The 122,047-nt window shown below is 40.5% G+C and overlaps 2 protein-coding genes across 5 annotated transcripts; both read right to left on the minus strand.

The window, feature by feature from the left end:
* Window positions 1-48,376: 48,376 nt before the first annotated feature.
* On the minus strand, window positions 48,377-83,147 carry edem1 (ER degradation enhancer, mannosidase alpha-like 1). Of its 4 annotated transcripts, none has more exons than XM_055647734.1 (12): window positions 82,525-83,147; window positions 78,561-78,633; window positions 71,960-72,063; window positions 70,510-70,681; window positions 69,590-69,773; window positions 67,989-68,163; window positions 65,944-66,064; window positions 65,680-65,850; window positions 61,469-61,542; window positions 58,421-58,517; window positions 55,829-56,018; window positions 48,378-54,063 (listed from the first exon to the last, which is right to left on the minus strand). In XM_055647734.1, the coding sequence occupies exons 1-12, from the start codon at window positions 83,028-83,030 to the stop codon at window positions 54,059-54,061; spliced, it is 1,872 nt and encodes a 623-aa protein (XP_055503709.1). In that variant the 5' UTR covers window positions 83,031-83,147; the 3' UTR covers window positions 48,378-54,058. The 4 variants fall into 4 exon arrangements, 2 of the variants coding, with proteins under 2 accessions (XP_055503709.1, XP_055503708.1); XM_055647733.1 differs by having other exon boundaries at window positions 48,666-54,063; window positions 55,833-56,018; XR_008724746.1 differs by lacking the exon at window positions 58,421-58,517 and having other exon boundaries at window positions 48,377-54,063.
* Window positions 83,148-85,217: 2,070 nt separating this feature from the next.
* Window positions 85,218-119,840, minus strand: arl8ba (ADP-ribosylation factor-like 8Ba). The gene is made up of 7 exons (XM_055647735.1): window positions 119,586-119,840; window positions 107,075-107,155; window positions 103,372-103,445; window positions 97,956-98,049; window positions 91,163-91,230; window positions 88,698-88,768; window positions 85,218-87,395 (listed from the first exon to the last, which is right to left on the minus strand). The coding sequence occupies exons 1-7, from the start codon at window positions 119,706-119,708 to the stop codon at window positions 87,346-87,348; spliced, it is 561 nt and encodes a 186-aa protein (XP_055503710.1). The 5' UTR covers window positions 119,709-119,840; the 3' UTR covers window positions 85,218-87,345.
* Between the last annotated feature and the right edge of the window lie 2,207 nt (window positions 119,841-122,047).

Here is a 122,047-nt window from a genome sequence, read left to right on the forward strand (position 1 = left end):
TCCATGAAAATGCTCTAATATAGAAGTCTGCCAATCGGCAATTATATACATTACACAAAAAGGCCAGCAGGAGCAAAATGGGCTCCTCAAAAGGTTCATTCACAACTTGCTACTGAACTGAGACTGCGATCCAGCTCTGGGTTACATTCTCACGACCGCACTGTTTTGTTTGTTTAGTGTAGTTTAGTTTAGTATCATGTGTACCGAAGTACAGTGAAAAGCTTTTGTTGCGCGCTATCCAGTCAGAGGAAAGACTAAACATGATTACAATCAAGCAGTCCATCGTGTACAGACACAGGATAAAGGGAATATGTTTAGTGCAGAGAAGTCTAATTAAAGACAGTCCAAGGGTCTCCAGTGAGGTAGATACTAGCACAGAACTGCTCTCTAGTTGGTGATAGGATGGTTCAGTTGCCTGTTAACAGCTGGGAAGGAACTGCCCCTGAATCTGGAGATACGTATTTTCACACTTCTGTACCTCTTGCCTGATGGGAGAGGGGAGAAGAGGTCGTGACCAGGGTGAGACTCGTCACTGATTATGCTGGCAGGCTTACTGAGGCAGCATGAAATTTAGATGGATTAAATGGAAGGAAGGTCAGTTTAGATGATGGTCCGGGCTGCGTCCACAATTCCCTGCAATTTCTCGTGGTCTTGGTTGAAGCTGTTCCCAAACCATGTTGAGATACATCCCGATAAAATGCTTGCTATGGCACATCTGTAGAAGTTGGTGAAAGGATTGAAGGATTAGCAAATACGCAAGGTTTACGACATTTATGCTGGGTGGTGTCCATGCATATTCCCACTTCAAAATTCTTAAAGTGTTCTGGCATCTGGAATACTCTGACAACATTCTATCCATTAAGCAGTGAGAAACAACCATTTTGAAGGTGTTAATGGTGGACATGAACAGTATGTCTTAAAAGTAAGGAAATAATAAGATCTCAAGTTAAATAATGATCAAATATAGAATAAACAATGTCATGCTTTGTGCAGAGGAGACCTAGAGGAACCAAATGGAGAAGCAGGAAGCTTTTAGAACATAGAACATTTTTAAAATGTACAGCGCAGGAACAAGCCCTTTGGCCCACAATGTCCATGTCCTCGTCTACCTCACCACGTCCTACTATTTTGACCATGATGCTGTTGCATTGAAGAACTTTGACAGCTTTCTTTCTGGAGCAGTCTCAGGAAGAGCGCGAACCTGCTGAGAAACTAATCAAGCTACAGAATCAGCCACACCGTACTCCAGGACATTAAGAAACCAGAACACGACAAATGGGGAAGAGGCTTGGATGCAATGGCAAGCTCTCTGGCGCTGGAAAAGGGCATGACCCAGTAAGGGCAAGGTAGTAAGGGGAATGGAGATAGTTACATTCATCCCCTTTGCCTTTATATGATCCATATTCAAAGACATGCAGACTTGTATGTTAATTGGCTACTGTAAATGTCCCTAGTGTGTTAGATAGTATGGGTGATCATTGGCCGGCATGGACTTGGTGGGCTGAAGGACCTATTTTCATGCTGTATCACTAAACTAATTTAATCCCTCCATTCCCAGCATGTCTGTGTGGTTATGCAAAAGCTGCTTAAATGCCACAATGGTATCTGCCACCACACATAAAATAATCAGCTACCACTTCCTTCATCCATGGAGCAGGGGTCAAGGAAAGAGCGTTCACGTCGCAGCCCCGTTTCCACCAATCTTTCCACCACCACGCATAAGAATCACAAGACAAACATCATTGTATGCAGATGCCGAGATGTGTGTCAGCTCTGGCTGAACAACTTCTAATCTTGTGTGTGGACTCGATAAGAAGAATCTATGGAGCAGACTATGATTCTCACATTGGTCTCATTGCCCACCTCAGAATCACAATGTTGCGGTGAAAGCAAGTTATCTTCAATGTCAAGGGGCTGCCTAAGAAGATGGTTCTACCCTGAATGTTTCCCCAATTCCAAACAAATTAGAATGTAAAACACTCATTCCATACAGTAGAAACCCATCAAAAAACATAATGTGTTTCTTAACTATTTAATAATATCAGAAACTTAAACCAGGCCTCAACAACACAATGGAGAAATGTAGAAATAAATGTGGATGGAAATCCATATTCCTCCTTCACACTGGCCATGTTGACAGTCTGGAGAAAGGTTCGGCCTCAAAACGTACCCTTATCCATGTTCTCCAGAGGTGGGTGAATTCTATACCTAGTGTCTTTTTGTTAAAATTCTTAAAGAGTTTGGTGCGGACCATTTATCAGCCAACAGAGACCTGATTGTTCCCATCACTTCTTTCCACATTCTTGCAATTTGTTTCATTCATTGCATGCTCCAACTTTAATAACAGATTGTCACCATACTGTGCTGCTGAAGACTCAGAGAGCTATACTGCTGATGATGGGTGAACGGACAAGTTAATCAACTGAAAGAAAAGCAGCTGCCTAATGTGTACTTAAGACATGTTGTCTTTGGTTATTAAATGTAATGTTTAGCTTTTGCTGTAAAGTACCTTTAATGTTAATAATCAAGTCAAGTCAAGTCACATTTATTTATATAGCACATTTAAAAAACAACTCTTGTTGGCCAAAGTGCTTTACATTTGTTATAAGAATAGTATAAACAAACAAACTACATACATATGTACATATAGCCCTCGCTCAGTGGACGTCGGGAAAGGCTTGGGAGTTTGATAAATAGCATTAACTATTTTTAAAATTAGCAACAGCACCTATCACTTGCATATTGCATATGAGGATGCTACCTGGTGGTATTAGTTACAAGGTGAGATTGGACAAACTTGGAATGTTGTCTCTGGAATATGGGAGGTTGAGGGGAGACCCAGGGGAAGTATATAAAACTATGAGAGGCATAGATAGGGTGGACAATCAGAAACCCTTTTACACATGACTGAAATGTCAGACTAGAGTGCATAGCTCTAAGGTGGGAGGGGAAAAGTTCAAAGGAGATGTGCAGGCAAGTTGTTTTTACACAAAGAATGCATGGATGCCTTAGTGTGCTGCCAAGGGTGGTGGTGAAGTCAGATAAGACAGTGGCATTTACTAAGTTTTTAGACAAGCATGTGGGTACGCCAGGAACAGAGCAATATGGTTCAAGTGCAGGCAGAAGAGAATAGTTTATCTTGGCATCATGTTCGGCATGAACATTGTGGGCCAAAAGGTCTGTTCCTGTGCTGTAACCTTCCATGTTCTATGTGTACACAAGTAAAAAGGTTGCCCTCCGCTACGCTCAACTCATCCAGAAACATCGTGATAAAGATGGAGACACAAGAGACTGCAGATGCTGGAGTCTTGAAAAAGAAACAAACTGCTGGGGGAACTCAGTGGATCAGGCAGCATTTGTGGAGGAAAATGGACAAACAGTGTTTCGGGTCAAGACCCACTGGCACAGAGGAGGAATTTCTTTAGTCAGAGGGTGGTGAATCTGTGGAATTCTTTGCCACAGAAGGCTGTAGAGGCCACGTCAGTGGCTTTTTTTAAGGCAGAGAAAGATAGATTCTTGATTAGTACTAGTGCCAAGGCAGAAGGCAGGATATTGGGGTTAGGAGGGAGAGATAGATCAGCCATGATTAAATGGCGGAATAGACTTGATGGGTCAAATGGCCTAATTCTGCTCCGATCACTTATGACCTTATGACTCTTTTACAGACTGATAAAGACACTGTAGAGTCCTGGCACCATGATCCGTGGGAGGGAAGATGATTTCTGCGATCAGTTTCGACTAAACTGTCAGGAAAAAAGTCACCATTCTAGTGTGAAGTAAATTTTTCAAGCAAATGATCTAAATTGCTTCAAGAAATCTTTATGGCACAGATAAGCACCATCTGTGTGTGGAATCTCATTCCGTTAGATTAATAATTCTTTAAAAAGTTAATTAAACTATTGTCTGTCCGTTGCTTGTATTGTCCTCTTTTTAATCACCATTATTTCCTTCCTTTTATTTCACTTTTTATATACAATTTTGCACCAAATTAAAAGTGCACACACACTGCTTTAGGCATCAAAACATAGAACAACAAAGAAGATAGGTGCAGAATAGGTGAATACATCCAGAGAATTGGCCTCCACTGCCTTCTGTGGCGGAGAATTCCATAGATTCACAACTCTGGCTGGAATAATTTTTCCTTATCCCCGTCATAAATGGCCATCCCTTATTCTTAAACTGTGACCCCAGGTTTTGGACATCTCCCCAATATTGGGAATTTTTTTCCTGCATCTAGCCTGTCCAGTCCCTTAAGAATTTTATATGTTTCTGTAAGATATCCTCTCATCCTTCTAAATTCCAGTGAAGATTAGCACAGTCGACCTATTCTTTCATCCAGGGATTAACCTGGTAAACCTACGCTGTACGTATGTATGCATTCTATGGCATATATTCTTCATTAACATTGCTTTCTTTTAATTATTTGAGATGCGCAATTGCAGTTCCCGTCACATAGCTCAAAAATGGATGAACAAATTCCAGTGTAAAAACTTTGTCAAAGACGTGTGTGAAAGTGTAAAGGAATGAAAGATTGGCCCCAATTGTTAGTTGTAGACCACAAAAATCAGACCCATTTTTACTACCGTGCTTCTGCTCCCCCCTCCAAAATCCCCCACTCTGTGCTTCAGCCAAGACTATAGAACTAGAAGTGGCATTCCTCAGGCAGAAAATGTTAAGGAGACCTTCGGAAAGATATTCCAAATGATGCAGTCCCATTGGAGTTAACAAGAAATTGTTTACGTGGCACGAAGGCTGGTAAACAGAAGGCACTAATTTAAGATAATTGGCAAACAAACCAGGCAAGAGATCAGAGGGAAGATTGTTTTTTCTACATTATAATTCAGAATGAAAAGTATCCAAAATTATACAGTTCAATGATTCTTTGGCCCGAGATAACTAGAGAATATATTCACACTTGAATATTGACCTTGCATAACATTTCACCAAGTTAAACACTGCAGTTTACAATCTCAGACCACAATTGGGCACAGCCAGCTTTTAATTTAACTAAATTTTGCAGGGAATAAATATGTGCCAATAACAGAAAACAGCTCTATCTAGGAGGCGTATGACATTATAAAAATGCAAATACTTTGTAGGGGTTTCTCTGAAGTGTCGCTCTTGATTATTTGCTCCAAAGCTAAAATAAAGCTTGAACCCAAAGGCAATTGTTTGAGAGCCAAATCGAATCAACACTGTGGAATTAAAGCTCCAAGACTCGAGGTTCAGTACTACATAGACTTTCCACAGTTCTCCACAGTGTACTGCAGAACGAGGGAAACGGCAATAGAAATGTATCTTTCAACAATAATCTATGTTGCAATAAAAGTATTTTGATTAAAAACTACAACCTCCAAATAAGCTGTGAACTACATAAACGTGGGGACATGGGTTTGTCTTTTGCACTATTATTGTTTGTTTTTATGTGTGTGTGTTTGCACATGCATGTGCGTGTGCGTGTGTATGTAGATATATAAATATATATAGGAGTGTGCAGGAAGGAACTGCAGATGCTGGTTTAAACCGAAGGTAGACACAAAATGCTGGAGTCTATCTTCGGTCTATATATATATATATATATACTAACACGGGAGGGCTGATCCCCCAACGCAATATTCCACCTCTCCACCAATTCCAATATTGGTGGCCAGAGAGGGGGGGGGGGGGCTTTCTGAAGCGCTAGTATGGGTGTTGTGGGCTGAAGGGATTAGTTTCCAGGAGGCTAATATGGACATTGTGGGCCAAATGGATTCTTGGGCTGGCGGCTCAGTCACTCAAGCCTGTTGTGCTGGCAGCTCACTCACTCATGGCTGGTGGGCTGGCAGTTGACACGCGGCTATTCCTTGAAATTCCATTTCAAGCAGGGTGCAAGGCCACCAAATTCAAGTTCAGTTTCTTACCACTTCAAGCAGGGTGCAAGGCCACCAAATTCAAGTGCAGTTTCATACCATTTCAAGCAGAGTGCAAGGCCACTAAAGACAGCAGTTCGTGACCTCTCCCTCCTGCATCTTGCAGAGACTGAGCCCTGCCCACACTTCTGGGTTTTATAGTCCCTCCCCCCTCCCACGAGAAGGGGCGTGGCCTTCATGGCATGATTGACAGGAGAGAGAATCTCAACATTTTTAAAACACTAATAACTCTTTTATTTTTCATCGATGAGAAAAATCCTTGGTACCTGATGAGCGGACGGGGACTCGGAGTAAGATGGCCAAAAACTCACAGCCGTATGTGGTAGTGTTTTTTCTAAAATCAATATAAAGCTCAAACAGGAGACTGACTGAGGCACTCAACACTTCCGGGTTTTATAGTTCCTCCGGAAGGAGCCTGACCTTCGGGAGAGAGAATCTCAACATTTTTTAAACACTAACAAGTCTTTTAATTTTCATAGATGGAAAAAATCCTCCTGTCCTGCGCAGCAAAGGAGGGCTCTGAGTTAGATGGCCAAAAATCACAGCTGTAAGTGGCAGTGTTTTTTCTAAAATCAATATACAGAACAACAGGAAGTGGTCAGGATCAGACTTTTAGTAATATAGATATATATATATGTGTGTGTGTGTATCTTTATATATATACACACAATGAACTTTTTTTGCTCATTTATTATATTGTTTACAGAGTACTATGTTGCATAGAATGGGGTTGCAATGGCTAAGAATGCAGCCACCTTTGGTCAATAACACAGAAAAAATACATTTTGAAATGGAACATGTTTAATTAAGATTTTAAAACAAATCCCTGGCGTCAGAACTTTGAGCGGTGAGGAATATTTGCAAAAGGTTTTAGACAAAATGCACCTGTAATAGCATTACAACCCCAATACAGAGCAGTAAGAAGTGCGGTGGTAGATTCAAACTGGCAAACAACTGACTCCAGATTGATGTCAGGAAGCTCTGCTTCATTTAGAAATTATTAACACTTGGGATGGATACCCAGTAATGTTAGTGGAAATCCATTGTGGAATGATGAAAGAAACATTTGCTGTGGTGTGGCAATAAAAAAAATGAGGAAGATTCATGAATTTCTCTGCTGAGACTACTGTCCTTTAGGATTTCAATGGGTGCAAAACAAAATTAATCAATACATTTAGCTTGTATGAACACAATCCAGACATTATTCAATGATTATTTCCACAGCATTATAGATGATATCACTTGTCTGTTAAGATATTTACAGACAGGTTCCTAGAGCTAATGTTCACCATTTTATTCTCATTTTATTCTCAATCAGCCTGTTGAAGATTTGTTGCAGCAAGGAAGCTGTTCCCCAAGCCATTTCATTGATGGAAGACCTGTGAGGAAATAAAATGGAGAATGTCTGTAGATTCAGTAGCATCCTAAGGAACTGTCATCTGCTCTTCAACTGAATTAATTGATATTATTTAGAAGTAACATGCACTCACAGAGTCAGCCATGTCTGAAAACATCGGGATAGATTACCCACCCTTAATTGCGCCTTTAGGAAACTAATGCTTTCATGAACTATCACATTCTGTAGTGCTATTAGTTAGGAAGTTCCAGGAATCTCAAAGATAATAGAACAGCACTATGTTTCAAAGTATGGGCTCGAGGGGAAGATATATGTGGTAGTACTCAGCGGGACAGGCGGCATCGCTGGTGAGAAGGAATGGGTGACGCTCAGGGTCTCCCAAGATAGGTAGGGAAGCTATTGGCGATAATTCATTGGGATAGGATTTATCCGCACTTGGAAGAGTCAGAGTAAGAGACAGTCAGCATTAGTGGCGGACTGGGTCTAAAAATATTGGTTGCCAGGAGACAAAGGGGGCCCACTTCATCAGGGGCCCACTTGTCATTGGGCAAGCTGACACCCTGGCCAGTCCGTCACTGGTCAGCATGGCTTTGTGGGTGGTAAGTCATGCTGTACAAACTCGCTTGAGTCTTTTTGAGGATGTGACAAAGATGATCAATGAGGGTTAGGCAGTGGATATTGTCCGGATCTTTTATGTTTACATAAGATACTAGAAAGAAGATGAATCATGTCTTTAGCTGCTCCTGATAGGGCCTTTCTATTGCTTGGATTATTCTATATCTGTACACTGTGGATGACTCAATTACAATCATGTATAGTCTTTCCAATAACTGGTTAGCAGGCAACAAAAGTTTTTCACTGTACCTGAGTACACGTGACACAAACTAAACTAAACAAAAAAATAGTATTGTTGCTTGCTGCTCCTGCATGCTCCTTTACATTCCTCATGGAACTATGGTTGGCCTCCTGACTCAATGATAATATACTGTCAGAAATTTACAGATTATGGTGGAATACAAATTGACCATAATGCTTCATGAATGCCAGATTGAACGTGATATAAATTATCCTATTTATTCAGTGATCATGGAGACTGAGTGGCTTGACTCTGTGTCTAGTGCAACTATAAAGATAACTCTTCTACCAAAGCTGTTGTAGTGACGAACACCCAGCCTGAGTGCATTTGGTGCCTTTGCTGCCATCAGCGATGTTGAACATACAGATTCATCAGCTAGAAGAAGGCAGCAATTGCTGTTCAGTGTTCGGCCTAATTTCAAGGGGGTTCACTGGGTTTGCAGTCAAAGTCAAGGCACTCAAGGATTCAGTGAGTCAACCATGTAAGTCATGTAAGCCACCATGCCTCCATCTCTAGTGGGTTTTATTGCCCCAGGAAGCCAGAGCGCATCCATGGATGGTGGTCAGAAGCAAGTGGGATGTTTACAGATTTGGTGAGTTTTATATCTCAAACTTTTGATTTGTCTGTAGAATAACTTTCCTGTGTCATGCACGTCACTAAGTGTGTGGTGCATATTACAGGCGAGACTAACCTGAACATGTCTTTGTTTCCTCCACATCCAGTGCCTAGACAATGCCAATGCTTTATCCATTTTAATATTCGTTAGTAGCCACAGAAGAATTTTAAAAAGCACAATTTAATGGCTTCCGGCATCATTTGAGAGGGCAGTCTACCATATTACTGTGGCTTCATAAGTTCATGTGATAGGAGCAGAATAAGGCCATTCAGCCAATCTTCTACTCTGCCATTCAATCATGGCTGATCTTTCTCTCTCTCCTAACCCCATTCTCCTGCCCTCCCAAAAAACCCTGACACCTGTACTAATCAAGCATTTATCTATCTCTGCCTTAAAAATATCCATTGACTTGGCTTCCACAGCCTTCTGTGGCAAATAATTCCTCAGATTCACCACCCCCTGACTAAGGAAATTCCTCTTCATCTCCTTCCTAAACGATCGTCCTTTAATTTTGATGCTATGGCCTCTGGTCCAAGGCTCTCCTACTTCTGTACAAGCCTTGCCAGATAAACAGAGCAAATTTTCTTTCTTGAGGTTAGTGAAGGAGATGGATTCATGTAATAACTCACCAGCTCACCATTCCTGCTACCACCCTCTTAACTCCACATCTTTTTAATTACTTTAATTTAATTTCTCCAGTTGCTTTGGTGGTAGATTTGAACTATCATTCTCACTTGTCATGGCGCAAATGTAAGTATGCAAGAATTCATCCTGACAATTTCACTCAGATAGACATGAAAAACTGGAGTAACTCAGAGGAGACAGGCAGCATCTCTAGAGGGAAGGAATGGGTGACGTTATGGGTCAAGAAGAAGGGTCTCGACTCGAAACGTCACCCATTCCTTCTCTCCAGAGATGCTGCCTGTCCGGCTGAGTTGCTCCAGCTTTTTGTGTCAATCTTCGGTTTAAACCAGCATCTGCAATTCCTTCCTACACAATTTCACTCAGATAATCCGTCTATGTACCTGGTGCTTGCCAGCGATGTTACACCTCAGAATTCCACCCCACTAACGCTGCATGCAACCATGCATATAATTCAAACAAATTCATAAATCAAATAGCAGGGGAGAGTCATTTAGATGACTGCAGCTTTAAAAGAGTGCCAGGCAAGCTCATTTGTTACATTCCTTGACAGTGATTTGTTGGCCTAACTGGCTGCATAAAGAAGATTACAGCCAAGAGATTATTGATAATTAAAAATACCACAGGCACAATTAACAAATCATGCAATGAAAAGATCACACCGGCTCATACGAGTGACAACTGACAGATCTAATAGCAATTTACTGCTAAAAGTCCTGTTAACAAGCCAGGCACCCAGTCCATTCCGCATTCTCCTCAGCTACAGCTGACAGCTGGTTCCTGCATAAATACTTCAAGACAGCAGATGATGTTCATGAAACGGAAACAAAACTATTTTGACATCTTAGTCAACAATTGGAAATTTAATTAACTTCTACGTGCTGAATGTTCTTATTCGGCACGGTGGCGCAACGGTAGAATTGCTACTTTACTGCGCCAAAGACCTGGGTTCAATCCTGACCACGGTTTCCTCCCACACGCCAAAGACGTACTGGTTTATAGGTAAATTGTCTTGCTATAATTGTAAAATTGCCCCTACTGTGTGTAGGATAGAGATAATAGGCAGGAATCGATGGCCGTGGACCGAATTTCATTCAAACAAATGAACAAACAAATTAATACTTTTTTTTGCATTATCTTTCATCCATTTATTCTATGTCTCTATATCACCGTCTATATCTTTTGGTTCCCTTTCCCCTGACTCTCAGTCTGAAGAAGGGTCTCGACACGAAACGTCACCTATTCCTTTTCTCCAGAGATGCTGTCTGACCCGATGAGTTACTCCAGCTTATTGTGTGCACATGAACACAATGCGACCTGCAATTTCACTCAGGTTTGAACATCACACTTCATAGCTATCAAGTCAATGAGTGAAAGCATAGTACAGATTGATGCAAATTAACAAAGGAATTGGGAACAATGTTAGGTTAATGGGAGTGTACACAGAGATCATCTCATTCAAGGTTTACTATGGAACACATTTCTATTTTTTAATCTCATTACCACCAAGCCAATGTCTATATAATGAGGACAATTTGGAGCAATCATGTTCTACACTATGGTACTGTGCTTGATCTGGGAATGACATTTATATTTTTCCTATCTACATTTTCAAAGTAATAAAAATGTTCATTTTAAAATTGTATTTCAGTTAAAGTAAAAAGGTGATTTTGCCTCTGTCAGCCTTGTAATATGACACACATTTCCAATATATGAAGCTGATCTGGCAAGCTCCAATATTACTAGGTACACAATGGAATTTCATTCCTGATGAACCTATAAACCTTGGAGAGGACAAGTCACAATAACTCCACCACACTGTCCTGGTGAGCCTACTTTTTTGATACACAATGGCTCTAAACTCTCTACAAAATACATGAATTTATTTCTCTGAGTCAGGTTGCAGTCTTCATTAGATTTGTCCCAGAACGTTTCCCTAACATTGTAACCCACCTCTCCTCCATCGGGGAGTATCAGCAGCTACGACCAATTGCAACAATTGTGTTGTTTTGAAGATAGACGCAAAATGCTGGAGTAACTCAGCGGGTCAGACAGCATCTCTGGAGAAAAGGAATAGGTGGTTTCGGGTCGAGACCCTTCTTCAGACTGAAGGTGAGGAGAGAGGAGAACTATAGGTATGCAAACATACTGAAGAAAAGAAAGCCAGCACCAATGGCCAAGTATCCCACAATGGTCCATTTTTGGCTGTGGAGGAGGTGATAATGAAGGGATATGAACAGTGAAACTAGCAGGACGACAAGGGTGGGGGAGGGATGGAGAGAGAGGGAATGCAACGGTTACTTGAAATTAGAGAAATCAATATTTATACCGTTGGTTTGTAAGCTGCCCAAGCAAAATGTTTGAATATCGATTTGTCTAATTTCAAGTAACCCTTGCATTACCTCTTGCTCCATCCCATCCCCACCCTAGTCATCCTGGTAGTTTCACTCTTCGTATCCCCTCGTTATCACCTCCTACACAGCCAACAATGGACCATTGTGGGCTCATTGGCGCCGGCTCTGATTTGTTCAGTACATTTTCATACATTGTTTGCCTCTGGATGGAGCAAGAAGTCAGATGCACTGATCTAGACATGGAAGTCCAAAGCACATCTGTCATGAGCCAGCGTTTCCTCCAGACCCATTGGCAAGTTACTTGCAGAACCTGCTCCCAGCATCCAGCTTCAATTTCTAGCAAAGATTCTAGGATGGAATTGCTTCATGCACTGGCCGAGGAGAAAGCATGTTGGGTAGCGATAGTTACGCCAAAGATGGACACAAAATGCTGGAGTAACTCAGCGGGTCAGACAGCATCTCTGGAGAAAAGAAATAGGTGACCTTTCGGCTCGAGACCCTTCTTCAGGCTGATAGTCAAGGGAGAGGGAAACTAGAGGTATGAAAAGGTTCCGAACAAATCAGAGCCAGCACTGATAGCCAAGGAAAGGCAGAGCCCACACTGGTCCATTGAGGAGGTGATAACAAAAGGGATATGAACAGTGAAACCAGCAAGACAACTGAGGGTTGGAAGGATGGAGAGAGAAGGAATGCAAGGGTTACTTGAAATCAGAGCAATCAATATTCATTCCATTGGGTTATAAATTGCAAAAGCTAAATATGAGGTTCTGATTCTCCAATTTACGTATGGCCTCACTCTGACAGTGGAAGAGGCCCAGGAAAGAAAGGTCAGTGTGTGAATGGGAAAGGAAGTTAAAATGTTTGGCAACCGGGAGTTTGCGTAGGCCAAGGTGGACTGAGCGTAGGTGTTCAGCGAAACAATCGGGCAGTCTGCGCTTGGTTTCACCGATATATAGGGATATGCCACGCTCAATGTAATGGAGTGCAGGTGTGGGATGGTTTAAACTATCCTCAATGTATTGGTGCTTTAGCAAACCTTTCTTATAACGGGAGGCAAGAACTATGTGACATTTATTTTGTGCTGCAGTGATGCGTTTTAATGCAAACTGTTTGATATTTGCATTGTGCGTGTAGAAAGCAGTACAACATAATACGTGTTAACATGCATCAGTGGAGCACTATGTCATAGTGACAGATCTGGCACAATCTCCACACAAATATGCTCCAATTTGAAAAATTTGCCAATTATTTGAAAGATTATTTTCCAGGATGAAAAACAAAAGGAAAAAAAATGGTTCAAAACGAAGTTCAAGTGTTTAATGCAATCCTGTACATTCAGCAGCATCTGACATAATCTACATCTTGCTTGGGAGCACATACTTCGCTTTATTTGCTAGTGTAGATACATTGCATCAACTCCCATGGCCCGAAGTCATAGTAACCACCACCATCACCATTATGAATAACAATGCATTTGCTGCCTTGATTTTGCTTTGCCACTGGTGAAGCAAAATATATGATAAAGCCCATTATAATCTCCTTGACACTAATGTTTTCACTGAGCACCATCCAGATGCATCACTTATGCTGGCACCGGCTGCAGTAATGTAAATCTTCTCCTCTCGTTGCGCTCACAGAAATGAATCTGTGCTGTCAATCGGTGGGTTTAAATTATGCAGCAGCCTCCCATTGCAAAGCACATCAGGCATTGCAGCCACAGGGTGCCAACACTTCTTCACTGACTCTGACAGTACACATTAGCCTTGCTGCAAAAATGAGACAATGGGGATTCTACAGAGAGGCGGAGACAAAATAATTACACTATCAGATTTCCACATGGTTAATGAAAGCTTTTAAACAGGCAAAATGTCAAGTTATTTTCTCCAAAGGAAAGGGGACTGGAAGTGCGATTATAAACTCAACGTACCTTCCTTTCCCTTGTGGAGAGAATGTTCTGGCCTGGATCTCACAGGGAGTCAATGAAGGAAGGGAGAAAAATACTGGGATGAGGTTTAATACTTGCAGGGGGAATACTTAATGATGGGCCGAAGGGACTCCTCCTGGGCTAGTACATGCCTGATGGGCTGAAGGGGGTCTTTTAAAAGAAAAATCTGAGTGAAATCTCAGTGAAAGGCACTTTTTCTGGACTTTTCCTGACCTGGCACGGGCCTTTTGGGCCAAAATGCTCCTCCTGGGCTAATACAGGCATTTTGGGGCAAAGGGGACTGGTATCTCGGCTACTAGGGGTCTTGCAGGCTGAAATTTGTGGTTTCGGGTAGACCAAACAACTTCATTTCATTTCCATTTCAATTTCAAGCACAGGGCAGGCCAACTAACTAATTTCAATTCCATTTCCATTTCCATTTCAATTTCAAGCACAGGGGAGGCCAAACAACTCCATTTCATTTCCATTTCCATTTCCATTTCAATCTCAAGCACAGGGCAGGCCAAACAGCTCATTCCATTTTCATTTCATTTCAATTTCTATTGCAGTTTCAAGCACAGGGCAGGCCAAACAGCTCATTGCATTTTCATTTCATTTCCATTTCCATTGTAGTTTCAAGCACAGGACAGGCCAAACAGCTCATTGCATTTTCATTTCATTTCCATTTCCACTGCAGTTTCAAGCACAGGACAGGCCAAACAACTTATATCATTTTCATTAAGGGCTAACAAATCATTTATTGCAAGTACATTGCAGACTCACAGTTCAGTTGATTCACAGCTTAAAACCACTGTTATGGCCTCTCCCTCACGATCTGACACAGTGACTGACATGTCCAGGCATCCGGGCTTTTATAGCTCCCCCTCCCCCTCCCCCCGGAAGGGGCGTTAATTTTAATTGTGTTAATTGACAGGTGAGAGGACCAATCAGCTGATTGAAGGTTTTTTAAACAATCATAGCTTTTTTATTTTTCATCGATCGGGAAAATCCTCAGGGCTGCCTCAGCGGAGGTGGACCGTGAGTAAGATGGCCGAAAATCATAGCGATATATGGTAACGTTTTCCTAAAATCAATATACAGTGCAGACAGGAAGTGGTCAAGATGAGAATTTTAGTAATATAGATAATTCTCTGCTGAATCTTATATGCCTTAGTATCAATGCACAAGAAGTAATGTGGATTATAAAGTGCATTAAAAATGCACCATTGGCTTCAGAGTAACGCAGGAGCAGCGGAGGATCACTTCCCTGTGGCCTTCTACCCTCGCCGGCTGCCTTAGCAGCAAAGGAAGATCGGGGATCAAAGACAGCCCATCTCTGCTTTTGGACTGTTCGACCGGCTGCCCTCTGGAAGGCGACTATAGGTGCTCCAGGAAAAACAAATCATAAGGAGTTTTACAGCACAGAATGTTCTTTGGCCCATATGAATCTGTGTAAACGATCAAACATTCACCTACACTAAACCCATTTTATTCTCATATTTCCATCAATTTGCCTTGGAACTACCTCTAACATAACATTGGGTGACACTCAAGGGGCATTTCATCATGGCCATTTTACCTACCAACCTCTTTGTCTTTGGGACATGGTCACAGGGAGAACGAGCAAACTCCCTAAGAACAGCAGTGGAGGTCAGAATGAAATTGAGTCACTAGTGTGGAACTGCCCTCTGCAATTCAATTATTGCAGCCGCTGTTACAATGAGATAATGAGCAAAACTTTCTTTCACAAAGGATGGTTCAGTTGCATAACTCCTTTCCCTTTAATTTCCATAAATTTCCTTTCAAAATTAATGCAAAGTCCCCACATAATTAATTGCTAATTCCCCAAGTGACGACTCCAATACTAGTTTCACCGTTTAAGTTCACATCTTTAATTTAGATGCACTTCCATTAAAATCTTTTTTTTTTATTTTTTATTAGAAGTATAGTAAATTACAATAATACACATCAGATATATCTTATTACATTTGTTGTACCACTTCGTTTTTCGAGCTTTAAAAAAGATAGAAATAAAAGAAGTAAGGAAAGTGAGCAAGAATCGTGAAGGTGCAGGAAAGTGTTGGGAGAAGAAAGCCCCTTAGGGAAGAAGTTAGAGAAGGAAGTAAAGAAAGGAAATAAGATCCTAGAAAGAAAAGGGAAAAAAAGGGAAAAAAATCGCAAAAAAGGATATACCAACCGTATTTAGCAGCCATTTTATTCATAATGATATTCCTCATCAATGAATCAGCAATTAAATTTCTTTTGTGTTATTAAATAGAGGAAGAAATGTGAGTTGTTCTGTGGACATGAAGGAAAGTTAAAGGAAGGCCAACCTATTAAAGATCTTAATGCAAAGGCAGAACCCTGACCCTACCAAAAGAGTACATAGCATCTGCCTTCCATAAAATGAGGATCCTAGCAAGGTAGTAGTTAAGGTGACAACAGCATTGGTCGGAGTTATTGTGTGGCTATAGCATAATCTTTCATCCTTTTTTAACATGGCCAGTGATGTTGAAGGGCTGTAAGGTTAATACACCTCTTCTGTTCAAAAAGGGAGTGATGAATAAAACCAGCAACTAATGTCTTCCAGCCTTGTAGTGATCGTGGGAGTAATCCTAGATTCAAACAATTGGCATTTGGAAAAGCACAAGCTTAAAATGCCTGACTCCACAGATTTGTTCAAAGCAAAAGTGTGTTTGACATACTTGGTTGAGCCCTTTGATTAAATAACAATGAGACTTGATCAAGGTAGTGCATTAATGCTGTCAGGAAGAAGGTATAGGAGTCTTAAAACTATGGCATCCAGGTTCAGAAGCAGCTTCTTCCTAACAACTATTGAACATAACAAACTGCAATTAAACTCTGAACTTGAAACTGCCTTGGTTGCATTAGGGACTTTGGGCTTTGTTTGTTTTTTCTACATATCATTTTTTTTTAACTGAGATTTTTGTTGATTATTTATACTGTCCATTGAGTACTGTATTGGGGTGAAGGAAAGAGCGTTCATGTCGCGCGCGGCATTGTTTCCACCAATCTTTCCACCATCACACACAAGAAGCACAAGAAAGGCAAGACAGACACCATTGTGCAGATGTTAGCAAAAACTGAAGTCTGTTGTGAACAGTTTTGAAACACATATCTGATGAAGGATGCGCTGGCAATGGAGATAGTCCAGAGGAGATTTTTAAGAAGGATGATTAGGTTAACATATGAGGAACGTTTAAAAGCATTGGGCCTTCACTCACTGGAGCTGAGAAGGATGAGGTGGGAATCTTATTAAACTACCAGATAATGAAAGGCCTAAATAGAGTGGAAGTGAAAAGGATGTTTCCAGTAATGGGAGAGACTAGAACCAGAGGGCACAACCTCAGAATAAAATAACTTACCTTTAGAATGGAGATGAGTAGGAATCTGTGGAATTCATTGCCTCAAACGGATGTGGAGGCCAAGACATTGGATTTTTAAAGCGGAGATTGATAGTTTCTTGAATAGTAAGGGCGTCCGTCGTTACTTGGGAGATGGCAGGAGAATGGAGCTGAGACTTGGTGGGCTTAATGGACAAATTCTGCTCGTTGATCTTATGGTCTTATGTAGAATGAGCGGACAGTAGAGGTAGTTGAGGCAGATACTATAACACCATTTAAAACACATTTGGACAGGTACATATACATAGATCGGAAAGGTTTAGAGAGATATGGGCCAAACATGGACAGGTGGGAATAGTGTAAATGGAGCACCTTTGTCGGCTTCGGCAAGTTGGGTCAAAGGGCCTGTTTCTGTGCTGTGTGACTATGACTCTAAGATCATATTCCCTCAGTACAGCACGAATCAAGCCCAAAACCTGATCACTGGCTTCCAGACTCAAGTGTGCGAGTGCTTGATAAACTCTCAGCTGGTTTTATCAGTGCTTTACCTTCACAATAAATTGTATGAAAACTCCAGAGAGCAGCAACAAACAGCCAAATTATAGGTGGGAAGACACAACTTATTCACTTAGAATAATCAATGTAATATTCAGAGTTGAGGGGCAACGGAACAAAGGCCTCAATCATTTTTCTCCCTCAAAATGTTGGTAGTCCAAGCAAACTGATGCTCATTTTTCATTAGTGGCGCGTTACCTCCAAGATGAATGGCATTCTGCCAAATGTCTTTAACAGCAATAATTGCACTAAGTAGAACATTATAGTACATGTGCAGCACAGAGGGAATGAATGGTGACAATGCCATTTTCAGCTCATTGAAATGGTCAGTCAAGTAGCAATATTCAGATCAAAATGCAGACTCGCTGAATGAGTTATGGAACTAATCCCACTCTCTCTCCTTCCTTGAACAATCATTGTAGAAACACAAGCAACTACAGATGCTGGAATATTGAGCAAAACATAAATTGCTGGGGTAACTCAGTGGGTCAGGCAGCATCTCTGGAGGAAATGGATAGGCAACGTTTTGGGATGGGAGCCTTCTTTAGAGTGATTGTGGTCGGGGTAGAAAGCCATAAAAGAGAGGTGGGGTGAGATAAAGCCTGGCAAGTAATAGGTGGATATAGGTGAGTGGAGGTGGGGGTTGTTTAGCAGATAGGTGGAGTAAGTGACAAAGGCTAGAGGTGGAAAGGAGACAAAGGCATGTCAGATAAGGAGAGAAGAGGGGTGAAATGTAAAATTAAAGGGAGGTATACTGATGGAAAAGGAAAGGGGGGATTGAGGGAGATGGGACTTTGGGGGGTATTACTTAAATAGTGGGTGGTATGACTTAATTCAATGTCCATGACCTTGATGTCTAAGCTACCCAGACGGAAAATGAGGTGTTCCTCCAGTTTGCATGTTGCCTCACTCTGGCCAAGGCCAAAAATATCAGTGTTCCCATAGAGGAATGGGAAGGGGAATTAAAATGGTCAGCAGCCAGCAAATCCAGGTAGCCTTGGCAGACAGAGCGCAAGTATTCGGTGAAACATTCACCTAGTCTATGCTTGGTCTCACCGATGTAAAGGAAGCCACATCAGGAGCACCACAGGTAGTAGAGGAGATTTGAAGGGGTGCATGTCAACCTCCGTCTCACCTTGGTGGGCTGCTACTGTCTCTGGATGGAGGTGAGGAAAGAGGTGTTGAGTAGATGTTTTGTGGTACATGGGGTCGGGTTGAGTGGGAAGCGATGAGTGAACCAGGAACTGTGAATAGAGTGGAAAGGGATGGGGATGAGAAAATGTGACTGTTGGTGAGATCACATTGAAGGTAGCAGAAAAGCCAAAGGAATGGGTGACCTTTTGGGTCGAGACCCTTAGTAACTCAGTGAGACAGGCAGCATCTCTGGAGAGAAGGAATGGGTGACGCTTCTGCTGAAGAAATGTCTCAACCCGAAACGTCACCCATTCCTTCTCTCCAGAGACGCTGCCTGTCCCACTGAGTTACTCCAGCTTTCTGTGTCTATCTTCGGTTTTAACCAGCATCTGCAGTTCCTTCCTGCGCATCTGTTTACTTATTGCAGATTGAGAAGAGAATAAAACCGTAGGTGTTTCATCATCTAGTAACCTTCAAAAATTATTATAACAGCATGACAGTGATAACAAAACATGACAATGAAAATTATGATAAAACATCAATGGTATTAACTTTATGAAGCTGCATCTTTCATTTCAAATCATTTGACAAAGTGTTCTATGTGGAATGAATCCCAAAGCAGATCTGATCTATATATAATGTCACACATTATTAAAACAGGCCCGTCAGCTCACTGTGTCAATGCTGGCTATCAGATACCACTGATACTTCCCAACACTCGGGCTGTAGTCTTCTGCACCGTGGCCTTCAAACGCTCACCTCGGTATTTCCATATCAATAAAGCATGCCTTGTGCATTCTCAACCAAATCATTGATATAGATGATAAGCTGTAATGGGCTCAGCACCAAACCCTGAGACAATAGTCATTGGCCTTCAGTCTAAAAGACAATCTTCCACCATTATCCTCTGTTTCCTTCCGTGAAGCCAATTTTCTATCTAGTCGGCTAGCTCTCCCTAGATCCCGTGCGTTCCCGGGAATGATTGGGTTAACCTATGATGAACGTTTGACGGCACTGGGCCGGTACTCTCTGGAGTTTAGAGGGATGAGGGGGTCCTCATTAAGACTTACCGAATAGTGAAAGGCCTGGATAGAGTGGATGTGGAGAGGATGTTTCCACTAGTGGGTAGCCTGCCATCGACTGTGAAAAAAAAATGAAATGAAATGATTCAATTTATTCTCATTGTCAGTGTACAGTACAGAGACAATGAAATGCATTTTTAGCATCTCCCTTGAAAGGGAGACACAGGGCGTCGCGGTGTGCCCGCGCCTGCCGCCGTGAGAGGCACACTGGGATGCAGAGGCTGAACGGTGGCCGTGTGAAGCGAGGGATGTCACGCTCGCGGGTAGACACGCCCGGATTATTAAGCTGGCGATGTGGGCCATGGGAGGCCCTGCAGCAGACTGGAGCTCGATTAGATCGGGCACCGCTCCAAGTGGCCGAGCACGTGGATTGGATGCGACCTGCAGTGGCTGAAAGCGGCAAAGCAGCGGTGGAGGGAATCAACAACGTCGCCTAGCCAGGCCAACCCCATAAATCCCAACCTAGTGGTGCCACCAGGACAATGGGCCTTTGTGGCCATGTTGAGACTCCAAAAAACTTTGAATTAGAATGATACAAGATGGCGCCGTATACATAGCAAACTTTGTGTACTGCCTTACTGTAATCTACTGTTCTTACACTCTTGTACTTGAATATGATCGTGCCTAAGCAAAGCAAGATCTTTAATAATATTATCATGGCGTCATGGAATCATACGGCACAGAAACAGATCCTTCCGCCCAACTTGTCCATGTTGCAAAAAAGGAATTTCACTGTACATGTGACAATAAAGTACCATTGAACCATTGATAGTCACCTCCTCAAAATGCTCTATCAAATTAATCAGGCAACATCTCTCTTTAACAAAGTATTGCTAAAATTCCCTGAGCAGTCCCTGCCTCTCGGAGTGCAGGCTGATCCTATGTAAAATGTGCAATTTCATGCTTTCTTGTCATCTCTGCCGACTCCTCCACTTCAGTTCCTATTTTCAGCATCTTCTTCATTTCCTCTTCAAACCACTACAAAGAAGGTTGTAGTTCTGATGAACAGTGTCCAGGATGATGTAATTAAAGTGCTACACGCCATTCTCTGCAGCAATTTACAAGGAAATTTCCTGTGATGCATAGCCATTTTTATATATTGACAAAACATGAGGTCGCTATTGAACTATTGAAACGGCCCTTAGAAGTTATAGCCCACCTTTGCAGTTGAAGTACCAGTCAGTATTATTAAAGACAAAAACATATTTTTTTAATCTAAGCTTTAATCCTGAAATTCAATTAAAACTCTACAGGAGATCATAAAGGATAAAGTGAGGTTAAAACAATGGGATCTGTGGCTTCCAAGAGTAAATGGGACATGTTTGAATGGAGAGATTCATTGTCAGAAAGAGTCTGTCACAAATTAGAGGCGGTTGGATCAAAATCTTGGTTTCAGGTTGATCCTTATGGGTCACAGGACACAAGGCTGGAAAATGGTGGCCACACTATATGCTCAGAAGGACAGGGTAACATGGGTGTACAGGGCAATTTAATGTCCAGACTGTTAAAGGAACTGATACAAGACAATTGACCTGAGGCACAAGTGCTTGTTGTAATCATGCAGGACCAAGCCTGGAATACTTTAATTTGATATCCCTACTATGATTATGGCTGTATTTAGGCAATAGTAATTATTACATCATCAAATCCCAGTAGATGAGATATTACTGTACCCAGCGATTTACTTCCAATGCAAAGTTCAGCGGGAGCTTTCAGAGATCATTGATTGGGGGCAATCATAATATAGATAAATTAAGTTTATTAATAACTGTTCTAAGAAATAATAAGACACTGTGTCTAAAAAAGTATAGGAATTGTGTGGAAGGAACCAATATGTTCACTAAAAGGACATTTTTCTTTGGAATTGGAAAAGAAAATTGATGGTAAAGTAAATGGTGAATTATTCAGCCGGGAGAACAAAAATCGAAACACTGCAACTGCAGGAAACCTGAAAAATAAAATCAGAAATTTCTCTTAAGTGAAAGAAAATGCTGGAAGCACTCAGTAGGCAAAGTGACATATGTGGAAAGAGAAACGGAGTTAATGTTTCAGATCAATAACCCTTCATCAGAATTGAGAGAGAGGCTAGTTTTAAGTTGCAAAGGGAGACATTAATCCTTTATGGTGTTTTTTTCCATGGATCTCACAATCCACTGGCCCATTTTCATCTTACCAGCCCCGTCCAGAGATACTCGGAAGGTTATCATTCCTGGAGGAAATGCGAGAAAGAGACAGGAACGAATGACATTGGAAAATATTTTGTTGATCTAAATAGATAAAGAAACTTTGAAACAATTTAGCAGTGAATCCTCGCCTTGAGATGCATGTTTACCTTCACTGTACCTTGCTGGAGATGGATGGACAGGACAAAGGGAAATTCTCTGATTGGATGGGAGCAGGATTTCTGTGCTGAAAACAAGCTTAGTTTAGTTTAGAGATACAGAGCGGATACATTCACCTTTAGCTCACCGTGCCTGCACCGACCAGCAATCCCAACACCTTAACACTCTCCTACACACACTAGGGATAATTTACATTTATACCAAGTCAATTAGCCCTACAAACTTGTACGTCGTTGAGTGTGGGAAGAAACCGAAGATCTCGGAGAAAACCCACACGGTCAAGGGGAGAACATACAAACTCCATACAGACAGCATCCGCAGTCGGGATGAAATCCAGGTCTCTGGCACTGTAAGCATGTAGCCAATAGGTCAATAGATTAATGTGGGCATTTAGAGGCATCAAAACCAACAGTATAACATATAGAGCTGTGAAATACATTTTATGTTGCTTAACTGAGAAGTTCAGAGACATATTTGCCCCAAAATTGGATTCACCAGGCAGGTTAAGGCAGTGGAGGCATGGATGGTACAGTTGAGGATAACTAAAGTCACCAATAATATGTAGGTCACCTGCACATTGTTGACTGAACACAAGATGCTTTCTCAGTGGATGTAAGCACTGACTCTCCAGCAGCGCTCTTGTACATTGTGACAAGACTCAAAGGGTTCATTCTGCACACTCCAACCTCACAGTCTGTGTTCATCCACAAACTCCTAGACATGTCATAGAAACATAGAAAATAGGTGCAGGAGGAGGCCATTCGGCCCTTCGAGCCAGCACCGCCATTCATTGTGATCATGGCTGATCGTCCTCTACCAATAACCCGTACCAATAATCCATGTCCAAAGAGATTTATCATTGCATTCATAAAGCTGCTGCCATACCAGTCAGACAACATCCAGAAGAAATCTTCTAAGCCTCTACAGAAGGAACGATGACAACTGCAGGAATGCAAATTTTGACTCATTGAGAATTGTCCTCACCAGCTGTGACCCAATTCCCTTTATGGAAGCCACAGGCAATAAATGAGACAGCAGTTAGTGCTGCTGCCTCACAGCTCCAGAGATCCAGGTCCAATCCTGATCTTGGGTGCTGACTGAGGAATGTTTGAATATTCTCCCTGTGACAGCGTGAATTGCTCTTGTTTCCACCCACATCCCGAACCATTTGCTGGGTGGTGAGTTAATTATTGTCCCCAGTGTAGGTGGATGGCAGAAGAATCAGGGCAACATCCAAGGATGCAGGAGAAAAAGGGTTGCAATTAGCCGAATGGCCTTTACCCGAGCAGTTTAGTTTAGAGATACAGCGGCGAAACAGACACTTTGGCCCACCAAGTCTGCGCCGACCAGCATTCCCTGTGCATTGACACTATCCTGCACACTAGGGAAAATTTACAATTAATCTACAAAGACAATTAATTTACAGACCTGTACGTCTTTGGAGTGTGGGAGGAAATCGGAGCATCTGAGGAAAATCCACGTGGTCACAGGGAGAACGTACAAATACTGTACAGACAGCACCCATAGTCAGGAACAAGCCCGAGTCTCTGGTGGTGATTGGCAGCAACTCTACCGCTGCGCCACCATGCCGCCCTACTCTATGGCAGTCATTCTGAATGCGTCAGGTTCAGCCAGATTTAGTTTTACCATTTTCAGTCCCAAGGGAATTTGTGGCACATTCATGGACATCAGTAGCATTTCCCTTTTAAAGGAAAGATATCTTGGCAGCAATCCTCTTTAACGAAAGGCTCTGTTGAAGATAACGAAGGCCGTTTAATCTGTGGCTTTTTAAAAATTATTGTATTAAATAAATAGAAAAAAAAAAGGATTGGATGGAATTTGCCCAAGGAGTTTGTGCAATCACCACTGTTTTCAAAGGGCTTTAATAAATTATGAATCCTTTACACAATTTTCTTCCACTGGAGCTCACAATCCACTGACCCATTTTCATCTTCTCAGCCCAGTCCAGAGATACTCGGAAAGTTATCCTTCTTGGAGGAAATGCGAGAAAGAGACAGGAAAGAATGTCATTGGAACAAAATGAAGTTTAGAGTATTTTTGTTGATCTAAATATATAAAGAAACTTTGAAACAATTTAGCATTAAAACCTCGCCGCGAGGCATATCATGTTTACCTTCACAGTACCATGGAACCAAATATCATCTCATTTTCCAATCAGTTGTATTTGCAAAGAAGGTCCGTTGAGAAATCTTTCAGAGGGAAACATTCGCCCTGAAATTTAAAAAAAACTATTTATGTTCAGGGATTGGTGATTGATGATAATTAATAAGTGGATGATGGTTTCAATCTGTTACAGGGAGACAAGAATAGATTGCAGTGGGATGCCAGTCCCTGTGAGTCCTTACCAGCAACAGATCATCTCACTAATGAACTGTTAGAAATCAAGGTAAGGATTTGATATCATTTTATTCAAGCAAAAACACATCCAAGGTATGGCAACGTGTTTATTTGTGTATTGAATTGAAATATATCTCTTGACCTGGATTTTTTTAAATATTGGGCGCAGCGGTTGTGTTGCCGCCTTACAAAGCTTTATAGCACCACAGATCCGGGTTTGATCCCGACTATGGCTGCTGTCTGTATGGAGTTTGTACGTTCGCCTTGTGACCGTGTAGGTTTCTCCGAGAACTTTGGTTTCCTTGCACACTCCAAAGACAAACATCTTTGTAGATTAGTTGGCTACTTGGTATAAATGTCAAACTTTGGCCCTAGTGTGTGTAGGATAGTGATAATGTGTGGGGATCGGCGCAGACTCGGTGGGCCGATGGGCCAGTTTAGTTCCTCTAAATAAACTAAACTAAACCACCCCTGAAACGCATAACACACCGTGTTCACACTAAGGACCACATGAAGAGTACATTTTCTGCAAATTCTCTTAACCCTTGGCTGACTGAATTAATCGGAATCCCAAGATTTGGGACAATTCAGGTCCAGATATTGCTTTAAACAAAAGTCTCGGCACCTGCGGAAAAGGAAAAAAAATGCTTCAAATCATATAGTTTCCTCTTGTGCCATTCTAGCTGAACTGCTTTTTGATTAACAGTGAGGTCTGATGACAATGCTATCAGATTGGACTCGAGGAAACTGCTGAGTTTGACAGCATAGGGGAGGTGAATTAGCATATAAATTGAATTGACGTGCTGCCGAGGCACTGTGTTAATGACTCCGCTTTCACCAAAATTAATTTGCACTGTTTGCCTCAGTAACTCCTGTGAGTCAGTCCACCCAATTATGATCTTAGCACTCTTTCAACAAAAGTATTTAGAATCAGTCTGATCAACCAATAGCAACAAAAAGAGCTGTTTTAAGTAATGGTGCTCGACTTTAAAGGAATCCTGATTGGGAGACTTAACCCTTTTTTTTAAATTCAGAGCAATTACCATCTAAAATTAGCAAAAACTCGGACAGAGGAGTTATTGATATTCAGAGTAGATAGCATCTCTGTTATTGCCTCGGGAGAAGAACTGAAACTGGCATGATTAAGGTCAATAGGTTTTTGTCAGCTGGAAATATCAATGGATATGAAGCAATGAGGGAGAATGATGAAGATAAGATGAGGGCCAATCCAGGAACCAACTGAATGCTGGAGTAGGATGGAGGGAGAACCTCTTCCTGTTCTAATGAAAGTCTGGCTGAGTTGTGGCAGTTTATGTTTAAGCTGTGGGGTGGTCTTGCGGATTTGGACCACATGTGAGCTTTTAAAGAAGTGGAGTGGGTGAGGTGATGGGGGAGCAATGAGGTGCCTGTTAAGTTATAGCTCCCTCCAAGTGCTTAGTCATGGAGCCATAGGGTCATACAGAGTGGAAACAGGCCCTTCGGCCCAACTTGCCCACACCGACCAACATGTCCATCTACACTAGTCTCACCGGTACCCGGACGTGGCGTCGAAGGACGAGAAGCCGAAGCAAATAAGTGGAAGCCAAATAACCGAACGGAAACGAAGCCGAAACGCCAAATAACCAAAAGGATGGGACGTCTAAAAGGGAACTAACCGAAAGTGTGGGACGCCTAAAAGCAAACTCATCGAAAGGCCGCTCTGCTGAAACGCCAACTAACCGAAAGGCTGCATCACCTACGAGCCAACTCACCGAATGACTGCTCTGCCGAAAAGTCAAATAACGGACATGACGTCGCCGGGGCAGCGGGACTTGTCAGTGATTGGTCCAGACCTCCGCGTCTGTCACATCACTGGCTGGTGGAGACGGGAGGGTGTGGGTCATTTTCCCACACCATAGGTGACTGGGCACTCTGAACCCAAGCACCAAGTTGTAAGCGGCTGAAGGTGTGCATCCCTCGGGACAGCCCCCACTCTCCCACAGCCATGGCCGCTCTCCGCCTCGTCTCCCCTGTGCATTTGGCTCGTATCCCTCTAAACCTATCCTATTCATGTACCTGTCCAATTGTTTCCTAAATGAGATTGAGATTCTAAAGCTTATTGCTTGAGATGGTTCATGTTAATATGCTAGAGTCAGAGTCACGGCATGTCAGCTCAACGCGTCTAGGCCCACCGAGAATCCCGCCTAAACTAAATCCCATATCCCTGTTTTGGCCCATATCCCTCTCAGCCTTTCCCATCCATGTACCTGACCAGATATTCCTTAAATGTTGCTAATATACCTGCCTCAACCATTCTCTCTGGCAGCTTGTTCCATATACATACAAACCTCTCTGTGAGCCTCTCAGGTTCCTATTAAATCTTCACCTTCTCATCTTAAACCTATGTCTCTAGTTCTTGGTTCTCCAACCCTGTGAATTCACCCTATATATGCCCCTTATGATTTTATAGATCTTTATAAGATTAACCTTCAGTCTCATATGCTTCAAGGAATGAAGTCCTAGCCTGCCCAACCTCCCCTTATAAATCAGTCCCTTATGATCACATTCACAAGCTATAGGAATAGAATTTAGCCATTCCGCCCATCGAGCCTATTCAATCTTTTTTTTTTTTTTTATTAGAAGTACGGTAAATTACAATACTACACAACAGATATGTCTTAATACATTTTTTGTACCGCTTCATTTTTTGAGCTTTAAGAAAAAGATAGAAGTAAAGAAAGTAAAGAAAGTGCGCAAGAGTCGTGAAGGTGCAGGAGAGTGTTGAGAAAAGAAAGCCCCTTAGAAAAGAAGTTAGAGAAGGAAGTAAAGAAAGAAAGAAGACCCTAGAAAAGAAGGAAAAAGAAAGGAGAAACAATCGCTCTATTATAACATTAAACTCCGCAGAAAGGGGACTACCAACCAAGTCTGTTTTTGTTGGGGGTTTTTGTTTTTTTTTTACCCGTTGCCAGATTCTGGTACCTTTTATTTATTTATTTTTTAATTTTTTTTTAAATTACTATTGCACCTTATGCTTGTAATAGTTCCAAAAACGTAGACCACGTCTTTTGGAAGTGGTCTGCTTTGCCTGCTAAGAGGAATCTCATCTCTTCCAGATGTAGTGTTTCAAACATATTTGATATCCACATTTTTATTGTTGGTGTGGGCGCATTTTTCCAGAATTTAAGTATAAGCTTTTTTCCCATTATTAGCCCGTAATTGAGTAAATTCTTCTGAAACACGTTTAGTTCAGGGTTACCTTCCGATATTCCAAAAATAATCCATTCTGGTTTTGGTACCAGTTTTATTTTAATTAATTTTGTAAAGATGTCAAATATTTCATTCCAGAATGTTTGGATTTTTGTACAAAAAACAAAAGAATGCGCTATGGTAGCTTCTTGACACAGACATTTATCACAGATGGGTGAGACATTAGGGAAGAGTTTATTTATTTTAGTTTTTGAATAATATAGTCTATGTAATGTTTTGAATTGGATGAGTGTATGTCGTACGTTGATCGAACATTTATGCACCAGTAATTCAATCATGACTGATCTCGGCCTTCTAATCCCAATTTCATGCCTTCTCCCCATAACCCTTGACACCTGTTCTAATCGTTATATTCCTGAACTCATATTTGTGAATCTATTATGCATGCTTTTCAGCTTAATGACATCTTTCTCATTGCTGAATAGCCTAAACTGAACCCAATACACCAAGTTCAGCTTCACCAACATCTTCAACTGCAACAAAATGGTCCAACTTTTATATTCAATGTCGTTACTGATTTAGGGCAGCACCACTCAACACCATGTCCCCAAAACAGAAAATACTGGAAAAAATTCATCAGGTTGAGCGTCAGTAACTTCTACCTCAATGTCAGCAAGATGAAGGAGCTGTTATCACCTTGAGGAACCGTAGCGGGATATATGGCCCAATCAGCATCAATGGTGTAGAAGTGTAAATGGTTGAGAGCTTCAAGTTCCTTGGCATAAATATTACCAATGATCTGTCTGTGATCAAGAAGGCACACCAACGCCTTGACTTCCTCAGGATACTGAGGGCATTTTGCATGCCTCCAACGACTCTTACAAACTTCTACAAATGCAACATAGAAACAGCTATAGATAATTGCTGGAGTATCTCAGTGGAACAGGCAGCATCTCTGGAGAGAAGGAATGGGTGACCTTTCGGATCGAGACTCTTCGTCAGATTGTTCAACCATAGTTCGGTTATATCACAGCTTTGTTTGGGTACAGCTCTGCCCCAAATAAATTGCAGAGAGTTGTATATGTATCCCAGTCCACCCCACAGACCAGACTTCCCACCATTGACTCCATCTATTCTCCACGCCACCTCGGGAAAGCAGCTAATCAAAGACTTGTTCCATCCTGATCATTCCTTCTTCTCTCTGCTCCCATCGGGCAGAAGATACGGAAGCTTGTGAACACCACCAGGCTCAGGACCAGCTTCTTCCCCTCTGTTATCAGGTTTCCTCCATACTGTATATGTACCACTCTCTGCATGAACAAAATGCCTCTCAAGTTCCTGTTAAATCTTGCCCATTTCACCTTCGATCTATGCCTTCCATTTCTTGATTCCACTTCCCTGAGAAATGGACTGTGTGCATTCACTCAGGTTTGTGAAGTCTCAGCGTTGTAAATTCAACAATCAGTTCCCATGTTTTACTGATGTTGAGAACAAGGTTGTATTTCTAGCATTGTGTAGTCAGACGATCAATCTCCCTCCTATGTTTAAGAAAGAACTGCAGATGCTGGAAAAATCAAAGGTAGACAGAAATGCTGGAGAAACTCAGCAGGTGAGGCAGCATCTATGGAGCGAAGGAAACGGTGACGTTTCGGGTCGAGACCCTTCATCAGACTGATGTGGTGGTGGGGGTGGCTCTCACCAGGGTCTCCTCCCTATCCCATAGCTCCGCTTTCACTCCCCATCCCCCCACTCGTAACAAGGACAGAGTTCCCCTTGTCCTCACCTTCCACCCTACCAGCCATCACATACAACAAATAATCCTCCAACATTTTCGCCACCCCCAATGAAATCCCACCATTGGCCACATCTTCCCATCTCCTCCCCTTTCGGCTTTGCGCAGAGACCGCTCCCTCTGTAACTCCTTGGTCAATTTGTCCCTTCCCACCCAAACCACCCCCTCCCCTGGTACTTTCCCTTGCAACCACAAGAAATGCTACACCCCAGCAGTATGAACATTGACTTCTCCAATTTCAGGTAGTCCTTGCTTTCTCCCTCCTTCCCCTCCCCTTCCCAGCTCTCCCACAGCCCACTGTCTCCACCTCTTCCTTTCTTCGTCCCGCCCCCCCCACTCCCATATCAGTCTGAAGAAGGGTCTCAACCCAAAACGTCACCTATTCCTTCGCTCCATAGATGCTGCCTCACCCGTCAATCTCCCTCCTATACTCTGATCATCATTATCTGTAATTCATCCAACAACAGTGGTGTCATCATTGAATTCAAAGATGAAGTTAAAACTGTGTCCTGCTATATAATCATCAGTATAGAACAGGGGTCTGAACATACACCCTCGAAGTGCCATTGTGGTCGTGGTTATTGAGGAGGAGGAGGTGTTGTTGCCAATTCGCACCAACTGTGTTCTGTTGATGAGGAAGTTGAGGGTCCAGTTGCAAAGGGAAGTTCTCTGAGCTTGGTAATATGTTTGGAGGGTGTGATGATCTGCAGTCTATGAACAACAGCCTGCCATATGTATTTTTATTGTATAAATGGTCCAGCACAGAGTAGAGTTCCAGTGAGATTGTATCCCTCATTTATCTGTTGTGGCAGTAAGCAAATAGTAGTGGATTCATGTTCTTGCTGAGGTAGGAGTTGATGTGCACCACAACTAACCTCTCAAAGCACTTCATTACCACAGTAATTACATTAGTGCAAGTCGATAGTCACTGAGGCATGTCACCTTACTCTTCTTAGGCACCAGTATTATTGATGCTCTTTTAAAGCAGGTGGGAATCTCAGACCTCAGTAATGAGCAGTGGATGATGTCCACAAAAACTTTGATTAGCCCTCATTAGGAGTATTGTGTGCAGTTCTCGTTGCTCCATTACAGGAAGGATGCTTTGGAGCAGATCCAGAAGAGGTTTTCAAATTTATTCTCAATATCTCAATACACTTGAACTATTGATTGGTCATTATCTACTCTGCCTGTTACAAGCTGGGAACTCCAATAGATGTGTTCAACATGATTGCCTTTTCATTAATCCATACTTCATTGTATTATAATGTATGAAATATGCCTCTTGACATTCCACAATAAGCATTGCATCCTGTTTCCAACGACCCAAGTTAATTTGATGATATGCTGTTATTCATAATAAAACTGCGCACACAAATCCTCAACAATTCCTGCATATATTGACTTCACCCAGGCTTATAAATCAGTCTGAAGAAAGGTCCCGATCTAAAACATCACCTAGCCATGTTATCCGAGGATGCTGCCTGTCCCACTGAGTTACTCCAGCACTTTGTGGCCTTCCCATAAATCAAAATATGTCTTATCTTGTTCAGACTTTACTTAACACTTTAGCGATACAACATGGAAACAAACCCTTTGGTGCACCGAGTCCCCGCCGACCAGCTATCATCCCTTACACTAGCGCTATCCTACACACAAGGGAGAATTTACAGAAGCCAACTCTACTGCTACAACTCTACAAAAAGCTACATACCTGCTCATCTTTGAAGTGTGGGAAGAAATCGGAGCACCCGGAGAAAACCCCACGTGGTCACAGGGAGGACGCACAAAAGTACGCACACACAGCACCCGCAGTCAGGATTGAACCCGGGTCTCTGGCGCTGTATGGCAGCAATTCTATCACTGAGCCACTTATGTTCAAACATATTTAAAATCTTTTTAAATCAATTTATTGGAAGGTATATATATTTATATATAAACTACATAAATACTGTATATGTATAGGTCATTGCTGGTGCACATGTTGATATATTATGGCTGTCAACATTTATAAAATATATTAGTTGAATGCTAAACCAAACCATTAGTCATATCCTTACATGCTAATCTTTCACCAGTCAGGTATGACATAATGACCTGCTGCTTGCAAAGTTAATCTTGGAAAATGTTTTTTATTACTGTCAAGAGAGCTTTCTAAAATAATTGTACATCAAATCCATCCCATTCACAATTCATTGCAATGAGATGCAAATAAACTAGGCATAAATGTTAATGTTGTCTTGCAATAATCAGTTGCCTAACGTTGGCTAGACAGATGAACACTTTACTCTTTTCAATTATTATAAGCTGTTTACAACATGTAGTACTTCCATATTTCTGAGAAATGATTCATGTATTCGTAATGTATAATTGGGGAAACATTGACATTTTGTTGCCTGCCCCATTGAAATATAAACGCTAATGTATAATAGACCATAAACCTGTGTTTTGCATAAACCTTCTCTCCACTGTATTTTGAATGACCACATATTGATACTTGTGAAGGCTGTATATGCTGTATATGAGTTACAGATACTGTGTTGAGACATGTCCCCTTTTATTCTATCTCATCCATGCCAACAATCAAACACCCGTTTACACGAAGACCTCCGCTCAGTCCGCAATAACCAACCTGGTGGCTTAGCACTTCAACTCCCCCTCCCATTCCCAATCCGACCTCTCTGTCCTGGGTCTCCTCCATTGCCAGAGTGAGTAACAGCGGAAATTGGAGGAACAGCACCTCATATTCCGCCTGGGGACCTTGCGTCCGGATGGCATTAACATTGAATTCTCCCAATTTTGCTAGCCCTTGCTGTCTCCTCCCCTTCCTTAACCCTCTAGCTGTCTCCTCCCACCCTCCTATCCGCCCGCCCTCGGGCTCCTCCTCCTCCCCTTTTCCTTCCTTCTCCCCCCCCCCCACCCCCCATCAGTCTGAAGAAGGGTTTCGACCCGAAACGTCGCCTATTTCCTTCGCTCCATAGATGCTGCTGCACCTGCTGAGTTTCTCCAGCAATTTTGTGTACCTTCGATCTTCCAGCATCTGCAGTTCCTTCTTGAACACCCGTTTACACTGATCCTACGCTAATCTCTTTTTTATTGGGTTTTCACCATATTCTCATTACTCCCCCAGATTCTACCACTCATCCACACAAATTGCAGTGGACAGTAAACCCACCATCTGCCCATCTTTGGGATGTTGGAGAAACATAGGAGCTCCAGGTGGTCACTTTGAGAATGTGTAAATCCACAAGAGAGAGAACTCAAAGGCAGGACAGAGCGCAGGTCTCTGACATTGACTCGTTATTATAATCTTGCAGGACTCACTACAACACTCTGCAATTTTGTGCGGACTTAGACAAAGCTGTTCACAAACCAAGCTGTGATGCATCCCCTCAGTATGTTTTCTGTGCTGCATCTGTAGAAGTTTGTAAGAGTCACTGGAGATATGCCGAATTCCCTGGTGTGCCTTCTTGGCTGTCACACGAGTGTGGTTGGCCCACGACACATCATTGGTAGCATTAACGCCAAGGAACTTGAAGCTCTCAAACATTTCCAGAACTGCAGCATTGATGCTAATTGGGGCATGTACTCCACCATGCTTCCTGAAGTCAATAACTAGCTCCTTCGTCTTGCTAACATTGAGGGAAAGGTTATTGTCCTGACATTAACTCATTAAGTTCTCTGTATCCTTCCCATACTCTGACCCGTCATATTTTATGGTTTGGCCCACCACAGTGGTGTCACAAATTAGTAGATGGAATTAGAGCCAAATTTGGCCACACAATCGTGAGTGTAAAGGGAGTATAGTAGGGGACTGAGAATGCACCCTCGCTGGGCACTGGTGTTGAGAATCATTGTGGAGGAGGTGTTGTCACCTATCCTCACTGAATGATATCTGTGGGTCAGGAAGTTGAGGATACAGTTCCAGCGAAGGGAACAGATTCCTAGATCCTGAAGTTTGGAAGGGATTATGGTGTTGAAGGCGGAGCTATAGTTGATCAATAGGAGTCTAATGTAGGAGTCCTTCTTGTTCAGGTGTTCCAGAGATGGGTTTAGGGCCAGGGAGATGGCATCTGCTGTGGACCTGTTGTGTCGGGAAGCAAACTGCAATGGATCAAGGCTGGCTGGGAGGCTGGGAGGCTGGCGTAAATGTGCACCATCACCAGTCTCTCTCGAAGCACTTCATGGTGGTGGAGGTTGAGCCACAGGACGGTGGTCACTGAGGCATGCTACCCTGCATCTCTTTGGCATCGGGATGATAGTGATCTTTTTGAAGCAGGTTGGGTCCTCAGAATGGAGTAGCGAGAGCTGCACCTGAGACTGGCGAGACTGTTGACATTCCTCCTTCTGTTCAAAGTAAGTGTAGAATGCATTGTTCATCAGGGAGGCCCCTTTGTCCTCCCAGCTTTTGGTTACATTCTTAAAACTCTGCAACTCCCCCCCCCCCCCCCCCCCCCCCCCCCCCCCCTCCAATTATTCTGCATAATTAAAACGCAGAGGCTGACTAGTTACTGCCTGAAATCTGAGTATGCTTGGCATACATGTATTTCCATTCGAGATCCAATTTGAGATATCGCCCAAAGACCTTTCCATACACATGGAGAATGACCCCGTTTGACAAAGCCTCACTTGCCCCTTCACACCCTCACACTTAAGGGCCTGTCCCACTTGGGCGTCATTTATGCGACATGCCAGTAGTGACTGTCGTCTAGCATTACGACAGTCGCACGTCAAGTGCTCATGAGGGCCCTGCTTCTTTTGGGAGCAATTTGCGATATGGTTCATACTTCGTTCGATCTCCGTGACAAGGATTTTCCCAGTGAAAATCAAAGATACTATGGTGAAAATTTTTTAAAGCTACGCGAGCTTTATACTTGGGTGGTCACATGGTGTGGCGCTCAAATGACGCGCCGAAGGCGTACGGTGGCGCATGGTTACAGACGTTGACTCACGGTGACGCATAATATATTAGCGTAGGCAATATTTGTTCATCACCGTGCGTAACCATGCATCTCCACGCGCTCCACGTACGCCATCAGTACGTTAGTGTGGGCAAGGGATACATCACACAGGTGGTGCACGAGGATCAGATATATCCAAAGATGCTGTGGCAAGATAGAGAATAATTTGCAGGTACCCTGACTAAGGTATACGAATCGTTGTTAGATATGGCTGAGGTGCCGGAGAACTGGAGGATTTAATGAATTAAATTAATATTGGGCCTCTATTTAAGTAAGGCTGCAATGAAAAGCCAGGGAACTATAACCCGGTGAGCCTAATATATGCGATAGGCAAATTACTGTTGAGTATTCCGAGGGATAAGATATATATGCATTTGGATAGATGGGGGCTAATTATGTAAAGTCAACGCAGCTTTGTTCATAGGAAATAGATTGAGTTTTTTGAATAAGCAACTAAAAAGATTGATGAGGGCAAAACCGTAGACATTGTCTATAAGAACTTCAACAAGTAATTTGATAAGATTCCGCATGGTGGCTGCTCTGGAAAGTTAGATTGCATGTGATCAAGGGAGAGCTAGCCAACTGGATAGAGAGTTGTTTAAGAAGGAATTGCAGATGCTGGGAAATCAAAGGTAGACAAAAGTGCTGGAGAAACTCAGCGGGTGCGGCAGCATCTATGGAGCGAAGGAAATAGGCAACGTTTCGTGCCGAAACGTTGCCTATTTCCTTTGCTCCATAGATGCTGCCTCACCCGCTGAGTTTCTCCAGCACTTTTGTCTACCTACAACTGGATAGAGAATTGGCCTCACGGAAGGAAGCAGAGGTTGATCGTGGAAGGTTGTTTTTCAGACTGGAAGCTTGTGACAAATGGTGTGCCTCAGGGATTGGTTCTGGGCCCTTTGCTGTTTGTGATTCATGTCAACAATACAGATGTGAGAGTACAGGGCAAGTAAGTTTGCAGATGATAGTTGGTGGCATGGCAGATAGTGAAGATGGTTATCAAATTGCAACAGGTCTTGATCAGCTGGGCAGATGGGATGAGGAATGGGTAATTAAGTCTGTAGATGGAATAGAACATTGAAGATCCCCACATTTGACCTTAATGGAAAGAAAGTCACTAATGAAGCAGCTGATGCTGCAAACCGATCAAAGCACAGGGGCTTCCAGGGATATGAATGATCTGTCATATACAGTGCATTCAGAAAGTATTCAGACCCCTTCACCTTTTCCACATTTTGTTACGTTACAGCCTTATTCAAATTTTTTTTTTTATCATCAATCTACACACAACAATCCATAAACAAAAAGTGAAATTTTTGCAAGATAATTAAAAAGAAGTAACTGAACTTTGCTAAGACACCATTGGCAGCGATAACAGCCTCAAGGTTTCTTGGGAATGATGCTGCAAGCTTGCCACACCTCTATTTGGGTAATTTCTCCCATTCTTCTCTGCAGATCCTCTCAAGCTCTGTCGGGTTGAATGGGGAGCGTCGGTGCACAGTTATTTTCAGGTCCCTCCAGAGATCTTCGATTGGGTTCAATTCTGGGCTCTGGCTGGGCCACTCAAGGACATTCACAGACTTGTCACGAAGCCACTCCTGCGTTGTCTTGGCTGTGTGCTTAGGGTCGTTGTCCTGTTGGAAGGTGAACCTCTGCCCCAGTCTGAGGTCCAGAACGCTCTAGAGCAGGTTTTCATCAAGGATCTCTCTGTACTTTGCTCCGTTCATCTTTCCCTCGATCCCGCCACTGAAAAACATCCCCACAGCATGATGCTACCACCACCATGCTTCACCGTAGGTATGGTATTGGCCAGGTGATGAGTGCTGCCTGGTTTCCTCCAGACGTGACACTTGGCATTCAGGCCAAAGAGTTCAATCTTGGTTTCATCAGACCAGAGAATCTTATTTCTCATGCCTTTTGGCAAACTCCAAGTGGGCTGTCATGTGCCTTTTACTGAGGAGTGGCTTCCATCTGCCTACTCTACCATAAAGGCCTGATTGGTGGAGTGCTGCAGATATAGTTGTCCTTCTGGAAGGTTCTCCCATCTCCACAGAGGAACTCTGGAGATCTGTCAGTGACCATCAGGTTCTTGGTCACCTTCCTGACCAAGGCCCTTCTCCCCCGATTGCTCAGTTTGGCCGGGCGGCCAGCTCTATGAAGAGTCCTGGTGGTTCCAAAGTTCTTCCATTTAAGAATGACGGAATGCCACTGTGCTCTTTGGCACCTGCAGTGCTGCAGAAATTGTTTTATACCCTTCCCCAGATCTGTGGTCTTGACACAATCCTGTCTCGGAGGTCTACCGACAATTCCTTTGTCTTCATCGCTTGGTTTTTGCTCTGACGTGCACTGTCAACTGTGAGACCTTATATAGACAGGTGTGCGCCTTTCCAAATCATGTCCAATCAATTTAATTTACCACTGGTGGACTCCAATCAAGTTGTAGAAACATCTCAAGGATAATCAATGGAAACTGGATAGTCAAGTCAAGTCAAGTCAAGTCAAAACAAGTTTATTCATCACATACACATATGAGATGTGCAGTGAAATGAAAGTGGCAATGCTCGCGGACTTTGTGCAAAAAGACAAACAAACAAACTATAAACTCAATCATAAACACACACATATTCTTTTACATATTAAATATTGGAAGGAAAAACGTTCAGTAAAGTTAGTCCCTGGTGACTAACTAAGGTCCCTAAGGTCAATTTTGAGCGTAATAGCAAAGGGTCTGAATATTTATGTAAATGTGATATTTCAGTTATATCTTTTTAATTACTTTGCAAAAAATTCTAAACACCTGTTTTCGTTATTTCATTCTGGGGTATTGTGTGTAGAATGATGATTAAAAAAAATAATTTAATCCATTTTAAAATAAGGCTGTAACGTAACAAAATGGGGAAAAAGTGAAGGGGTCTGAATACTTTCCGAATGCACTGTAAATCTGGCTTCACACAAATTCTCCCATACATTTTCAAAGTAATTAAACTAGTAATAATGATGATAAAATATTTCTTGGTATTCATTATCGACTGGATACAGTAATTATTCAATTAGTTTAAGGATGAGTAGTGTTAGGGTAATTATTCAATGAAATAAAATTACATCAGGTTTATGTAGAGTGACATAATATGGAGGAAGAAGGCACTCGACCCGAAACGTCACCTATTCCTTTTCTCCAGAGATGCTGTCTGACCCGCTGAGTTACTCCAGCACTTTGTGTTTTTTAATTAACAGCCTGGGCTTGCTAAAGTCACAATATAAATGATAGTTGTTCCTCTCTATAAGTATCCAAGCTGGTTAAAAATAGCCCACTATAGTTATATATTTGAAACACAGGAGTTAGGTTTCTGACTTGGGATACAGAGTGTAAAGTGAAGTCATACTTCAGACTTCTATCCAATCGGCTGCATGATAGCAAATGTAAAATCTCCAAAAACCAACAAGCTCAGCCAATGTAAAAAAAAATTGTTTTTCTTCACATTAATAAATATTTCTCGATGCATTGAGAAATGACAACGTGTTCCTTTACCAGCGTGTCACTTTAGAAAGCGTGCAAAACATTTGCCAAAGAGAATGAAAGACTGAGGCACTTTTTAATCCAGTGGTTACCCACCAGAATATCCCTGATGCATTTGATTGTGTTAGCAAACACCTGAAGAACACAAATAACCCATCCGTGAAATTGAGCCTGGGTCCGTAACATCTGAGTGTGGAAGAGAAATTCATTCCTTTTGCTCCTTATCACTACTGGAATTGTAAATCCCCACTAAAAAGCGTGAGGTTGGAATCGATAAAAAGCTCTGTGTTGAACTGGAACTAAATGATTATGTTTTCACAGCTCTGGTACAGGAGGCCTATATCATCTCCATTCATATAGTTTTTGTATGGTCGCAAAGACTTGACTAAAATGTTATCACTTTGTATTGTACCCCCATGATTCATTTTCAAAAAGGTAGTTCCATTGCACTTTTCATCTTTGCAACAATGAGACCCTTCTTCATTCATCAACTCTTTTAAGTCCAGACTTAAAACTTATTTCTACTCTCAAGCCTTTCTTGAGGTCCTCTGAGGGAGCGATGTATGTATTTATACATGTACTGTTGACCTATGTACCACTGTTTGTCGTAAGTTAGTACCTGCTCTAATGTAAAGCATTTTGGTCAATGAGAGTTGTTTTTAAATGTGCTATAGAAATAAAATTGACGACTTGACCTCCAAGTGTATTACCTGATAGGGATTAAAGAAAAACCTGTTCCAACATAAACATCCAGCAAACTTGTAAGGTTTACTGTCAATGGCCCAGCAGCCTTGATTTTATTCAAATGTTATCATGGGATGTGGAAGTTGCTGGCAACACAATTTCTATCTCTAATTCCCTTCAGAAAATGTTGATCCAGTCTAGTTTTGACACTTCAACACCCATAGTGTTGCAGGACGGTCCAGGAGTTCAGCCATTGACTGGACCAGTTGCCATTTCTAAGTCAGGATTGAAACATTAGTCTTGAGGTTTCGACCCGAAACATCAGCCATTCTTTCTCTCCAGAGCTGCCGCATGTCCCACTGAGTTGCTCCAGCATATTGTGTCTATCTTTGGTTTAAACCAGTATTTCACTTGTGTGAATGGGTTATAATTGCTCAACGTGGTCTCAGTGGGCTGAAGGATCAGTTTCCATGTCGTATCTGGCAAAAACTGACCACCAGAAAATGTCATTCCAAAAATCTGCTTGAGACATACTTTCCAGATCTGTATCTGTTAATTGGAACAAGGTACAACATACTGATTCCAATATCAATTAGAGATGTAAAGGCCACACAGTCGCATACACTATTACAAAAATACATTTATGTTCACAATAGTCACCTCTCCTGAGGCTAATGTTTATAAAATATTAATAATTACATTACTGGTTTGTATTAATATATAATTATTTTGTGCTCCGAATAAGACCCTTTTGCATTAAACCCTTTTGTGTTATACTCATTCACACAGCTACAAGCAAAAACATTATATCAATTTCTTAATGACAGGTCTGCTATTTATGAAGAAATTTTAAAGACAAAACAGACACTGTTATGTTTCCGAACTTCATAAAGTTATTATAATTAATGAAACAAAGTAAACTGATCTTCCCAAACTCTCAATGGGTGCATGTATTGAGATTAATATTGAGCTATTTGAAAGATATATGTCAGATTTGGTTCATGTGCTCAGTTGATTTTTGTGGTGATGCCAACTGAACTTTCAGAAAGGTATAACCAGCCTGGATATTAGATTATCCAAAGAACAGTGGTTAGATGTCTGTGCATGAATGCAAAATGGATTTCCATAAGACAACAGATTTATCAAAACGTCGTGACACAAAAGCAGTCTATTTGGTCCATCAAGTTCAAGCCACCAAGTTGTGTTGCAATTTAATCAATCCTGCCCTTATTTCCATGTAGCACAACAGGTTAATTTCCTTCAAGTGTCCATCAAATATCTTGTTGAATGCTTCCAAAACACATCCAGATTGTGGATTCCAGTTACATTTTCTTATGTTTAATTTAGTTTAGAGTTGCAGCATGGAGACAGGCCCTTCGGCCCACAGAGTCCGCACCCGATCAGCGATCACCCTGTGCACTAATTCTATTGAACACAGTGGGGACAATTTGCAGAGGCCAATTAACCTACAAAGTTGCTCGTCTTTGGAAAGTGGGAGGAAATTGTAGCACCCGGAGAAAGTCCACACGGTCACAGGGAGAATATACAAATTCCACACAAAGTACCTGTAGTGAGGATAGAACCCGAGTCTCTGGTGCTGTAAGGCAGCCGTTCCATTGCTGTGCCACTGTGCCGAACAAACGGTCATTTTTACAAAATATCTTATATCCATAAAACAATCACTTAAATGAGGTAACAGGCAGCCTGTTTGATGTTTGTTTCTTATAATTAATCACAAATAACTCGCGAGATTATCAGCAGATAAAGAGTTAACATATTTATAAAATATTTATAAAACTCAATTGATAATGTCTGCTGTTGGTACCTGTCTTGCTTTGATTTATACAAACACCAGTTTGTAATAAGTAGCAGAATACATTTTGTGCCAGCTTCAAATTGACGATATTCCTAGCCCATTTAGTGCACAGGTCATGCATGCAGCTCAAGCTACAAGCAATATAAATAAACGGCTGCGTAATTAAACTGTGGAAATGGAATCAGATTAGAAAGCATTGTCGTCTTTTCATTGACCTTTATGGATAGAATCATGAAGCATCGAAACCCAATTATAAATATTGCATTAAATTTGTGATTTCAATAATATAGGCTCAGGTTGACTGAAAGCATTCTGCAAAATCCTCACGCTATAATATTGGCATCTTTATGCTTAACACTTTCACATGCAAATATTTGTTTTTCTTATTTGCATGAAAATATCAGTGCAGCTGAAATTAAGAAGGGTACTTCTCCGTGGATTGTCACCTTGTCGTGGTGGAGAAGTTTGTGTGGTCCTGAGATCCCGAAAGCTATGCCGTCTGGAGCTATGCTCCTGGTATGGTCACCAATGGTGGTAAGGTCAAAGGGAAGAACACTGACAAAGAGCAATCCAACCACAACCTCAACGGTGGAACAGGCGGAGGATGATGGCTGACCTTAGTGGAGCTTCACAACATTGGGAAGGCGGATGAAGGCTGCAGCAGAATAGGGTCTCTGGTCATCTTGGCCTCCATGCCACTGGATCCTGACCCAGATCTGTCAAGGACTGCCTGTGCACCAGTCTCCCCACGTTAAATAAAGTCACACACTAGCGTCCTCCAACCCTGGAGACACCCATGGTCAGCCATGACCGAAGGGAGCCTAAGAAAAAAGGAAGACTGACCCAGAACATCATCTGTCCATTTCCATCCACTCCACAGATGGCCTGGCCTGCTGAGCTCATCCAGCAGATTGTCTTTTGTTCATTTAGATAGCAGACAACAGTAAAATTGTCCAGACCAGAGAGTTTTTTAAATGCAAAGTAACCATGTTTTACCTTCAAAGTTCTCAAAGCTCTTTATTTAGCAATGAAGTGGAATGTAGTCCGCTTCTTTGTGATGGTTTTTATTAAAGGAAAAATTTGGTTGGGAGACCAGAAATTCTTGCTTTTAAAGTGACGTCAAATACTAATGAACATTATCTGAGCTAACTCATAGTATCTTGATTTTACATCTCATTTGGAAGTTATTTAATGCTGGGGCAGTCATTCAGTAAACCTCCTTTAATCCTGCACACTCAGAACTTTGTCAGATATTCTGGACTATTAGATTTAGACTTTCGGCCCACCGAGTCTGTGCCGACCAGCAATTTCCCAGTACACTAACACTATCCTACACATTAGAAACAATTTACAATTTTACTGAAGCCAATTAACCTGTAAGTCTTTGGAATGTGTGAGGAAACCAGAGCACCCGGAGAAAACCCATGCAGTTAAAGGGAGAACATACCAATTCTGTACTAGACATCACTCATAGCCAGGATCGAACCCGGGTCTCTGGCGCTATAAGGCAGCAACTCTACCGCTGCGCCACCCTGTTATTCCATTATTGTTCCTTCAAACATGTAATTTGCTTTTTCTTTAAATGTTATGTACAATATATTTTAATGTAAAGCCTATGTTCAAAGATGATATGGGAACAAGCCCAAGGGCAAGTTTAAAGAGCATGTCGGAAACAGAACCCGATACGTTTCAAATGAGTGCAGTTAATAGAATCAGATTAAAGGAAGCATGAGAATGGGACCTCCAGTGAATTGATGGGGAGCATTGAAACAGGTACACCAGTGAATGGAAAACATCCCCAGGGAAACTTTGGAAACCATTGATGCCTCATAAAAAGCACCGGTTTAGGCCATTGCAAATGTCCTTTTGCCTCTTTCCTTTCTTTTAGTCATGCTAAATAGTCGGAGAGTGGATTTTCAGAAATATAAGTTAGTTTATGTATTAAATTCCCGCAAGGGTGTTAAATGCACACATTTCTGATCCTGTTGTACAAATACTGCCAGTAGAGAAAGACTGGCAAGCTTGGTGTGTGCCACATCTGCGTACATGTCTCCTGTATTTCTGTATCCCTCCCAAAGATACTGGAAAGTACTGTGGATCAAATTAGCAATTTTCTTAAACAGCAGGAAATCTCACAATGAAGGTCAGCATCCTTGTTCAAACCTACCTCGTCATGTAAACTGGTAAACATTTGGATCATGTTTGTCATAAAGGGACACACCTTAGGCTAAAGCTACATGTTAAACCTAAGATAGATCACAAAGTGCTGGAGTAACTCTGAGGGTCAGGCAGCATCTCTGGAGAAAAGGAATAGGTGACGTTTCGGGTCGGAACTCTTCTTTAGACTGAGTCTGAAGAAGGGTCTTGAACCTTTACTCCAGCACTTTGTTTCCATCTTTGGTATAAACCAGCTTCTGCAGTTCCTTCCTGCACATCTAAACATGTCTTAGTAGAAGCTATGTGAAATGAAGAAATTGTCTTTCTACATATGCCAAGACCCTTGACACTCTTTTACAGGTCTTATTGACTTATTGTCCATAACAGCACAAAGAAAACAAGCACCCAATATATAATTATCCTGCTCTAAACTGGCATTTGGTGATTTATCAGGCCAAAGAAAGCAACATGGATAGCTTCCTATTGCCAGCCGATAATTAGAAGATTGCAGAAATAAAATTACGCTTTTAAAGAACAAAATATGTTGAAGTTTAATTTCTACTTTTTTTTATCTTTGCTGTTAGAATACTTCATATAAATTGTTAAATCTATGAAGAGTTGCATTTTCAGGTAAAAAATATAATGTGTGTAAATTCCCAGCAAATTATCAGACTATTGGGGTATTAAATTCATGGCTGAGAATTTTTCTGATCTGAATAAGATTTGTAATATTTCTGCTCTGAAGGTACCTGGAAGGTACAATTATGCTTTCTATTAATGTAATAGACATTTATGCCTGTAATTTGCATATATAAATTACTCAAATACTCCTACATTGCGAAACTCCCTAATTAATGAGTTAATAAATTATTCTAATTAAACAATTAAAAATACAGATTAGTAGTGTTTTTCTTACAACTAAACAAAATCATGCTAGAAACTGAATTGCATCATCCCTTGGTGAACTAAACATGTGTTAACCCGCATTGGGGTCCCTCGGGGGGAAATAAATCAAGAAATTGGGAAAAGATGCATTGTAAACATAGCAATTAAATTTAGTGAAATCATACACCTGAACAGGGTCTGTGCTATTTCAAACATCATTGCTTTAAGAGCATTAGATATTAAAATCACCCCAGCCATAATATCTGCAGAAGAGCTTGCAAATTGCAAACCATTCAGCTCTTCAAATCTGTTCTGTCATTTAACAAGATCATTAAGGTCTACCTGATATTCAGAGGACAGCAACAACATATAGGCATGCATAAATAGTAAATAATAGGATAAAATGCCGAGAATGCTCAAGAAGTCATGCAGCATGTGTGGAAAAACAGAATTTACATGGAGACTAAAGGAACTGCAGATGCTGAAGGATCCCAACCTGAAACGTCGCTATCCATTGTCTGAAGAAAGATCCCAACCTGAAACATCACCTATCCATTCCCTCCTCAGATGCTGTCTGACCCGCTGAGTCACTCCCGCACTTCGTGTTTTGAACATTTCAAATCAATGACCTTTCATCAAAAGTCAGGACTAAGTTCACAGAACAGTGATTGAAAGTATAGGAGGCTTTGCAATTGAAAACTAAAGATCCAGTAAGCTAGAAGAGTGTAGATGCAAAGGGCTCAGATACAGAAGTTATTAAATGTCGCAGCATAAGTGAGCAAAGCTATTACAGGTAAAAACAAGCAATGTGGTCACTCTCCACCGAAACAGAATTCAAAAGTCAGGGAATTATGTAAAAATCATTAGAGCAGGATTAGCTCACTCTTATTGTGCAGTGCAGAGTTCGACAATCCACATCAGCACTGGAGAAAGGGCAAAAAAGATTTACAGGCCATATATCCCTCCAAATTTGTCCTATCCATGTCTGTCTCTTAACTTATGTGCTACAATATGATACAATAGAACTTTATTTATCCCAGGAGAGAAATTAATCTGCCAAGTCATAAAACACAAGATATATTTCTGTACAACTGCTAATTAGAGGTAGGTTATAAACATCGCAGTTTATTTATTTTTTATTTTTTTGACATTGGTTGGAAGTTGCGTACCAAAATCTCGTTGCACTGTGTAGCACCATGTGGATTGTACCAATACTGTTATGTCTGGCGGCTTTGTTTTGTTTTTTTTTTTTGTTTTTTAATTATAATTATTTGTTTTTGCTTCCTTTTTTTTCCTGTTGTCTTTTTCAGTTTTTATTTATTTATTTATTTTTGTTTGTTTGTTTTGTTCTGTTTTGTTAAAAAATTGTATAAAATAATAAAAAATATTAAAACGCAAAATCTCAAAAATCACTGATGTGCAATGACAATAAAAGATATTATTATTATTATTATTATTAGTTTGGTGATACTCTACTGGACTGATTGTAAGAAAATTATTTCACTGTGCATTTGCACTTCACACATCTGACAACAAAGCCCCATTGAAATTTCTTTATGCAGAGTTGGAGAATGGTACTGACTGCCACAGGATATGGTGCAGGATATTAAGGCAAGATGGAATGGGATATAATGAAGGGGTGAGGTAAGTTGGATTATCAAAACATACACTTCAGCAATGAGCAAGTTCACTAACAGTTAGATTCTACATCTAGAGGCCCCGCTCCAGGTTGGAGAGTGCCTGGAGCCTGGGGCCTTACATCATCGCCCCGCGCGGCTTGGAATGGCTGTGGGACTTTGCTAGCGCCCGCCGGGGGTTCCAACAACAAGACCCGGAGCGCGGCCTTGCATCACCCGGCGCGGCATTAATGGCCGCGAGACAATTACCATCGCCCACCAGGAGCTTTGACTCTGACATCGGGAGGGGAATGGGGAGTGCAGGGGAGGGATAAGTTTTTGCCTTCCATCAGTGAGAAGGAGATGCGCTGTGATGGATGTCTGTGTAAATTGTTTTGTGTATTGGGTCTTTTTCTTGTGTGTATGAGTGCAGAAACAACATTTCGTAATGTATTGTATTATTGTTGTATTGTAGATTTATGAGGGGGAAAACAGTTGTAAATTCCTTGGATTCAAATAGAGAAGCAAAAAAACAAGAGCATTAAAAGCAGTAAATCTACGCATTGGTCTGGCACATTGTTCATCTCCACGCATCAATAAATGGACTGAAAAGTTCAGTGTCATACAACAGATTCAAGTGTAGGAGGTGCGCCTCCAAACCAGCAAAAACGTCAGTGTGACATTACAATGTGAGAAGTGGATTTAGGCACTCATTTCATGTTATATTTATAATATTCACTCATTTTGCATCAACTGAAAATACTGGTCCCAGGTTTACAATTAAAAATATATAGATCCTTTTAAAAGCAGGAACAAGCTGTCTGGTGGTGGCCTGGGCACTGATTTTGATACATTTCCTTCACCAATATTTTTCTTCAGTGGACAAGGCTCCTCTGACCTCTGCTGGAAACGGTTTGTAACTGCAGGTTAGTCAGTGTTGAAGGAAGGTAGGGAGGTGTGCAAGGTATGACTGGCTGGGTCTGGCACATAGGATGGGAATAACAGGCCTGCCCAAAGATCCTAGAGAGCAAGATGGCCCACTCCGCTAAAATGTCATGGGTAATCCTCAGCGCCATTTGCGTAACCGGCTTCCGTCATGGCGTCAAGCTAATACAGGGAGATTCTGCTATAACAGGCTGAGAGATTAAAGGATAGACGCAAAATGCAGCGGGTCAGGCGGCATTTCTGGACAAAAAGAATAGGTGACATTTTCGGTCAAGACCCTTCTTCAGTCAAACCATCCTCGAATCCCCCTCACCCCCTCACCCCCCTCTCCCCGAATACACAGACATGGAGCGATCGCCGGTCCCCCTTTTTTTCTTTCTTTTTTTAAAATATTTTTATTAGAAGAAAACATTTTATGGTAAAGTAGTTACATATTATAGTAAAAAACTTTTCATGTACATCAATCATACATTATTAAAATTTTCAATTGTCGATTAATTCTGCTTCTAGTGTTTTTTTTAATATAGAGAGAAAGAGAAAAAAAGAATTACGAATGTCAAAAAAGAAAAAAAGTGGAATGAATTACTGATAATACGTCATTGGAGATAGGTTCGTAGATTATAAAGTATAACTTTTCATCTAATCCTGAGTTCAAGCTTCAGTTGGGTTTCTTCAAATAATTAATGAATGGAGACCATATTTTAACGAAAGGTTCTTAGTTTGTCCATTAAGACAAGTCTAATTCTTTCTAGATGTAGGGTCTCCGACATTTCCACAATCCACATTTTAATTGTGGGCGTTATAGGGGCTTTCCAAAATTTTAATATTAATTTTTTCCCAGTTATTATACTGTAGTCAAGGAAGTTTCTTTGGCTTGTTGCGAGTGTTAAACTTTGTTTTGATATTCCAAGTATTATTAGTTTTGAGTCTGGATCCAATTTAGTATTAACTTCAGAAATTATTCCAAAAATATCAGTCCAGAAATTTTTAATTTTTGTACAATTTGCAAAAGTATGTGTTAAATTGGCCTCTAGGTGCATACATTTATCACAAATAGGAGAATTATGTGGGAAGATTCTATTTAGTTTTATTTTGGAGTAATGTACTCTGTGTAAGACTTTAAATTGTATTAAAGCATGTCTGGCATTTAACGAACATTGATGTATATGCTGTAGACTTTCGTCCCAAATATCTTTCGTTATAGGTTGGCCAAATTCATTTTCCCATGTGTATCTATATAATTCCATCAATGGTACCTCACTGTCTAAGAGGGTGTTATAAATATGTTATTAATTTTTCAGTTAGGATGCTTATTCAAACATTCATCAAGAATTTCTGGTTCCCTAGTCCTATAAACTAGTGTATTAGATTTAACATAATCTCTAATTTGTAGATATCTGAATAAATTATTTGAGTGTAGTCCATAGATCTGTTGTAACTCTTGAAATGAAAGAAATGAAATGAAAGAAAAATGCCTTTCCTATAAAGATGTCCAATCTTTTTAACTCCGTAATTTTTCCATTGTGTGAAACCTTTATCCAATATGGATGGTTTGAATAAAGTAGGTATGTTGCAAAACTTACCTTCAGTGGCGCTGCAGTTCTGCCGCTGCCCGTGTGCGCGACTTTGGCGCCTTTGAGGGGGGCGGGTTTAAAACGCGATTTTCTCTAGGCTGTTGAAATTGATGTTGTTCAGCCAGCTTAGTTGCTGATGAAAAATTGCTGCGAGGTTTGTTCGCTGCAGCTATTTTGAAACTAAATTGTGTTATTTAATTGTTATAGTAGATTAAAAATCATCCTCTAAACCCCGACAACGGGACGGATCTCATGTAGGGGACAACGCAAGGTTGTTTATTTTTACATTAAAAAGGGCTTCTTAAGATCCCTTTATACAAAATGTTATGTTGCGAGTAGCTGACTTGGGGGCCCATCTGAACTGGCGTATCTTTCATGCCGACATGGAGTACAAATTCACCGCAATGGCAACGTTCTAAACCAGCGCGCTCCACAGAATCCCATTTAATGGCGGATTTAAATGGCCATTAATTTACAGCAATTGAACACAAATCCCTTCCATTTGGCCTATAAATTAATGTCAGAGATTTAAAAATCATGTTTTATTGTGAATTCTTGTGTGAATGTTCTTTGGACACTTAGGCTATTTAAAAATGTTAATCTTTCCTTAAGAAATGGATAGATGTTTAGATCTAGTAATTGAATTTTGGAATTAGCTACAATTGGGTAACTAACTAATTAGATGCTTTAATTTCAGGTCATCCAAGTAAGATTGTTTAATATTTGTTTCAGAATGCTTCAATCTATAATAACTAAATATTTCTTTCAGTTCTCTTAATTTTTAATAAAGTTATGGGCTTTAGACTGTCCTCGATCACAGCTTTTGTGTTAAGTCAATAGAAAATCAATAGGGAACAAGATGCTAATTTCCGAGTACGAAAATGGCCATAACTTTTTTAATACTGAAGATATGAAAGTGAATTAGGTGTCAAATTAAACTTCTTTTTATGCTTTATCTGATGGGATAAATTGTAGACTTGATTTTTAAAATCTCAAAATTTTGTAACATTGCTAAATAAAGGCCCCTTTTTTTTGTTAAGCATCTATTTTTTTTTTAATTTCCCCCTTACCATTTCTGTACTTTTTCGATAGCTGCCATGACCCATTTGATGTCATCCTTCACCCTGCTCCTGCTCTCGGCCTGCAATGATCTGTCGGACATGCTGTGTGTGTGTGTGTGTGTGAAAGCAACGATCATAGAGCGGCATAGGTGACCAAAGACTTTTGTAGGTGACTTTTCGGGTCGAGACCCTTCTTCATGGGGAAAGAGGAGCAAGAGATATAGACGGTACTAAGGACAAATGAATTGAAGATATGCCTACATCTCCCGTTTTCCTTGACTATGTCAGTCTGAGGAAGGGTCTCTGCCCGAAATGTCCACCTATGCTGCTCTATGATCGTTGCTTTCGTCCGTCTGTCCACGCGTTCGCTCGCTCTTCTCATTTGAACAGCAAAGTCAGGAGGAGACTGTGAAGCCCATGGAACAGCCCAGTACTGCTGATGTTTGATTGAGCCATTCAAATAAAAAACTTTCCTTCTCACCAGAGGCTTAAATGCTTTTTAAAAAGCTAACAGGATACATTGTTGACAAAGAGGAAAGAAGCACCGAAGACAAAACAGATTGCAGATGCTGAAATCTTGAACAAAAAACAAACTACCAGGGGAATTGAGCAAATCAGGGAGCATCTATAGAGGGAAGGAGATAGACTGGGAGAACCTGGATAGGTAGTGCTTTGGGCCAGGACCCTTCTTCAGACTGATTGTTTCAATCCCACCCCGAGACATCACCTATTCATGTTATTTAAAATTGCTGCCTGACTCACTGAGTTACTCGAGCACGTTGCGTCTTTTTTTGGATAAACCAGTGTCTTCAGTTCCTTGTGCCTTGTTGCAAGTCTTCTTGATATTGGAGGTAATAGTTCCCAGGCTCCTGTACCTTCTTCACAATGGTATCAGTGAGAGCCTGTTGCCATGCTGTATCTATCAATCCATCACACCCACACCATCCTGACCACCACACTATGGTCAACAATCCCATGAGTCCCATTCATCATTTGCCTGCACATCTGAATGCATTCTCAGACTGGCGTGGAAGGAACTGGAGCGCGCAGAAGAGTGCTGTAATTGAAAGACTATTGACCAACTCCACACAGACATTGACTAAGGTCACAGTCAGGACTGCGTTGCTGGAGCTACAAGACAGCTTAGATTTGCTCATTGAAAATTACATTTCACCAATCTGACGAAGACTTTTGATTACACAGCACAGAAGGTGGGTCAGGGGAATGCAACAGATATGGTCAAAATGTATTTTCAGATTATGTCTGAAACATTTAAAAAAAGGCTGGTTGCAAAATGAGGCCCTGAAACAAGATCAGTAACAAAGTGAATAGGAAATTGCTGAAGGATAGCAACAAATCAGTGGTTACTACATTAACGATTGGGTGACAATGTAAATAACATTGTTAATAAATTTGCAGGTGACATCAAGATTGGTGGTACAGTGGACAACCAGATCAAAGTTTACAACATGATCTAGATCACTTGGGAATTTCAGTGTGACATGTTAACACTTTGGAATGTCAAACCAAGACTGGACGTGCACAATAAATGGTAGAGCCCTAGAGTGTTGCAGTACAGAGCAATCTAGGAAATTCCCCGAAAGTGGCAAGTCAGGTGGAGAAAGTGGTGAATAGGTGTTTGGCACACTTGCCTTCATTGTGAAGGCTGTCGAGTACAAAAGTTGGGACATCATGATGCAGCCTTACAGGTAATTGGCAAGCCCACATTTGGAATAATGTGTGCAGTTCTGCCTTCCCAGCTATAGGAAGGATGCAATTAAACTGGAAAGGATGCAGAAGAGATTCGCAGGGATGTTACTTTGGCTTGTGGGCTTAAGTTACAGGGAGAATGGATAGACTGGGATTTATTTATGTAGAGCTACTTGATGTTATTCTAAAAAGTTACAAGGTGTGTGCGTTTATTTCTCCAAGTCCGTTGTAAAGGGACACTGCATGTCATATAATTGGCTGAATATTAAGATTGCAAACCATAAGCTTGTCACATTAGAATGGTCTGCAAGATTAACATATAAAATGTATTTTGAAGTACTGGATAGCGGGAACTGATTTTTTTAAATTAGCAATGGATGAAATTTGGAGAGAAGGTTGGATGTCAAATATTGACAATGGACAACATGGGAGACTATATTAGATTAATAATTAATGGAGCTGGCATGGTTTTAGGGGATTCGTGTTTTTGTGCAGAAAACAAGAGTCTGGTGAGAAAAAAAATGAGTTTAATCCTTTGCTTTAGATATCGTAGCAAGCTTTGGAAAAGACCATTCAGCTGTGGAAAAGCCTGCAATTTCTATGCAAAACTATTAGTGAGATTAGAAGATACAGAGTGCATGTTTTGACTCAGACAATGGAAAGGAAAAAAAGAGCAGCAACAAAAAAAAAAATGGCATTGTATTTTTATTGACATTTGTTTGGTCCTTTGACAATTTTAATACCATTGCTCATTTCTGGGAAAATAAAATTTATTTTATTTAAAACATTTCCTTCTATACAACAGTGTATTGCACATTGATTTTGGTAAACATTGATAGTTTAGCATTGTTCTTTATATTAAACATCCTGCTTTCGAGTAAATACTATTATCTGTAAGAAAACAATGTTTGGCAAGAAACCTTTACTTACAAGTTAAAAATGAGGCAGATCTTTTGCACTTTGTCACCTCTACCGCTGCAATTGGTCAATTATGTAAAAGGACCAATAGGCATATAAATCATAATTTTGGCCATCATACCTAAAAATTTGGCATCATCATTGCACACATTACAGAAAGGAGAGTCTTATATGATCATGCCCTAATCTGACATTTTTTTACTTTCACATAAGTATGGGGATCTGGAGGTTTCTGCTGATTGCACAATGGTTAACATAAAGTCACTGATAACATTAAAACAGCAGGTAAATTGTGGGTTGGGAAAAAAAAAACAGGTAAACTCATTCAAATATATTAAGTAATAATATATTAAAGTAATATCAATTGATCTGCAAAGAATAAATGACGTTCTTTAGTGAAAACTGCAGCTAACTCCTGGAGGGAGGGAACAGGGCTGGGCCATGATTTCCCAATCTCTGGGAAAGACTGAACAGAAATCAAATTATTTATCTTTGGGGAGAAGAACGGATATGGGCCAGGATGGAGTAGGGAACAGAGGGAATGCACAGAAGGTGAGAAAACAAGATCAGGATCACGATCGGAACAAAGAACACAAAGATGAGGGCCAGGGAATGAACAAGGAAAGAATATGGGGAATAGGGGGAGTCAGTTTGGTGGAGGGTGGGCCAGGGGGTGAGAGAGATTGGCAGGGCTGTTAATGAAAGACAGGATGGTGAGAGGAAAGCCAAGTTTAAAAAGTGAATGGGAGGGGAGAGCAGAGGGGTGGGGTCAGAGCAACAACGGCAAACTGAGAATGCTGTTGAATACAAGAATCCAAGCAAGCCCACATTTTGGAAATATGATGACTGAGCAATGGAGCATTACTAATGTAAGCGATGATGGCAAGAGATAGCTGCTGAAGCTCAGTTAGAGGTAATCACAGACTGGAAGTAACAAGGTGTTGCCACGTGGCATTATCAATGTTCACCCTAATTTCCTTTGGCTAATCTGGATACCCCGAGTTAACTTCCACACTAAGGCACCCCATCACCACCACAAACTACACAAATGTTTGTTCTTAAAATATTAAACTTTAGCTTATGGACTCATCTAGTCACACTTGGGATAAGTTAACTTCCTCCACTCTCTTCACCCTACAACTTAAAAAAACTAAATAGTACTGTGGTTGAACACAGGCTAGGGGTCCTTAAGTATTCATAATTTCGCACATGGACTTTATAATGACAGAACAGAGCAAAAAAAGTGTGCACAAATGCATGCTCACACAACCTCACAAGAAGAAATGTGGTTTAGTTTAATATGTGTGTGCAATTTTAAAGACAGTTGTTCAAATACAATATATATTGGGAAATTAAGAGTGCGGGAAATGTAAAATTCTGCTTTGTGAAGAGGTTAATAAATATTCCACTGCAATAGCCTGATCTATTCCACTTAAACCATCCCCATCCAAGGTCAAACCAAGACACATAATGGGGATTGTAATGAAGTAATTGCCTATTTGTGGAAAGTTAATTTTCATCATGACGCTTGACAGGTTGATTATTGTTGCAGAAGAGCAGAGTGAGTAGCGGAGTTCACAGTTAGCATTTATAATTTGATAGAAGTTATGGGAAGCAAATGCTAGCAAAATGAAATCCAACTATTTTAAGATGGCCTTCTGAAGGAATTGTAATCATGTTGATTTGATCCAAATTTCATCGCACTCAAACATATTTGCATCAATGTGAGTGAAGCAATGAACAGAATTCCAAAATTCCCTTCAAACAATCAAAGTTATGGATGCTTTGTGCCACGTTATAGCACTCAGTGACACCTCAGCTGTTTTTACATATGTATCAACAAGATGCAAACGAGCTTTACTTTCTGAACACAGATCACATAAAATCATCCATAAAAATAAATCATAATGAAGTTAATGAGTGTGATTATGGCAAACTATGTTATAAACAGTCTTCAATTAGCCTGGAACCAAACAATCTAATTAATGTACATGGAACACACATTAAAGCGCTAACATAAAACAATGTAGTTTGATGCCCAGACAGACATGACACCAGATATTTTTGTTAAATACACTGATAGTTTGAAGGCACATTAACCAAAACCAAAGTTGATTACATTTTCTTTTGCTATAGACACTCAGCACCCAACATTAGACCGTTAGACTCAAGGCTGTATTAATGATATTTCCAGTCCAGTTCTTTAGAGCATTGCTTGATTCTTACAACAATTCAAAGGAAATGCATCAGTAAAAAAAAAATGGATATCAATTTTCATTGAATCTTTCCTATTTCACACTGCTGCATATTTAAGATAGGGCACACTAACAGAAGTGGATTTAAACAAATGTCTAGCACGTCTTTTATATTTTATCTTTTTCTAGATAAGCACTGTAGACAAAATATTAATTTTATGTCTTCATAGAAGACACCGTGCATCAAAAAACAATCTATTTTAACAAAGCCTTTCCCCCCCCTTGCATAGAAGCAAGGTGCAGATGTATTTTCATCTCTGCTTTGATATTACAAGTCCTAGAAATATTTTCAGAGATGTTGTAAAAATCAATAAATAAATGCTAACACATTTATATACAAAAAAAATAAAAATTGCATAGCTGAAGTAAGTCCCTGTACATCTGTGCATAAGAGATGAGGTTGGATTAAAGAAGTCCCACCATCTGGTCAATCTGCTGCATGTAAACTCCTTTCAAAGGCAGTGCATATCTCCGCTCACTGGGGACCCTGCTACACTGTGGAGACATTTTCAAAGCAATTAATTTTCATTATAGCAAATTGCAAAAAAGAGCACCCTCCAAAATCATTTGGAATATGAATTAATATTGTAACAAAGTGACTCGCAAATATGTAAATAGCTGTACCTTCTCATGAAGATCATTATTATAACTATATAACAATTACAGCACGGAAACAGGCCATCTCGGCCCTACAAGTCCGTGCCGAACAACTTTTTTTCCCCTTAGTCCCACCTGCCTGCACTCATACCATAACCCTCCATTCCCTTCTCATCCATATGCCTATCCAATTTATTTTTAAATGATACCAATGAACCTGCCTCCACCTCTTCCACTGGAAGCTCATTCTACACCGCTACCACTCTCTGAGTAAAGAAGTTCCCCCTCATATTACCCCTAAACTTCTGTCCCTTAATTATGTTAAAAAGATCAAACACAGTGTACATGATACCACAGCAGCTTTATGTCACACACACACAAACTGGAACAGAACAGTACAGCACAAGAACAGGCCATAATGTCTGTGCCGAACATGATGCCAAGACCACGTAATCCAGATCCCTCCATATCCATGTGCCCATCCAAAAGTCTCTTACAACCACTATCTTAACCGCGTGAAAAATTTGTCCAGCACATCATCTTTAAAATTTGCCCCTTTCGCCTTAAAGCTATGCCTTCTAATATTTGATTATTCCATCCTGGGAAAAATAATATGACTGTCTATCCTATCTATGCCTCATAATTTTATGTACTTTTATCAGGACTTCCCACAACCTCTGGCACTCCTGAGAAAAGAATCTAAGTTTGTCCAACCTCTCCCCGCAGCTAACATACCCTAATCCAGGCATCATTCTGGAAAACCACCTCTGCACCCTTTCCAAACCCTCCACACCATTCCAGCAATGGTGCGCCCAGAACTGCACGGAATACTCCAAATGCAGCCAAACCAAAGTTCTATAAATGTGCATCATGACTTCATCTGCATTGTACTCAATGCCCCAACCTATGAAAGCAAGCACACCATATGCTTTCTTCACCACTGTATCTATTTGTGATGCCACTTTCAGAGACTGTGGACTTGGATCACAACAACAATGTTGCAAATAGAAGAGCAAAAAATGCAGATTGCCCTCAACCAGTGTAGACAGCATCATCAATGAAATGGATATACTACTAGAACCCACCTCCCATGCTCTTGTCAATCTTGTATCTCTTGCATAATGGTAGCAACTTAAAGGAAACACAGCCCGGATAGTGGGGATCCTTGATGATAGTGAACCAACAGGTTTTATAAAGCAACAACTTGATTTCCTGACTCGTATACTCAATACCCTGACTGCTGAAAGCAAACATACTATACGCCTTCTTTACCTCTCTAACTACATATGTAGTCACTTTCAATGAACTATGTACTTGCATCCCAAGACTGCTCAATACATCAACATTGTTAAGAGTCTTGTACACTTTCCGCTAACATTCAACCTCCATATGAACAACTCCATATGCTCCATCTGCTATTTCTCTGCCATGTCAGATAACTGATTTACAACCTTTGACAGCCTTTCTTGCTGTCCACAACTTCACCAATTTGGCGTCATCTCCAAACTTACTAAATAACCCATCTACAGGAATTGGGAAGTTTCATTAAATGGTTCAGGTAAATTATCCATTTGCCATGATCCCATTGCAATTCAAATATATGGAAACATCATGTAAAAAGCTGACTTCAAGGCACAAACGTTGTGCAAAAAACAGGACTTACTTACATTAATGCTGGAATTAGCAGGTCTGTGGTCCAGCTCGCCAGAGTTATCTACAAAACCCTCTTCTTTTGAGGTGGTATCTTCCCATGACTTTTCTCTGAAAATCTTATCTATTGGCAAAATATGGCCTTCTGTTGTGAAAAGATATTTGCTCCCTGATCTGTGCAATGGGTTATCTTCATCAAATAGCTATTCATTCATTCAAAACAAAGAAAATACTAAAAGTTAATTTCAATTAGCATCACAGTGGCAAAGGCATCCAATTTAAACTGATATATTTAGAATTAGCAAATAACCCTCTCAAATATTTAACCATACATTATTAATGAACACCAAAAGTAAAATTATTAAACTGCACCCCTCACTGCAAGAATGAAGAACTTTCAAATTAAGGTTCCCATGCATGAAATAGATTTTGCTATGAGGAAGGAAAGGAGATGGTAGATTGATGAAAGCCAAAGAAATTTACTTTGATGAATCAAATGACCAGTTTGGCATCTTTGCACTGTCCCATGTTTAGACTGTTGTCTAACATTTAAATCTTCAAATGAAAGCCTCTAGTGCCTTTACAAAAACTCGTAGCAAGAGAACACAGATGGGAATGATGAAGTAAAAAGGACATTCTCAATAAGGAGATTGTGTATGAGAACTAGACCATTGCTGTTTGCAGGAAATGTATTTTTATCTGTTATATGCTAGAATGACTTGGCATTTTGACAAGAATGAATTGATTACAAAGAATCATTGTGGATATGCAACGGGTAAACAATGCTAACAAAAATGCTTTTTGCTTTGAAGGATCACAATTGTTGTACATTAATGGCATCAATGAAAGCTATTCAAATGCTGCACATAGGAAATTATTAATGAGAAATGAATTGGAAACAACCTATTAGTTTACAGAGGTGGCACTGAGATAAATGTCACCCAAATCTTATTGAATGGCAGAGCAGACATGAAGGACTGATTGGCCATCTTTTTGTTCCTATTTCTTATGTTGCACTGCAGAACGACTTGTTAAATGGAAGTGAGATCTGCATATCTGACGCTTCCTTATACACAAGTTAGGGAACCATAGATGGGGGAAAGAGAATGCACAGCGACAAAGGGCTGGTAAAATGAAGCCCCAGATTGTGACAAATAGAATTCAAAGTGGAGCAAGTACCAGAATACTCGGTTTGGATACATAAACATAGCATTTTCTAAATGTTATGAAACCAGATTGCAGGATAAGCAGAAATTTACCAGTCTCAGTTTTTAAAGTTAATGCAGAATTGCAACAAAAAAAACCTTAATAAGTAGTTTTATCAACAGCACTGGAGCAGTATACGTTACACTACAACTGTGTAAAGCAATTGAATACAATCTGAGGCATTGTATTTATTTCTGGTCCGATTTCAGGCACGTTACATAAGCTTTGGAAAAATTGTAAGGAAGATGCACCAGCATGATGAGTAGGATAGAAAGTTGAATTATAATTAAAGGTTACACCAACTATACATACGTGCAACCATGAAAAGGAGGCAAGAGTATGCTAGACATGTCTGCATGAAATAGAGAACATAAAGTGAGAAATTATTCCCTCTGAAGAGAAAGGAAAGCAGGGAACTGTGATAAGGCAGCAACATTACTGGAATAGTAACCAGATATCCAGACTACTAATCAATGGTTCAATCTCACCAGGAAGCTGAGGAATTAAACCAAAGAAAATAAATAAATACGGACGTTAACAGATAAATTGAAAGGATATGATGACACTAGCAGATTGCTGTAAAATTCAGCTGGTTTGCTGATATCCCTCAATGAAGGACATTTTCCTTCAATTGATTTGTTCCATGTGACTCCAAAACTAGGCAATGTGGTTAACTCCTGAATGCCCAATGAAATTACCAAGCAAGCCACTCAACTCAGAAACCATAAAAGACTAATGACAAAATCCCCACACCCCACAATACATAATCATTGCAACATCAGTATTTATATTATTCTTAGTTGATGTCAGTAAATTGCTTCATACTAAGATAATTTTCATCCCAATAACAATCTTGTTAGAAAATTCTGTATAAATCCAAAGTTGGTGAGTTTCTTAATTGGCATGCACCCAAACCAAGGTTTTGTCATCACGCAACTAAATAATTATCTCCACAAACACATGATTCTTTTTTTGGACTCAACTCAAAAATCTTCAAAGTATTTCATCTGTACATACCATGTCTTTGATACACATGACAAATTTATATCTCAGAAATTACATTGTCCTCTTTCACAGTGCACATTTTCATTGCAAACTTGTGATATCAGTTACAATGTCCCACCATTAATAGCAACGTCAGGCTTAGTTTCATCTCTTAGTCTTACAGCGGTTTCTCTAGAGTTACAAGCTATAATTCAGACAATGGCCCTTGATGGTTTTGTAAACAATAAAATTATTGAATAATGCAACACATTAGTAGGCCTTTGTTATTATTTATCAGTTATTACTAAATTAGCTTTCAACACTGGATTCCAATTAACAACAGACTGCATTAAATATGTTACTGTGATAACCAACTACTTAAAAAAAAATAGAAATGTTTACAGGAGTAACATACCAAATACAAATATTTACAGGTCTCACTGAGAAAGAAGCTCTCCATTCGATCTTCCTTTGACTTGTCTATTACATGATGAAGTGTAGCATAACCACATCTGTTTCCAAATAAAACAGCCAACAGTAACTTAAGTACCACAAAATGTCATAGAATAGGTTCTAACGATAAGCAAAAAGCAGAGAATCAGAGCTAACCGATTCTTGGTTTGTTTTTATTATCCTCTGCAATCATGAATTAAGAGTTGGCAAATCAATTTTAAAAATAACTGCAGATGCTGCAAATTTAAAACAAAAACATAAGTTGCTGGAATCACACAATATTTCGGGGATTACCGGTGGGGGGAAATAAAGTTAATGTTTCAGGACAATGAAATCCTGCGATGTAATACCAAGTCAATACTGATGTGCTGCCTATCCAATGAAATAATGTAGGATATCTTGTGGCTGGAGAAAAGTGTGAAGAAGTAATGGTAAAAGATGACCATGAGAAACACTGCAGATAAGAGAAAGCATGAGGTCCTACAGAGGACAGATAACACATTGATACACAGCCCCCAATAAAACAAATCCTGAAACAGACTGAGACTAGCAGTTTTTGTGGAAAGATTAGTCAAGGAGTGAAAAAACTCTTTTAAAAAAAAACACAAAATGCTGGAGGAATTCAGCAGGCCAGGCAGCATCAGTGGAGGGAACTGGACAGATGATGTTTCGAGATGAGACACATCTATGGACGGATGAATAACTGCCATGATCTGAAACGTCATGGCAGCTCAGTGGCCCGGTTGGTAGAGGTGCTGCCTCACAGCACCAAGCGTTTTGTTATTTTTAAAGCGGAGATTGATAGGTTCTTGATTAGTAAGAGTGTCAAAGGTGACAGGGAGAAGGCAGGAGAATGGGATTGAGAGGGAAAGATAGATCAGCCATGATTGAATGGAGTAAACCCAATGGGCCGAATGGCCTAATTTTGCTCCAATGTCATGAACACGGGTTTGATCCTGACTTTGGGTCAATGTGGACTTTGCACCTTTTCCCTGTGACCTCATAGGTTTCCTCTGGGTGGTCCGATTTCCTCCCACATCCCATAGACGTGTGGGTTTGTAGATTAATTTGCCTGTAAATTTGCTAGTGTAGGGAGTAGATGAGAAAGTGGGATAACATGGAACTAGTATGAATGATAATCAATGGTTGGCGTGGACTTGGCCGGTTTCCATGACATATCTCTAACCTAATCGTTGTCTGTCCATTTCCCTCCACAGATGCTGCCTGACCTACTAGTTCCTCCAGCCCTTTGTTTTTTTGCTCAAGATTCCAGCATCTGCAGACTCTGGCAAATATTCAACATTGGTAAATAAAGGGAGATGGTTGAGTGGGAATAATCAAAATCAACCAAATCTCTGGAGAGCAGTGAACTAAATAATAATAATTGCCAAATAATCAGTATGTCAAAAAATATTTTAAATCTTTAGAAATATTGAGGAATTGATGTTAAAAATTAATTAAACTGTCTGCAGTGCACACATTTTCCATTAACAAAACAGGAAAGCTTGCAGCTACAATGCACTGCAAGGAACGAAACACAGGCCATTTAATAGTGAAAGGGAAATAAAAATGAAAAAAAATTAATGGACAAATGTAATTTACTTTTTTTTTAAAGAATGTTTTCTTTAATAAATGCCAATTCTCTCATGAAATGTAAAACATCCAAAAAGCTCCAAGTTAAGGGTGCAAATAAAAAAAATGAAAGGCGTCAATAAATATGATGGTAAATGGGAAACCAGCAGCAATACTTATTCGGGGTTGGGACATGCCACTTCTGTCGTTGAAGGGTCGATGAAACAATAAAAGAACATAACCATTCTTATATCACTTGAGATACATTTCATATTTTGCTTAAATGGGCTTATTACCTGCTCGCCTTTTACTAGTTACCTACTGAGACAGCTGGTTGGAGGGAGAGCATGCCTAATACAAGGCACAAGAAAATGACAATTTGAAACCTTCTGCAGGAACAGAGCCCTAGTGAGACCACACCTGGAGTAATGTGTGCAGTTTTGGTCCCCTAATTTGAGGAAGTGACATTCTTGCTATTGAGGGAGTGCAGCATAGGTTTACAAGGTTAATTCCCGGGATGGCGGGACTGTCATATGCTGAGGGTATGGAGCAGCTGGGGTTGTACACTCTGGAGTTTAGAAGGATGAGAGGTATCTCATTGAATCATATAAGATTGTTAAGAGCTTGGACACGCTAGAGGCAGGAAACATGTTCCCGATGTTAGGGGAGTCGAGAACCAGGGGCCACAGTTTAAGAATAAGGAGTAAGCCATTTAGAGCGGAGACGAGGAAACACTTTTTCTCAGAGTGGTGAGTCTGTGGAATTCTCTGCCTCAAAGGGTGGTGGGGGCAGGTTATCTGGATGCTTTCAAGAGAGAGGTTGATAGGGCTCTTAAAAATAGCGGAGTCAGGGGATATGGGGAGAAGGCAGGAACGGGGTACTGATTGGGGATGATCAGCCATGATCACATTGAACACAAATGGCCTACACCTGCAACTATTGTCTATTGAAACTTGAACATACAGCCAGGACTTATGAGACATTATATGGGAGTGGATGGCATTCGCCATATTAACTGTTAACTTGTTTAGCAGTTCATTCAGAAAACTGTCACTCTGATAATTAATCTAAAAGTTAACAATATTAATCCAGAAATCTCATGGAGTTTTTACAATCATCTATAGGATTATTAAGCAAGAGACAACGTGCTGAAAGAACTCAGCATGTCAGGCAGCACCTGAGGAGAGAATGGACAGATAACATTTTGGATCGAGACTATCAATCTCAAAGGGCCTTGACCCGAAATGTTGTGTGTCCATTCCTTCCATAGATACTGGCTGATCTGAGTTTCTCCAGCATTTGTTTTTTGCTCAAGATTCCAGCATCTGCAGTTTCTTGCATCTCTGTGGGGAAAAGTCGTCGATGTTTAAACTCTTAGAAAATAACACAAATGAGCAATAACTTGGAAACAATTCATAAATTATATTCCAACACTGACCTGACTTTGGTGTACTTCTCCAGACTCTGAAGGATATCCATTCCCACATGCAAGTAGAAAGGGTTTTTTGTTGCCTGATATCAAAAGAAAAAACAAACTGCATGTCAATCAAGGGCATCAAATCAATTAACAGTGATTAGCAATAGTACAAATTCAACTGCATAATGTTTAATTCAACAAGTCTGTTTTGTATATAACATATAGATCATTGTCAAACAAAAACACTTCAAAGTTCTAAGGGGACAATTTATAATGGATACCAGTTTGCGTTGTGCTGAGTGTTCGTAATATGGTATTTGGATATTTCAATCAAGTAATACAGACCAAGGAAAACACCCAGAATGGTCTCGCAATGTGAAGACAATCTTGCAAACCACAAGTGAGAAAATATGAAATTTGTAAAAGTCATTTCCAAATGTTTGCAGTGAATAAAAGTCATATAAATTTTCCAACGTTCAGTTACATGGGATCAATGTAAGCAAATTAAGTTCAAGTGCGATCTTAATTCACCATGTATTCAATGAGTGCAGATAGTCTTGAGCTAGGTAGAGGTACTGTACTCTATAGGTGGCATTGTATAGATGGGATCCACGTATATGCTAACATTTAGAAAACAGAGGTAAGAGTGTCCTTTAGGTTGTCCATTTTCCCTTGGACAAAAATGTAGGCGGAATGGCTAGTAATATTGCAGATAACACAAAAAAAAAAGTTGCAGACAGTGAAGAAGGCTGTCAAAGCACACAGCAAGGTCTACTATCAGTTAGATATGTAGAAAGGAGAAATGGCAGATGGAATTTAATCCGGGCAGATGAGAAGTATTACAGTTTGGAAGGTTAAATGTAAAGGAAAACTATACAGCCAATGACAGAGCTCTTAACAATATTGTTGTACAGAGGGATTTTGGAGGCCCAAGTACATAGCTCCCTTAGTGTAGCAACACTAATAGTGATTAAGAATGCATGATATACTTGGATTAATCAGTCGGGGCATTAAGTATAAGAGTCAAGAAGACACAAAGCAGCTTTACAAAAAATTGGTTGGGCCACATTTGGCGTATTGTGTGCAGTTCTGATCATCCCATTACAGGAAGGATGTAGATGCTTTGTAGAGTGTGTGGAAGAGGTTTATCAGGATGCTGCCTGGATTTGAGAGTATTTGCTACAAGGAAAGATTGGACAACCTGAATTGTTTTCGCTGGATTATTGAGACTGAAGGGAGAATGGTTTTAACTGGAGTATTGAGACTGAAGGGAGAATAGTTTACAGAATGAGAGGCATAGATGGTAGACAGTGAGAATGGTTCTTCTTAGGGTGGAAATGTCAAATACTAGAGAGCAAAGATTTAAGGTGAGAGGGGGAATGTTCAGAGGAGATGTGCGGGATAAGTTAGGTTTTGTCTTACACTGGGAGTGGCAAGTGCCTGAATGCCTAGCTATGGGGGAGGTAGTGAAGCAGATATGAAAGTGATGTTGAAGATCCAGATTCCAAATGAAACATGTTTAACTTTAATACATGGAATTTGCCCTGCTCAAAGTTCCACGGTAGTTGAATCATCGTTAGACAATCTAGAACAAAATTAAAGCACATGAAAAGACCGCCAGGAAAAGATATCATCTTATGGATGTTGCACTTTCACATGAAGAAATCCATGTACATAATAACTCTGTCACTAAAATGACATTGACAGTATTTTTATGAGCTCCAAATGCAGCTAATTCATCAGTCCCCCAAACACACTACTCCAACTCTTTCCAGGAAGGCCTGACATTTATCACCATGCATAAATATCTCAACTTATAAAAACCCCTGATCACTAATCTTATTTGCTCATTACTAGGGGGGAGGGGGGGGGGGGCATAACTTTAACCAGTGCTTTTATTTTGACGTTATGTGTCCGTATGGTGGACCAGCCCCTCTAAAAAGTCAAATTGTTAATACTATATAAAAATTAATATAGTTTACAAAATATTTCTGAAGTAAATTTGGCCGTCAGCTCCTTAAACAGCTACAGTGGCTTGCAAAAGTATTCATACCCCTTGAACTTTTCCACATTTTGTCACGTTACAACCACAAACGTAAATGTATTTTATTGGGATTTTATGTGATAGACCAACACAAAGTGGCGCATAATTGTGAAGTGGAAGGAAAATGATACATGGTTTTAAAATTTTTTTACAAATAAAAAACTGAAAAGTGTGGCGTGCAAAAGTATTCAGCCCCCTTTACTCTGATACCCCTAAATAAAATCCAGTGCAACCAATTGCCTTCAGAAATCACCTAATTAGTAAATAGAGTCCACTTGTGTGTAATCTAATCTCAGTATAAATACAGCTGTTCTGTGAAGGCCTCAGAGGTTTGTTAGAGAACATTAGTGAACAAACAGCATCATGAAGCCCAAGGAACACACCAGACAGGTCAGGGATAAAGTTGTGGAGAAGTTTAAAGCAAGGTTAGGTTATAAAAAAATATCCCAAGCTTTGAACATCTCACGGAGCACTGTTCAATCCATCATCCGAAAATGGAAAGAGTATGGCACAACTGCAAACCTACCAAGACATGGCCGTCCACCTAAACTGACAGGCTGGGCAAGGAGAGGATTGATCAGAGGAGCAGAGGAGCTGCAGAGATCCACAGCTCATGTGGGAGAATCTGTCCACAGGACAACTTTTAGTCGTGCACTCCACAAATCGGGCCTTTATGGAAGAGTGGCAAGAAGAAAGCCATTATTGAAAAAAAGCCATAAGAAGTCCCGTTTGCAGTTTGCCACAAACCATGTGGGGGAGACAGCAAACATGTGGAGGAGGGTGCTCTGGTCAGATGAGACCAAAATTGAAGTTTTTGGCCTAAATGCAAAACGCTATGTGTGGCGGAAAACACTGCACATCACCCTGAACACACCATCCCCACTGTGAAACATGGTGGTGGCAGCATCATGCTGTGGGGATGCTTTTCTTCAGCAGGGACAGGGAAGCTGGTCAGAGTTGATGGGAAGATGGATGGAGCCAAATACAGGGCAATCTTGGAAGAGAACCTGTTAGAGTCTGCAAAAGACTTGAGACTGGGGCGGAGGTTCACCTTCCAGCAGGACAACGACCCTAAACATACAACCAGAGCTACAATGGAATGGTTTAGATCAAAGCATATTCATGTGTTAGAATGGCCCAGTCAAAGTCCAGACCTAAATCCTATTGAGAATCTCTGGCAAGACTTGAAAATTGCTGTTCACAGACGCTCTCCATCCAATCTGACTGAGCTTGAGCTATTTTGCAAAGAAGAATGGGCAAAAATTTCAGTATCTAGATGTGCAAAGCTGGTAGAGACATACTCCAAAAGACTTGCAGCTGTAATTGCAGCGGAAGGTGGTTCTACAAAGTATTGACTCAGGGGGTCTGAGTACTTTTGCACGTCACACTTTTCAGTTTTTTATTTGTAAAACAATTTGAAAACCATGTATCATTTTCCTTCCACTTCACAATTATGCACCACTTTGTGTTGGTCTATCACATAAAATCCCAATAAAATACATTTACGTTTGTGGTTGTAACGTGACAAAATGTGGAAAAGTTCAAGGGGTATGAATACTTTTGCAAGCCACTGTATAAGGATGACGATCCACCATAGGCATCAATGAATGATATGCATACTGGCATCCTTGTGTCTACAAAAAAGCATTGATTTTAACTCTCAGCTCGAAAGGCTACAATTCCCTTCCTAAACCACTCTATTAAACTCATTGCTCCTCCTTTAATACACTCTTTCAAACCTACCTCTGATCTAGCTTCTTGTCCTGAAATGGTTTGGTGTCAAATGTGATTTTGTTTGGTATAGCTTGCACAGGTCAGTAAAAGTAGATTTTCAAGTGCAGGCCATTGTTATTGTTCTCTTCTTCTGAAGATGAGAGAAGGATGTTTCATAGGAAACTACTTTGAGACAATGAGAGAAAACTTGATTGCCCAGGATTTCAGCGGGTCCACTTGTTGTTAAAGATCTCCCGTGCTGGAGTACATTCAACACTATTGGGCTAACGTTAAAATGAAGCCCAAATACTGCTCTGTATAGGAGCAATTTTATTATACTCAGTCAAACAGAAAGTTCTAAGGAGCGAGGTGAGATTTGACATGGCATAACCGGTGATCATAAAGGGGATTTTGAACAGACCAAAGGAATTCTGGTTAATCACTATGAAGTAATATTACATTACTGGTATCGTACCTGATACAATAGATAAGTCGACTCAACTAATTCAGGCCTCAGTGGGTAAAACATTATATCAGGTGCTTGAAGCTGCCAGTTATATCGTTCTGGAAGAGCCCCGTACCGTTTCCATATGGCATAATAGAATGCATGAAGGCAAATAGCATCTTCTACATCACCTGTCAAAACCTAAAATAAAAAAATCTTTAGATTTAAAAATCCATACTTTGAAAAATTATAAAATGTCTCGAAGAATGGACATTTTGTAAGTAATACATATACCTGAAGACCGGGGAAAAAGGCCTGTAGTGAATCAATCCATGTATTCATCAGTTGGCCGTTCAGCATATTCACATTAACATAAAGCGGAGGATCTCCCTCTCCCTCATTACACGCTTCACGCCTGTATGTTCAGAAATATTGATACAAATTTAAAACTGCAATCTATCAGTTGTCAAACTAAAGCTGGAGCATTTTGTTTCAAATGTTTCATTGTGCAAATAAATATGACCACTTCATCAAATATCAGCACAGGCAGCTACATTAGCTCATCACATGGGTAGATCAGCAATATATCATGCAGTAATTTTTTGTATACTTTGAAAAACGGAGACAAAAATGGCGGATTGGCACATTCTGATCTAAAGACCAAAGTTGTAAATATAGCACGCATTGAACAGCAAAATCACGAGGTAGTCTAAATCTACTATCAATCCCATCTTTGTTCCTCATAATTTTTGCATACCTGTTTAGGCCCCCCTCAGCCTAGTCCATTCTAGGCGAATGAACATTTGGGATTCAAATAAATTGCTAATTTATTATTCCATCTGAAGTCACAACTGGTCCCTGAAAATACTGCTAATGGATCATGTTAATGTTTAAGAATTGATTGATTGATTGAAAGAGAAAGCATGGCCCACAGATCAGTCCACACTAACCATCAATCATGCATTCACACTAGTTCTATATTATTCCATTTTCACATCCACTCCCTGCACACATACTGACCAATTAACCTACAAACCCACACATCTTTGGAATGTGGGCGGAAACCGTCACGGTCACAGGGAGAACCCATCAGGACCAAACCCAGGTTTCTGGTGATGGGAAACAGCAGCTCTACCAGCTGCACCACTGTGTTGCCCTAAGAAACCACATACAAATCAGGAAGCCAGGTCTCAGATATTGTTGTGCAGAGATCCTGACAGGCTTCAACATCAGGAAAAACTGGGGATGAATGTTTATTGAAAATGACTAGCATTTTTAAATACCTCTGTCTCAGTGTAATGCTAAGAGATTCGAGCAAGACGGGGCCTCACTTGGGAGTCCAATAACAAGAACTGTTATTATCTGTCATTGATATGGCACCATCTCACATACAGTCCAGGACTTGCTTTCATTTGAAGAGGTGAATGACAAGTTTACACAGGAGGATTTACCCAATTCGCGGAGATAGAGGATTAGGGAAAAGACACAAATTAGACAGCAGGAATAGATTAGCAGACTGTTAACAGTGGAGTGACTAATGATCAGAAATAGGTCCTCAGGTCCTTTCAACAAAATGTATTAAAAGGTAGTGCAAGCCATCGCAGATGCCACAAAGCCTGCAGACTGTGAAAAGGAAACCATGCCTCATCAGTATAGGCACGTTAAGCAGATTGGCATGAATCCAGAGTAACATGGGAGAATGATTATATGCACAATGAACAGGAAAAACATTTTAAGTTACTTAAGGGACTAGTAAAGGTTGTAGTACAAAGGGATCCAGTGCCATTCCACGATGTATGGAACATGGGTAGATCAGTGAAGTTTTTGTACTGATTCTGCTTTCATCACCGTTCTCATAATGAACCAATATTACTAAAACTCACATCGCGTGTGTGTGTGTGTGTGTGTGTGTGTGTGTGTGTGTGTGTGTGTGTGTGTGTGTGTGTGTGTGTGTGTGTGTGTGTGTGTGTGTGTGTGCGCGAGTGCACGGTTGGGGGCTATGGGTGAGCGGTGCAATACTGCTTTGGAGGAACGGGTTGCTTTGGGGGAATGGGCGAGTGGTGGAACATTGTGTTGGGGAACGGGTTGCGTTGGGGGACCAGGCCTCCCATGTGACAGGGACCCAGCGGGTCCCACTTGGTCTAGTGAACCAATAAAATTCAAGAAAATTTGCAGATATAACATGAATTATTATAACATGAATTACTACTGCAGTGAAATCTGTTATGAACAATCTGTTATCACATTTTATGCATAAAATTAAAAATATTCAAATCAAGATTTCTTGCAGCAAAACAGTAATTGTCCCCAAAACGCTCAGAATACATGGGATATCCTACCCTCTTCTCAGATGATTTTGAATGCTCTCATATGCAGCATTAAACATCTCCAGGTCTTCGCTTTCTCCAAACAATATGTAGGATTTCAGAAGATACTCATAGAAAGAGTCCATTCCTGCTCCCAAGCCACTCTGTTTCCCAACCCATTGTCCAGTCTGAATATTTACCACATTCCCTGTGTAAAAGATGACAGCAAACTGAATGTCAAGGTATTCAAGTATACATATCTAAATAGATACAAAAAATATATAACAATTCCACAGGATGGCGCACCTGAGATCTTAAAAGATTACTGGCCATGCTACATGACCTATGTAGAGCTAACACCAACTTGGTTATGAAATAGAGCCTTAGACAAAAGTAAACTACAGAAATAGTCAATATCAATTCAATCAAATGACGCGACTGAATGTCGTAAGGATTGTATGTATTGTCTTATTCCTCTTTCTGTTATATGTACTCATTCAGTTTCAAGGTCTCTGAGAACTGAGCGCAATAATCCTTATACAATGCTGGTCTCATCCTTCCCAAGGTATGCTTGTTTATTATTCTCATTTTTAGTGTATTGTTTAGCAAACTATCCTTAGTGAAATATATTAAGTGGAATAGGAGGTGCTATTCTTCCAGTTTGCTTGTGGCTTAACTCTGGCAATGGTGGAGGGCAAGGACAGAAAGATTGGTATGGGAAGGGAAATTAAAATGGTTAGAAACCTGGAACTCCAACAGGTCTTGGTGGACATAGTCAAGTATTCAATGAAACGGTTGCCAAGTCCATGCTTGGTCTCGCCAATGTAAATAGTATTTTACGATGATTCTCTGCCTCTCTCTTAGGCTGTGCATATTCTCAAAAACAGCTCCGTTCTGCCAAGCAGTGGAACATTAAGGGGACACAGAGTCAATCTATTTTGTTTGGATATGGATTACCAACCGGTAATCAAACAGACCTTGGCTAAGGTAGACGGTGACTTACTTACTGCAGAAGATCCTATATGAACAGGAGTGAAAAAGACCTGGATGGCAACAAGGCAGTACAACACAAATAAACATGACAAAAGTGTAGGAAGCACTCAATTAGATTTCTAAGCCAGTTTTGGGTGGCAACAGCAGTAGCAAATGGTGGAAAAGAGGCCTGAAAAGGGTGTAAACAAAAAGAGCTCTCCAGACTGAAACTTGCATTCTGTAGAATAATTTCCAATTAAAGAAGGTTTAAAAAAAATAATCTTAAGCGCATCACAAATGCATATACGCAAAAAATATTGATAATTGATACTGTAACAAGATAAAATGGTTATCACTTTTTATTAACACTATAGTTTATTCTTAAATGTAGTTATTAGCATCCACCAGCCTTAATTTGCTGCCGAAGTCAACAATGCAACTGACACATTAAAAAAGGTGATCCTTAAAAATTGCTCAGTCACTTCTGGTATTCAAACAATGAAAAGATGCCAAACAGTCCTTTAATCCCCTGCACAAACAGCAATTTGATTCTAAAACAGTTCCACATTTAGAAAGATTGACAAAAATGTTGTATTAGACTAGCATTTATTTTGATTTATATAATGAAGATATTGCAGTTTTGCAGGTAATGCATTACATACCTAGGAGTCCCGTCTCATCACTTCTCAGCTTCCAGAGAGCTCTCACTGCTTGGCGAGCTACCCACTCAAATGTAGAATCCCCAATGAGGCGACTGAGGATTCCAAACTCCACAAGCAGAGAACCAGCTCCAGCAGTGCATGTTTCATTAAGACAAGTAGAAGGCACTCCCTTCTTTAGATTCACCTAAATCATTTTTTTTTTAAAGGAAAAAAAACACTAAATTACTCTTTACCAAGATGAAACATAAATTAAATCAAGAAAACGTTTTAAAAAATTTTTTTTAATCTGCATCTGGGTAAAATTGGAAATGAAAACAAAGACTGAAAATATTAGTTAGTTATTATCCGCAGTAGATAATGTTTTAATGTTACTGTCTGTTTTTTTTCTCTCTCTCGCTCCAAACTTCGACCATCAACCTGCTCTTTTTTTATATCTAAAGGTAGATAGAGCCTTCACTTCACTGTCAAAATCAGCACAGTTCTAAACATTACAGATATTTTTGTTCTCTTCATCCTGTATTATAGTTATATTAAACGCAGGATCGCCTCATTTTGTGAAATAGTAACTTTAAGCATCTTTCTTGAGTCAATCTAAAAAACGATAATGATGTCCAAAAGCCACGTCAGTTCTTTGAAGGGTTGTTCCAGTAATTTACAAGCTCTCTATAACTTGTCTTCATTTCTGTTCTCTAATCCAACTATTTTCACCACCCAACAAACAAAAATCAAGATTGTCAAGTCGTGGTTTTGTCAATCTGACCTCGGTGGCATCTAATATTGAAAAAAAAAGCTCATATTCCAAGTGCAACCAATACAGCATCTCAACATATTTGTACTCAATAAATCCATAAGCCCTTTAGTTTTACAGCTTTTAGCAGTTCTAACAAACACACCATTTATAAATGAAGCATGTCACATACCCTTGGATGAGGAATGCCAGTTTTGGTGTTTTCAAACGCTGGCAACAATCTCACAGCCAAATCACGAGCTAGGTGAAGCAACTCATCATCGTAACCCTCTGGAGCCATGTTTCCAAATGGCTGAGCAGGATCCATTATGATCATGTGAGCAGAAAGCAGGCTTCCTAAAATCCTAGTTTAACAACCATATTGTTAAAACAATGCCAAAAATAAGAGTTATGAGGAAATGGGGAGATAGGTCAATGTTACCTTGTGCTTGTAATCAAGATTAAAATTTAAACAAAAAATTATGAATATTTATCACTACAGAAGGATGTTTGATGAGGGAAATTCCCTTCCAACAATTGGCTGATCATCCCCACTCAGTATCCCGTTCCTGCCTTCTCCCCATATCCACTGACTCCGCTATCTTTAAGAGTCCTATCTAGCTCTCTCTTGAATGTATCCAGAGAACCGGCCTCCACCGCCCTCTGAGGCAGAGAATTCCACAGACTCACCACTCTCGGTGAGGAAAAAGTGTTTCTTCGTCTCCGTTTTAAATGTCTAACCCCTTATTCTTAAACTGTGGCCCCTGGTTCTGGACTCACCCAACATCGGGAACACGTTTCCTGCCTCTAGCGTGTCCAAACCCTTAACAATCTTATATGTTTCAATAAGATCTCCTCTCATCCTACCAAACTCCAGAGTGTACAAGCCCAGCCGCTCCATTCTCTCAGCATATGACAGTCCCGCCATCCCAGGTATTATTAACTTGTAACCTAAGCTGCAGTCCCTCAATAGCAAGAATGTTCTTCCACAAATTAGGGGACCAAAACTGCACACAATACTCCAGGTGTGGTCTCACTAGTGCCCTGTACAACTGCAGAAGGGCCTCTTTGCTCCTATACTCGACTCCTCGTGTTATAAAGGCCAACATGCCATTCGCTTTCTTCATTGCCTGCTGTACCTGCATGCATTCCCGAAAGCAATACTCCCTCGCTCCTGGCAGAGAGGGGGCGGGAGGGGGGCAAAGTGGGAGCTGGGGGGGCAGAGAGCGAGGGGGTAGAGTTTAACAGGTGGGGGTGCACGTCGTCACAGGGGAGGACTGGTTCCCGAACGCAATACGCCCTAGCTCCCGGCTGGTGGCTCCTGACTCCAAATTACATTATGGCAAATTCTCAAAATAGGGAATACCAATTTGGTTTGCATTCAACAATATGCAGTGATTCAGCAGTAACCTAATAGAATAAAATCTTTTAAAATAACTCAATTTAATTCACTGCATAAGATAGCAAATCTACTCCTTATGTTGGGGAAACTAGAATTAGAGGGCATAAAATGAAACTTTATAATGAAATCATAAAAAAGGTTTTTAAATTTACATTGAACTGGAACTTGCTCTCCAAACAAATGTTTGGTCAATTGAAATGTTAAGATTTAAAATGTAGGGATTAAAAGATTTGTGGCTCACCTGATCGTTGCTTCAAAGACTTGCACGGTTGAATCTTTATTAAAGGAGACTGTGGTAATTACAAGCTTCACTGCTCTTTTGAACTCTGAAGCATTGCCCAAAACCTACAAAGTGAAAATAAAAGTTTGATGTTAAAAAAATGCATTCTTAACTAAGGAAGTCTTAAATAAAAATTGTATCCAATGAGTATCCAAATTCTCAAAATAGGACTTCCAAGGACTTCCATCTGTATATATGTATGTAGCGCCGCAGAATTTGTGCACCTATTCCCCCCCCCATCTCCTTTCTGTTTTTTGTTTTTTCTGTTTCTTGTTTTTTGTGCTAAATTGTATGTATGCACTGAGTACGAGCAGCTTTCAGTTTCACTGTACATGTATAGTGACAATAAATGGCATATTCATATTCATATTGCCCTTTACAACCAGGAATTGAAAATGTGCACCAAAACAACCTTTTCTATTACCAAGAATTTTCAGGACAATTCAAAAGATATAGCCATAAATTTCAACAGTAGTTACAAAAAACTGCAGATGCTGGTTCACCAAAGAGAGAGGATACACAATGCTGGAGTAACTCAGCGGGTCAAGGTGCAACCCCAGAGAACATGGATAGACTGTTTTGGGGAGGGCATTTCAGTCTGAAGAAGGATTCCGACCCAAAATGTCGCCTATCCATGTTCTCCAGGGATGCTGCCAGCTCCCTGCTGATTATGCCAGCAATTTATCGCAGCCACAAATTTCCATTGATCAACTCGTTTCCTTGGATTTAAATCCAATTTAACATTGTGCTTGGCATTTCCAGGAGAAAGTATAAAACTAATCAAATTCTGAATTCACAAAGTATAATAAATACAGCTTTAACCTCTAAGCCCACAGGTGAGGATATGAAAGCAAAAACATTAAATGAAGAATACACAAATGCTTGTTTTGGAGGCAGAGGACTTCATAAATGTTAACACATCCGGGGATAGAAAGATATAGGTTTGCTTTTGTTTTCAATCCCCACCGTGAGATGGCCATCCTAAACATGCTGTCAAAGAAAAACTAGATAAATAAAAAAGGGAAGCCACTCAAACATCTTCCAATTATCAGAGTGGTACTGCAGACATCCAGTTTCAAATTTCAATATTATAAATATCAGAGAATTTATATGGTTCAAATGCACACTGGTAGGTGGGAACAAAACAGAAATAGTTAGTTACAGGACTTTGCATAAACAGTAAACGGATACCTTAAGTGCAGAGATTAAGGTTATTTTATATCAATTTATCAATAAATAAAAAAGATACTTTGAGTCATTATACAGACATTGCTATGAGCATTACATTAACCACTTCTGCAATTTTCACCATTGCTACACCAAAATGAAGTTTCAAATTAACCTAACGCAAATTAACTTGTCTATTTTGCTTTCTGTCGCAGACTTCTCAGCTCTGCAATGACAAATTCACGTTGTGAAATTCATAAATTTAAAAAAACGATGAAAAATCTAATTGCCATATTTTCTTGCAGGTGGCTTTAATATCAGATGAAATGTGGAGAAATTTAACCTAGGCAGCCCTGTCTCATCAATGTCATACGTAATCCAAAACAATCCAACTCTATGGGGGAGTCCCAACTAAGGATTAATATTTTCAATAACTCAAAATCACCAAAGCCATGAACTTTGCATGTTCAGCTATGATATGAAAATAAGCTATGTTAATGACAACCACCAGTTAGGAAGAGTTATGATTGTAATAAGCAAGTACAAATTTTAGAAACTTAAAAAGCAAACCTCAGGTGTGTGATCAACATCTAAACATAAACATTTAAAAAGCAAGACATACTTTGACACATTAGTTAAATGTTAACCATTTTACCTGTGGAGGATTTCTGGTCAATTATGTTGAGACACAACATATTACTCTTTCACAAGTTTCTCTTTCACATTAAATTTTAAAATAGTAGAACCAGATTTCAGAACTGTCATCTTCAGTTATAAAAGATGCAATTTTCTATCTTGGTTCCTTTGCAGTTATTTGCCTGACACAGCCTTATCTCTCAGGTGACTGCCTCACATTTGAGAAACAGATCAGGAAGTAAATAGAAAGTGTTTGGAGATTAGTTGCCATCAGCACCTTTACTTACCAAAATGTAAGGCTTGACCACACCATATCCTCCTCCCCGCCAAACTCCGCCACCAGAGTGACATACAAACTTCTGAATCACTGAATCAGATGGCTGCTGATTCACTTCTAAGTCATAACCTCTTCACCTAAATCTAGGGTCCACTCGAGATTACCACCATCAGATGGTATTGATTTATTAGCATGTGTACTGAGATACTTTGTGAAAAACGTTGTTTTGACAGCTATTCGGGCAATCACACCTATATATGTACAGGTGGTGTAAAAGAGAAAATTAACAGTGCGGAAGATTTGTGTCATAGCTACAGAGGAATTGTGAATAGAAAAAAGGGGACATGGGCATAACAAGGCAGATCCAAAAACCAAGAATTAGCATTGAGAGGTCCATTCAAGAATCTGATAACAGCAGGGAGGAAGCCGATCCTAAATCTGGTAGACATGGCAAAAAAAGTCCCCCTTTGATCTTTCAGGTGGAGAAAAAAAGATCACATGGCACTTTGGAAGGCCAACTGGGATCCTGCATATCCTGCAGCCGGTGCACAGCAAACTACTACAAACGACATTAGACCATTTAGTATAATAAGTAAAGGTAATCATTGGGCAACTTTACATTAATAAATGGGTCCAATGTCGTTTGTAGTAGTTAGCTGTGCACAAACTGGCCATGTTCAACGGTGATTGTACTTCAACTGTATAATTAATTCTTAGGTTGTGAAAACGCAAAACAGTTGAAACAATGCCTATTTGCATATTCCAAATTCAAGCTGTTGCAGCTCAAACCATCCGCTGAAACCGTTTAGGCCTTTTCGAACTAGCATTTCTCCATAACACTGCACATACTCTGGCATAGGACTGCTGAAATAAAATGTGATGACATTTTATTTGGTTCCTGACAACGGTTCTAGGTAAATTTACCCCACTAAAAAACTACATCCAATAAATAAAGCGATTTATTCTACACATTGCAGATTAGAATCCCAACAAATCTTTATATAGTAAATCTCCCTTCACACTAATCACCAGTAATTTGCCGAGGCCTCAGGTAGACACTTACCCTCAACCGCTGCTGCTCACTAACCGGCTGCTTCTAATGCTCAGGTTGGAGCCCTGCCACTCCAGTAAGCTGGATTACCAGGCATCACAATATAACTATCGTGGTCAGTTATTCCCCCCTTTGGCTCTCCAATCTGATGGTCACTGCATCAATTTGAAAGCAATCCTACAACCCAAGAAAGACACAAAAAGAAAAAAAAAATCCAAGATATTGGTGTCACATCATTGAAGAAGCATGATGGGTAGCCCTGGCAATTTTTTTCTTTGTACACAAATGTAGATTAATGAGTTTCACCTATGATGTTTCTATTGAAAAAATTGACGGTAGTTCCATGAAAATTTACATTTCAACTTCATCATGAAATCATAACCAAAGCTATCAAAATTTAAGTTAAAAAAGACAAAAATTAAAGGCTCTTTATTCTTATGTATCCCCGATAAGATAAATGACAAAAAAACATTTAGAAAAAATAATTAATGATCAGTTGCAGGAGTTTAGTATAATGAAAGAAAATTGTTGATCCCAAAAAGAACCAATCGCATCACAATGGGTGCGGCACTGAGTACAAACTCAGCAAACACTTCAGTCGTCAGACATTGAGAATGCCACAAACTTATTTTATGGGTGTAAGAATTAAATCATTGAACAAGTATCAGGGTATTACTTAAGCAATGCAGTTTCAGCAGAGATACAGAATAAAGAACCCATGGTGATAGAAAAGTCTGATTATACTTAAATGAAAGTGTACTCTATGTAATTAGTTTAATAGATCACAATTGTTTATCTGCACAATTCCAAAGCAGTTTAAAATCAATCACCCATTGCCACGCTGAAATGGGCAGTTTCCAATTGCCAATGTGGCAGATGTCATGGATTAACTTCTCTTTCCCAACTTTGATCTTTTTTTAAACTATTGTACACCTGGTGGTGTTGCTATCACATAACAAGAGCATCAAACGTGATGAAAGATCGTCAGCCCAAAACATTACCTCTGCTCTCTTCACAGATACTATCTGATTTGTACGCTTCCAACGTGTTCCATAATTTGTTCACATTTCAGAAAGCACTTTATGCTTGCAATTAATGTATCAACAGATGATCATAGATTGAATACAAACAATTATGGAATCGTCCATGTTTTCAGGAAACATTGTATAACATTGCAGACAGGTCTAAATATTACAAGTTAAAAAAAAGGTTAGCTGGGTTATTGACTGGAGAAAAATTCCATCTAGGCAAATATATTTTTATTGGGGATTTCTATGTGAAAGATTCGAAAATAAAACAGGTCCAGAAAAACTGCTTTTAATAGTCGCCATGTCAATTTCCAGGTGCATCTTCCCACATACTGTCTTACAGTTGAAAGTTGCTCAGTTGTTCATACCAGACATTACAACCATGCTGATTCAAGACTATGGTGTCAATTCTCAGATCTGCTCTGTAAAGCAGCTGAAGTCAGAAATATAAACCACTTGCCTTGCAGCCGAAACTGGGAGGATAGGATAACAAAAATTAGTTACTGCAGTCGGATAAAGAGTCTATCATAAAATAGAGCTAAACATATACACCAGTTTCATAGTCAATTTCCAACTGATAAATATCCATGCATATCCAAGCATACATATGGTTAATTTACTGAAGTTGCTCCTAATCTTATAATATTTTGTAATAACCCTAAATATTCAACATCTACAGGTTCAACAGGAATATGAATGAGTCATAGCAAAAATACTACCATTATAACTACTGGTAAAGAAAATATTTAGAACCCTTACAATAATCAATAGCTCCTGTAAAATGCACCAGGTTTGCAATCATTCCATTTCTTGGCATCAAATATTGCAGAACAAAATATGAAATTATAGTCTTTTTAACATTAATTATCAGTACTAAATGGCCGTATTGAGATTAACTCACATATTGATACAAACCTAGAAATTCTAAGAAGTTAAATTAATTTAATGAACAGATAAAGGTCAACTCTGCGATTTTTCCTTTCTGTAAGACCTAAACTGGTGCGTTTTTGCTCCACCCAACCATTATGGCTTGCACCATGTACTTATCAGTCACACTTTATTCGCCAAGTACGTTTTGCAACATACGAGGAATTTCACTGGCCAGGTCAGTCATACAATTAAAAGCAACAGATCACTCAAAAACACATTTTAACATGAACATCCACCACAGTGACTCCTACACATTCCTCACTGTGATGAAAGGCGAAATAAAGTTCAAATCTCTTCCTTTTGTTCTTCCTCGGTCAGGGGCCTCGAGCCCTCTGTTGACAGGACGATCTTGACTCCCGTAGCCGGCGGTGTTCGGGCCCTCCGCGTCAAGGCGATTAAGCTCCCGCTTCGGGGGGATTGTCAGCCCCCCTGCGCCGGGCGATCGGACCTCGCGTCGGGGCTGGTCGAACCTTCCGCGGCGTTGGAGTTCCCGACTAGCCTCTCCCGAGACTCCAAGCCCTTGTTGGTAAGTCCACGGTGATCCCAGGCAAGGGATCAGCTCCGATGTTAAAGTCCACGCCCTGCGTGGGGCTCACAACATTCCGAGGAGGCTTTCAGCTCCAGCGATATTAGGCTGCAGAGCCCGGAGAATGTGATCCAAAAATTGATCACATCTCCAGGAATGTAAGAAACTTGAAAAAAAGTTTCCCGCGATCCCCTCCCCCCACATAAAACATACCAAAGAACATTAAAACAAAACTTTAAACAAACTAAAAATAACAAAAAGAAAGAAAAAATGAACAGACTGCCGGCAGGGCTGCCATCTCCCCCGGCCCCCTTATGTTATGTTTCCAGCATTATTTTAGCCATTGCTAACTCCAATTGAAAATATTACGAGCCTACAAGTATTTAAGCTACTGAAAACATATTTTACATATGTGGAACTTCGTCACAGAGAAACAAAGCAGGATTCTGCAATTTTATTTTTTTTATTCAAACAATAAACGCCTTTTAATTCAATCACCTTCATAGAATTGGCAAAGTCAACTGTCATGCAAAAAAACATGATGATGATGATCCATATTGATCTGCATCCAACTTAACTTTCCAATACAAGGCAAAAACAAAAAAGGCTCCAAGTACTCAACTGGTCAAGTTGAGTACTTGGAGCCTTTGGAGAGAGCAACAACAAATATTTCAGACTGAGCACATTTTACCAGATGAAACATTGTTTTCCTCTCTACAAATGCTGCCTGAACTGCTCAGTGTTTCTATTATATATTTTTATAGATTTCCAGCATGTTTTTTTTTTTTTTCCTATTTACAGATGATATTGTATGAAAAGGGATTTCCATACATTTCCAAAATTATGTACGAAATATTTTTGAAAAACAGAAAAACATGCACAATGGTGAACATAATAGAAAGCCCCACAGAGCAAAATAATTATTAAATCAAACATCTTTCACTCACCGCTAGTGTATCAAGTGCATCGATCAGTGTTAAAGAATAGTTCCCAAGGACATCATTAATGTTTATGTTTGAACTAGAAGGAAATCAAAATCAATTACAAGTTCCAAAACCAAATTAACTCAAATTGGGATCAGAAGAGAACTACATATTATATCAAATGTTGATTAAGGGAGATAACAAAATCATAATCACACCTCCCTGCTTGAATTTTTGTGATGAAGATCTTGCAGTCTCCATTCTATTCCATTTGTTTACAGAACCATTTATAAATTAGAAAGGTATTAAATAATTGCATTAATTCAATTTTTTTCGTCTAGCTACACAAATGCATTGGCAGATACTTCACAGATTGGGCAGGGAGGGGGAGTTGGGAACATGGTTCGTGAGGTAAGGGAGCGGAACAAAAGCTCAAATGCTTCCTTCTTTTCTGCAGCACAACTGCTGAAGAATTGGCAGAGCTTTTCACTGTAGCTGTCTGACACAATTGCTTTACAGAAATATATGGCAGCCTGAAATTTGGTTTTCAAGTTGTGATACAAGGTCACAATAATTATTTTTGCTCTGTGGTAACATTCCAGTTGAGGCCTTTACAGAATTCAATCAGTAACGCAAGAACCAAAATAGAAAATATTGAAAAACATAAAATCATGCTAGAGTTCAAGCAAATTATCAATTCAAAGATGTGAATCATTCTTCAAAAGGGTTCTGATAAAGGGTCCACACAGGAGACGTTAACTCACATAATCATTCCACAGATGCTGACTAACTTATTTAATGTTTCCAACATCTCCTGTTGTTACACTTCATACTGGCGGCTGCATTTGTAAATCATTCTCATTGTTTTCTTGTCCATGAAGCATTATTGCCATCCAATAACTTATGTAGTAATGATTGTAATTCCCCCCACAACAAAAATGAGTATCTGCTCAAGGAAAGAAATAGCATTCTATAGTTCATGAACGTACTTTAAACAGTTAAACATTCTACATTCGCCCCATGCACACGAAATATTAATTTGGCTATCAATATATATTTATTGCTGCAGTAATTATATTAATGAGCAAAACCTTCAAATGGAGATGTATTTATAGCTCAGGATAATAACGTAAAATTTTAACAGTAAATAAAGAGGTTTTTTTCCTGGTGCTCCGACCCTGAATTTTATGCCGAATACCAAGCACAGAATTGAACTATAAACTAATGTCAGCGTTTATGCCCAACAAGAGCATGCTCCTACATCACTTCACCTAACTCAGTGAACTCTCATTTATCCTGTGACATTCCATAATGATCCCTTATAATTATTATTTATTTTGATCATATGGCCTTTTAGTCAACTTAAACCTTAAAACATATCTATTGGAACTTTGTGGGGGGAGGAGAAAATAAGAAAGAATGCCATTCACTGTTAAACTGCAGCCTCCACATCGCCGATTATGAATGGATTCCGAGTTTAGACATCCAAAAGTCACTTTTGTTCATAAATCAGAAAATCACAAACATTAAATATGGTAACCATACAGCCACGGTATTGTAATGAATGGGTTAGAAAGGGTCAATTAACATGAACATTTGTCATCCTGCCTAGTTACCAAGTAGAATTTCCCATTCAGCAGCTGGTATTAATGGGTTTCAGGAGTCAGTCGATGAAATGTTATTTTTAAGAATATTGTTGCACAAGTTTCAAGTGCTTTTTAATGACCAAAGCAACTATCTTATGTAGGATATGTCAGTGAAACTGGTAGACTTTGGTTCTCAGGTGATAGTGGTGTCTGGTTACAGCAGGAAGATAACATGTGAACCGTTATTTTTCAAGATTGGTATTGAATTTATGACAGCTCATTCCTATGTGCAGGTGTTTTTTTTATTCGGACTTTCATAACGTGCGGACAGCCTCCAGAGGACTAGAATATATTTATTACAGATATTATTTCAGATAATACACTGCAAAATGACATTTGATGATTTGTATTTCCACTTGCTCAACTTTAAAATAGATCAACACAGCAAAAAACTGCATTGGAAGAAATTTCGGCATTCACGATGTTGAATAAAATTCCGATTTTTACGAAAACAAGTGAATTATTTTCCATTTTTGCGTGTGTATATTAAAAATAATTTCACTGTGTACTGCACAAAATCTGTGCTGTAAATATTTGTTCTCACAATGCTCCTAGCACAGTCAATTTACATTTAGCTTTGGGATTTCATTTGAATATATGAACAAATTTGCATTTTTATTTTTCAAATGATGTCGTATGTAATCAATGAAGTGGCCATGAAAACTAAACTGAACGTTGAGTTTTACTAACCACAAAATAAACAGTATCAGTGTCAACTGAATAGCAAAGCTATACATAAAGTGCTGGAGTAACTCAGTAGGTCAGGCAGCATATCTGGAAAACATGGATAGTTGATATTTCAGGCCAGGACCCTTCTTCCTGACCCAAAGTACCGCCTGCCCAGGCTCTCCAGAGACGATTCCGCTGAGTTACTCCTGCACTTTGTGTCTTCTTTTTGTAAACCAACATCTGCAGATCCTTGTTTGAGGTCCTTCAGCCCAACAGAGTTCACCCGTACACTAGTTCTACCAAACACACGAGGGGTAATGTACAGAAGTCAATTAACCTACAAACCCACACGTCTTTGGAATATGGGAAGAAACCATAGTACCTGGAGAAAACCCCTAATTCCATACACGCAGCATCAAATCCGGCTTTGCCCAAGGAAAGGGCACTACTGTCCTATTCAGGAATATTTTAATCATTGAGAAGCATTCATTAGTCACATCACAACCATTAATATACGACCAGTCATGGTGGCGCTGTGGAATTGCTGCCTTACAGCAAAATGCTGCGCCAGAGACCCAGGTTCGATCCCAACTACGGGTGCTGTCTGTATGGAGCTTGTGCATTCTCCCCGTGATCTGCGTGGGTTTTCTCCGAGATCTTCGGTTTCCTCCCACACTCCAAAGATGGACAGGTTTGTAGGTTAATTGGCTTGATAAAATGTAAAAAATTGTCCAGTGCTGAGTGATGTTCTACCCAGAGCTTTTCAGCGTACTACATCCAGATCAATGCCATTTAGCCACCCTTATCCCTACCTAGTCTACTGATCATTCCCATTTAATTGCAATTCAACCAACCTTGCTTCTGCAAATACCCGCCTCCCAATTTTTCAGCCACCTTACTCGATTCTCACCGTTCTATGCCAAGGTAGCCCCTCACCACCTCTTCAGATCTTCTCAATCTCATCACAGTCCACCTCAGACTCTTAATTCTCTACCTTCTATCTTTTTCCAGCCATAGGCCCACTCCACCCATGCTCCTAAGATGCTATTCACCTCAATCGTCATCTCAACTCCCTGTAGGCTATTAGCCAACTCATCCCCAGAATTCAGCCCACCTCACTGATCTTTCTCACTCCCCAACTTTCCACCCCCCACTGAAGCCCACTTACCAAACCAATCCTTTTTTCACACCGACCTAAATCATCCACCAACATAACCCACATACCCAACATATCTTCCTCATCCTTGCTAATCACATCACCCCTGTCCAACCATCCTCCCTCTCTCCCACCCCACCCCACCTAACCACCCTTTATTCCTCTCACTCCACCCAACCAACTTTCTTCCTGTCTGCCTCGCACTCCATACATCCTCCCTCCAGTCAATCCAACCACTATCTATCCCACCACTCACACACTTTCTACCTAACTACCAGCTTTCCCTCCCTCTCCACTCTATCCAATCGCCCACCCTTCCCTCACTCCACTCTGACCAATCTCCCTCACTCTCTCCACACTCTGCTCAATCGAACCACTGCTTTCAATCCTCCCTCCACTGCTCTACCCAAACTCCTTCCTTCCCTCCCTCCACTATCCAACCACCCAGTCTCCCTCCCTCTTTTTCTCGACCCTCATCCCCCACCCCACCCTCTCCTCTCCTCTCCTCTCCACTCACGGGTTATCCCGGTCAGGTCCCCGGCCCCGACAGTCGATGGGATTGAGTTCGTCCTCAGGGAAAGCGTGCTCCATGTAGTTCTCGTAGCCAAAGTAGAACATGCGAAGGGCGGCCTCCTTCATGCGGCGGCGCTGCGGCTCGGGGAAGGCGCTGTACTTGCGGCTGTACTCCCCGAAACTGTCCAAGAAATTGTAGCCGGTGCCAGCGGGCCTGGTAGCGGGGGGCGGGCGCCTCTTACACACCACCGGGTCCCCAATGGTCAGGGAGTGACCTTCCGCGACCTGGCCCCGCACCCAAGTCTGGTCGAACCATGACGGCTGCTTGGCGGCCTGGGCCTGGTTCTGGGTCTGAGCCTCGGCCTGCCGGACCACACTGAAGCCGAAACGAAAGGGCACGAAGCTCCGGTAGATGCCCATGCTGGGTCCAAAGCCGAAGAGGAGCCATAGCGTGAGGTGGAGGCCCAGCCTCAAGAGCAGGAGGCCCAGCACTATCGAGCGCCATTGCATTATCGGATCAGCGGGGAGACAACGGCATCGCTGGGAGGGCTAGACCCGAGCCGACGGGGAGGCGGACGGACGGACGCCGAGTCCCAGCTCCAGCTCGTCCCGCGTCGCCGACCAGTCCCGCCCTGTCCCCTGGCCCCGCCCCATCCTCACGTCCCGCCCCCACGATGATTGTGCCAAACCCCCGCCGATTGGCCCGTCACCCCGTCAATCTAACCCCCTCTCCCGGCAACTTCCCACCAATGTGAAGTCAGCACGTCCCCGTCGTCATGTAGAGCTGCCGCTCGCCACACCCTTCGGCCCATCCGCCCCCTGCTGATCCTTAAACGTCACCCGCTCCTTCTCTCCACAGATACTGCCTGTCCCGCTGAATTGCTCGGGCATGTTGCGCCTATCTCCATTGTGCACCCACTTACTTGTTCTCTGAAATCTGCACTGCACGTGGCAACGTCCCAATGCTAACGTGTGTTTGATGAAGTGGAAAAGTCCATCAAGCAAAACAAAGGTTGGAGGACAGTTAAGGTTACTTAACATATTTCAAACGTATTTATTTAAATATATTAAACTCTTCGCCCTAGTTTTCACCTCACGTCCTGCAGACCAAATAATCCTTTGGTGATGTCAAACATAAATCATAGAGTATGCAAACAGGTCTATACAAGTATCGACACTAAAAAAGCTGGAGTAACTCAGTGGGACAGGCAGCACCTCTGGAGAGAAGGAATGTGTGACATTTTGGGTCAAGACATCTCAACCCAAAGCGTCACCCATTCCTTCCCTCCAGCCTGTCCCACTGAGTTACTTCAGCTTTTTGTGTGTCTATCTTCAGTTTAAACCAGCATCTGCAGTTCCTTCTTACACACTATACGGGTCCTACCTGCCTATGTTTGGCCCCTATCCCTCTAAACCTGTCCTATCCATGTACCTGTCTAAATGTTTCTTAATCATTCCAATAGTACCGGCCTCAACTGTCTCGTCCGGCAGCTTGTTCCATACATCCACCACCCGTTATTTGGAATAGGTTACACAAAGGGTAGGGCAGCGTGCGTTGGGACAAGGGTGGTTGGTGTATGGAATGAATTTTCAGAAAGTTTTTTTTTACAAAAACATCTGATTAGTGATAAAAATAAGAATTAAAAGTTCTAATTTTCAAGGATCTTGCCAGCCTCATCTCCAGCCACATTATCTGGATAGTTTCAGGCAAATTAGACTATCACAGAATGACAATTTGATCAACAAGTACAAGGTGTGCCGAGGCGCCTGCTTCCTTCCTGTACAGCTATGACGTCTTACTAACCTATAATTGATTATACACATGGCCAATGCCATGTCTTTCACATTCTCAAACTCAAAGTCCAAGGATCTCCAACTTACTTCCATTTCCAAACTGGTTTCAGTGAACTTGTTCAGAGAACTTGTATTTAGTTTTGGCAGAATATTGTAGCCATCCTTCACATGCACAAATTTTGTTAGCTTAACATTTACTCTTCAGCGCGTGAACCAATTGGTATCATACACAAGAAAAGTTGAATGAATATAGTCCAATTGCAGCTCCAATCATATTCTCAGTTAGCCTGTGGGGCACGCAGCAGTAACTTAGGCATGAAATGCAGGTTGACACTAAAGTACCACCTTGGATATAGATAATACTTTGAACAGAAGCCTGAACTATTGGGTACATTTAAAGGATTGCATTTCAAATGAATTATTCTGTCTCGTCTTGAGACCTCAATTGATATGACTTAAATTTCCTGTGTATTTTTAAAGAAAAACTGATCATGTGACTATTTAATCTGGAGATACACACCAATGATTAAACCTATGGAATATATAGAAAAACATTTATAATTAATGCCTGCAAAAAAACTCTTTCCCCGTCTTCTCCATTGTTCAAAATATCATTAAGCAGATGCACCAGCTTCATGGGATGTTTGGGTCTGATGTTCAACACTATGCACCAATTTAAAACATGCCTCCTTACAGAATTGGGATTCAAAGATCAGGAATAGATTTCAATATTTTCCAATGACCAGGTGCACTACCTTTTTGTAATCAATCTCAAGGTGGTTTTTTTCAGAATCCAAGATTCATATTTCAGGTTTCAACTTCAATATAATTATTTAAATCTCTCAATGACCGACAATAACTTCACCCACTTTGAGATTAAAACACTTTGTTCAGACAACCCTGTTTGAAAGCAGAAAATCACTTTATTTTTTTTATACAGTTCAAATTTTTAACGTGAATTTGACACCGACTTGACCTAAATCCTCATGATACCTTTGTTTCCGATTGCTTGATAAACCACTTATTTTTTATTTGAATCAGTTGTGCCCCCCAAAATACAATGCACATAATTGCAAACACACAGCTAAATTAGACAGTAAATTCAAAAAATTCTGGTGGCAATTGATCTCGTCAGCATCCTCCAAGGTGTCAAAATATCAAGAACTTCACAGGAATCATGTCTGAAAATTTCACCCAGATATCAAGGGCAAAATTAAATAGTGCAAAATCTTTTCAGAATTTAAAATGTTTGTTATGCCCAAACAACGTATACTAAGTCTAGTTACCTTTTACAATTGCTCTAAATAACATCAAGAGGCCTGCAAATTGACATGATACATTCATCTATCTCGTGTTGTGTTGGTCATATTATGCCCATAATTTCCATTGTACTGGCATGTGATCATGTTAATCCAGTGTTAATGACCTTCAGCTAGAGTGACCTACAGATAATGAAGGCACAAGGGATTGTCGATGCTGGACTCTGGAGCAAAAAGGAGAGCTGCTGGAGGAGTTCAAGTCATGCAGCATCTGTGGAGGGAAATGAACAATGTTTCGGGTTGAGACCCTTCAACTGGACTGCCACGTGAAAGGTTTGGACCCAAAATGTCGACTGTACATATCCCTCCACATTTGCTGCCTGGCTTGTTGAGTTCCTCCAGCAAGCCTCTTATTTTTGACCTACAGATTATCCAATCTTCGCATTCCATTTTTAAAACTCATGCTACAATCATTTGAAATCAGTTCAAATTTAGGCAACTGATCTGCCTTTCCTAAATAAGACCTGTGAAACCATAGATGGTAGCTGAAGAACCAAACTGATTTCAGTTTCATTCTTAAACTAATAACTCATCAGACAAGTGAACAATAACACTGCTCAATTCCATCAGTTTGAGGGAGATCTGCACTCAGAACGTGTTAAATTAAAGTAATGAACTTGATCTAACAATCTCCGTAAAACTAGGGCAATTTACAGTGCAGTTTCCCGATTGTATTCCTAGCAGAAACTCAAGGCTCAGTCTTCAATTTCCACCAGTGTTAGAGCTAGTGGTCATCACTGGGCATTAAGTTGTTCCAGATTATTCACAAATATCTATGAGCTGGAAGGGCAAATTCAAGTCTCAAAAATAAATTAATTTTGCCCAACTCAATTCAGGGAATTGTTATACAATAGGCACCTTTGAAACAGAAGTGTTCACTTTAAAAATTTTGCCTTGAACAGATTTTCTTTGCATATAGCTGAAATACCTGCACAACAACAAATATAACATGACAATATGCCCTCGTTAACTCCATTTATTTCAACAGAAGTGAGAGGAGAGCACAATTATTCACAAGTCAACTAAATAGAAAAGTAAACTAATTCCACATAGTATTTACAATCTTATAATTGGAAGTTTTGCATGCATGTTTGCAGGAAGTTCACGTTGCCCAATAGTGCCAAGACTTTAAATGTTGAAGCAGTGTATTCAACCAGCACACCCACGTATAAATTTCAGTTAAAGCTTAAGTAAATGCAAGTGATGGCCCCAAACTACAACATACATATGCCACTTAAATGCAAAAAGTTAATGTCTTAAATACAGAGACAGTACACATTTAAAAAATCTTAGTGATACTGAAATATCTACAGCACCAACACAAAGGGATGCAATACAACATGCTCCATATCCCTATTTGTAAGGACATTAATGGTGAGATCAATAAAAGCTATAAAAAAAAATTACTTGTGATACTGCTGACTCCAAACACGAGGCTGAGAATTAAGCATGATTATTTTCATTGGCTCTTCCTTGTGCTTTTATATCACTGACTTCAACATTTGTTTCAATCATGATTTGTATCTAACAGCATTTGTAAAGCGAGTTTGTCTCACATTGAGAACATACTTTTCAGCGGTATGCGTCACAGGGCATTGGAAATATTTCCATATATTCAGAATAGTGTATTTCTGCTCTTTATCCCATGAAGAATGAATTGTGAGTGAAGAAAGGACAGTGGCTGCTCACACACAGGTTTTCACCATTAAATCTCAGCTTCTTCTAGATTTTGAATGCTGAATTAGCCATTGCAGAGTGATATCTAAGACAAAACAAAAATGCAAATTATTAACTTGAATAATTGTTTTTTTTTGGTAATAATTAGCTCTATGTCAGATAATATCAAGATCAATTGAAACTTTTAATATTTAGTCAATAAAGCAACTAGATCTACGCACAAAAAAGGAACATGCATAAAACACCTCAGGTTACAAGCAAAGTAAATGAAATTGAGCCAAACTTGTATTGACACATTTATTTTGAACATTACTTACAGGAAATGTATGATTTCAATAGCCTCACAGATACAGCAAATGCCACAATTAGTTTATATTTCAAACCACCTGCAAAACTACAAATCTGGGTTGGCCATGCCACATCTACAACAGGTTATGTGGCATTAGTTTTAGGTTAATATTCAAATTGATATTAAATATTACATCATCCAGTTCATTACGTCAGTTGGCCAACAAAATTGACATCAACGGGCATCCACTATTTTACCAAGCCAGCAGAAAACAATTCACAACAGGCATAAAACAAAAATTATTTTATATCATTCACAGTTCCAGTCTTAGTCTTACTTTAGTTTAGTGTTAAGAGCCAGGAAAAAAAAAACTTTAATCAAGCACCCAGTTAGTAAATTAATAAACAACATCTCTGTAGAAAATTGATAGGTGACGTTTCAGAGTCTGAAGAAGGGTGCCAATCCAAAACGTCACCTAACCATTTTCTCCAGAGATGCTGCTTGACTCACTGAGTTACTCCAGCATTTCATGTCTCCCTCTGAGACCTGTTTTGTGGTTGTGGTGGCTCATGAAGGTACATCAAAGCAAATATAGAAAGCATTGAGCTCATCAGGGAGTGATGAGTCTGTCACTTGAGTTACTTGGTTTTAGTTTGTAAGAAGTGATGGCATGCAAGCCCTGCCATAGTTGCCTTTATATGTTAAGCATTAATACAAAAGAGAACCAGTCTTCAAAAAGATTAAAACCTCTGCAGATTTTCACTGAAGACACCCAGAGTAAAATTCAAGAATGTAAATGAACTGCTTTGGCATAATTAGCCTCACATTTTTACAGCTGACCCAACTTAATTTGGTATTTTAGTTGGATCTCTACCCCAATCCCACACATTTAAATAAGATTCCATGAGTTTGGATCTTACAGAAGGAGACATGGATGACCCACTCTTTGCAAATCCATGCCAACTCTTTGATTCAAATCTCAAGCTTATTGAATGAACCCAAGTTCCAATTCACAATACTCTTTACTTTACTTTGGCCCATATTTCCAAATAGCCTCAAACTTAATTGATAGAGGGGAATTCGTGCAAACTTTCTTACCTATGTTATCCTTCTCTTTGCATGAAATTGAATAGCAGCAGATTTCTCGGTCCTGAATAGCAGCCAGATTCCTACAATGAAATAATCAATTTAATTCTCAAAACACATTGATACAAATTTATAGAATTTGTAATTAAGTTTTGGGACTGACCATTACAATACTTCAGTCACATGCGGCCAGATAGTAACAATTCACTTTACCAATGCTTCCCAAGAACCGAAACATATGATAAAATAAATGAATAATCTACCAACACAGTTAAAACTAATTTGAAAAATAGATCACTAACATCCAGCTTCTCCATCAGATTGGTCAAAAAAAATTTCCTATGTTAATATCCAATTAGCATTATTGCAGAGCTGCCAAGTTTTGTCAGTGCATTTCTGTATTCAAGTACCTGAGAATCAGTATTTTGCTGAGGAAATCAGTATTTTTACACGGTGCCATTTTGCTGACAAAAATATTTATGTGCAGTCATACCCATGTAAGAGTACAAGAATACACAACTTTGCTACCAATTGACGTCTTCTAAGCACCTTTCTTGACAGTGCATTCACTGTCATCTCTTTGTATACTGCTGTTTGGATGGCTGCTTCCTGCTTTTAGCACCAGATTATGATGTAGAAGTCATTTTGGAAGCCTCCCTCTCCCTCCCTTGCTCCCCTCTCTCTCTCTCTCTCCCCCCCCGCCTTCCTCTTGCCCTCCCTCTCTCCATCCCGGGCTCTCTCCCTCCCCCTTTCCCTCCCACCCTCCCTCTCATCTTCCTTTTTTCTCCCTCCCTCATTCCCTTCCTCCCTCCCTCCCTCTCCCTCTACTCTCCACTCTCCATCCTCTCCCTCTCCCCCTTGAGCCCACCCACCGTTCTGTAAAATCAAGGCCAATCCCAATGTAACTGCAATCCCACTGGTAACCTTTCACCACTAGGCTTAACCAGAATTCGACCACTACCTGAAAAATAATCAAAGGCTCAACTACCACTGAGACTTCCAAAGACTCATTGTTATACGAGAATTCTCTTGAACAGTGTGGGACCCATAGCGCTGTGGACATAGCGCTATGTGTAAAGCCCATAGCGCTCCAGCTGGCAGCGCTATTTTTAGAACCCATAGCGCTGTACCGACAGCTCTTCATTTATATTCCCACGCATTAAACTGACAGTGCTCCGTTTAAACCTGGAGCCGGACAGGCAGTGACTCTGGAGAGAAGGAATGGGTGACGTTTCTGATCGAGGCCCTTCTTCAGACTAAACTGAACTCCGTATTTGAAATCCGTATTTAACACAAAATAGTACATTCGTATTCTAATCGCATTTCCGTACAAAACACGGAAAATCCGCACTACTTGGTCACTCTTTTATTGCCCATTGAATTGTAATCAAATGCTTTTTTTATTAAGCAAAATCAAGGCACGAATAAAACATTGGTCTTAGATTCTTAGGAACAGCACTAAAATGGCTTCTGTAATATGACAAAATGATCACTTGAGTTTGACAGTAATGTCTGGGCAAATAATGATTATACTGCCAGCAGACACAGCTAATGTGAACCATGTGTATAACTTTTCTAAAAGATCATAAGATGAATAAGTTATTTTATCAAGGTGGCTTGGTGCATACCATACAAACAGCTTCCATACAATAACCAGGATTGCTGGCTCAACTGAAAAAGACATGGCTCAAACACTGCGCTGGCTGACAAATTTAGTGTTACAATCCAGGTGGCAAGAGCTCAATACCCAATTAGCTTCCGAGAAGACGCATTGAGAAAGGACTCACTAAAGCACAGTGCATGAGTTTTCATCGAAGCAAAATAAAATGTGATGCAATGTAAACGGAGGAATTGAGACTACTCAAAAATGTGTGTTAATGTAACAATTAAGGCTTGATACAAAGCAGGAAATGCTAAATCCAACAGATCTGATCATCAGAGATTAGACTACTTCAGAATAAAGTGAATATATATTAACCTGTCATATTTAAAACCCTTCTGATTTTTTTTTCCTGAATCTTCAAAATAATGAAATTGGACATATGAAATATGAATAATATGAAAATAAGAAAGATTTCAAAGCCCCCTTGAGAAATGAGCAGCCACAATTATAAAAAGGGTTTCGACCCGAAACATCACCTATTCCTTCGCTCCATAGATGCTACCTCACCCACTGAGTTTCTCCAGCATTTATGTCTACCTTTGATTTTTCCAGCATCTGCAATTCTTTCTTAACCACAATTATAAAGTTGCTCCCCTACTCCTTTCTTTAAAGGCACTTCACTAATTTCTGCTAATGATTGATGATCGTAATAACATTTCTGGCATAACCTTGGATCCTTGAAAGTATTTTAATCAGATAAATAATAATTATTTACATTAAGCTTTCATATCCAGCATTATTATTCTTACCACAAATTTGAAATTCTGTAAAAAACCAAAGAAAAAGCATGCCACCATTCAAAACAATGCCTTACATTTTTTCAATGAGCTGTTTTTCATCCAAAGCATTTTGTAGATCTCTCTTATTTCCAAGAACTAGGACCTGAAAAGGTAAAATTAACAACTCATATTGTGCTTAAAAGATATGTTCGTCACTAACATCTCAAATTTTACTTTTTACAACAGGGTAAAAATAACTTCAATTTCTTTCCACTGGTATTGGTGTTTCTTTCCACTCATTTTCATTTTCATTTCCACTCATTGGTATTTCTGTCACTCATATTGGTGATATTGTACTGGTTCTAGGGGGGGGGGGGGGGGTCATCATTCTTGTATTTGTTATCCCCTGTTTTTAATCAAGTTGATCATTCAAAATCACTTTGGCAAGTTGGCCAAAGGGCTTCATTCCTCATTTTATATGACTATCAGTTAGTTTAAATAATTTAATGATTTCTCCTATAAACACACGTGAAATTAAGTTAAAATTGCCTACAAGAACAACTTACTGAAGAGCAACTCCAAACATTGCATCTATAGATAGAACTCAACATTATGCTTACATTGTAAACAGTACCTGTACTGTTGGTTTTTCCCCCAGTAACAGTAATTGCACCTCTCAACTATTAACATTAGATGCAATACCAGCATTAGGTTGCATCTGACATAAGACACCACTTGATACAGTACAAAAGATGAAAAATGTCAAATGTTTGAAAATTATGTTTTGTTACTTTGACCTAGTTGGCATTTTGTTAACCACAGAAAATGATGCACCTTGTATCTATATCCTGAACTGCTGTCAGTGCCTTCTATACAGTGGGTTTCAGATACCACAAAATACTCCCAACATAACCTCAGCATTACCAACTTCCAAATTATGCTTGTGGATTCCAAATAGTGCACAGGTGTTTGCACTGAAACAGTTTGGCAATGTGCATTAGAGACTGGAAGGAACCAATATAACTCATGACATTGAATGACATTGGCATGAAACCTCTTGGCACAAATATCCATGAACCTGTCTTCATCGACAGGTTGGTGGTGGAGAGTCAAGAACGTCGTTCCTGGGCTTGGATATCTCCGAAGTCTGTCCTGGACCCAGCACGTTAATGCAATCACAAAGTAAGCTTATCAACACCTCTACTACCTTACAAGACTGAGGACCTTTGGTGTGTCAATGAACACTGAACTTCGACATATGCATGGCAGAAAGGGCACAGACTGATTGAATCAAGGTCTGTTTCAGCATCTCATACACCCAGTAGAAGCGATTACAGCAAATGTTAGACACTGCCAATCATAGGTACTGACATCCGCATCATCAAAGGATTCTATAGCAGATGCTGCTTCAAAAAGGCAGCCAATATTGCAGGCCCAAAGCACCCTGTCCACACAATCATTTGGCTCCAATCAGGTTCATGAATAGATTCTTCCCAGCAACCATCTGGCTCTTGAACACTACTCCACAGTAACCTCAGCAACTATGAACCTCAATGGACTGTCTGTGGTTGCACTACAGACTGTTTATTTCTGCACATTAGGGTTATTAATTTATTGAACTCTTTTTTGATTGTTTTATTTACATGTATTACATTTACAGGCCAGTTAAGCTGCAGTAAATAAGAATGGTGTTGTTGGTATGTATGACAATTAAACACATTTCACTCTTGAAACCACTTCCCTTCCTGACCATGAAAATAAAGTTAAAAATGAGGACGTTTTTCTCACATAAGCCAAGTACACGTTAAAATTAATTAATCCATTACTGAAGGACACACCACTGGCTGTTATCCGCCAGCAGGGGTTTTAGTTGGTTATTAGTTTTGTGGTTGAAATTAAAACTAACAAACCTGCAGAGATATAGATAAATCTCATTTACAAGGCAGAGCACATGGTTCCAGCTATCTTCAGAAATAACTGAAGGCAAGAGGATTTAATTTTGCAAAATGTGACCAGAATCCAACACATAAATGTATAAGGTAATTTTTCTAGTGCTTTTGTTAATCAACACTGTCACATTGAAGAGTGCAGGATCTCTTGGGGACAAGTACAAAGCCATGCAAAATGACTTCATTTGACAGAATTGGTTTATGTATGCAGGCACCTTTCAGTGCAGTAAGAAGTTCAGCTAATTTTTTTACAAGGAGCCTCAACTGAGTTTCATACAGAGTCTCAGCTCAGCCAATAAAGTATCGTAACATGTTCAAACACAAGTACAAGTATGCATCAGCTTAACTAGAGTTCTTTTGAAATAGGGATTCATTTGCAAGGGATAACTATTCTGATGTCAATCCTCTATAAAATACTGTATAAAATACAGTGACATCATTCAGTAAAACAGATGTGCTGCCACATGTACCGTTGTGACTGGTTGCTTTTGTACCTTATTATCATATACCATATGAGTAACTAAATAAACTCTTTTTAAATCTTTGGATTAGGTCACACAGGTTGAGCCTGATGTTTGCCTAGTGATTTATGCTTTAAATTTGCGTATAGCTGAGAGATGTTTTCATTAGTCCCAAAGTTAAACAAATGTGCCCTTTAGGTGCATCTTTCCTGTAGCGGAAGGTTACATGCAGTTGAAGATCAGTCATAGCTCAGATGGTTGTACTCACTTGTCAACTTCTAAGATCAAGTAGAACTCCAAGATTTAAGAACAAAAATAAATTAAGTTGACACTGGTTTAGTCCTGACAGAGTGCTGCACTGCTGAAAGATGCTATCTTTCAGATGAAATGTTCAATTCAGCTTTCCCTCTTGCATATAAAAAGCCCCCGTGGGCACCTTTTCTATACGGAGCCACACCCTGAGTCTATGTCAACTCTGCACTCATCAAACAGCAATAATATCTGACCATTTACCATTGGTTAAGAAGGGTCTTGACCTGAAACTAATGTAGATGGGGCAGCTTGGTCACGCATTCCTTCTCTCCAGAGATGCTGCCTGACCCGCTGTTACTACAATTTTTGGGTCTATTTACCATTGGTTGTTGGGCATGTTACATTAAAACCCCCAACCAATTTTTAAACTGTTTCAAGCTACAAAATGTTTCTGCAATTGACTATACACTGAACTCTTGGGATTTTCTGTACTTTAACTGACCATTTGGCAATAGATCCAGCCCTTAATTGTAACCTTTGGGATTTGTTACTTGAATTTAGAGGTACAGTGTGGAAACAGTTACTTTGGCCCACACCAGCCATCAATTACCCGTATTATTCCAAATTATTGCATTTTCGTATCCTGCACACTAGAGGCAATTTACAGAAGCCAATTAACCTACACGTCTTGGAATAAAGACGGAAACTGGAGCACCAGCAAAAACCCACGCGGTCACAAGAAAAATGTACCAACTTCACACAGACCACACCCGAGGTCAGGATCGAACCCTGGTCTCCAGAGCTGTGAGGCTCTAGCTGTACTGCTGTGCCATTATGCCACCTTTAACTACTGTTTCAACGGAACACAATGTAACGGCCAGAGCCTAAATTATGACAACTAAAGATTAAAGAAACTAACATGCAAAAACACTGATGTTAAATAGAAGTATGTACTCAAAGGGAACAAGCTATTTTATAGTCTGAAGAAGGGTCTCGACTCGAAACACCACCCATTCCTTCCCTCCAGAGATTCTGCCTGTACTGCTGAGTTACTCCAGCATTTTGTGTCTACAAGCTTTTATAAGATCCATGGAATACATTGGGACATTTCAATAGTGCAACTGTAATATACCAGCATAGAAAATGTCTAAGTGCTAAATATTCAAAATGGAAACTGCAATCATTTACTTTACAAAGAACATGAGACATAGCATAGACATAGCATCCTCTGCTGTTCCATAAGGCATACAACACTCATTTCAAACTAAACAAGCCTAGACACAAAATGCTGGAGTAACTCAACGACGACAGGCAGCATCTCTGGAGAGAAGGAATGGGTGACGTTTTGGGTCGAGACCCTTCTTCAGTCTCGACCTGAAACGTCACCCATTCCTTTTCTCCAGAGATGCTGCCTGTCCCGCTAAGTTACTCCAACATTTTGTGTCCACCTTTGATTTAAACCAGCATCTGCAGTTCTTGCCTAAACAAGCCTACATATGAATTCATTAATCTGATCTATTGACCAACAACCTGGGGTCTTTTTGCCAACACATTTGTAAAACGGCAAGATTAGAGTGGTTTGCACGGTTACTGACCCAACCACCCTCTGAATGCAATTTCACCAGCCCCTCAATCACCATGCTGCCAGCAGATAGAATTTAAGCATTATCCCACCATTCAGGGACCTTGCCTGAATTTTTTTTCCCCTCACACAGCCCTGCAATTGAATAGGAAGAAGCCATGTGCTGTGGGTTGAACTGGAGGGAAAAATCACTGAATTTGGTAAACAGTGGTAAACAGACATATCTATATAAATTGCTTGTTCACCATGCCAATCAACACAACAGCTATTGGGCTTTGCAGGACAGGCCGAGATCCCCAAAATGGCAGGGCTCCCCACATAATATAGGCCCCAGTTGCATAGTATTCAGGGCCTGGTGTTTGCTGGTGAGCAAGTAGTTGGAAGCTGGCCGGTTGTGAACTTGCCAACACCCAACTGGAAATGAAAATAAGTGCTAGAAACTAACAATTATGATCCCATAATTGTTAGTTTCTGCTCCCCTGGTAGATAACTCAGTGACATTTCTCAGGCACGTCCTTTCCAAACAGAGGGTGGGGCTGGTGGAGAGAGAAAAGTGACGCCCAGCCTCAAAACCCAGTACAGCAGAGAATTGCCAATGTCAATCATGTGGGGAAAAAAAGAATTATGTCCCCAACCCACTGATGCAATTACAGTCACACACCAGCTGGTGCAGTTAGTCACAGATGCTGGATGACTGATAGATGGATGTAAAGTCAGATGATCCAGCACTGTATTGCAGCATCATCACTCCTGTCCAACCCTAGCCCACAAAGTTTTATATAGCACTGCAGATGCACAAGCAGATATAAAGTTGCAGAGTCATGACACTCAACTGACATCTCGGTACATGTGATATCAATAATCCAATACCAATATAATCTCAATTTTCTACTTCAATTGTGTATCAAGCAGTCTCATCACATAGGCATTTTGTTATCTTAACTGAAGCTTATAGTTATCTCCTATTACCAAAGTACCAGCCTTCAGACTGTCATCAATGCCATGGATGCTGCTGGGGTGTCTTAGATTAAACCCATTATTTCTTATCTCACTGCAATTTAATGACCATGTCCCAATTAGATAGGTATTCGAGACTTTTGACCAAAGCAAGCAAATTTTCCAATTTCAGGCTGCTGCTTATAGTGAGCTGTTGTTTCTTATCATACGCTGAACTAGTTAGTCCATGATTACTCAATGCCAGAGGTTCATTCCTTCCTTTCTCCTTGGTTACATTGTCATTACATTCTCAGGGAAGTTGCAAATCATTAATCATTCTTGTACTCAACCGCCAATTGTTCGTTCAGAAAACATTATTCAGCTCTGGGGTGGCTGTTTTGAACCCTTTACAACTCCTCCCCCTTCTGTCGTGGCATGGACTGACTCCCCTACCCCCTCCCCAATTTTTGCACATCCAGAATCCTGGACTTTCCACTCGTCATTTAGATTTAACTTTAATTTCATGTTACATGTATCTTGTTGTGTTTTATGACTGTTGGCAGACTCATTTCCCTCCGGGGATAAATAAAGTTCTATCGAAGGTAGACAAAGATGCTGGAAACTCAGCGGGTGAGGCAGCATCTATAGAGCGAAGGAATAGGTGACGTTTCGGGTCGAGACCCTTCTTCAGACTGATGTGGAGGTGGGGCCCACCCAAATCACCCCCTCCCTGGTACTTTCCCTTGCAACCGCAGGAAATGTTACACTTGTCACTTTACCTCCCCCCTTGATTTCATCCAAGGACCCAAGCAGTCTTTCCAGGCGAGGCAGAGGTTCACCTGCACCTCCTCCAACCCCATCTATTGCATCCGCTGCTCTGGGTGTCAGCTGCTCTACATCGGTGAGACCAAGCGTAGGCTTGGTGATCGCTTCGCCCAGCACCTCTGCTCGGTTCGCACTAACCAACCTGATCTCCCGGTGGCTCAGCACTTCAACTCCTCCTCCCATTTCGAATCCGACCTTACTGTCATGGGTCTCCTCCATGGCCCGAGTGAGGCCCACCGCAAATTGCAGGAGCAGCACCTCATATTTCGCTTGGGTAGTTTACACCCCAGCGGTATGAACATTGACTACTCCAATTTCAGGTAGTCCTTGCTTTCTCCCTCCTTCCCCTCCCCTTCCCAGCTCTCCTACAACCTACTGTCTCCGCCTCTTCCTTTCTTCCCCCCCACCTCCACATCAGTCTGAAGAAGGGTCTCGACCCAAAACGTCACCTATTCCTTTACTCTGTAGATGCTGCCTCACCCGCTGAGTTTCTCCAGCATTTTTGTTACCTTCGATTTTTCCAGCATCTGCAGTTCTTTCTTAAAAATAAAGTTTTATAGTATCATATTGTATTTACTACCAAATCCATAAGAAAAATGTAACAAACTCCCAAGTTCACCTGACTCAGTGAAAAAGTTCTTCAAATTTAAGAACCAAGGAATCTCATTTATTTTTTAACTTGCAGAGTTGAATGAAAATCTGTCTGGTTTATTGTAGGCACCTTTAACAAGTCAAATACACTTGCCAGATTTAAAAGTACGTATGCTCTTGCCACAATACATGTTTATATTAATAAAAATGCATTAAGTAAATCTAATGAAACAAAAATATGTAAACAAAGACTGCTAATCAGTTTAATGTAGTCATATATTCAAGTACTCACAGGGATTCCTTGCAACTGTGGTTTATCTAGCAGATTGTGAAGTTCATTTCTGGAAGCCTCTATTTTATCACGGTCTGCAGCATCTACCATGTAACTTTAAAAGGAAAGACAGCACACACTGAGTATTTATTCTACACAAGTAATAAGCCATATTTTGATTAAATCATATACAATTCAATGCCATAACTCATATATTTGCAGCCTGCAATTTTGCAATCAATCGGCACAAAGCATTCAAGTTATGGAGCTGCAGTGGAAGTCACCTTAGATAGCTGGTTATTTTTAAACTGTGTAGTTGTAATGCTAGGCTCAATGGCAACTTACCATGGTTTTGTCTAATAAATTAGTTATCAGTCTCCTATGGATAGCTGGAAATCTAAATGGAAATAATTTCTCCCATTTTTAAATGTAAATGATTATTGGCAATAGTATACATATACTATATTCAGCTGACGTTCGTGCATCAGTAGCTTGTACACCAGGCACGTGCCGTCAGGGTAGGCAAGGTAGGCACTGCCTACCCTGACTAAAATTATAAAATGGTATTAAATATAAATAGTAAAGGTAAGGGAGAATTATGCCGACCTAAGAGATCGATCTCTTAGGTCGGCATAATTCTCCCGTGCCTTTCATCCGCAGTACATGTAATACGTGAAAGTATGTGCAGCTCACGTGCCGTTGACGCTGCTTCAAGCCTTCAATGACAAGTGGTGCTGAAGGCAGCTGAAATTCTGCCTTTGCACCATGGACTGCGTACTGCGCATGTGCAGCAGCTTACTGCGCATGCGTGGCACAAGTTTCTTGGTGGGTTTTACAAACATGGATTGTCATTATCTTAAGAATATTTTAAGAAAAAAAGAGAGAAGAATGGAGTTTGTGTATAAAATGTGGTAAGTAAATTTCTTTGAGCTATATGTTTTTAAATACCGTATTTCCCGGCAATGAAGACGCTATTTGTTAACCAAAAATAAGGCATGAAAATTTACCTGCATCTTGGAGGCTGAAGGTTAGGTTGTTAGCCAAGAAAGATAAACTTGACTATCCCTCATTGCTGGCAGCTGATGGGAAGCGGCTGTAAAGTGGGAAGCGGCTGTAAAAGGACAGCATCGCTGCGGCGGGCAGGGGAGTTCCTTTCACAGCATGTGGGGAGTCTGGCCGGGGGTAAAGTTGCAGGGAGGGCAGGAGCGTTGCGAAGGAGGGGGTCGGGGATCATGCCAGCAACTCACTCACTGTTCAGTGAGGGGACCGGCTCAAGAGCAAAGGTCATAGAGCGGAGCGGGTCAGCAGGCGATGGATAACAGGAGAGCGGGCGGTGGAGCTCACTCCTGTGTCAGCGTGACCAGGGGACCAATTTTAGGTTACTCGCGCCGACACAGGAGTGAGCTCCACCGCCCGCTCTCCTGTCATCCATCGCCCGCTGACCCGCTCTTGAGCTTGTCCCCTCACTGTCCGATGTGCATTGAAAGACACGGACTGGGCAGTGAATGCCATGCAGTGCAACCCAGCGCAGCAAATGAGGCTATGTCCTGCTCCCGGCTGAAGTTGGCATTTAAGGATTTGCAAAATGGAGGTGCGTCTTCATTGCTTCTCCTCCAAGAACCCACCACTATGTAAAATGATGTGATGCACAAATCTCCTTTAAACTTACCCCCTCACATAAATCTATGGTCTCTGATATTTGATATTATGGCTGAAGGGTCTCGACCCGAAACGTCACCCATTCCCTCTCTCCAGACTTGCTGCCTGCCCCGTTGAGTTACTTCAGATTTTTGTGTCTATCTTTTTGATATTTCCACCCTGAAAAAAAACTAACCATCTACACTAGAGTTAAGACAAACCACAGTAAGCAATGGAATTTTCATTACAAGTACATGATATCCTTGACTATTGATCTTCACTGAATGTTTATATAGTGAATACACAAAGCGCAATCATGCACTCTAACAAATGAGAGCTTTATTTTAAATTAGGTATTTAAATGGTTCCATTACCCCAACTGTGACTAGCTGGCAATTTCAGCATTCAATAAGGATTATTCTCAGTTTACTTTCCTACCCGTTGGACACAACACTGTTCCTTCGTCCAAGTCTGCTAACACAGATCACAAATGGCCAATGCTCCAGCACTGATCCTTGTGCCAATGTACTTGTGCCAATCGAATTATAATCCCTTCACCAGAATAATCTAACAAGGCTAATAATGACATTCGTTTGCCTAGTGTCTTTCTTCTTATGACTGATTGTTTCAGGTTTCTTCCTCTTTTGCTCTCAGTTTTCTAATTAAAAGGGATATTTCTGGTGCCTGCCATAGAGAAATACAAAAATACTTGTGCAAAGTCTCTGCCTTTTCCACATATTCCAGTGATAATTCTCCAGTCTCATCCTCCTAGGAACCAAAGTTTACTTGAGCAACTCAATTATTTTTATGAATTCAGAGAAGCCATTTCAAATTTATTGACAGTTTCATCAATCTATATAGATTAAGGGGGCTGAGGGGTCATTTTATGGAGGTGTATAAAATCACAAGGATATTAGAAGGACAGAATCTTTTACTGTGGATAGGGAAATCTAGAACTGTGGATTTAAGATCAGAGGGACAAGATAATGGGAACAGGAAGGGCAACTTTTTCAGAGGGATGGGTTGCGTTGGGGGACCCGGCCTCCCGTGTGACTGGGACCCAACGGGCCCAACTTAGTCTAATGAATTTATAAAACTGCCCTGACTTCAATCTATCAGCTTGAACAGGAAGTTATTATTACCAATGTAGTTGATCCAACCCATATGAAGATTGCAAATGCCCACAATTCATACAATATCCTCCTTGTGGTGCACCACCTTCCCCCCATTAGTTAACGATTTATACTTTGCCCTACAGTGCAGCTAATGTTCGGGAGCTTTAGATGACTACAAGTCTCCAACATGCGGATGCTTAAATAAATGAAAGATTTAAAATTAAATTCACAAGACACTACTGCAAATAATTTAGGAAATGTAATTTCTTTATTCGAGCATGGGCAAAGTGTATATCATGCAATATTATAAAGGTAGGAAGGGAAGCTAAGTAATTGTAGACAGGTTAGGCTCAACGGGTGTTGGGAAATCAGATCTATTATTAAAAATGAGGCAGGCAATGATTGTCATCTGATCAGAGAACCACCACATATTTGTAAAGGGCAAGTTACACTTTGCGAATCCTGTTGGGTACTGCCCAAGGATATAATTAATACTTTTGGTTAAGTCCCAGGAAACCATAAAACTAAGGTTGAAGCTCCTAGATTTAAAACTGCTTAAAATGAGCCGAGTAATAGAGACTGAATATAATAATGAACAGTTTGCTCAAAACATCCAGGCTGGGTCACAACCCCATTCACATATTTACTACTTCAACAACAGAATAGAAAGCCAAATTTCCAAATTTAGCGATGATGAAAATAGAGAGCATTGCAACACAACAGACAGGAGCATCAGTTTACATGAACATTAATAAATTAGGCCCAAGTATAAAACAAGATTAGCTAAAGAGTAGCTCCTATACATGTGAGACCCTTATCCTCATCCTCTAAGCTTCAGCTATCTACCCTCTTATCCTATGGCCTCAAAGCCAATTAGCTTTCCATTCTGCCATTTATCCTCTGCTCCACAAGCTATGACCTATTAATTTGATACTTCATGGGAGGCAGTTTGGAAATTTGACTTGCACATAATTTTACATTACATCTTCTAAGGATTCCATGGGGTTAATCAATCTCAATTCAATTCAAGTAATGTATTGCCATGTCAACAAGTTGATAGGAATGTGTCTTGGTTCGATCTCAGACAGATACACTACAGTACAATATAACCACCACATACACCACAATAAATAATACAGACAATACCGTACGAAGGACAATATATACAGGAAGGACAGTACCCAGCAGCGTCATATTAAGCGTAAGTGCAAGTGCAAAAGAAAGTGCAAAGTGATTAGTGCAAATTCAAATATCTGATGGCTTGGAGGTAGGTGCTGTCTCTGAAGCGAGATGTTTTACTTTTAATGCTTCTATATCTCCTTCCTGATGGGAGGAGATTAAAGAGGTAATGTGCCGGGTGAAAGTGATCTGCTATGATTTTTTTGGCCTTTCTGGTGAGTCTTGTTGAGAAAAATGATGTCACTGAGGGAAGTCTGCTGCAACCGAATCTACAATCCCTTTTGAACTTCCTCATAATACATTTTGCTAGATGTACTTAGTTTTCTCCTTTAATAATTCTATTAGATATCCAATCACTTTTAAGCCCTTTGAAGCTTTAGATATGTTCAAATAGACAATTTAAATATGTATAACAATGCCTTCTCCATTACACTAATTTCTAATAAATTGTCAAATTAGTAACACCTCCCTCTTTTTTCCTGGATGCTTCAAAAAGGTGTATGTAAATGATTCAAACCTAGAATTTTTGTCAGCAAAGTTTGACTGGCTGTTTCATCCATTTCATCCAGTGGTTATCTTTTTCCAATTTTAACTGATCTCATATGATCGCCTGATTTGTATCCCTGATAAAACTAGTTACTATTTAACAAAATGGCTGAGGTAAAATAACAATTTCCTCAGTATTCTGTTGGTGCAACCAATTATGGATTTCTAAATGTTGCAATTCAAGCACCACAGGTCATGCCTGGGGATGGTATTCCTAGAAAAACCCTCCATATTGCTCCTTTCCAGGTGAAATTAGATCACCAGTGAATGTGTCGAGAAAGAAGTCGGAAAAATATCTATTTATTCCCCCCCATACAAATTCTGTCAGAGCAGATTTTTCATTCTTTTATCTCAAGCGCAAATTTCCTTGATCCAAACGGCCTTAACACAGAATCACTTGCATAATCTGATGCAGGTAGCTGGCAAAGGATATTCAATCATTTCTCCTCAACTTTAGGTAACATGGAAGAAGGCATGTAAGTTAATGTACCCATTGAACAGCATTTTGTCATGGTTAAGATGGGGGAAACAACCTTTTTTTGGTGATACATCAAGTTGAAGTCAACAAAATATTGACCATCCAATGAAATATTGACCTTCCAACAAAAACTAAACAAACATTTCACACCACGAACTTATAGTGAATCACGATGTAAACGGGTTTCCTTGGAAACTTGAAGCGTATTTTACAGAAAAGTTTGAGTGCCTGGTAAAAAGCATTCATGCAAGTACTGAAAGGGGTCATTACATTTATCTATAGCCATTTCAAAGAACACTGGTAATCCGGGACTGGCAGGATCGTGGTTTAATTTACTTATGGTGCAGAAAAGGTGGCAAGGTTTTAATGAAACCTTTTATGTTCAATTACTTGCACCATTTTCCTGACAGGAACTAAATGATTTCTCTATCACTATGCACCTGGACCCAGAGATGATGGAGCAAAGATGCAAGATACTTACACAACTGCATTTACTCCTCTGCAATAACGTTCCCACATACTCCGAAACCTGGGCTGTCCACCAATGTCCCAGATCTTCAAAATATAAAATAAATGAAAATTAAAGATTGAAATATGAATATTGCTATGAACATTTAAATTTTAATGCTTACATGTGGACATGCCCAGTTGTCTTACATGGGATTTACTGAACCATGCAGGCATGAGACATGAAAAAAATGAAAAAGAGAAAGAGAGACTGTGATTTAGGGGTAATTGCCCCCTGGGAGGGTTCCAAGGGGCAACACCCCTGGCGGGGGTAACATTTTATGCAGAAATTATTTTGATAATTGTACCTTGAAATAACACCGCTTTCTTGACCGTTTAATCATACCTTAAAATGACACCAACTCCTTGCTTGTTTACAGTTAAGTCATATTGAAAATATTTTATACTACACTTACACCTACTTGTAACATGATATCTGTTCCTTGCTTGCTTACTCTAATTAGAGAGAAGTATCCTTTACACAGGAAATTGTTGATAATTTTTTGAATTGTGAAATGACACAATTTCCTTGCTTGTTTACCCTTAATTTATACTGTAATTTTTCTTTTTTTATTATACCTTTCAATAACACGTTACCTGTTTGAATCAGGTAAAAAGAACATTGCAGTGTCTATGACATACGGACTCTTGAATGCTTTTATTTTTCAAATGTACGTAACTCTGTGCTCCCGCCCCAACCTCGGTACGGTAGGCTTAGGGCAGCGATTCCCTAGTTTTGGTATCCGTGTCCCCATACGTAAATTTTCATAAGCATTTTGCACCCCTCGTTAAAAACAATTTGTATTTCATAGTACAATAAAAATTATAATACTTAATTTAATGATATGACAAAATATTGCATGGATGCACTCACTAATTATCATGAAATATAATTATCAAGCAAGTAAAGAAACAATGGTAATCATGTATTTTTACAGAGGTGCCGGCTCGGCACCAACTTGCCCCGACTCTCCCGCAGCTTTGGGCTCACTCACTCACCCACCCACTAACCCACTCACACCTGCAATGGACAACAACTCTACTTTATTCAATGCCAGATCCACACCATCAACAAACGCTTCTTCACCTACCTGGACACAAACTTGCCCGCCTCCAGGCCGGTCCTCCACCGATTCTACTAGACTCCACTGCCCACCTGCAGGCCCAGAACTCTACCGCTGGACCGCGGCGCCGCCTGCCCGACCACCGCGAGGCCGAGATAGCCACCACAAGGAGCAGCAACAACACACACTGCCGTCTGACACCAACACAGCAGAGTCTGAAGTAGCCTGCCTCAAAGATTCCTCTCAAGACATGCATGGTCATTTCAAATCAAAGCCTCATCCTTCACAGGTATGCTTTTGCAGTGACAAAGAGGTTCCATCTTTCTTATTTCCTGTCCTATGGCACTGAAGAACTTAGAGGTCATACATTAGAGATTGACTACTACATTGATCACTTTCTCTACTAGTATCTTCCTGTTTGGCCTGCCTCCCTCATTTTATCCCAACCTCCCTCCAAATCTTATTCCAGGCACATAAAGACAAGATTACAGATAAAATGCACACAACAGAGGGATCATCCACCATAGCGATCACAATGCCATCTTCAACAAGATTTATTCATTAACCTGCCAGACTGTTGAAGGATTTTGAAAATGAGCATCTTCTACTCCTAGAAGGGTGTGATGGATGGCAGTTATACAAATACCTCCATTCTTCCTCAAAATGAAAAAAAAAATCTAATCTGGAAAGATATTGATGCTGAATGTCATCACTGCACCAATATCATGCAAGTTTCCAACAACAACATGATATTTCCTTTGCCACAGAATTCAAGGTATATTCCAGTTACCAGAAGTGGGATTAGTGAGGGGCTAATATTTTATGACTCACTTGCTGAGTAACACGCAATGAAGTGAGAGCTTCTTATCTTAAATAGGGAAATGAACAACATATTTAGGAAGCTAATATCATTTCCAAGCTAAACAATAAAATCATAGGTAAATTTAATTACGTTTTTTGGAAACACCCCAGGGAAAATTCCAACCTGCATAAATTCAGACTGGAATACCCTACTCAAACCTATGAGGAACCGATTAAATGCACGGTGGTTACCTTGGCTTCCAAACAGTACAAGTAAAATATGAGTAATCAATTATATTGACATTTTAAAGTTATAGCTGAACCAGCATCTGCAGTTCGTTCCCACACATTAAAGCTAGAAATGATAGAGAAAAACTTGGGATTCACAGAATCACTACCATGTCCAACAAATCAAATACGTCAGTTTTCCTCTTAAATCTTGTTGTTTCTGCTTCCATCTGTATTGCTTTGAATATTGAAAGCATAGCCCATTCACCATAAAGTCTCTTGCACCATTGACCGTTTCTTAATTCCACCTCTTTGGTTGAATACATTTTATAACCATCAATTTCCATCAACTGACAATATAATCAAATATTTCACTAAGATTAAGCGATCTGTACAGAAATGCCTTGATTTAACAAGTTAGAGCAAAATTCTGTTAAACAGATAGAAGTATATAAATTAGAAGTATAAAAATATTCAGATCAAAAATTCACATTTTGGTTTCCCAGACTCTTATAGTATGTCTTAAATATTCAACCAAACTAATTGAGATGAGCACAAGGATCCAACCATCCAGCATCATTCTCATGATTGCATCACATTCCAAAGCAAGAAAGTTGCATTATTTCCATATATATTTCCATAAGCATAACTACTTATATTCCCAAGAGAGATGGAGTATCAATAGAAGTTTTAATCCTTGTTTAAATTAAATGTGTGGTGTACCAGAGTAAAACAAAAGTAACATACTTTATGTTATATCTTTAGATTATATACTTTAGGTGTATAAAATCATGAGAGGCATAGATCGGGTAGATGCACAGATTCTCTTGCCCAGAGTACGTGAATCGAGGACCTGAGGAAATAGGTTTAAGGTGAAGAGGGACAATTTAATAGGAATCTGAGGGGTAACATTTTCACACAAAGGGTGGTGGGTGTATGGAATAAGCTGCCATAGGAGGTATAGGCAAAAACTGCAGATGCTGGTTTAAATCAAAGGTCGACACAAAATGCTGGAGTAACTCAGCGGGACGTGCAGCATCACTGTAGAGAGGGAATGGGTGATGTTTCAGGTGGAGACCCTTCTTCAGGCTGATCAGTCTCCAGAGATGCTGCCTGTCCTGCTGAGTTACTCCAGAATTTTGTGCCTGCCATAGGAAAATTATTGAGGCAGGGACTATCCTAATGTTTAAGAAACAGTTGGACAGGTACATGGATAGGTACACAAAAATGCTGGAGAAACTCAGCGGGTGCAGCAGCATCTATGGAGCGAAGGAAATACGTGACATTTCGGGCCAAAACCCTTCTTCAGGTACATGGATAGGATAGGTTTGGAGGGATATGGACCTAACACAGATGGGACGAGTGTATCTGGGTGGGCAAGTTGGGCCGAAGGGCCTGTTTCCATGCTGTATCACTCTATGACTAACATACATTTAAGAAATATCATTAAAAACAACAGAAACAAATTAAACAGATTTAGCCTCTTCACCCCAACAAAGGCAGTCTTTTGCAAATGATTGTTTCAACTGAAACATACTGAACACAGGATGACTGTACATTGGTTCTGCCATTTTCATCACATACCTTTATTGTTACGTTGCCTTTGGTGACCTTTCTCATGTTGAAACCAACAGTTGGAATCATATCTTCACTGAACTGACCAGACTAGAAATAAAAATAAATTATTAAAATTTATTATTTTGAAGAGACATCTTTTCAAACCCCATTGAAAATAGTGAATGTGACTAAATTCAGTATTTTCTCCATGTGATTAACAATGATAGTTTCCACTTGCAAAGTTAATTAAACAATTTCACAAGCAAAACTATTTCAGCATCAGAAATCATTGAAGTGGCATGGAATTGGATGCTATTGGTTTAGCTAGGATGGTCAGATTGCAGTCAACATAATGGTCAATAAAGTTGCCCAAGATAATCTTTTGTTAGTCTGAGCAGGAATTATGGAAACCATATCTGGCTTTGATATGGTAAAATACTTCAGATAACAGTAAATTTGACTACAGGCAACCCAAGTTATGGGGGCATGGAAGGGGGTTGCAGTCCTAGAAAACTGCATGTATCGCAATTTTATATTGCAAAGCCACATATTCTACACATGCGTCAAGAACAAATAAATGGTGTTCATTTTTTTGCCCACAAATTCTGCAAGAGCAAATATTATTGTATACCTCAAATTTTTGTGCTGTGATTCGTGAATTCTGTACGGTCGAACTTACACAGTACATTTTCAAACAATCATGTGAGTACAGTAGTAAGTGGGGGGGGGGGGGGGGGGTGGAGTCAATAACATGGACACATATTCATGCAGCTAAAGGGAGAGTGTCGGAAAGGTCATGTTTAAACTAACAGGGCAGGAGGATGGGACCCAATGCAAGGAGACAGAGGGCCATAAAAGGAGGACAGAAGCAAAAGGTAGAAGGGAGATAAGAAAAACTAGCCTGAAAGCTTTGTACCTTAATGCGAGGATCATTCGAAATAAGGTGGATGAATTGAATGAGTAGTTAGTAGTTAAGGGACATGATATAGTTGGATTATGGAGACATGGCTCCAGGGTGACCAAGGCTGGGAACTAAACATTCAGGGGTATTTGATATTCAGGAATGATCGACAGAAAGGAAGAGGTGGTGGGGTGGCATGGCTGATTAAAGAAGAGATTAAATCTCAATATTTATTTTCCATTTCAGCTTGATAGCCGTTGAAATGGTTATGCTGAGGACTTTCACTTCACAGTAACAACCGAAAGGAGGACGTTGTGTCAATCCTGCTGACAATTTGTTTGATGGCAAGTGAAAGATGAAGAAAATGCACAAAATTTCAATTTAAAAGAACAGAAAAGGACAAGCTAATATAAACTGACATTCCATTTAAAGGTTTTTAAATAGGTGTGAGTGGGGTGGGTTAAGGGGGGGCTGGGCCGGTAGAGAGGGGAGGATGTACAATTTAGTGAAAGCAGTTTCATGAAATGACCAAGGTAACATCAGCTTTGGAAATTAATCTAACACCATAATTTCTCTGTAGGTCAGAATTACCAAAAAAGCAGAGATTGCAAAAATGTAGAAGTCATAATTAACTAAGTGAATTTGAGCTGATAATATGTTAGTCATGGAATGAGGTCAAATTCACAAACTCATGACTATCATCTGACCAAGTTAACATGAAATGAATATGCAATTTGAATGCTGTGGCTACACAGAACAGGAGCAGTTTGATCATAAAGATACATTTAACAACGCAAAATAAAGATTTGTAAAGCTTTTGAGAATCAATCAAATTTAATTTTAACAACGCATTATGGAACATACTATTTCTGAATGTATAAGAAGGAACTGCAAATGCTGGGTTACACTGCAGATCGACACAAAATGCTAGAGTAACTTAGCGGGACAGGCAGCATCTCTGGATAGAAGGAATGGGTGACGTTTCGGGTCGAGACCCTTCTTCAGACGAGTATCAGACGGGTCTGAAGAAGGGTCTCGACCCGAAGGGTCACTCATTCCTTCTCTCCAGAAATGCTGCCTGTCCCGCTGAAATACACAGCATTTTGTGTCTATCTTCTCTATAATACTAATGAAATCTAGTGAGTCATGTTGTTAAGACCCGACTTCACAGCAAAGAAAATGTTCACCAAGTAGCATTGCAACAGCTCCCAAGGTACATCAAGATGCGGCAGTAGAAAGTGAAGGGGAAAGTCAGTGACTGTGAACAGCCTGTGATTTTCCCTGCTCATATGGTCATATGTGATGGCAGTAGAATTAGGCCATTCAGCCCATAAAGTCTACGCTATTCAATCATTGCTGATCTATCTCTCCCTCCTAACCCCATTCTCCCTCTCCCCATAACCTCTGACACCTGTACTAATCAAGAATCTATCTATCTCCACCTTAAAAATATCCACTGACTTGGCCTCCACAGCTTTCGGTGGCAATTCCACAGATTCACCACCCTCTGATTAAAGTTGTGCCCTAATGTTCCATGGTAGGCTCAGGAAGAGGGCCATGCAGCCTCAGCACACAGAAATAGCATTAGGGAAGGCTGGACTAAGCCCAAATGACAACTATCCAATGCCGCCAGAACACCTAGATTTAAAGTAAGAATATCAGTATTTGCCTATCTCCTTAACCAAAGATCAGACTTTTCAGAGACTTGGAAGGTGCAAGATGATACTGGGATGTGGCACCTCTCTGCATGCCTCAAGCAGAGGGGATCTATTGTATTTATGTATATTATTCGACTGGATAGCATGCAGAATAAGTTTTTCATAATATCTCTGTACATGTGACAATATTAATAAACTAAAAACTTAAAAAGGCAGTGCTCAAAGTGCAGAGGGTGGTCAGCCAAATAAATGGAAAGACTAATGTTTCTTGGGAGAGGATGGATTAGAGCACGAGACTTGGTAGAGTAAAGTATTCTCTTTGGAACAGACTTTAGGTGGAGGTTTAATGTAGATGACAAAACAGCGCAGCAAATTCCTTTGAGCCAAAAAGTACTTCCTCAAAATGGTGGTGGAACTTCCAGAAATTAATATAGTAAAACTCCAATAGTGCAGCATACTTGGGACTTGTGTTACCAAACGGATGCATTTTCCAGACTATTGGAGAGAGGTTTTGTTGTCAAGTTTTGCAATGAAGCCCAAGTTTCAGGGGTGCACAGTGACAACTACCTTTTCATTGGTACTTATATGTACTGAGGTACAGTGGAACTCTTTTTTGCATACAATTCAGTATAAGTATTACTTTACATAAGCACATCTTACATTCCGTACAAGTGTATAGGAATTGTACACTGAGACAGTATACAAGATTCACCAGGTTTTGGCACAATTTTCAAGTTCCATGTTATAATTGCAGTGGTATTTCACCTAGCCATGGTAGAATTAGAATTTGACAGAATTAGAATTTGACTTGCAATATCTGATGATTGCCCCCAAATATGAATATGGACTGTCAGTAGACACTAAAAGCTAGAGGAAGTTCCTCTTGCAACACGTGTACCAATCTTCAGGGAAGTTGCAAAACTTAAATGAGATCATATCATCTTGCAGGAGAAGTTGGAGAAACTGAACGATCTACATCAAAGTATTACAATATATTATCTACTTGCATTTCATCTTTATATTATCTACTTGCATTTCATCTTTATAAATAAGATAGAATCAGAGCTTTACTAAAGAGACACAGCACGGAAACAGGCCCTTCGGCACACCGAGTCCGTGGCGACCAGCGATCGCCCCATACACTAGCACCACCCTACACACTAGCAACAATTTTACCAAAGTCAATTGACTTTCAAATCTTTACATCTTTGGAGTGTGGAAAGATACCAGAGCACCCGGATAAAATTCAACTGGTCATAGGGAGAACGAACCTGGGTCTCTGGTACTGTAGGTAGACATAAAATGCTGGAGTAACTCAGCAGGAGAGGCAGCATCTCTGAAAAGAAAGAATGGGTGACGTTTCGGGTTGAGGCCCTTCATCAGACTGATACTGTACTCTCTGGTATTGCAAGGCCGTAACTCTAACGCTATGTCACTAAAGAGAGACATTCACCCATCTTGGCTGAATTACCATCCAATATAGCACACACCTGCTCTCTCCCAACTTTGGAAATGTTACCTCTAAAAAGAGCAATTCGTTTTCTTTCAAAATAATAATGGAACCATTTCAGATAAAGTGGCCAAGATCAGAGTTCACCACTCAAATTCTTAACTTTTGCCTCCTGGATCTTTTGCCAAATACCTAAACCCATGGTCTTGAAGTACTACCTTACTGCCCATGGAAATATTTTCTCATTTACTGCAAAATCGTCCGCTACATTCAACACTAACCAAATCTCTAATCTCATTCCATGAAGAGGCGATTTGCTTCACTGGTCATTCCTGGTGCTAATCCCATATGCAAAACATCGTTTTTACTGTTCAACATCATGATTTCTACCATTTTCAGCAGGATCACGGTGATGCAGCAGTAGAGTTGCTGCCTTACAGCGAATGCAGTGCTGGAGACCCGAGTTCGATCACAACTACGGGTGCTGTCTGTACGGAGTTTGTACGTTCTCCCCGTGACATGTTCCCGATGTTGTGGGAGTCCAAAATCAGGGGCCACAGTTTAAGAATAAGGAGTAAGCCATTTAGAACGGAGATGAGGAAACACTTTTTCTCACAGAGAGTGGTGAGTCTGTGGAATTCTCTGCCTCAGAGAGCAATGGAGGCAGGTTCTCTGGATGCTTTCAAGAGAGAGCCAGATAGGTCTCTTAAAAATAGCGAAGTCATGGGATATGGAGAGAAGGCAGGAACGTGGTACTGATTGGGGATGATCAGCCATGATCACATTGAATGGCGGTGCTGGCTCGAAGGGCCAAATGGCCTACACCTGCACCTATTGTCTATTGTTTATTGACCTGCGTGGGTTTTTTCCGAGATTTTCCGGTTCCTCCCACACTCCAAAGACGTACAGGTTTGTGGCCCTAGTGGGTGTAGGATGGTGTTAATGTGCAGGGAACGCTGGTCAGCGCAGACCCGGTGCGCTGAAGGGCCTGTTTCCGCGCTGTATCTCTAAACTAAGCTAAATATTTTGCCCTGTGGAAAACAAAGATTTTGGTGCACCGACCCGTTTCCTTACCCAGTTGAATGAGAAGTGGGAAAGAAACTGCCATCTACACTTGTTCTCTAATGCAATGGATTAACAATCATATTCAACCAAATAAACAGCACTAGATCGCTTCAAAATTTAATCCATATCAAATACCTTTATTCCCGTTCCTGAAACAGTAATAAATTCAATCATTCTTGAATACGAAGTTTTTATTTAAACTAAGGCGACATTTTGAAATTTCTCTCTCCAAAATTAAAGATGCTGAGCAGAAAATGTTAGTTTCCTTTAGTCTCAAGATACAGCGCAGAAACAGGCCCTACAAACCATCGAGTCCGCGATGACCAACTTCCAAAACTCTAGTTTTGCACACAAACTGGCTTTACACAAGCTGGAAGAAAAATGAAATGTTTCAGCCCTATATAATCAACCCATGTGGTTGGATATTTTGGACTCAGCAACGTCATTATCCCTGTCACTCACCAGCCCCCTGTTGCAAGACCATCAATGTGCAGCAACTAGAAATATGTGGTAACTTTATAGGTGAAAGAAAAATATTTGATTGAAATTAATAATTATAAATATTGTTAGTCTTTACCAGTGGGACTGGATAACAGTTCCTTACTGCACTTATACAAGACCCTGGTGAAACAATTGCAACAGTGTGCATAGATTTGGGCTTCCTTATCCATAGGAGGCGGTATCTGTGTTGCAGGATGAAGCTTCTATAGATTCTGTGATTAGAATCCTGTGGACCCGGGATGAAGGGTCGTTGACGTAAAACATCAATTGCTTCTGCTCCCTCAAATGCAATCTAACCTGCTGAGTGTGCCTGGCATTTCCTGTTTTATTTTAGATTTTCAGTACCTTTTTTTTTCACTTCTGTGAACTGGCCTTCAAAGCGATCATATACATGTCATACTTCTTGCATTTTAGAATTCAGGTGATCACTTTTGAGACAGAATTCTAAGGGACAGAAGTGAAATACAGTTCATCTATTTAAGAATGAGAGTAGGGGAGAGCATCTAAAGCCTTTCAATTTACAGAAACCATATACGATGGAAATTGTGAAGCACAATTAGGAAACAAGGCAAGATTTTATTGAACAATTAAATGTCTGAACAGTTGAATGGCTGATTCCTGCTACTTCCTACATTATTACCATAACCGCTTTACAAGATATTCAACATATGATCAATACTTTAAGATGACCTTAAATGCAGAGTCATTTACCCAAGGTAGGCGACAACAAACAGAGGACATAGGTTTAAGGTAAGAGGGGCAAGATTTAAAAAGGGACTTGAAGGGCAACTTTTTCGCTCAAAGAGGAAGTAGTTGAAGCATGTACTATAACAGAATTCAAAAAAACTTTTCAACATGTACATGAATAGGAAAGGTTAAATGGGGCTAGCTTAGATAGGGCATCTTGGTCTGCAGAACAAGTTGGGCCGAAGGGTCTGTTTCCATAAAAAGATTTCCAAAACATGAAAATTCAAGAGGTGCGAGTTTGGGTAAGGAAGGCAGGAAAGAAATGTGAATTTTCAAGAATAGTAAGGAGCAAGAGAAGGCAGGGAGATACTGGAGCAAGACTTAGAACAAAAGTTTGAAGGTACGAATCAATTTCCGGAGGCTACGGTATTATACTGGTCAGTTATACTTATTTGGCACTATTCCCTCGTGAGTTTTGCAAGATAATAATTTTGAGCAGTTTAAGATGATTGTTTCCCACTTGTGCCACCTTGGTGTCTTTGATTTGACTTCAGCTAATAGTCCCAATTTTGTAGTCATTGGCAAGATGCACGTTATTGAATGCAACATTCAGAACATTAAAAAATCAAATAATAATTCAAAGTTAAAAAAATTTTAAAGATGTAATTTAGCCTTTTGCCCTTAGCCTTTTTTTTTTAACAGAATGAATAGGGGTTTCCATTGTTCAAACAGAATTCCCAGTGTAAATGTGCACTGCTGCTGCATCCTTGTAAAATACAACAGGTGACAACAACTTTAGGCTTTCCACCTTTATGCAGGCTCTCAAAAGCTGCTGTCAGTTAATAGACAGTTACAGACTTAACAACTAACATTCCTCTGCAAAACCTGGCGGTCAGTTTGTCAACTAATCTATTAGTCTTAAAGCCTCATTATTTGCAATGAATTACCTATGAGGGATTTAAAAATGCTTGTAAATTATTGCTTTGAGAAAAAGCATCTTCATTCAGAACACTTGCATGAACACAAACCTTCGATATATACTGGTAGTTTCCCAGATCAGAAGCAGAGTGAACATATAATCAAACGTTAAATTAATGAGTCAACAATAATGGTCAACAGAGACAGGATTGTGGTCATTATGAGAATGGTCTTGGCCTGAATCAATTACAAAACACTTTCAAAATTCATTAATGTATTAATTAAGCCGATTGTTTAATCAGATGACACAGTTAATGAATACCATATTGTAATGCTAGTTAATTGCACCAAAGCCATTTTTCAGCCCACACTTACTGAAGCAGCACATTACGGTGGTGGTAAATCTTGAAGTACATGGGTCCTAAAATTGTCAGACACGAAGAAAACAAACTGCAAAACGTCACTTTCCCCATACCAAGTGGAATAGCACAATTACATTTCATCTGCATCCCCAAACTCACCTAATATCTTGTGAGTGGACCTCATTTCTAGCTTGTGGGCTCCCCAAGCACCCAAAATAGTTTAACATACATATAGAACTTGCACTCTTACAAATTAAAATCATACTTTGTTGCTGAAACATGTGGAATTATTATAGGTAATGCATTTACGTATATTACCTTGAAGACAATGTCAGTATTCTATTCTAACTTTATCCCAACTAGGAAATCTCTAGCAACAATAAGATTCTAACAGAATCGTTATCACTGCAGCATCACAACAACAAAAACCCAAAACCCTTTCAGCACACTTGTCACGAATGTAGGAAGTGCTGATTTGAGAGAGGTGTGGACGAGAAGGGCAGTGAGTCTCAGCAAACATTTGAAGCATCTGTATTGCATTTTGTGACACATAACATGAAACAGCATGTGTATCTACCCATTACTGCATTTGGTACAATAGAAACCAAATTTTAACTCAGCAGTAAACATCCAGTGTAATAGTTAGTAGGAAGGTTATTTAAAACTGCAACATATTTATTTCCCATGTGGCATAATCTAGCACGATCATTATATCAGCTGAAATTGCTGTCGCTGAAAAAGCTCGAAACAAAACAAAGATAGGAAATTCAATTGACAGAATTGGTCATTACATAGAACGGCTATGCTTAGAAAATATTGAGGATGAAAATTAAAACCCAGCATCCTTAATTCAGTAGCCCATGAATATTTAGATGTTGTTCTACAAATTGAACTTGTACATTGTGATTTCCCATTAACTAAACCAAATCACATAACTGAAAAATACTTAATTCTAAGATACTTGATATGACAGGTGCCAAGACACTTTAGGCCAACTAGAAATTCCAGAATAAAGCCAGACTCTGAACAAAAAGTCAGCCAGGGAATGAAAAAAATAGTTCAGAGGATTATGAATCTCTTGAATTAGCCAATTCCTACCTGCAAGTTATAAAGTATTTTAAGACCCAGAGTTTTGGTGCTTTGGATATCAAATGACATGTTGGGTAGTATAAATGGACTTTACAAATGTTCTGAATTAACCTATAATAATTTTCTTAAATTAATTTACTGGGTGTGGGCTTGACTAGCAAGGCCCAACTTTACTGTCCACAAACAGTCTGAACATCTACAGTCGTTTTACCCACAGTATTATTAAGTACAGAACTTCTAGCACTTAAACACAATGTAAAAGCACTATATAATGACGTGGATGGAGAACTGCAGCTGGGGGAGCTCCAAAGCTTCTGCTGCTTTAGTCCCTTTGGGCAGTATAGGTGACGGGACTAAGAAGGTCTGCCAAAGCAGCCTTGGCAAGTTGCCGAATTGCATTTTGTAAACTGAATCTTACTTGTATCTTGTAAACTGTGGTAATTATTGGCCAATGAAGGAGCAAAATAACCTTAAATGTGGTGGATAGAGTACCCATCAAACTGATTACTTGCTGTTGAAGTTCTTGGTGCTACACTTAAACAAGTATAGATAAGAATACCACTTAATTCCTGATGTATAAAGGCAAGAGAATCAATGTGAGAATACCCTGTAGATAGACACAAAATGCTGGAGTAACTCAGCGGGACAGGCAGCATCTCTGGAGAGAAGGAATGGGTGATGTTTCGGGTCGTGAAGCAAGAGTTAGGGATGCTGCCTGTCCCACTGAGTTACTCCAGTATTTTGTGTCTATCTTCAGTGTAAAGCAGCATCTGCAGTTTCTTCCTACACACGCCTGTACCTGTTTTTCTCTGATCAGCTTCAAACTGATAGCAATCTCAAATCATTTGGTCGGTAACAAGATAATGTTTATGCCATTAAATAATTACAGACTATCATATGACAAATATTCATTTCCTAGCATTTCTGTGCACCACAAATGTTTTTTGTAGGTACATGTCCGAACATTTTACAGGTCTTCCTGAATGCACCTAAAGATTGCTTCATCATAAGGTGTTATTCCTGGAGCCTGTGGCAGACATCCACATATTTTTCATGAAAAAGAGGTATGTTGTTAGGGACAAAAGCCTGCAGATGCTGGAATCTTAAGCATAAAGCAAATTTCTAGAGGAACTCAGTTGGTCAGGCAGCATCAATTCCCTCCACAGGTACAATTCTACGATCACCTCTCAAACTCAGCTTGTTGGCCCACTTCTAATCCGACTAGTCCAGAATAGTTGTGGCAAAACTATAACTAAGTAGTGAGTAGGTTACCAATAATTAAATGCCTCCTGAAAGCAGTGACAACACCAGGTATTTTCCTTATAATTCATAGCATACTGATATGGCACAGGTTAGCCTATTTGGATGTCCCTTGCTTTTTGTGGACAGGGACATAAGTTGATGCTTTTATACATTGTTGGGCAGCGGTGCTCCAACTGTCCTTGAGCAGCTTGGCTGAAGATAATCCTTTCAGAGCATTTTTGTCAGTCAATTAGCTTAGTTGCATCCAGGCTCTCAGTCTTTCATGAAATTAATTGGCTGACAACAGGCTTTTGTGATTCTGGGCACCCCAGGATGAGGCAACAATGGACCATTCAGTTGACATTTCAAAGTCCAAGTATGATTTACACTCAATGTAGACACAAAAAAGCTGGAGTAACTCAACAGGACAGGTAGCATCTCTGGACAGAAGGAATGTATGATGTTTCGGGTCGAGATCCTTCTTCAGACTGGTTAGGGATAAGGGAAACGAGAGATATAGATAGTGATGCGGAGAGGTAAAGAACAATGAATGAATGATATTCAAAAAAGTAACAATGATAAAGGAAACAGGCCATTGTTAGCTGTTTGTAGGGTGAAAATGAGAAGCTAGTGTGACTTGGGTGGGGGAGGGATAGAGAGAGAGGGAATGCCTGCGCTACCTGAAGTGAGAGAAATCAAAATTGATACCACGGCTGTAAGCTGCCCAAGCAAAATATGAGATGCCGTTCCTTCAATTCGCCTTTAGTCTCACTCTGACAATGGAGGAGACTTAGGACAGAAAGGTCTGTGTAGGAATGGGAAGGAGAATTAAAGTGTCCAGCAACTGGGAGATCAGGTGGATTCAGGCAGACTGAGTAAAGGTGTTCCACGAAACGATTGCCCAGTCTGCGTTTGGTCTCGCCAATGTATAAGAGTCCACATCTTGAACAACAGATACAGTAGATGAGGTCGGAGGAGGTGCAAGTGAACCTCTGCCTAACCTAAAAGGATTGTCGGGGTCCCTGGACAGAGTCGAGGGAGGAGGTATAGCGACAGGTGTTGCGTCTTCTGCGATTGCAGGGGAGTTACACTCAATTGGGCATCAGTGAGTGCAGAAACTTGTGGAGATGGCTCTTTCTGTCAGAGATTTCTTGTCTATGAACTGAATGTCGCAGGGCAATTGTTTGCAAGACACTTTTTACTCTGTTGCAAGCACACGAGTTTCACCGTTCTAATTTTTAGTTCCATCTGCACTAATCTTAACATTCTTCGTACTCAGTATAACAGGGTTTACTCCGTGGCTTGCTATCAAAATGTAGCTATCAGGTTACAAATTCAAAAGAGTAAGATGTTTTCTTATCAGTATGATCCCTGCATTCACAAGACTTTAAGGAGTCAGTCAAATGAGGGCTCAGAAAGCCATTCCCTCCTAACTACTGTGATGCTAACCTTTGTAGATCCTTCCTGTCAGTTGGACTCTTGTTCCTATTTTTACAATCTCTTGATGTGCAGAGATGTAGATTATGAAAAAATGTCACCCAAGAGTAGATACTTCTACTTAATGGTGGTTACGTATAAAAAGGCAAATTAACTTTCAAGATCACAAACCACCCATATAAAGAATGTTCTTGTCCATTCTCTTGTTATACCTGTGGTAACCTTTCTCATCCTATTTTTAATACAGTCCTATTGGTGTTAGCAACCCTACAATATGAACACATTTGGCATGTTAATAAGCTTTTAAGTGGAAAAAGACCTTAACAACCTTGTTGGGCCGGGAGCCTTCTTGAAGGGGGCAAGGTAGATACCATGGGGCAGAGGGGGGCAAGGGTGATACTGAGGGGCAGGGGGGCAAGGGTGTGAGGGGCAGAGGGGGGCAAGGGTGATACTGAGGGGCAGAAGGGGGGCGAGGGTGATACTGAGGGGCAGTGGGGAGAGGGGGGCAAGGGTGATACTGAGGGGCAGAGTGGGGCAAGGGTGATACTGAGGGGCAGAGGGGGGTGAGGGTGATACTGAGGGGCAGAGTGGGGCAGAGGGGGGCAAGGGTGATACTGAAGGGCAGAGTGGGGCAAGGGTGATACTGAGGGGCAGAGGGGGGCAAGGGTGATACTGAGGGGCAAGGGTGATACTGAGGGGCAGAGTGGGGCAAGGGTAATACTGAGGGGCAGAGTGGGGCAAGGGTGATACTGAGGGGCAGAGGGGGGCAAGGGTGATACTGAGGGGCAAGGGTGATATTGAGGGGCAGAGTGGGGCGAGGGTGATACTGAGGGGCAAGGGTGATACTGAAGGGCAGAGTGGGGCAAGGGTGATACTGAGGGGCAGAGGGGGGCAAGGGTGATACTGAGGGGCAAGGGTGATATTGAGGGGCAGAGTGGGGCGAGGGTGATACTGAGGGGCAGAGTGGGGCAGAGGGGGGCAAGGACGAGGGGCAGAGGGGGCAAGGGTATTGATGGGCAGAAGAAGGTAAAGTAGATATTGGGGGCAGAGGAGGGTGGCTAAAGTAGATATTGAGACAGAGCAGATATTGGGAGGCGAGGGGGAGTGGATTGCGGGTGGGGTAATAAAAGGGCGCTGGGACAAGGGGCGAAGTGGGCAGGGATGGGACAGCTGACGCCAGAGGAGATCAAGCGGAGCCCCGAGCAGCCGGGCCGCCGCACTCACTCACCGCGATAACGTTGACGAAGGTGGTCTTGCCCGAATACTGCAGCCCCACCAGCGTCAGCTCCATCTCCTCCTTCCAGAACAGCGACTTGATCCAGTCCAGCAGCCGGTTGAAAAACGCCAACATCGTGCGTGAGACGGGGAGGGTCGGAGAGGAGGGAGAGACGGGGCCGAGAGGCAGGGAGGGAGGGAGCGAGTGACCGAGAGAGAGAGAGAAAACGCTGGGCCTCGGCAACCACCACAAGCGGCCGCTAGCAACGCCGGAAGTGCTGGCGAGTCAGGTGACGGGGAGCGGGGGGCGCCGGGATAGCGGAAGACCAGATCCGGAGTCCTGGGAGGATGCTCAGCAAAGGTCCTATAGCTGTAGATCCTTGATGTAGGAGCTTTGGTCGCCAGCAAAGATTATAGAGGAGCTCCTCTAGTATCTTTGGTCGCCAGCACTCCCCAATGACCAGGGGGCGCAGCGCCAGCGACCTGGTTTCTTGGTCCTCCAAAATATTCCAAATGGAATTTAAACTGGAGGTGGAAGGGAGGACTTGAGCCAGAAAGGGTTATTGGGAAGAAAGAGCCACCTCCAGTTTAGTTGCATCAGTTTGGGTAACTATAGTAGGGTGTATTCCATGCTTTAATTTTTCTGGGGAAGAACGAATTGCTGTATACATCTGTCTTTGTAGCTGGATCACAAATCACAAATTGGATTGAATGCCCTCGTCTGAACCTAATTGGTTTGGGTTTAGTGTAGGTCTTGTAATCTATGTCGAACTGACCATTTAAAATTAATTAAAAAAAACAGGTCAAACAGTGAGTTTCACGCCTGTCTTGGAGAGGGTTCCACCCCCAGAGAATTCAGACGTTTGGTAACACTCGCTTCTCTCTCATAGGTGTTAGTAACAAATCGATCCTGATCCTGACAACGATTCGATCCTGACTACGGGTTGCCATCAGCACGGAGTTTGTATATTCTCCCTTTTAATCACGTGGGTTTTTATCTGGTTTCCTCACACATTCCAAAGACATACAGGTTTGTAGGTTAATTGGCAGCTGTAAAATTGTAAAGTCCCAGGTGTGGGTCGGATAGGGTTAGTGTACGGAGATAGCTGGTCGGTGAGGACTCGGTGGGTCAAAGGGCCTAATTTCTGTGTTGCATCTCTAAACGAAACCTGTTGCTTTTTCATCTTCATTATTTTTTTTAATTACTTTATTTATAATAAGAAAAACACTTAAATTAAAATCTTATCCTCTTTGCCTTTTTTTTGTAAAATAAACTTTAAAATTAGAATTAAAACCGTGCATGACATCTTCACATTCCTAGTCTATACTTTCATATCTATACCTCCCTTCCATTGACTCCATCTGCACCTCACGCTGCCTCGGCAAGGTCAGCAGCATAATCAAGGATGTGTCGCACTCTGGCCACTCCTTCTCCTCTCATCGGGCAAATGGTGTAGAAGTGCGAAAATGCACACCTCCAGATGCAGGGACAGTCTCCTCTGACATTCAGTCGTGGCTGATCTATTTTTCCCTCTCAACCCCATTCTCCTGCCTTTTCCCTGTAACCTTTGACCCACTTACTATTGGGGGTGCTGCGAGTCGTCTGCCCTACCAGCAGCTTGTTCATTATTTCGACTTTTGTCGTAATTTTGACTCGTTATTCCGAGTGTCTCTCGGTATGTTTTGTGTCTTGTGTGTGTGGGGGGGGAGAGGGGGGAACTGTTCACTTCCTCGACAGAGAGGCGATTTTTTTTCCATGTCGCTTCTCCGCCTTCCTCGCCGGCCTAACATGTTGGATTGGAGCGGCCTTTCCGGGGGTCGGGCCCAGAGCTTCAGCAGCGGGCGTATCGTGGACTTTTCCACCGCGGAGCGGGGGCAAACCCTTGCCGGGGGTCGCCAGAAAGGAGTGCTCCGATGGCTGGCCTGGTAACTTTGGCATCATGGGGCTGTGGTCTGCTGAGCTTCTAGCCATGGGTGTGGCATGGATTTACCATCCGGAGTCTGGGATCCTTTGCTGGTACGAAAGTGGCCGATTTTCGTCATCCCGACGAGAGGGCCTGGACATCTGGCCATCCATAGCGGTGAATACGGAGGGTTTATGGCCCAGACCACGGATGAACGGGGGAGGAGGACTGGCTGAACTTTGTTGCCTTCCTCCGCAGTGAGGAATGCTGTGGTGGATGTTTGTGTCGAACTCTATTGTGTATTGTGTGGATTTTTTTAAGTGTATTCGTGCATGGCAAATTCATTTCTTTGGTGCATGTGATGAATAAATTTGACTTTGACTAATCAAAAACTAGTCAATCACCACTTTCAAAATACCCAATGTCTTCGCCTCCACCACTGTCCGTGGCAATGAATTCAACAGATTACACCTTCCCTGTAACAAAAGAGCGTGATAAATCTGTTGAATTTATGGATGAACAATTAACCTACCATCCCAATATTTTGGGAGTCTTTTAAACTTTAGAGATA

This window comes from Leucoraja erinacea, chromosome 16 (assembly GCF_028641065.1).
Source record: "Leucoraja erinacea ecotype New England chromosome 16, Leri_hhj_1, whole genome shotgun sequence".
Taxonomy (NCBI): Eukaryota; Metazoa; Chordata; class Chondrichthyes; order Rajiformes; family Rajidae; genus Leucoraja; species Leucoraja erinaceus.

What these genes read in the sequence shown, in the direction of transcription:
- edem1 (XM_055647733.1), bottom strand. Translation starts at nt 83,030, where the DNA reads ATGCAATGGCGCTCGATAGTGCTGGGCCTCCTGCTCTTGAGGCTGGGC. An exon ending in GTCTTTGAAGCAACGATCAG is followed by an intron (nt 70,682 to 71,959) that starts GTGAGCCACAAA and finishes TTGTTAAACTAG; the next exon opens with GATTTTAGGAAGCCTGCTTT. An exon ending in CCTTTTTCCCCGGTCTTCAG is followed by an intron (nt 65,851 to 65,943) that starts GTATATGTATTA and finishes TTTTTATTTTAG; the next exon opens with GTTTTGACAGGTGATGTAGA.
- arl8ba (XM_055647735.1), bottom strand. Translation starts at nt 119,708, where the DNA reads ATGTTGGCGTTTTTCAACCGGCTGCTGGACTGGATCAAGTCGCTGTTC. An exon ending in AGAGGAGTAAATGCAGTTGT is followed by an intron (nt 98,050 to 103,371) that starts GTAAGTATCTTG and finishes TTCCTTTTAAAG; the next exon opens with TTACATGGTAGATGCTGCAG. An exon ending in CACAGTTGCAAGGAATCCCT is followed by an intron (nt 91,231 to 97,955) that starts GTGAGTACTTGA and finishes TTACCTTTTCAG; the next exon opens with GTCCTAGTTCTTGGAAATAA.